At 43.8% G+C, this 144,179-nt stretch overlaps 2 long non-coding RNA genes across 2 annotated transcripts; both read left to right on the top strand.

Moving 5' to 3' along the window:
* The first annotated feature begins 32,481 nt into the window (after nt 1–32,481).
* On the top strand, nt 32,482–85,066 carry LOC147652027 (uncharacterized). Its single transcript, XR_015289920.1, has 3 exons — nt 32,482–32,787; nt 81,121–81,169; nt 82,655–85,066. It is a non-coding gene; the product is annotated as an uncharacterized LOC147652027 (long non-coding RNA).
* An 18,160-nt stretch (nt 85,067–103,226) lies between these two features.
* LOC147652026 (uncharacterized) lies at nt 103,227–111,160 on the top strand. The gene is made up of 5 exons (XR_015289921.1): nt 103,227–105,065; nt 105,848–106,145; nt 106,969–107,108; nt 107,246–107,441; nt 107,527–111,160. It is a non-coding gene; the product is annotated as an uncharacterized LOC147652026 (long non-coding RNA).
* The last annotated feature ends 33,019 nt before the right edge of the window (nt 111,161–144,179 follow it).

The raw sequence follows: 144,179 nt of genomic DNA, 5'->3' as shown, positions 1-144,179 counted from the left end.
GAATAAAAAATAAGCCCGTGCCATGTGTTTCAATGTAAGACTGAATGATTGATAGTCCAGTAATGCTGGCAGCAAAATATGATTACCAAAGGGATGTTACAGATTTAATTCTATACTTATTAAGAAAGCAGCAACATGGCATTAGGTGCCTTGTATGTCTGTAATTAACTTTTAGGTTGGTTTGGGTTACTCACATTCTACCTTTCTATAATTTGTGTGGGATGTTGCTGGTTCAGTTACTCTGGAGATGCTCTGAGCAATGCAGGTAAAGCTGGTGGTGACTGAGGAGGTCAGGTAGTTCAGCTTCCTGCCCCAGCAGGAGCAATTAGACCTCAGCCATGCCTAAAAGTTAATTAGCTTGCCTGTTTTCAAACTTTCCTGTGACAGAGATTCCACTCTCCCTTGGCAATTGATTTCTGTGCTGAGCCACCTTGAGAGATAGAAAGATTTTGCTAACATCTGAACGAAATTTTCCTTGCTGCAATTTAACCCTTCTTATTCTGTCTTGTGATGAATAATTTTGTCCCCTTCCCTTGACAGCAATTTTCCATAATGAAAAAAACTGTTTTCGTGAAGGCTTCACAGCATTTTAAATTTTAAAAATCACAGAACCTTCAGTCTTCTATTATGGATCAAGTTTTTTAGCTCACTGGGTCATTCTGTTGCTTTTCTCTTAGTGTTTTGCAAGTGACTGGAGTTACTGGCCTGTTGGGAAGCTTTAGTGAAGCCACAGCAGTTCACAGTTAATGGAATCCTGGACTCATGGAATGGTTTGCTCTGGGAATGTCCTTAAAGCCCATCCTATTCCCACCCCTGCCATGGGCAGGGACACCTTCTGCTGTCCCAGGCTGCCCTATGCCTCATCCAACCTGGCCTTGGGCACTGCCAGGGATCCACAGCTGCTCTGGGCACCCTGTGCCAGGGCCTGCCCACCATCCCAGGGAGGAGTTTCTCCCTAATATCTCACCAAAATCTGCTCAGGTCCAGGCTTTTCTCTCTTTTTCTTTTTTTTTTTGTCTTGTCTCTACTTGCTCTTGTGAGCAGTTCCTCTCCAGCTTTCTCCAGCTTGGTGGAAAGTCCAAAGGCTGGCAGGAGCAAGGAGAGGCACCTGCCACGTGGTTACTGGCTCGGGGGGCTGTTTGCTGGCAGGACAAGGCAGGAGGGGCAGCACACAACAATCCTGTGTCCAGCCATGGACCCTAACTTTCCTCTGTGGGAAGGCCCACCTACCCCCTTAGCCAAAGCACTCTGCAGCCTAAGGATGAAATGTACTCTGAGAGGGGTGATAATTTTCCCTTAGAAAACCGTGGGTCTATAATTTCCATCAGTTAATGTGACAAGTACAAATCAATCTACATACTCTGTATTTTTTGAAATGTTCCCGGTTTGTTATTTTCTAAAGTTAGGGCATATTTTAAAAGCATTAGTTAGGACAAAATATTGGCAGTTGGAAAATACCAGTCACAGATTTTTTCATGCACATGAAAAGCAGCGATGGATCAAGCTTATTTCAGTAGAACCTTGATACAGAGAGGACACTTGGTTTTATAGCACTGGCTAGGTCAGTGTCTGTTCCTCCTGAGTTCCTGTGTTGAGAAGCTAGGATCTTTCTTTCCCTGTTTCTTGAGCTGAGGTTTTCCAGTGTCCTGTTGGAGCCTCTCAGAGGTCAGTGGTGATGAATTTCAGTGGTACTTGTGCCCCATCTATTGCTCCTTCAGTGAGTCATCTTTGGGCCATTTGTTTCATTTGGAACTGAACAGTCCTTGCACGCAACAGGAACAAATGAGTAGCCTTGAAAATCCCTTTCTGATGTCTATAGCAATTTCTTAAGATTAAAAGGTAGATTAAAACCAATTCAGTGACTGAAGGCAGGACTATCTTCTTTGCAGGGTTTATTTACAAAACCTATTTTTCCAGCTTCGCTAAAACAGGAGAAATTGAGATTGGGACCATTAGAGCCCAGATTACTGATCAGCTGTTCTCAGAAGATTGCTGCAAACACAGCCACAGGCTGCTTGCCTCAGCAAGCAGGCCAAGGAGGGCAGAATTTTGATGAAATATGTTGGCTTTTGTGTTCTCCAGAGCAATGCAGTTTTTCAAACAGGTCAGACAGCATATGAAGAGTCCATGTGCAGTAAAGTTCCTCCCAGCTTCCCCAAAACCTGTGCTGGCAGCTGTGTGCTTTGTTGTAGATATAATGTTAGGCAAATCAATGAAGGATGGGCAGGGCAGTGGTGGAGAGGGGAAAATCAGAAGCAAAAGCCCTACTCCTCAGTGAAATAATAGGATTTACCATTATCTCCACATACACATAATTTAGACATGCCCAAACACAAGGTTTATATTTTTCATTTTAAATAGATCCCAGATTATCCTGCTTTAATCATCCATTTGACACTTAATAGTAGCAAGTACATGAACGATTCATGCTTTAACCTCTGGGCTCCTCAGTCCATCCTCACCTATCCACATTTTCCAGCACCTCAGCATAATCTGGCACCCCAAATCTGTTTGCTGGTTAACTGCAGGAGCCCATGTGGCCCATTTCTGCAGGAACTGCTTTTACTGTTCTGTGTTGAAGCCTTAATGCTTTTTTAATGGAGTTTTCAGAGGGTGAACACCGTCAGTCCTCATCTGCTGGAATAGGAAGTGTCTGCTCTGTTGAAGCAGGTTAGAAAATTAAAGGGGGATATTAATGGAGAGGAAGAAACTTGTTGATAACACAATAATGGTTTCTGTTCTCAGGCATGACTGCTGCCAGTTTAGCAGTGATTGAGGCTGAAATGATTTTTTGTGATGCTCACACCAGTCAGGTGGTCTGCAGGAAGGACTTGGAACAAAGTAATTCCAGAAAAAAACTGTGAAGCAGTTTATAAATAACCAAAATCACTGCATAACTCATGAATCATTTGGATGATCCCTTTCATCTCACTGCATGTTTTCCCTCTTGGTTTTCACTGATAGGAAAATCAATGCCTCTTCTATGGACTCCTGATCTAGACTATTTCACAGGAAGGCCTTAGAGAGCAAATCTGTTTTATTCAGCTGCCTGTCCAGCAAATTACTTAATGTCTCAACTTCATTTTGATAACTCAAATGTTTTAAGTTCTGTATGTTGCTGCTGTGTCTGGTTGAATAGGTCTTTAACATATGATCAGTTTCTTTGGTTTGCCTTTTTCCTTGCTTTTCTTGCCTCTCTTAGGCAAAAAGTCTTCCTTCCATTTTAATTGTCTTGGTATCCTGGGTGCAATACCTGAGCTCTTATGTTTGTAACTGTGTCCAAAAAACCTAAAACCGCTTTACATTGGTTATATTTTGCATAGAGACATGTGGAAGTTGAATTTTCAGCAGCAGATAAGGGTTAAGATTTCAGGGCACAGCTGTCTGACAGAAGCAGAAAGTGATTACCTGTGGTACAAAGTAAGCATGAGATGAGAGAAAAACATACTGTTTGGAATGGTTCCATGTGGCATTTCTGCAGTACACTTTCAGAAAAGTCACTGCTCAAGCTGACCTTCAAAACTGAAATCATGGGTTGATTAATCAAGGCCAGCACACAGAGGTACAGACATATCCATAATTCTGATCCAAGCCTTGACTGGGTTTGATAAGTCTGACATGTCACTGATGTGCTTGGACAGTTGTTTGTAATGAGAGATCACTTCCCCCTGAATCCAAACCTGACCATTTCTCAGGTGACATCAGCTCCATTGTAAATAATTGACAAAGACCTAGGGAGATTTAAAACACAATTATCTAAAACTTGCATTAAAAAATGAAGCAACCTTAAAAAGTTATACAGGCCTTCATTTATGTTGCTAACACTTATCAATTACAAAGACAAAACAGGTCTAATAAATACTATACTAATTTTTCCTGATGTTACTTCATAGCTGTTAATTAGGTACCCTAGATCTGATATTGTTCTTTTATTAATGAAGAGAAAGTCCTCAGTTCTCTGACAAGGCACTTCTTTCTCCTCCCAGAAGGAGTCTTGAGAGAGGGGAGACAATAAGTGAAGCAGAGGAGAGGGAATAGAATAAAATGTTCTGCATGTAGTTTGTAGACAGGACACAGTGTTTGGATGGATAGCAGCAGGAGGGCCTGGCATTAGGGACACAAATGAGAATAGGATGTGACCCACAGGAGGGACCTGGTTGGAGAAGGCAGAGAGCAGAGAGAAGACCTACAGGCAGGGATGTGGACAAGGTCACATTGTAAGATCATCTTTCTAGCTTTTAGTGGCAATTCTGTGATTGAAGTGTTTGGTTCATGACTGCTGTAGGGTCTATGCAGAGAATGAACATGTGTGTACGTGCATGTGTGTGAATGACAACACAGCTGGGACAGAGTTGGGGTTTAGAAATGAAATTACACTGATTTGCTTCATTGTGTTAAGCCCATGGATATGACAATTTTGTATTCCTACTCTTCTCTTCTGTTTGTGGTTACTGCAAGGAGATAGGTCCATCCTTCTCCCCCAGGATACCCTCTCACGAATGAAAAGTTCCTACTATAACTTAATTACAGACTCATAGAAACATGGAATCCCAGACTGGTTTGTTTCATAAAGCCCATCCATTCCACCCCCTGCCATGGGCAGGGACACCTCCCACTGTCCCAGGCTGCTCCAAGCCCCAAAGTCCAACCTGGCCTTGGACACTTCCAGGGATCCAGGGGCAGCCACAGCTGCTCTGGGCACCCTGTGCCAGGGCCTGCCCACCCTCCCAGGGAACAATTCCTTCCCAATATCCCATCTATCCCTGAACTCTGGTAGTGGGAGGCTGTTTTGTTCCTAACATCTGATCTCAGCCTGCCCTCTGGCAGTTAAAAACCATTGACCCTTGTCGTGTTTCTCTCTGCCCATGTACATAGTCCCTCTGTCTCCTTTTTGTCAGCCCCTTCAGATACTCCAGAGCAAAAGGGCTCCAGCCCTTGGAGTCCCTCCTCTGTAAAAAGACAGGTCCCTGTCTGTGTTGTGTAGGGACCCCAAAGCTGGAGGCAGCACTCAAAGTGAGATCTCAGCAGGGCAGAGAAAGAGGAGAATCACCTCCCTCAGTCTGCTCGATACTTGAAGCTTTAGAAATGCTAATGCAGGAATATTTGGTGATTAGCTGCATATGTTCATGAGTTTCTTGTTAACTAATCTTGAACCCAGTATTATTTGTTTTTCTTTATATTCTTGATGCCTCACTGAATGAAAAAAAAATGCAGATTGAAAGTGCACATTGTGAAAAAAGGCAGAGCGATGTGGAGGGCCGTACAAAAGTGTTTCAAAGATACCCTGGAGCCATGTACTTGTGCACAATCATACCCATGTTTCCTCTCCCCTCACTATCTCTTGAAGAACAAAGCAGGCCAGCTTTTCTGATCCTTGCTTCTGCTTTCCCACAGACAAAAATAAAATATGGAGGTGATTTCAGCAAGAAGAAATATCCATTTGGGGTATTTTTGTTGATACCTCCTAAAGAAGTCTTTGTTTTATATTCTGCAAGTGTTGGTTCCGTTTCCCCTAACCCAAGGTGCCCCAGCAGACCTTGGCGAGTGCTCTGGCCTCATTCAGTATTGATAGAAAAGAGCAGGTACATCCTGAGGATGGCTTATATCATCCTCAGGTAATTGTCTAAAAGCTCTGGTCTGAGTCACCTCTGGTGGTATTTAACTCTTTGCACCAATTACAGCAAGAGTCTGGATGACTGGTTTAGACTGGTTGATTGGAGATGAATCCTCATCTCTGATAATGCTTGAAGAGGGTTGATTCGCATGGTGTCCAGTCTCCCAGCATTACGGGAAACCACCTTTCCTGAGGCTCTGCACTTGATTAGAGTGGCCTCTTGTCCAAGCCTCTGCCAGGTGCTTTCTGCACTCCCAGCCCTCCCAGCTTGCTCTCAGCTGCTCCCACTGGTGAGCAGCGTACTGCAGCACTGCTCTGATCCCCAGCCCTTCAGCAGCGATGCAGAAGGAGGGTGCAGTGTCTCAGCTCTGTTTTCCAGACACTGACGGAGAGAGAAGATAAGCAAAGCTCCACAGTCACATCTGCTTCTCACTTATTAGTTCCAAAGAACAGAGAAGACCTTTATTTTGCAGGGCAAATAATGTTTCACAGCGTGGGAATTCCAAGCACAGAAAATTCTCAAAATCTTGTGCATGCAGGCTCAAACACAGAAATGAATACAGTGTTAGGCCTGAGTCCCTGGAGAAGGCTTACAGATTTAGAGGCCATGGGCAAGAATGGGTTTGTAGCTTTAAGCTATGTAGTAGGAAGTTTCAAGTAGTAGTAGTTATAAAGGTAGTAAGTTTTAAAGTGTGGCATATAGTTTTGTGCCATTATATGATTGGTTAAGAAATTTTGCATTGCGGCATAGACATATAAGACAAAATAATTAACTGTGGGTGTAAAAGTAGAAACATTCTTTTGTGGCAGAAATTTATTGGCTAATTAACCTTTAAGCTGTGGTCTTGTGACCACTGACCATGAACATCTGGTGAATATGATGAAGACACTCTCACTCCTTCATGAGACTGTAGAAGAAGAATAATAAAACTTGCTTTAAGATGTCTTCCAGTGGTTCTGTCTCAAAATCCCGATACCAAAAGTTGTGGTGGAACTTCACATCATCTCCCAGTTATTTCTCTGCTGCTTCTGGGGATCTGCTTTGCTTCTGTCTTCCTCCTCCTGGATTCCCTCTCTCTCATGTTCTCACAGATTGTGTTTGCAAGCTACTCGTGCAGGTGTTGGATCAAACTGACCCTCTTCCCTAACACTGTAGGTGAATTTATCCCACTTTACAGCAGCCACTGAACAGTCAGATGCTTGCTCTGACCTAGCAGTCTGCATTCTCTGAAAATCAGCAGCAGAGGTATCACATAGTCTGATCTCTGCTCTGACCTGGAGGGCAAAGAAGGGGTTGTCTGCAAGCCTGGAGAGGAGAAGCTTGAGGCTGACCTATCTGAGACCTTCCAGCACCTGAAGGAGCTACAAGGAAGATGGAGAAAAACCTCTCTGCAAGGGCTGGAGTGACAGGACAAAGGGGAATGGCTTCCCACTGCCAGAGGGTGGGATTAAATGAGATATTAGGAAGAAACATGGTCTTGTGGAAGGTGTTCCCTGCACACAGCAGGAATGAGGTCTTTATGGTCCGTCCAACCCTAACCATTCTGTGACTGTGATTCCATGGCTCTTACATGGCATGGGAGTTGTGCCCTATGTGTTCATCCTTCAGGAAGGGACTGTATGGAACCCTTGGCCTCTCCTCTTGCAAGGAGAAGAGTGCAGGCCCAGTGCAGAGCAGTGGTTGAGGAAAATGCCCTTCTCCTCTCTGTCCTAATCACAGACACCCCAAGTTCCTGTCCTGAACCTGCAGCCAGCTGGAGCAGCCACTGATGCTCAGGACCTGACAGCCTCAGGGAGGCTACAGGAAAGGGGCATGAAAATGGCTTTTGTTCCCTCTCTCTTACATTTTCTGGTCTCCTCCTTGATGCTGGTCCCAGAATATTTGTGAAGGGACTGGCTTTTTTCCCTGTTGGAAAGGCATTCTTTGTGTCCATAGGAGCTTGTCCAGCAGAACATTGTTAATTGTTTCCAGTCACCTGCTCTAAATGTAATGACCCATAGCAACACTGCCAAAGGTGACACCAGTTGTGTTTCTAATGGAACACACTTCAAGGGCCTGTTCAGATAATTTATTTTCAACTCATGTGATGAACAAAACATTCTCAGATGAGTTTTTCCTCACTCTGGGTTTTAAAAACTGGGCATGTACATAAAAGTCAGCCAAAAGAAGTTACATAGTCCCTGTGGTAGAAGTTCATCATCAAATATTGCCAGGTATCACAGCAGTCGGCTCCTTCTGGTGTGTCTTGATGTATCGAAATTTTCCTGGGCCAAAATCATAAAATCAGATTTCTAAATGCACGTTGTTTCTACATTACCTTATAAATCAGTATTATTTTGTTCTTGATGTCATCTTGCTGCAAAACACAAAGAAAGAACTCAATAAATGAAATTACATCTGTCTGATTCCAAAAATCTAAGTAATACTAGAGGTCTTCAGCTTGAATATATCTATTTCTGCTAGATAGGTTTTTCAAGTCTTCTTTCCTCAATAAATTCTGACTTTTATTTTAGCACAGATAATACTCTCAAAAGAGGATTGCTAGAAAAATCCAGTAGATCGGTATGACAAATGCAACATACTACAAGAAATCATTTTTTTACCCAAGAAAAACAGATATCCAGTGCAATGCATGTCATCCAAAAGGCAAGAGGAAAGAACTGTGCCTCACGAAGGAAAAATCTACCCTTGACAAGCCCATACATTCCTTATCACTAGTTTTTGAAAATTTGGACTTGGGGCATCATAAAACCCTGATCTGTTTAGAGTCAATTTTCTAATGAGAAGGACAGTATTCAAATTCTGAATATTTTCACCAGTATGAGTAATAATATATCAGCTTGTAATGTTTAAATGACTTGGTGAGGAATAAGAGGAGGAGGAGGAGGATTAGCTACTAAATTTATCTGAAATGTATTCCAAGTAAATACCAGAAGAGAAAGGAGAAAAAGAAGATTGAATTTTGTGTTTTTCCACAGCAAATGCTCAGTGAGTTCTATCAGATTTACAAGTTACTCTTTTGTTCTGGGTGCAGAACTGTTAATCTTATAAAGGCAGGAGATTAGGTAACACAGAGCATTTTCTGAACAACTTCAGGCACACATTCAGAGACGTTCTGCAGTGTTGTTTTTTTTTTTCCTTTTCTGAAGTCAGTTTATATTTATTGCACACTTCTCATCATGGGTGTGTTTTAATACCATAGTAAGCCTGGAATTCTTCCATCATAAAGGTTACAATTCCCTTTACTAGCATATTCTTCAGTGTCTTATTTAAAACTGAGAGTATTTTTTGAAGGAAAAAAAATTCTGTAACTTCTCAAAATTTGTCCAAAATCTAGCTTTTACAACAATTAGTTTTCTTACACAATTTTTGTTTCTTCTTTAGGAAGAAAAAAAGTCAGTGTCATATCTCAGATGTCAACTGGCTAAATCCCCATGCCAACTGAAGGCTAAATATGAAAGGGACAAACCAAAGTGCAGAATCTTAGTGTGTATGTTTTCCACTTCAAGATAAATACCTTTTATGGTGACAGTTCATGTGGCTTCAATGGTTTTGGTATTAACATCTCCTGTATTTTGAGTGTGTGGGGCTGGCTACGATTTAAATATGCAGAGCAAGTAATGCACAAACAATATTAATTTGTGCAATAAAACTATAAAGAAAATACTTCAAATGCATTGTCATTTGTGTAGGTACAGAAAGATTCCATCTTGGTTCTGCTTCATTCTAGCAAAAATTACCCATTTTCTGCCAATATAATAATTATTCTCTCTTGAGATTTTTTTTATTGGCTATTTTGCTAGTTTGAGGGACTGGGAAAGCCATTGGGTGAGTTAGATTTGTATGTGTGCTTCTAAAATCAAATTTTTGCTTTAAGGGGAAAAAGCCCCAAACTACTATGTGCTCTGTTTCCCTGATTTCTGGCTGTTTCAGGACAAATCATGTGCTTTGAATATATATATATATATATATAAATATATTTTATTCTTAAGATTACAGGCAGACCAGCATCTGGCCTGTAAGTTGCACTTGCTAGCTCTTCTTCACAAACCTTGATTTATACAAACTCCTCATTTCTGAGAAAGTTGCTAAAGTAGCTTTTCCAGAAGTGCTATACTGACAAAAAATAACCAATCTTACATGGACAATGGACAGAGACCATCTTGAAGAAAATAAGTACCTTATTGAAATATTTTAAGAAAGGCGTGTCTGCACAAGTGAAGCAAGAAAAAATATGGCTTTTAGGTTTTGAAAACATCCTCAGATTTTACTGCAAGTTCCATTTTTCAATTTAATAGCTATGTGACATGCCTTTGACACATCTCTCCTGCAATATAGGATGTCTTGCCATCTTTATTTTCTGGGAAATATGTCTCTCCAGTGGAGGCATATTTAAGACAGATGTGATAGGATCTGGATTCATAGAGTTTTGCACAAATAAGGATAAAAAAACCTGCTTAAAATTCCTTCTGTTAAACATCACTTGGTGTGTGTTATTCTCCCTAAGAATGAAAGAAGTTTCTTTTTCACAGGTAGAATTTAAAGCAGTCTCTTCTGTAGAGGGGGAATTGCATCCTTTGGAGGAAGCTCCGAACCACAATCTGGGCAGAGTTTGGAGGAGAAGCCGTAGTGGACTTGAATCCACACACGGTAGGTTTGAGTTTGGCTGTGTTTCTGTGTGTTTCTAGATGACAGTGTTATATTTGGCTAAGCTGCCTGCAGGTCTGAGGGCTTCCACTGCCTGTGAATTGACTTGTTCACCCTGAAATTCTCTATTTTCCACTGCAGTGAATTGGCAAAGCACAAAGATAAATCTGTGAATGTACCTAAAGAAACAACAAGTGGCTTTGGCTGCATTATTATTTTCAGTGCTGTAATCTTAATATTGTCCACACTGTAATTTTATTTTTTTTTTCACAGCAGAAAATGAGATGATCACAGAGTGGTTTGGGTTGGGAGGGATCTTAAAGCCCATCCCATCCCACACCTGCCATGGGCAGGGACACCTTCCATGACCAGCGTGCTCCGAGCCTCATCCTACCTGGCCTTGGGCACTTCCAGGGATCCAGGGGCAGCCACAGCTTCTCTGGGGAATCTGTGCCATGGCCTCACTATTCCAGAATAATGGATGCACCTATCACTGAACATTGGGAACAGCAGCTGTAGCCATGGAGAATCCAGGCCAGAAGTAGGACCAGTTGTGCAGCAGCAGGACTCATCTGGGATGAGACAGCTCTTGTGTTTTGATGAAAATTCTGTATTTGTGTCTTAAACTCAGAAAATTGTCATCTCATTAAATTTATCTTCTTCTTTATGCTCTGTAGTCTCTATTTCAGGTGTTGCTTTGCAATATCTACAAGGCCAGAATCAAGGAAATATTAAAGCTGGAAAAGACCTATAGTATCATCCAGTTCAAACATCAGCCCAGCACTACCTTGTTTACCACTAAACTGTGTCCTCAAGTGCCTCATACACTTAATTTTTGAACAATTCCAGAGATGATTGAACACTCCCACAATTGTCCTGGGCATCCTGTTCCATTGCTTTACAACTATTTCCATGAAGAGATTTTTCCTAATATCTAATCTAAACCTCTAAACTCCTAATTTTCTTACAGCTGAGGCAGACAATGTAAAATATCTCCTCACACATTACACTGGGTGGGATCAGACCAGACAGGTTTTGATAGGAGTTCAGATAACACCATCTGTTAGAGAAGCTCCTGTATGGGATTGTGTATTGTGGGTGCAGAGGAGCTCATGGAGCCCGAGATCCTGGCTCTCCCAGGAAGTATCTTACAAGATACTTCTCTGTAAGAGAGAGAAAATGTGTCACTCCCCTTCTCAGGGCTGCTTCTCCAGGGAAGTCGCGGCGCTCCGGCCTTTCCGTCGTCGCGGCAGTGTATAGCAAGCATTCATTGGGTATGTGCAGGATCTACTAAATGTGCTCACTAATTTAAAGTTCTTGAGATCTTTTATTTTTTAGCCAGGAATGAATGTGACTGCAGGTTTGTTTTTTTTAATGGCCTTTAAAAAAGTTGAGTAAACAACATATGTAATTACTCTGTAGGGAAATATGGCTTAATTAAATCATGAAATCATTCTATTAGCATACGCACCTGCTGCTTATGTGGTTCATTTCTTCCAAAAATAACCAAATTAATGAATAGAAATTGTTCTATAGTTCAGCTCTCTGGGATGTGTGCTTCAGTGGTTTCTCTTGTCCTCCTGCAGGTGATTCATGGTTGGCCTACTCACACTTCAGGATGCAGCTCTGCTGGGGCTTGTGAAAGGACAGTTTGTCTTAGCCCTAAAATCCCCCAAAGCCAACATAGTTTTCATAACCATTATCTGTGGGGGAAACCTGCTCATCAGGTTGGACACAAAAGAATATGCAGTTTCATCATGCACTCTGCCATCATCAAAAAGAGCTTGTGGAAAGAGCTTGCAAATGCTTGGAAAAGTTGTGGCTCCTGTATAGGACTGTTTTCTTATTATTTAGGATAGGCCATATATTCTGATTAGCTTAATTATGATGCCTTAGACAAAATACTCCCAGAAAATTTGAATGTGATGGAATCACAGAATATTCTGAGTTGGAAGGACCTACAAGGATCATCAAGTCCAGCTCTTAAAAGGATGGCCCTTTCAGGGATTGAACCCACAACCTTGGTGTAACCATCGGCCTGCTCTAAAATATGTCTCAGAACGTGCCCTGATTGACCTGAAAAAGAATTAAACTTGTTAACTTGTAACTTGATGGGATTTAATTCACATCACCTACTCTCGGATATTTTTGCCTTTATAATTTTAAAGTAAATGTAAAATACACAGGAGGGAGGAGACCAGAGCTAATGGAGTTTTCCTTTCTTCCAAGCTATGTAGGGCTGGGGATATTTGCTGTAGCTGTAGATCTGTATCCTCAGAAGAGCCTTAAATAAACAGCGTGAGAGTAGGGTCAGTATGAAGTGATCCCTCCCCAGTGCTTCTTTCCAGTTTCTAGCCAGCAGAACTATGGAGGTTTTGGGGCTCATGCTGCATTTAGAGTACTGGATTAAAAAGCTGTCAGTATTTCATCCTTCTCCAGTTAGGTGCACAAAATTTTCACAGAAGGTCCTGCTCTTTATTTATTGCTTTATCTTCATTTTTTATACCAAGGTGCTTTAAGTATTGTAGAGAGTTTGACTCAGTTGTTTCCTACAGATTTTTACAAGAAAACAGACAAAATCCAGCATTTGTGAGGTCCTGGTTTTGGTAAATACTGTTCATATAGTATTTGTTAAGTTTCTGTATTTTCTAGGGATTTTATTTTGTGTTTTCTAAGTTTCCAAAGCCACCAGTATTCCAAAGTCACCCTCAAAATTTACATTATCAATTTATATTATTGCATTCCTTCTCTCACCTCTTCCATTTAGGAAATGTATCTCTAATCCTGTTGTGATTGCAGCAGTGACACAGATATGAAGAATAAATTGTTTACCTTCTGTGTGGGGTATGTGTAGGTACATTGCAGACATCAGTGGGGAATCTATCTAAGTAGCAAATGTGAAAGTGACTCATACCCCAGCAGCCACCTCAGAATGAGATTAATGCTTAAATCCTGGCCCACAGTAAAGGCCACAGAACATATTAGTTCCCTAATCATTTCAGGCTGTCTTTAATATGTCCTTGGTTTGTAAAAACCTATACAGCTTTGGTGTGGATTCTTCAAATATTGTCTCATTCCAAATGTTCTGTTAAAACAACAGAAATTTTCTGATACAATGAGGATTTCCTTTTAATACTGGTCATAGGGACTGAGCCATTTCTATGGATCCATCTCTAGAGTTTGGCTTTCAGTACAGCTCAGGCAAAAGCGCCTATCTGACCTTTTTATGAGTGTTCTGAATCCTGATTTTTTTTCCTCTTAACCTCATGTTCCAATGTATAAGGAGCAAAAGTTTGAATGCTGGCATGGAATGTTTCTTTGTGGAGCATGCACTTTGCCATTGGGATTTAAGAAAATTCCAGAGTGTCTGGAGGTGTTTTTAGTTTGTGCAGAATGGGTGGGAGATATTAAAAAGGCAATCTAAGGGTTTGTGAATTGTATATTCAAATGAATCAGTTCCAAGATACTGCTTAAGTTCTCTGAGAAGCTATTTCAGGTTAGAGTTTCTTCATGAGTAGCACACCAGTTCCATTCAAATACATGTTAGCTGATAAAAAAAAATCAGTCTGCAAGGGAGGAGGGATCATTGAAAATGCCCTTCCATTAAAAATGGAAGACTTAATTTTGAAAAACTTAAAAAATATATGGACTTTAGAGAATGAAGGTCTTGATTTCCCAGTACATATATTTAACACAACCTCATTTCTTTACCAATCAATTTATTTTTGACTATTACAAAAGGAAGATTAAATGACTTGAGTCATGCTTCACATGGGTCCATATTACAGAAAGTGTGAACACAGCCTTCCTTTAGAGTTGTCATTGGATGCTGCATAACTCTGCACATTTGTTTTTCAGACACCTTTCTTTTCTGCTCCTCATTTCTATCTGAGCGGAAGAAATCTGGACCAGCCTCTGGAATTCCAATCTGTCCATGACTGGAATTAGTTACTGCCTGCAGTGAAACCCTCACATTCCAGGTAACCCCCAAAGTCCACAGGGGAGTAGGACCCTATCTCTGGTCCCTACTCCTCTCTCCCTCTTCAGCACCTGAGTTACGTTGGAGGGATGAAGCCAAAACTTTGAGGAGAGGTGCTCTGAAGAGCAGGAGATAACCCTTACCTGGGAACTACCATGAAACTGTCACATGTGCTGCCAAAATGGGTTAGAGCCTCTGAAAATATGCCTGAGACTTGTTCCAATTCAGGCTGCAGCCTGGACAAGAAGAAAAGGCAATGGGAATGGGTGTGAATGACATGATAGGGGGGAAACATTTTCTTATTCAGAATAGTTGCTGCTAGCACATGATTCAAATCCCCCACATTACCTTTAGATGGAGTGGAATACTGTACCAAAAATGTTGCCCAAACTATACTTTGTCTAGTTATGTGGTATCATAATTACTCAGCCTATCATTTAGGAAAACATAATGTGCTCCCAGTGCCAGAGGGCAGGGTCAGGTGGGATATTGGGAAGGAATTGTTCCCTGGGAGGGTGGGCAGGCCCTGGCACAGGGTGCCCAGAGCAGCTGTGGCTGCCCCTGGATCCCTGGAGGTGTCCAAGGCCAGGTTGGACTTTGGGGCTTGGAACAGTCTGGGATAGTGGAAGGTTTCCCTGTCCATGGCAGGGGTGGGACTGGGTGAGATTTAAGATCGCTTCCAACCAAACCCTTCTGGGATTCTGTGTTTGCCTTACATTGAGGACCCTCTAAGTCCAAGCTTTTAGGTACACAAGTTAAATTTTTCCCTTTTGAAAGGCTGAGGTATGTCATTGTTTCATTGTTGTGTGGTCTTAATAAGGGCTAGAAAGTTTCAAGAAAAAGAAGTAAAATAAAATTTATTATGCAAATTTGGAATATTCCAACACTGAAGAAGTATCATGAACAAAAATAATTGAGGGAGCAGAGGGACAAGGAGGAATCTATTTAGTGGGAAGAAAATAACTACTAAACTTTTTAATAGTACACTGTACTCATCAGCAAAGTGCAGCTGAAGATGATGCCTTACCACTGAAGAGGAATATGTCAGAAAAAGCTCTAATTTGTTTAAATAGCTATGCAGGAGCTTTCCTGTGCTTCGTGTTCTTTTGTACTAGCCTTGGTGGCCAATCTGGTGGGTCTGATGGGACCTGGGTAATCCAAGACAGGTTTGTGTCATGCTCTCTGGTTTTCCATGAGCTCCATCCCTATTTCCAGTGCTTCCCTTTGTTGGGCATCATGGATGGGCAGATGTATGTGGTGTCTCCCTCCCCAGCTGACATCTCATTGCTGGAGTTGTCACAGGTAGGGGATGTCAGCATTCAGCATCCTGGCAGGCTGGCATCTGCACATTTGCTCACTGGCCAAGTCACTCATTAATCCAGAGGAAAAAGGGGAATTCTTTAAAGCTGCAAGTCATGCTGAGCTTACAATTTTCTTTCTTGTCTACAATTTTTCACCGAAAGGGCTTCAATGGAAATTTTCATAAAGTGGATTGGGATAGGTCCTTCTTTTTGCTGTACCCTCCATACATCAAAACCCTTTCCCGGAGGAGGAAAAATGATCCTGTCTGTCACACATGGAAAATCTGCTCAGATACCCTGAAACAGGGGGAAAGGGGGGATTGCAGTCCAACTCTGCAGAAATAAGGCATGAAGCCTAAACTTCCATTTGGGTCTTCTGAAATTTCCTAAGAGGGAAAGTATGAGCTTCAGCAGGTAGTGCATCTTGCCTGGGTTAGGAATATTGGGATGTAAGTGACCTCCAGAGGTAGATTCCTTTCATTAGCTTTTGCAGGCAATTTAATGGTTGTCTTGGGGTGGATTCTAAACCTTACTTGGTAGGGTTCAGTGAATTCAATCCACCTTTAAGCTCCCTGTAACTGAGATCTCTACCTTACATGAAGACTACACTGCACTTCATTAAATTTTTCTCAGGTTCTCAGGTATTATGATCATGACAGCTGATACAAATATTTTCTTTCTGGTCAGGTAACTTGACAAATGCCTGGTGAAAGTGTTGGATCTGTGATGGATACTCCCACAAGAAAACATAGGGACAAGTACTGTGTTCTGAAAGAACATGGCAACAGAATGAGGGAAGAGTAACAGAGTAAGATAAACAGATCCATGCAGCACTGCACATGTTAAATTCTGTTAAATGTCTGCATTTTGAGGATGTCTTCTTCTGTTGGTGTTACTGTGACTACTGGAAATAACTGTGTGTCAAGGGAAGAAATGTTCAAACAGACACTCAAACAGCAAAAAGCAAAGGCAGAGATCATTGCTGTGCCAGAGGGAGGAAGGAGATATTCACTGTGCAAACACTGGCCATCCACATGGGGAAAAAATCTCCAAGCAGTAACTCTCCCCTTACCCTTGGCTTTGAGAGCTGGATGCTCTGAGACAGTGCAAGGTGCCTGTGCCAAAGTACTGAACCTAGTGAGTCAAGAAATGTATTCTGGTTTGTGTAATCTTATGTCCTCTAAATGCATCTTTTCCTCCGCCAGGAGGAGGCTGAATCATGAGCCTGGAGTTGTACCCAAGAATTCATCTTCCAAACACAAGGGGTTTTGGTTGTACTTGACATTTACCAGTGTGAGGTCTCTCTGGGCAGTTTTCACCTTCAGGTTCTGGGTCCTCAGAAGACTTGTCTTTTTTAAGGTCTTTGGCTGCATTTGATTTTATTCTTTGTCATTATGAAATTGCAGGTTCAATCTGAAATATTTCTGGTGGCATATTTATTCTTGTAGTAAAGACCAGTTTTCTTAATGTATTTTCTGCCTTATTGTATGGCTAGTTCTTACCTGTGACTTTAGACATTTGGGGACATTGACCAATTCTGCATAGCCCTTTTCACGTACAGCATAGCTGAACAATGTGAAAATGTGTTTTCTACAGCCTCTACTTAGTGTTTCATTTCACTCTTTGTAAAATACAGGGGAAGAGCAGATTTTTCCTCTCCTTGCTTAAGAAAGCTGCCCAAGGCAAGGTTATAGTGCTGAAACTGGCCTGACTGTTATACAGGTTTAATGCTTTATAATATTTGCAAGAATAAATTGCTGTCATGCTCCAAATGCCATTCATCGGAGCCGTGCAATGCTAAAATGTTTCTTTCTTTTTTCTTCTTGGTGCTGTGCTCTGGAAGTTATAGTAGAAGGACAGTTACCCTTAGTACCTGATTTGTCATGATAGTGCTTTCTTTCCAAAGCAGAGGTTGGATGGTTTGTCCTGGTATTTTCATCCTCTTATGTGCCCATCTCAGGTTTGGTAGTAGAGGAGATGTGCTGAACTAAAAGCTGGGAACTAGGCAGTTTCTGTTAGTGCTGTGACAGGTTTCATAACACTGGGGACAAACTTGGCTGTGAATTTTTCTTTTCAAACCACACATCCATATTAGTCTGCCATGCAGGAAGCAGGGGGTATTTTATAGTCATTTATAGACTGAATTTTCTCATGCTGTGGAGTGCTTTGTGAAATTTGCTGTTAAACTGCCTGGAATAGAAGGCCACTGCTGCTATTTGGGAAAGCTTTCAACTCCAGCCCATGGTGTTACAAAAGTGCAGGTTTCCCTGTGGCTTTGTCAGCCTCTCATCCAAAGAGGGAGCCCAGCACATCTTGCCCCAGTGCCACTGGAAGTGAACAGTGATGTACAAGCAGTAAAAGTAGCAGGGTGTTATTTCTGGAGCAGAGATCCAAGCTCACCTCTGGTAATTGGTTTAAGTTTCTTCCAGTTATTTCAGCTGAGCAAGAGGCTGCAGGGAAGTGTGTCCTCTGCATGCAGAGAACTTCAAAATCTGCTACAGGGCTGAGCATTACATCTTACTTCAAATAATTCACCCAACCTTCTCACCTTTTTTACTCAAACATAAGTATTTCAAGCCTTCTGTCAATATTAGATGACTCTGTACAGAGTACGATGTCAAATTTTACCTTACTGTAGATATTCAAGGATCCCAGACATACCAGAAATTATTTGAAGTTAACAGATAACTATGATTCACCCATTGTCTGCATTTCTCTGAAGTTAATTCATGGGAAAAAAATTCTTTCTCTTTGGAAAGGGAAAGCTCTGGTAGTGATTTATGGCACATTGACTTTGCAGGTGTGTAGAGTCAGTGTTGCCCTTTATTGAGGTAAATGTTGGATTAGGGATACGTTTCTTCTTGTCTTCTTGGTGATGGGAATCCCTGATTTGTTTTAGGGGCTGTGATGTAGTTGCATACAAAGTGCTCTCCAAAGGTGACGCGCTCTGTGTGATAATGTTGTGAAACCGTTTCCCACATCTGATCCTGGCACTCCTTGCCTTGCTGGATGTGTGAGGAAGGTGGTTTGTTTCCAGGCTGTGTTGTGAAGCTCAGGTGATAGGAGTGCAAAGAGGTAATCCATTAGGCAGAGGTTCCTGGCTGGAGCTGTGTCTGCACTGCAGCTGCCAGGACTGAGGGGTGCACCCTCCATTCTCCCCTGCCAGCTCGTGGAAGCCCTTGCAGCAGCTCAAGTAGACCCACACTGATCCACATAGTGGATCAAGGAAGGTTGGTCTCACACCAAGTCTACAACATAGTCAAAGTCTGGAGAGGTTGATCAGGTTGATCCATCACCGATGGATGCAGTGTCAGGAATGTGTTTCTGCAAGTGCCTGCAGCCCTGAGCAGAGGCTCTGCTGCTGCTTCCTTCCTTTTTATTTTTTCTTTTTAATATTTTGGGGTTTTCTGGTCACAAGAGTTTTCTGGAAACAATCAATTGTTTTATTATTTTCATTTTTCACAGCATCTGCTGGACAGTTTTTCTTACATCCCCAGTTCTGGTATTTCAGCTGAATGTTGTGTACACACAAACATTTTGTGTACACACAAAATTTGAAGGCAAATTCAGAAACTGATTTAGTTCCAATTGGAAAAAATCCTCAGTAATGTCTTGGCTGGAGCACGTGTAGCCCTCTGATTACATTGGAGGGGTGTTTAATGATGATGCTGATTTTCCTGCTTTCTGCTGGGCTGAGTTCTTTGAGGGCTGTAGCATGGAGGGTTCTCTGGAGTTCCATGGGGGAAAGAAGAAAGGCAGGACTGTCTTTCCCTCTTTGCTTCAGAGAGAGAAACACCTACGGGCTCCCCTGCAAAAGGGGCCCCCTGCCCACTGTCACTGGGGAGGAGAACATGCAGCTGTTGAATGATCTCAAATTAATTGGACACAGTGGCTTTAATCACAGAGGATCTCTTCAAGTGGTGAAGCGATGCCAGATACATCAGGAAGTGTATTTGGAATCTTAACTAGGCTGAGGGGCAGACATTGCTAGTCTAGTGACTGACAAAAAAGAAGGGAATGGTTAAGCTGGAAAAAATTACTGACCTAAATAAACTATTTTTGAGCAGCTCCAAGATGATTAACCTCTAAAAGGTGGCCAATAAGAAGTAGCATTGTTTTGTCAAGATTAAATTCAGTTTAAAGCACAGCAATGAGTTTTCTTCCAGTTCTAATGCCAAAAGTCTTCTTAGATGGAGAGCAAACAGATTCCTAGGCTTAGATTCCAACAGAGAGGAAGCTTTTGGCAGCATTGCATTTGGCATTCCCATAAGGAGAATGGATAAATCAATGTAAGCTGGGTGCAGAAGTCTATGATTCTCTTCTAAAATGCAAGGCCTCTTCATAAGCCTGATTCCTTCGAAGCCTGGTCTTGGAACATTGTCCTGAATGCTGAAATAGCTAACATGTTACACAGTTGCAGATAATACTGGTTTAAAGGGGATACACGATTAAAATTATTGATTTTAGAAGAAAATACTGGATTAAGAGGACATTGACAAGTTCAAAAAGCTCTTAAATGAGAGTAGGATTCAGTGTGAAGTTATGTTATTACCCCTGGGCAGGAGAAATCATCTGCCCAAAGTCAGGCCAGGGCAAACCCAACAAGCTACAAAAGCACAGAAGTTAATTTGGAGGGTGCAGTGAATCCTAGAGCGGCAAAGACAGCCTTTCCCAGAGAGACAGGCCCCAGGACTAAGGGGTGCACAGCCAGAACAGTGCAGTCAGTATGAGGGACATGACTCCCACTGCTGCTCTTGGGGTTGAGAGGTCAGGAAGAATGGGACACTGGGGAAAAAACAGAGAAGAATGTTTTGAAGAGGGGATTGTTTCACCAGGAGTAGGCTGACCAAAGACATTCTAAGCCATCAAGGAGGTAAAAGCTCACTGTATTTGGTGTCCCCTCATTCTCAGTGCCAGTGGCAGGGAGGAATGTAACAATGGAGTAAGCTTGCAATGTAGTTGGTGAGGTCTTCATTGCTCAGTGAGAAGAAAAGTTTCCAGTGGAATTTTTAGCAAGAGGAGAGACAACATCTCCCAGGAGTCCTTTTGATTGAAGTCAGTCAGATTTCAGAGCAGGGAAATAGGTCAAGTAGCTTTGCAAGCCCCTCCAAGGTTCCATTCCTTTCAGATGCAGGGACGCTAATTTTTAGCTACATTATGTATAAAGGGAAATAGCTTCTCCCAAAGTCCATGTGATTGTGCCCTTTTGCCTCTCTTTTGTAAAAGGATAAATGTGGCACTTAGAGCGAACATTTTTGTTTCATTTTTAATGCTACTGCTGGATGCATTGTTCTTTTTTCTCTTTCATACTCTTTGAGATATATTTTGCCAGTTTCTTGATGGTGTATTAAAATTTCTTAGTGTTTCTAAAGGCTGTGGTTTTTTAATCATTTTTATTGGTTGCTTTATCTATGCAAGTTTTCTTCTTCTCTTTTAACTTTCGGGTTTTATTTTTCTGTATCAACTTCTCTGTTCTTTTAGTGGCTGTGCATAGTGTTTTCACCTCCATGGGATTTCAGAAAAGAGAGGGAGCAGAGGAGAACCAGTGCATGATGTAGTTGAGACAATTCCTCCATCTCTTTGTGACACACTGATTTCTCTTTCTCCATCTCCCTTTCCCCCATGAGCTGCTTTTTTAAGATACTTTTTTGATATGATTTTTTGATTTTTTAAAATGGTTTTAAAAACAGTGACAATCATAATTAACTAAAGATCTTGGCACTCTTGGCTTGCCCGAAGTCCCTCCTACACTTGAGTTGCATTGTGATATCTGTCCTAAAGGGCAAGCACTGTGGAAATTTCTGGTATGCTGATCAGAAACAGTCACACCCAGAGTATTATTTTTCATACCCGACCAGAATGGAAAGAACCAGGCCTTTGTGAGCACAAACCATGAAAGCAGATGTTCAGCCAACCTGCCAAGTGGGTACAAAATGCTGCTCATACACATGCACTCTGCTGTAAATATTATCCTAGAGAAAATTATGACAAATTTACATCTGCATAGCCTCACACTGGTACTGTAATGCTTTAATAACAAAAGACTACAGTGCCCATGGTTTCCTTCCCACTGGAAATGGAGCAGACTGCAGCATGTGCTTTCACTGATAAAAATTAAAAGTAGACTGACATTCATTATGAACATTTCATTCACAGTTTAACTATTAAACACAAGAAAATTCCTATTGTTTCTCTGGGAAAGCTGACTGCTTTCTGGGGCAATGGCAGGAAAATCAGCTTTTTGTGCTGCTGTGCCTTTCCAGAGCCCCCAGGCCCTTGGTGGTTTCTGGGCTACCCTGCTCTGGGTATCAGAGGAACTCAAACATCCTTATTTCACCAAAAACATGCTAACAGTGGTGACTAGGCCAAGGATACAAAATGTCCTGCTTTTTAGACAAGTTTACAGTACTCCTGGGGGATATGGCAGTATTTTGTTGCTGGGGTTTTAGCGGTGTGTGGGTACCATGTTTTACCTCTGTGGGTGGGTGTGTGTGCTGCTCATCACATGAGTGAGGAGGCTGCATTATAAGGAATACAAACAGGATTTGGGTTACATGGCTTGGAGTCCATAGACCATTAGTGTGCTTAGTTTAAACTGGGGGCTTTGGTAGTGAAACAACAGCACAGCCTAAATTGCATACAGTTTCTGTATAGACAAATAGAGATACTGAGATACTGTGAAGGAAAGCCTCACACCAAAGATTTGTCATTTTAGTGTGCTGAAATCAGAGAATTTGGACAAGCAGGATTCTGCTTATAGCCAGTGATACTGGCATACCTAGTGCATCACCATCCCAAAAAATCAGTGTGGGATTCATTAGGAAAATGCTAATTCACAATCAGTCAAAAAAGGAAAAGAAAATACTGCTTGGTTTTGCAATTGCCATAAGGCAATTAATATACTCTGAGGGTCTGTAAAAAGTGGTTTCAGTTTCCAGCACTGCTTTCCTCCTTTGGAGATCAGGGTGAGCTGCAGCAGGGAAATAAAAAGTTTGTGTTGGGATTGCTTTCAGGGCAAGCCTTCAGTGCTCAAAATACTTTGTTTAGCGCAACAAGTCATTCACTTACTCGTGCATTCATTCATTCATGCATTTTGAAAGGGCTTTGCTGTTCTGGTTTTACCATGAGATGCCTTGGCTCACTTTCCACTTTATGAAGAACTCTCAGGAGAGGTTCCAATGACAGCAAATATCACAGACTGCTCCTGGTGCTGCCCTGCCTGCAGATGGAGCCCTTTTGGACAGTTAAGGAGAGACATTTATTCACAATGAACAAAACCCTAAAAAATGTTTCCCACATCCTCAGCAAATGAAAATTGGGTTGTCTTTTAGATGCCTTTTTGTGTTCTAATCAAAGAAAGAGGGTATTTCTGGTGTTTTCAGTATCAGCACCTCATTTGACTTGTTTTTGTTTCCTCTCTACTCGGCTGAAAAACTGTTGATCTTTATTATTCTTAAACAATATTGGGTCTTGTAGCCCAGACTTACATATATATATAAATATATAAATAGGATATTACTTAATTATTACTTAATATTAGGATATTTATATATACATATACAAATAGGATATTTATATATGTGGCTTGGAATGACTGCCTATAATCTATATACTTCAAAGTGAATTTCCCAGAACACGAGACAGTCTATGCCTGCAGCATTATGGAAATTTCCTTTTTCTTTGCATATGAAGGGAGCTTTTAGAGCCAGCATTACTCCCATGGGGTCTTTGCCAGTGCCTCTATAAAGAGGATGTTTCCTTGGACAGTTCTGGAGGTTTCTTCTCACCTCTCTTGGATTGTGAAGCCAAGAGAAATGTTGCCTCTGGTAGTCTGCGTCAGAGAAGTTCAAGAGATTGTCTGGGTTGGAACTGGAGACGTGTTGCTGGGCTGTCAAGTCAAGGGTTCCCACAAAGCTGTTTTTCTGCACTTTATGGTTCTGGTGTCTGAAGGTTGTTGTCCAAAAATAACAGGTACAAATGTTCAGAGACACAGAAGAAGTGCAAAACTGCATTTCCAACCCTATGATAGCCACCTGAATGTATATTACATGTCCAAGTTTATATATGGTGTGTATTATCCTCACTCTCCAAACAGCTTCTGCAGCAAGAGAAAAAGAGCCTTAAGAAAACCACCATTAGTTTCCTGGTGCCTGGCTTTGTGTTTGGTGTGTGGAACAGAGCCCTGAATGAATCAGGGATCGATTCCATTTTCTCTAATTTAGTTAAATATGTCAGGCTGAACTATAAATACTCCCTGTGAATTCCCTAGGTATTATTATTTCTTTCTTTGTTTACCAATTGTGTAACTATCCTGTTAAAGATTAGTCACTGGAATGGGGGCTCTAATCAAGATACCAAGCTCCTAATTGGGTGTGCTGACGATCATACAGTGCACTCATTACCACTTCTGTGTATCCCTGTGCTTCACCTTGGAGCACATTTAACAAGACAAATCGAGAGTCCTTCTCCAGATAAACTCTATCCAGAGACGTGGGACACTTGCGTGGGGAGCAAAAAGCCAATGTTGAAATCCCTGCTCCACAGCCTTAAGAGGGGCTTTGAAACAGGGCTTTCTTCATGACCCAAGTGTCATTAGTCCTATGGAGTCTCCATGTTCATCTGGCCTTTCCAAATTTTATAGCTGTTATTAAAATTCATGGAATTGAAATCAATCAAGTCTTGGAGGGGATTTAGCTAATCTATTCTTTTTAATGTGTGTTTTTTAAGTTAACCTGGAATTCTTAACTACAGATGATTTTTTAAAATTATTCATTCACATAGAAGTAATTTGAAGGGATTTGAAGTACCTGCTTTCACATCACTTAAGGGGGAATATTTTATCAGCCCAAGTTCACTGAAAATTTGCTGGAGGTTCACCTGGAAGTTTCATGAACCTTGGCTGCTTTGCCTTGGTTTTCAATACCAGCAGAATCTTGAATGCATTTGCAGCAGATAAACGAAGTTTCACCCCATGTCCTGGTGTATTAGCAGTATTAATTAACTTACTCTGTAAACAGAAATGCTTGTAGGTGATCCCCAAATAGTCCAGCAAAGAATACTCATTAGGTGAAAAAACAGGAACCTAAAGCATGTGAGTTTTGGAACCCTTAAATAATTACAGTTATTTGCATAAAGCCCCTATGCAAATCCTACCCTTCAGAGTGTTATTTTTGCACTATTCCAACTACAAATTCAATGTTAGATTTGTTTAAGAAATTATCTGCATCACCAGAGGGAATAGAGGTGACAGCAAATACGCAAGTGAAGCAAAGACTGGCAGTGAGAGGTCATGGGGGACAAGGCTGGGGACAGGGCTCAGAGGACAGCTGTGCAGGGGCAGTCTGCAACACAGCTGGCCTGGCTCGTCCAGTGCCACCCCTTCTGTGCCCAGCTTCAGAACCTAAACTGGACAGAAGTTTGGGTACACTGAGAGTAAAATGCCAGTCAAGACATGAACAGCACCCCAGTTTTCTGGTGTGAACTGCTAACAGTATTACCAGAAGCCAGTGGAAGAAATGGAGTCAGGAGCCTATAATGTGTGACAGAAAACCATACCCATGACTGTCTTTTATTCAGGTTTTATGTCTGCCTGTAAACAGTGGATTGCAGGCTTCTTTGTACAGAAAATTACCTCCTTTGCATGAAAAACTTAGGAAAAGATAACACTCTCTTTTCTGCCCTTTATCTGTCCTTATATCTATCTCTCACTTGCTGGAGGAGGTGGACCAAAGTGGGAGCATTTTCTCCTCCTGACAAAGAGGCTAAAACTGGGCTTAATCGGGGAAAGGGAGCACTGTAAATTACATTCTTTGATGAAGGTATTGCACAAAATAATATTCATCCTGATTCTTCATCTAAAACTGTCAAAGCTTCTTGGTTTTGGTGTTTTGAATCACTAAAATGATTTTTATTCTTCTAATCTAGAAATTGTAACACTGCAATTTAAAAGAGGACTGCAACATATATAAAAAGATGTACCTTTGTTTAGAAGAATGCTTGTATCTCTACTGTGTATCAAGAGATAAATGCTGAACACTTTTATAAATGTCAAAATACATTCATTTGAGTCATTGTCAAATTCTAGTTTCAGTCATAAAAGAATTTCTGAAGGAATTATTTGGATTATTTCTTCATCACAGAAAAATGTTTCTTTTTTAAAGAGGTTTTATCAAATAGTAGTCTTTTAAATTTTTTTTTTAAAAGGCTTTTGTGCAGATGCTGAGTGTAGCAAATTACAGTGGATGAGTGACTGATTCCTGAATCAGGAGCTGTCAGCATGAGCTGATTTAGCTCTGTGCTGTGCAGGGGAAGAAGCCTCTGGAGCAAACTGTCTATGTCCATGCTGCACTGAATTCCATCCTGGCTCTCCCTGGTGATGCCAAGGTAGCAATAAATATTGTTTTATGAGTTTCAGTTCAGTTTCTGTAACACTGCAAGATACATGTTGGGGTTTTCATAGTGTTCTTACAGCGCAGTGCCAAGAGCCATCAGTGCCAGCGCTCTGGTTCTGCAGAAGTGGAGAACTGTGCAGGGCAGAAGGAGTCAAACCTCCCTCATTCCTGTCCATATCATCCTTTGGGAGTGATCTGTAAGTAAACTAAAGCCTCCATTTGCCTAGGAATTGTGGAGACGTTACAGAATCACCGAATAGCTGGGGTTTGAAGGGACTTCTGGAGGTGATCCAGTTCAAGCCCCCTGCCAAGGCAGGGTCACATGGAGTAGGTGTCATGGGAATGTGTCCAGTAGGGTTTGGATTATCTCCTTAGAGGGACACTCCAGGACCTCCCTGGGAAGCTGTTGTGGGGCTCTTCCACCCTCAACATAAAGAAGTTTCTCCTCGCTTTGAGGTGGAACTTCTTGGTTCAAGTTTATGGACATTGCTCCTTGTCTGTCTCTGGGTACCATTGCACAGAGTCTGGGATCATCCTCTTGGAACCCAAATGACAGGTTGTTAAAACAGCCTGCAGTAGGGAAAGGGACAATGAACTGCTGACTCTGGACAGGAGCCCAGGTGTGTCCAGGGGGGCGTGAAGCCAATGGCCCCTGGGCTGTGCCAGCCATGGGGTGGCCACAGGCCCAGGGCAGGGCCCATCCCCTGGGCTGGCCCTGCTGAGGGACCTCCAGGGCTGTGTCCAGTTCTGGGCCCTGAGAGCCCAGAGAGCCCTGGAGGGGCTGGAGCGTGTCCAGGGCAGGGAACGGAGCTGGGGAAGGGGCTGGAGCCCCAGGAGCAGCTGAGGGAGCTGGGAAAGGGGCTCAGCCTGGAGCAAAGGAGGCTCAGGGGAACCTTCTGGCTCTGCACAACTCCCTGACAGGAGGGGACAGCCAGGGGGGGTCGGGCTCTGCTGCCAGGGAACAGGGACAGGACAAGGGGAAACGGCCTCAAGCTGTGCCAGGGGAGGCTCAGCTTGGACATTAGGAAATATTTCCTCACCGAATGAGTAGCCAAGTTAAAGTCCCCATTCCTGAAAGTATTCAAAATAGGTGTGGATGTGGCATTTGGGGGTATTTTTAATGTTGAATGTGATGCTGATACTCAGTTGATGCTTGGAGTGTAGGATTTTAGAGGTGTTTTCCAGCCTTAACAATTCTGGGATTCCACAAATCAGTTGAATGGTGGAGGGCTGTGGTGTGTTCACACCTTGAGTGGTAGGGACGTATCCACTACCACTGAGAAAACAAAAGCTTTCCAGAAAGAGTGCCTCCTAACAGAAGCTGTGAGACAATGTACTGATGGCAGTGGACAAGTTGCTTTAATGTCATTGTTCCTTCCTGAACTTCCTGGAACTTCGTGGGAGATTTGTATTTGGAGAGTGCTGTCACGTTTGAGGGTGGCTCAGCCCCTGCCAGGGTGAAGCTCCATGGCTCCAGTAATTCTCTGTGGCTCCTCACAGCTCTCACATAAAGACAAGCAGGCACACTGATTCTGAAACAAAAGCACTGGTGTCTGCACATCACTTTTTGCATGTGCCAGTGCTGAAAACAACTCCGGAGGCATTTTTCAACAGTTTGGCCCATAAACCTTTCAGTTTGTGCAAGCCACAGGGGATGGTGAGAGAGCCTAGATTAATTTTGAAAACTCGGCATATGAGATTCAGCTTGCATAAATTTAAAGGTAATGTGTGCTTGCAACAACAATTTAAACCTCTCATGCTGCTGAGCTTTAACTTTCTCCTTCCTCTGAGAAAAAGCAATTCTCATTGTCACTGGTAAGCCAGCAACGTGAAAATCTCTCCAGAACACATCAACAGTAAGAAAAACCAAAAATTACATATTCAGTTCATTAGGGAATGGAAAGCAATGCAGAGAAAGTTAAGATTTTATTGTCAGTGACAGTCATGAGCCTTTGTTTGGAACATGAATTCCACACTAAAAAAAAATACAGAAATAATTCTGCAAAGATGCAGAGGACAGCAAGGCTAATGCTATGTTTTATGGAGTACTCCTTGGCAAGTTCTATCTTAAATGGGAAGAAACAAAGAAAAAAATCAGCTTGGATTACAGGAGTCTGTCATAATTCAGTGTAATTGACAGCACGCAAAGAAAGTGAAATTGAAGGAGTATTTCATTAGAGCACACGCAGCCAACTTGTGAAGCTGGAAGCCAGACAGGGTGCAAGCTGAACATTGCAGCTGAGTGTTGTTGCTGGTTTTTGGCTATGGCTGATGGGTTTTTGTGCCCAGCAATAATAGGCACAGTCATGTCTGTGTAGAGGGAATGAAATTGAACATAGCTGAATGCAGAATGGAGTAGAATGAATTGACTGTAAGATGTTTTCCACAAGTATCAACAAATATATTTCCTCTACAGAAAGCTGGAAAAAAAACCCCACGAGTTGTTGTTACCACTGAATTATTCCAACAGCCCCCCACTTTTATCCTGTTGTCACTTTCCCATGTCTCTATCCCCTCCAAAAAGGAGCTTGTTTCTCAGAGAAGCTCCACGAGTCATGCGGTTCTAAGTGTTTTGTCCTGTCAAAAATGCAGTTATTCCTTGAGCTGTGAGGAAACAATGACTGGAGCAGTGTCATATTCATGGCCACTTTATTTTTATATATAATATTATATGTTTATATAATATTTTATAGGTATATTTATATATATGTTTATTTATATGTATATTTATTTATATGTATATTTTATATATACATATTTTTATATGTAATATTATATGTTTATATGTAATTTATATGTAATGTTTAACATTACAAATATCTAAAGGCAAAAGGCAAAAATCATCTTTCTGGATGTGTTTATGGAGGATGGATTTATGTGCTAGTTGGACTTTACTGTTACTGTTTTCCTAATTGGAGCTGATTGTCTTTGCACCTTCTTGAGGAATGTTTATTTCAGTTCATATGGGGAGATGATTTTTCCTTACTTCAGCTTGCTTCCTATTTCCATAGCAGCTGGGAGTAAAGAGCAGTGAATTCATTAGCAAACTTCACACTGACTTTGTATCACACATCAGCAGTAAACCTAAACACAGAGGTGAACCCACTCTCTCTCTTCAAAATCCCTGGTGCTAACAGAGTGAAATACTCCACTGAACAAGGGTTGGTGAGCCACCACTGACACTGACTGTGTGATCAAAGGGAAAGAGGAGTGTTTGTACTAGGGAAAACTGGACACCGTGCAGCTTAATTGAGCCAGGATTAGAGTTCTTGTTTTGCAGTAATGCATTGTCATGCAAATACTGAAAGTCACCTCCTCATGTTGTGATTGCTTCTAAATTTCTCCAGCTAAAGCCATGGCTGAAGGAAACATTTCCACAAAAACTTGCTGTTTGACCACAAACAGGTCTCTGCATGCTGCCCTGAGCAACATTAAGAGAAATCAAACACACCAAAATGTGTAAATAAATAATACTGATGTATTTTCATGATAGCATCGATGTATCATTAAGTGCAAGAAGCAGGGAATCATAGAGTCCCTGAGGTCGGGAAAGACAAATCCAGCTCCCCCTGCACTGCCAGGGCCCCCCACTAAACCAGATACCCAAGTTTTACCTGTACAAGTCTTTAAAATCCCCCAGGGATAGTGACTCCTTCACTGCAGTCTGCTGCACAAACCTCTGGAGAAGGAGTTTTTCCTAATAGCCAAAAATAATAATCATAGGATATAATAGAAGGATGTGGGGGGAAAAGCTGAAGAATTCTGTATACTCCAATACTCTAAATAACATTGTGGATTAATAACTATCCTAAATCATCCTTAACTTTGGGACTGCAAAGCTAAATGTACAGAGAATAAACATTTTAATGAGCAATGTGAAACAGAGTTCAACTGATCTTGTGGCTGCACATGGAAACATGGAAAATACCATGAAACAAAATGAAATGGTTTAGTTTTCAGCACCGCCCATTTAAATATTTTCGTATTTCCTTGGGGTTTAAATTGTACGGAGCCATAATTACTGAGTAAATACATATTTAAAATTAATTCAGTTTGGGGCAAACCTTGGCTAACTTTTTAAGCTTGAGATAAATTGAGCATCTGAGTGCTTATTGCAGTGCGAAGAAATTCATAATTTCATTTGACTAAATGTCAATTCTTTTTATAGGATTGTAATGGTTTTGCATTGAACTCACAAAATTATAAAAGAGTGATTAAAAGATTTGCTGTCACCAGCTCAAAATTTAGAGAAATATTTTAAACTGAGGAATATATTTTCAGGTCAATGAACAGGGTAATAGTTGAACAGTTTTCCATTCAAGTACAATTGGAATTTATGAATTATTAATTCAATCAATCCATTTGTTGCGCATTAATTTGCAGAACTGTGTGGCAACACAAGTAATTCCTACTTCACATGATATGAGGGCCACTGAGAAGTGGGCACTTATCTGGGAAGATACAAAGGAATGAAGCCCATGGAACATCTCTAGTTCAACCCCAAAATTAGAGAAATGGAGGAACCTGGTGAGTACACGTCCGATCTAATAACAGTAAGTCTTTCTTTATTCCATTTTTCCCCTCCTGAAGAGAAATTCTGGCCTCAGGCCTCGTAGTTTGTGTGATTTCTCTGTATTCTCATGGCCCAGGTCATTGAGAGGAGTACGAGGCAGCACCAAAAATGGGGTGATGACAGCAACCACTACACATTCACATGCTCTGGTTGCCATTCAGAGAGTTGAAGCAGAGTTTTTTCATATAGAAATATGCAGTTAGCTATTTCCATTTTTTTATCTTTTATTTGGAATAGAGCCTCAATGTCTCAGTTGCTTTGGTAGAAAATGTTCTGGTGTCTTCTGTGTTACACCAGGGAGTAGGAAACCCTGCATGCACTCCTGTGGCCAAAAGGGGAGAGGGAATGGGCCCCAGGAATCCAGGTGCTGGAAGAGAGGGAGGGAGGAAGCTCCATGTGTTGGACCTGGCACATCAGCATCTTCTCCAGGCTGAGATCAGGGATTCTTCCTCCTGCACTGAGCTGTCAGCCTGTTTCTATGGTGATCTCCAAGACACTGATGGATTTGCTGTGGTTATATAACACATTCCAAAAAACCTCAACATCTCCACTGGGCTCTTTGAATGCTGTTAGTGGTTTGGGGCATATCCTGGACATCAGGATAGACAATGGGCTTCATCTGCTTACGTGTGAATGGGTGTTTGAATAGAAGCAGAGGAGGGCCACATGTCTGAGGTCAGCTTCCCCCTCATCTGGTCACTACTGCCTCTGGGCTGAACAGCTGTGACATGTCCTGCTGAAGGCTTTGCTGCAAATCTGCTGGAGACTTTTGGAAGAGCACCAATCATGCACATTTGCTCTCATGGATGAGAGCTTCCAAGTGCATAATCCCTGGGCACTCCATTTCACCTGGCTCTCTGTTTCTCTTTTTGCTTCCTGGATCCACAGAGTTGTGCCCTAATCAAACTGATTGCACCTAGTGTTGTCCCTATGCCTTTGTCAGAGTATTCTTCCCCTTCCCCTTCCCCTTCCCCTTCCCCTTCCCCTTCCCCTTCCCCTTCCCCTTCCCCTTCCCCTTCCCCTTCCCCTTCTCCTTCCCCTTCCCCTTCCCTTTCATTGTAGTTCACACTGTATTTGTAGCATGTTCTTTTTTTAAATCACACTCTCCTTTCTCTGCCTCCCTCCCTGCACACACACACACCATCTGCCATTCCTGGGTTTATTTGGTTTCATGGAAATGTCATCTCTCTTTTAGAGCAGATGGATTCAGGTGGTTCTTGCTGGAGTTAAATGCCAGAGAGGGACTCATGCTGTGCAGCCATGAGGTTGTGGTGGTGTCCTGCCATGTGGCAATCCATGCCACACACACCAGGACTACCAAAGGGGACACTTTGCAAAGTCCCCTTGTCTCCTGTTGGCAATGAGCAGTGACAGAGGAAAAGCTCAGAGAACCCAAATCAGTACCCATCAGTAGCTGGGTTTGTGATCTAAACTGCAGATTAAATGCTTGCATGTTTGGCTGTCTTGGAGGTCCTTTGCTTCCAAAATGCTTGCTTGCTCTGCATGTTGCCCTGAGAATTTATATCAGAAATATTTCTAGTATCTATTACATATATTCTAAAATATATATTATTAAAATATGAATTAATCTGTGTTGTCATGGCACATGCTTGCCACACTAAATTAGCAGTGTGGCACATTACTGGGTTCAGCTGTAGTTAGAAAATTCCACCATGGATCTGCTGCTATCAAACTGTTGATGTGTGCTCATAAATTTCCTAAATCACCTGAAATGAACATGAAGCAAGATCTGAGAGGAAATACAGAGGGACAGACAGGACATAGATGCACCTCCCAAGGTCTCCATGAATGTTCTGCTTGACTAGATTGTTTGGATGGCCAATAGCAGTATGTCCTGGGGTGACTTTATGATGCTTGTCATCTGTTCTGTTTATGCTGGATATTGAGTTTTACACCTTTAAGACTCGTTCCTAAAGAAAAAGAAGCATACAGTTTGTTTCCAGGAACTGCACTCACTCCTCCACATTCTGCTCCTGGACTCTGGTGTCTGCAGTATGGACAGACAGTGAGAGAAAGCTCTCCTTTGCTTTTCAGTTAGTTTTTAGCCAGATGAAGCAGAGAAGTTCCCTGGACTGTGGATTTTCTTTTTCTTGGAACTGTTCAAACATACAACCCAGACTGAAAACCCAGAAAAACACCAGGAGCTCACACCTGGGCCCAGCTTGCTGCATTCCAGCACAGGAGGGACTGATAAGAGACTGAGTGAGCCGAGCTACACACCACGACAAGGACTTTCTGAATTTGCCATCTCTTCAGAAATGTGAGAGATTTAATTATTTATTATTATTCATTTTTCATGCTTGTAAATACTTTGCTTGTTAAAGAAATAGCTTTTCCACTCTTCTCAAAGAAAATCTTTTCCTGATCCTGCAGGGGGAAGGGCTGCTTAAACCTGCTTTTTTAGAGAGACCCCATTCTGAAGTTTCCTCCCAAAATTTTCCCTAAACCAGGACACTGTACTAAATCCAGCTGTTCTTGGGTTCTTGCTTCCTTAGCAGATGCTGTATTCAGAATAGGAATTGTCTTTCTGCTACTTTTTCCTATGTATAATTTAAATGTGCTTTAGAGCTCTTCCACCAAAGCTCAAGGCCACTGTTTCCAGTAGCACTGTGTGGCTGCCATGACGTGCCATCAAAATATAATGCTTTTTAACTACCCAGATTTGTGCATTTAAAAGAAGAATATTTTCCCTACTGCCCCATCCAACCTGGCCTTGGACACTTCCAGGGATCCAGGGGAGCCACAGCTTCCCTGGGAACCCTGTGCCACCTGCTCCCCAGAAGAATTTCTGCTTAATATCCAATCCAAACTTTCCTTCTTTCAGTTTAAAGCCAAAATATATTGTACCTCTGATGCAAAAAGGGCAATATATACAGGTCCAAAAAAATCCTTTCACATTCCACATCACCTGCATTGAACACACTGCCTTAAATTAACCTCCAATCAGGGGAAGGAGGCTTTTCTAAAGGACTGTTCATCTCACATTAAAATAGTTCTTTCTGTGTCAGGTGAGCTGAGTTGCCTTTCCCATTCAGCAGCAAGCAACTCTGAGTGATTTTGGCTCAATGCTTAATCTGTGGATGGCTGAAGTAAGACTCTGCTCATGGAAAGGAGTAAAATTCGTATGGATGTGAACCCTCAGGTGCCTCTTTTTGTGGAAGGACTGACCCACAGCAGTGACTGGGGAACTGTTAAAAACAGGAAATTCCCACTGGGGTGTGGAAGGAGTGTGGGAAGATGTAATGCAGGGGAGTCATTGCAGCTCCAGGCTTCCAGCAGCTCCTATGGGGTGAGGAAATCCAGTGCCAGACAGAGGGAATGCAGAGGTGTGAGAGGTTTCCCACCCCTCATATGCCAGGCAGGGATGGCAGCACCAAATGTGTTTTTCCCCAGCCTCACCTGATGGACTTGCTGCTGCCTTTTTCCCCATACCCCACACCCTCTGCTTTTTGTGCACAGAAAAAAAACCAGTAATCTAAATTTTCTTGGTTTTCCCTGAGTTTGTCTTACCAAAATGAGTACAGTTAGCAAAGGAAGATTATAATTCTCCATGGAAACCAGTGGAAAAGGAAGCAGATTTCAAAATAACTTCCCCACATACACTTGAGACATCTTAGTGCCTGTTGTGTTCATTTTAGAGACAGGGACCCAGACACAGCATGACAAATGACACACTTGGTGTCATCAGGCATTGAGAGCAGGAAGCTGAGGGCTGAATCTCTGCCTGTTGTCTTAGTCACAGCTCCTTCTTAGTGTTTTTGTAGGTTTTGATTGAATTTTTGAAACATTTGGCTTTTTTATCCTTGCAGTATATGCTCCAGCCTGTTTTGAGGCTTTTCAATGTGGGTGATAAGCATTCACCCACAAAAATAAAATTACTCATTATTTCACAAGTAACTAATTCATGTATTGAAATGGGGGGGATGGAGTAGGATTTAGAGAAATCAGGAATTGTCTTGTTTTATTATAAAGCAGAAAATGAGCTTTGTCAAGTGGAGGCCCTGTCTAGAGTGGAAAATATGTCTGTGGGTGTCCCCAAACCAGATGTGATTGTCCATGATGGTAACACCTCAAGTTATGAATGTCCCACCTGATCAAAGAGCACAGGTTGCAGCTGGACAGGTTCCTCCACGTGAGTACTGCCGTGTTGGTGTCAAAAGGGCTGTGCTCATGTTCAGGCAACGAAGAAATCAGCGGGATCATGGAATGGTTTAGGTTGGAAAGGATTGTCTGGTTCCAAGCCCCTGCCATGGGCAGGCAAAATTTCCACTAGACCAGGTTGATCAATACCCCGTGTCCAACCTGGCCGTGAATGCTCCTAGGGAAGTCATCCCTCTTAACTCCTGTACTGTGTTGGAAAATGAATGCACCCCATGCAGACCAGGCCTTACTTTTACTTGAGACTGTTTTGGAACAGCTTTCCCCAAATCCTGCTCACTGTAGTGCTGCAGTCACTCATCTGTATGTTTTCAGCTTTTCTACTAATGATGACCAGAAAATAAATAGCCATTTCTTCCTACAAACTGAGGCTGAACTTTACATTGTCCTAAGTAATTATTACCAGAATGATTTTTTTTTTCACGTGCCATACTTTGTATCATACCAGTGATACACAGGGAAAGAAAATGGGATTTAATTCATGTTGAATCTTTGTTGCTACACTGGAGGATAAAAGCAATGATGCCGTACAACCAACACTGTAAACAATGTTCAAAGCTTGTTAATTGCTGGAAAGAAGCTCAAGAGTTTAATCATTCACAGAAGCTGTTGTTTTTATAGCAGATAAAATATTTCCTGCTACGGAACTCACTGAAAATGCTCATTCTCACAACAGGCTCATTCAGACCCCTGTCTATCTTTTAATGTTGTTATGGTAGTGCTGAAGTGGCACTGCTGACACAACACTGTGTCACTAACCCAGTTCCTGACAATTGTTCCTGCCTTTTGTGGGACTTATCCTCTCATGGGGATAAGGTCTGAGTGTGCACAAAAACTGCTGGGGAAAGAAGCAGACTTTGACCATTTTTTTTTTTTTTTTCTCAAATAAGAGAAGAAATAGAAATTAATAAATAAATTCTTAGTTTCAGCAATTCAGATTACACAAACCCAAACTGAATTGTATTTAAACACTTGAAATAAACTTCCATGATGCTTTTGCTGGGGCCCTTGACTCTGAGGTCTAACACAAGAGTTGCAGTCACTGAAGAAGAACTCCATGATAATGTGTGTTCTGAAATCTCGACTGACCAGACCCTGAGGTGGCAGGTGTTTTCATTCTTATTGGTAAAAATCCCACTGATTATCTGCTAAAAAAATAAGTAGCTTTCATCTGGTAATTAGGAGTGGTCCAAGCTTATCCCATTGAAGCCTTTTGACACTGCTGGGCTTCTAAGTTCTGTTGAACCTGGAAGAGTCCCTCTGTTTGTGCTGCTCCCTCTGATTCTGGTTGCTCAGATTTTATTGGTGCTAGGGCCAGGTTACTGTTCAGGCCACTTGCTCTTTTTCCTCCAAATATATTGATTCCTTCATTTTGTTACTCCCTTAGGACTGATTACATTTTCTCTTGCTGTTGTCATAAAAGAGCTTTTCCTATGTCTGACTGAATACTGTTATTGATCCAACTCAAAAGAATATTTTTGATTGTCTCATCTAAATTTTTTGTTTAATCTTGTCTTTATTGAAGTCACTGAGTAACAGTTCTGGGGGCAATGCAGAGCTGCTTCCTGCTGATTTCTATTTCCCAGCCAAGCTCCTCTATCAGTGATGAGCACTGATGACAGCTTCTCCTACTCGACTCTCTCTTTGCAAAAAATTTATGTGAACCTGAATGTTCTTGAATCTTGACTTCTCTTTCAGTTTGCTTGGAACCAGGTGATATATTGTAAGATAATCAGGTAGGAAATGCCACATGCCATGATAACACCAGCCTTTTTAGCCGAGCTAAAATGACTGCTGAGGGGTAGTGAGACATAATTACAAATGTGAGGGAGATCCATGTTGTTTCACTGCCAATGTGGCTCCTGCTGATGCTGTCTGCAGTGTGGATACTATTCCCAGGAACTAACTACAGCTCAACTATGTACTCACTGAGAGTTGTGATGAGGAGGGATTTTTATTGTTCCATATAATCCACCATCAATGTAATTTGGCTTTTTTCTGCAAGTCATTAGCATAATAAATTGCCTAATAAGCATCTTTTATTGTGGACTAACTCATCCTTTGAGGGGAAAAAAAAAGGCAATCGCTGGTGTCAAATTCTAAATTAAAGTAAGCTTGGGAATGTATTTGGCAGGATAATACTGATGAAAGTGAAAATCTGAACTCCAGCTAAACCAAAAATCATTGCTTGAGCTGCAGCATTTACAATAAATAAGCACAGTGCTTACAAAGGGCCTGGTTTCACTACCCAAGCAATTAACAGGTTTGGTTTTCAGGTTAAATACCACAGCCCCTTTGCACTTCTTGGACTTTTTTTTCCATAAGCCTTTGTTTTGCCACTTACACAGACCTGATTTGAAAGCAGGTGAGGCTTTGCACTCAAACTCTGCTTGGCTGGGCACTCCTGTCACCTTTAGCAAGTATCCTCACACCTGTTAAAAGGAGTAGCAGTGTGAGGACTGACTGACACGGACTCTGCTATGCCAGCAAAGTAAAGCCAGTTTATTACAATTTACCAATATTTATGGGCCACTGTGTTCGTGCAAAATTTTCCACTCTGACCCCTTTGCTCTGGTCCCCTTCAGAAACACAATCTTCCTGACTGTCCTTCTTATGCTGGAAATTGTACCAGGGCCAAAAGGTCTGTGGTGCTACCCAGTTCAGCTTCTATAGCTTTCTGATCTCCAACACAGCAGTGGTGAGGCTGAACCAATATTTGATTGCCCTTACAATTGGCAGTGCATGCCTTTAATTGATAAGATGCCTTTCCTCATCTGTTTGTCTTCTACCTCAAAAGCTCAGCTGAGCAGCACAATCTAATGGAACACAAAATTACTCCAGTGCAGGGAAAGTTACCTCCTCAGCTGCTTTGCAGCATTTTCCCCTACATTTGCTTCCTACTTGAAAATGTAAGAATACATTAGAAGTGGTTGAGATGTCTCATGAAAGAAATCATTGTGTGTAGAGCCATTAGAACTTGAAACAGAGGTTTCTTCTAGAGTGCTCTGTGTCCTGCAGGCCCTCTCAAAAAAAGGGAATTAATGTGTCTGGAAAGGCTGTTATTGCTCATCAGCTGAATTCTTCTTCCTGGGAGATGGTTCAGGAATCCACAGCTATAAACACTCTCTTCCAGAACAGGAAAAAGAATAATATTGATCACAGGATGGTCTGTGTTGGAAGGGATCAGGAAGTGCATCCCATTCCACCCCTGCCATGGGCAGGGACACCTTCCACTATCCCAGGCTGCTCCAAGCACCATCCAGCCTGGCCTTGGGCACTGCCAGGGATGTGAAGTCCACCAGAGAAAGATGGGAATTGCTGTTCATCCACTTTTATTTTGAAAATAAACTGCCCCAAATCTTGCTTTTTTTTCCTTAACTCCCAAGCAATAACTGGTCAGAACCATTTCATTTACTGCATCACCCACCCCAAACTCCCAGGAACTCACGAGCTTCAGGTTCAGTCCACACGACCATTTCAGGCAGAAAATGGCACACCCCTCCTGCTGTGGCTCCTTTTGGAAAGATATCCTTAGACCAGTCCTATGCCCAGGAAAATAACCTGTGTTTCACCTGCTGGGCCTCATACTGGAGAAAGAATCTCTGCACACAGCACCTGCCTCAGGTACTTTGAACACTGTGTGAACCCTGCATCCATCCCTTTCCAAATGTCCACAAGCTCTAAAATAATCCACCTTTTATTTCTTTTATCCTCCTAGAGGAAGAAAAATGTTTTTGATTAATAACTTGCTTTTGAGTGAAACATCCTGGAAATATGTTCCCTGTATAGACAACAATCTCTTGTTTGAAATATAAAACAAAAGGCTTACTTTCATTGTGATCCTCCCTTCTAATTTCCCCACCGAAGCAGCAGAAAGGGTTTCCATGAGAATATCAAATTTTTTTTTCCCATGTTATATCCGACCTTTGGGGATTTGGATATGTAGACGGTGCTGTTTGCTTCAAATCCAACCTGATTGTTTAGTGGTTAAGTAAATGTAAACACTTTTTAGGAACTCTCAGCTGAGGGTTGGTCTGCAACATCACTCCTCACTTCAATGCACTTAATGGCTCCTCCAACTTTGCATTTTGGAGGAGAAAAGATCACTCTTCTCATTCATTTCCACTTAGTGAGTCACCCAACTGTTACACTGCTCTACACAGGATGAGGAGATAGGAAAGAAAAGCAAAAGCAAACTGCACCTGCAAGAGCTGTTTGCAAATGATGCTGCTCAGTAAAATGACCTTCACACCGAGAGAAGAAAAACAATGTATAAATGGTCATTAAAAAGCTTCATTAGCAGAACCCCCCCTTGCCTGCAATGCTTTTAGGGAGGTGTTCAGATGAATTCCTCTGAATCCCACTGCCCCACTGCCTTTTGCCCTCACCTATTTCCTGAGGGTAATTTTTCAAAGCATCTGCTCATCCAGCATGTCTGTATCTGGCTTCCCTATGTCATCTCAGATTATTATTCCAGCTAGGTGGGCTTTGATTTTTCTGTGTTTTTGTCAATGAAGCTGAAGGTTTTCAGGACAGGATTTTGTTTAACAAGACAGTTTAACACTGATGTCTTGTTATACCTGCTTTGGTGGCTTTTGATTGTTCCTATATATCTTACAGTCACTTAAGGATTGTTATGCAAATAATTTCTTCAGCTGCTTCTGCAAACTCTTTACAATTAGGAAATTTATTTTTTTTTTTGTATTTTGTTTTCTTACCAGAGTTTCAGTTTTTTCCCTGAGAGACTATTCTTCATCTCTTGTCTCATGCAAGATATGTCACTAAACGTATATAAATATATAAATCAGTATACACACTGTACTATAACTACACATCTGTTAGTCAGAAACCTGCCAGACTATGAGGACTGGAGATAACATAAGTACTTACTATAAGCCCTAGAGATAGTATAAGTGCTCTGGTCCCTGAGTTTAGTAGAAATGAAAGCAAATTCAACTGACTCCAAAAAGAAAATATGATTTTAAAAAGGAAGAAACTCCTGTAATACCCTAAATTATTTTCTTTATTCCCTTTCCATTCCCTGCAATGAAATTAATGTTGAGAGATTACCCTGTACATAAAAAAATAGTGTCAATTAAGTAGTGGTCATTCACCCATGAATTGTGTTTGGTTTTCTCTGTGTGAGAACATTTGTTATATCAGCTTTTTTCCAACTAGAGAAAGGCAGGTATTGCAGCATTGACATACATATATCTTATCAAAAATCTACTCCTTTTTATGCAGTATATGAGACCTTTTAATTAGGTATGCTGTCCTTACACTGAATAGCTCAAATTTCAGTGGAGAGTAGCGTGAATGTATGCTGGCACTGACTGTATTACCCAGTTATTCTCTCTCTCTGTTGTGCTAGAACCTGTCAGATCCCAAAAAGCAGTGAATTATTGACTATCAAAATTCTCTGTCCCAGGATGGGAAGCTTTGGTTCAGTAGCAGTGTCTGAAATATTCATGGAACCCCAGAAGGGTTTGGGTCGGAAAGGATTTAAAGCTCATCTCATTCCACCCCCTGCCATGGGCAGGGATATCTTCTGCTATCCCAGGCTGCTCCAAGCCCCAAAGTCCAGCCTGGCCTTGGGCACTTCCAGGGATCCAGGGGCAGCCACAGCTGCTCTGGGCACCCTGTGCCAGGGCCTGCCCACCCTCCCAGGGAACAATTCCTTCCCAATATCCCATCTGACCCTGCCCTCTGGCACTGGGAAACCATTCTCCCTGTCCTGGCACCCCATCCCTTGTACAGAGTCTCTCTCCATCTTTCTTGTAAGCTCCTTCAGGTATTGGAAAGCCACAATTAGGTCACCCTGAAACTTCTTTTCTCCAGGCTGAACAATCCCTTTATTTGTTTGAAACAGGGGCCTTTGTAGCAAGTCCATGATTTCAGCAGGTTCCCAGAGAACAGTGAAGGGATTCTGTAGTTTGTCCCAACAAAGGAATGGGATCTTCCACCTGTGTGGGATGATGAAGGTGGTTGTGGTACTACTGGCCTGTGCAACTTAGTTGATTTGATTATGTCATCATATTTGCTGAAATAATGCTAAAAATATGTTTTAAATAAGAGCTGAAGAAAACTAAGTTATTTATCCCTGTGGTGTGCAAAAAGATGGCAGTGAGATCAGGTTTTTTAAAAATTATTTATTAGGAAAGGTTTTCATTGACAGGACTTGGGGAAGAAAAGTCTCCATCCAGTATTTTGACTTAATTGAAAGGAAAGGTAATTCAGGGTCAGGTTTGCTAACAGCCAGTGTCACATTCCAGATTTTGGTACCTGCAGAACCTTGCCTGCTTTGTGGCTGATTTCCAGCATTGATTTCCTGATGTGGGACCTGCTGGGGGAGTTTCTCATTTAGGGACCACTGGATGCTTCCCTTGGAGTGGTTTTCCAGCCTTTGCCAGAGATGTGAGATGAGAAATCTGAGAGAGGGTAACTTGTCACTGTCCATGATTAACTGATGCTTGCCTTGAACCTGAGGCTTGACTGACAATGTCACCAAACCCTCACATTTCAAAATGTGCTACTTAAACATCACAATTTGAATATTATAATGTTTATGGAGCAGCAGGTGTTCCTCAAAATCAAGGCCCAGGCTCCCAATCAGGCACACTACACTAGTGGCTGCTTTTTATCCTTCTTTTGGTGTTTCAGTTTCCACATGTTAAGAATAAGGTGACAATGCTCTGTCACAACTTGTCTACCTGCTTGCAAAGCAAACTGGATGCTTCTCAGCTCACGGCAGGGTTCACACTCTTCTTTCTTTTGACTGAGCATTAACATTTCACAAAACTTGGGCAAGTCACAAGCAAAACAGCTGTTTTATCACAGCCCCTTGCCCTAAATACAAACACTTGTTCCTTCATCCTCCCAGATGAAGGCTTTGGTCTTGTTTACCTGTTACACTCTCAGCCCTTTACAGAGAGACACCTGTTGATGTCCTGGCTGGAGCTGGGGAGGTTGTTAAAGGGCTGAGTGCCACCCTGCTAAAACAGGCATCCTCCTGACACATCCTGTCACCTCACAGGCATATTGTGCTAACAGATGTCATTAATCTTTGAGAAGCCCTTGCATGGTGAGTGCTGGAAAAAATCCTTTAAAAAAATGAATAATTCTGTCTTGAAAGCAGCATGCAGTAAATAAGTCATAGAGCAGCATACTGGGGCTCTGAGAGAAGGAAAAAAGTATGGAGTGACTGCTTATTCAGGGAACATTGACTGTCTGGAGAGAGAGAAGAATCAGTTGAACCTGGCCTTGAACAGTTCAGGGATGAGACAGCCACAGCTGCTCTGGGCACCCTGTGCCAGGACCTCACCATACTCTTAGTAAAGAATTTCTTCTTCTCTTCTTAATGTAATATGAGCCACCCCTCTGTCATTTTAAAACTGTTCCCCCTTGTCAATAGTCACTATCTGTCCATGTAAATGGTCCCTCTCCCTCCTTTTCATAAGCCCCTCAATGTATGGGAAGTTTCTGTCCTGAAGACTCTTCTGGACGGCAGACTTGCAGATGGCAGTGGTAAAGTCTCATCATACAAACAAGCTGAATCCTGGGATTTCCTAACTTCCTCAGGGTTTGGATTCACTGTCTTAATAATACTCTTTTATTCCTCTTTGCTTGTGGACTGTGTGTATTTGGTCCCCTTTGTGTTCTTCTGTTTCCACAAGGTCATTTTGGTGTAACCACATGAGAGAACCTTTCTCTCTCCCATGAGCCCTGGCAGGGGCTTATATATTATTACAAACAGATGTACGTAATGAATTAAGTTACTTTAGTTTGGCTATCAAATGTTTTCTTTATTCTCAGCTCATCCCAGGCTAATGCCATGGCAAGGCCAAGGTGCAGATTCATGTGACAAAGCACCATTCCCATGCAAAGCTGTAACTGGGGCTGTCCTGTCAGTCCCACATACACATTTGGGGGGTGGTATTTCAAGCCTTTATAACAGTGGTAGTTTTGTATCTGGTGGCTCAGATCTCCGTAGTTCAGGGACAAATGCAGCCCTTGGAGCAGCCCAGGGTTTCAGAGCGCTGGCCATCTGTGGAAAAGCTGGGGCAGCTGTGGAACTCTGCTGCTGGCTGCCTCCTCTGGGAATCCTGCTCCTGCTGGAGGCAGCCTAAGAGGCTGGAGAGCAAAGCACTGTACTTGCAGTGCCCCTAAACCCTGGGAGAAGGTGAATATGTATCCTGCAGCTGTAGCCTTGCTCCATGCCAGAAACACTCTGGAGACAGGGCTGCTCCCCGAAGCTGCTGAGTGGAGAGGGAATATACTCTGTGCTCCCTCCCTGCATTGCAGATGTACTGTCACTGCTTCACCCCAAGTTCAGGGAGGGTTTCATCTTTTCCAGAGCCTCTCTATATCCTTGCCCTGGCTATGTGTCCTACATCTTGAATCCTATCATTAATTGTACTTTACTTCCCCCTGTAACAATAAATCCCCATCTTCCCTGTCAAAAGCCATTTGTACCTGCTTTGGAAGATTTCAGGCTGAAGAGTTTCTGCCCGCTGAGACTGGCCCTGGCTAATCACATTCCACGCAGAGGAATTTGGATTTGCATCAGAAAGCAGCACTCCTCTGTCTGTTTCAAACACTAAGCCCCAAAGAAGAGATTGAGATGTCTCTTCCAGAGAAGCAGATTCAGGAATATCTCCCTTATAAAGTTTTGCTTCATTGAGCAAGTGCGCAGGTAAAAGAGAGGTGAGTGAAATGTCAGGTGTGGTGCGGGTTTGTAAGTACTTACACTGTGTGTACTTAGTACTGTTACAGACCTGTACTGCACCTGATGGTTCACTGACATCATCTCCAGTGCTTCAGGCATGCTTTAATAATTTAGAAACCACGTGGGTTTACTATGTTAAGGTAAATTTTAAGATTGATTGTCATTCACAGTAAGCAGCAGCCTACAGTTTGCCTCACTAACTCTTTGGCTTACACATATACTGATGTCCACCAAACCGAGAAATCAATACGTACATTTATAAATACTCTCACTGTGTGAGAGTAGTTACAACATGGAGCTGTTCTGCTACTGGATTTTAGTAGCAAAATAGACTTTACCTAGTTTGAGATCCAGAAGAAAGTTGCTCTTTGCCTTCTGAGATGCAATCAATATGTTTCCCTTGGTTTAGCTACAGAAATCATCATGCATTTTTCCTCTTGAGTGACCAGACTAATTACAGCTGTATCTCCTTCTCTTGTACTGCTAATCTCTCTGGAATTGAAAAGAAGGCGGAATATCACTTGATTATTTTTGGCAATTGGTGTGGCAGGACTTGGCTGCAGAAAGAAACTCCTCCCTTTTGCTCACAGTAATATTTATCGACTTGAGAAGGAAAGCCAGAGCAGCAGAGTCACACCTCGAGAAGTGACAGTGTCATTTAGTTTATCTCTGAAATTACTTTAAAAATACTCACTTCTGTTCTGCAGTCATTTAGATTGGCAGTACTACAAGGGTGATGTAATTTTGAGTATCTGTGAGACACCTCTCTGGTGCCTGAGAATGCTGTACAAAAGCTGGGCCTCAAAGCTGTCTCTTCTATTAACTACTTCCTAAATTTGTAGTGTCCTGTAAGCAAGACTTGAAAAGAGAGATTAGGAGGAAGCACTTTGGGAGTGCAGAATGTAGGAGCAATTATGATTAAAGAACTCATTTAAAGTTGGCAGGAAAAAAGCAGATAGCTTTCCCAGTTAAAAAAAAAAAAAAAATCAAAAATAAAAGGGACAAAAGAGGATTAGGAAATAAAGCTGAAGTGGTATAATAAACAAATTTAAAAAGCATAAACTTTAATAAGGTTATTTTAAATGCTCTGTGTGAAAACACAAGAGTGGCCAGCAAAAGTGTGTGTGTGTGTGTGAGTGTGTGTGTGTGTTGGGGAGTAAGTGGAGAGAGAGAGAAGAGAGAAATTGAGAAATTGAGATCATCTTGTCTGTGTAGCTCTTATTGCCTTTCGTCTTTAACATCCAGCTTTTCCATAATGTATGAGTAGCTACTGGATAATTTTAAAATATACTGTATTATGTCCCTATTAGAAAAAAGATAAATTTGTAATATAAATACACTGAAATATATGTAAAACCCCAAAAACAAGAATAACAAAAACCATAGAAAAAGAGGGAGCTGCAACTTCTGTCTCATTGCAGTGACCACCACTGGGCAGCACAAATGCAGTGATTCTTAATTCTCCTGGTTGTGTTGTCATAGCTTGAAAATGAGACAGGTAAATGTTAATGAAGGACATGTTCTGTTCTAAAAAGTTATTATTTGCCTAAAGTAGTAATCTTATAACAAGAGAGAATTAATAGGAACATATCTTTGTCTGTCTCAGTAAGATTGGGATGGGGCTTCTGCCTGTAGCAGAGCACATAGACCTGATAGCTGTAAATGGGTAAGTATCATTTAATGATCCCTTTCTTCTCAGAGTAGGCCCAGAGGAAAGGGAGAGCATCTCAAAACCCTGGTGATTGCTCACTTCTTAAGGAAGGTCACTAAGCCCTGTGCTCACTTTAATTGAGCTTTAATGTTGTGGTGGCTGAAAAAAGCTCAGCTTGTGTGCCAGGGCACGGGGACAGATATAATCAGATGCACACTCTGCTCCACAGCTCAAGCTTTGGGGTTTTTTACTTGGAGTACTTTGTTCTCACAGTGGGTTGGGATAACACAGGCACAGGTGTCCTTTCTGCCACAAGTGCCACCTAACAGTTTCCTCTGCATACAGTTTCCTTCTGACTCTCTGTATCTTCTTCAACACACTGGGGAAAACTAGAGAATAGGTGCTGGTGGGTTTTTGTGTAGAAATGTAGTGGTTTGTGTGCTCTTTCATCTGTCCTTTAAACATTAATGGTTCCAGTGAGTTAAAGGAGAAGTGTGAAAATGTGTAGGGTTTCACAGGCTGCTGCATGTCCCTCTCTTGCCATAAGGTCAGAGTTTGTTGAAATAGCCCTCAGTTTTTTTTTACAGCTGGATGGCAGAAAGGAAAATGGTGCAAAACCCAGTTTTTCACCAAAGCCGTATTGCCTGTAAGAGGACAGGTGTCACCAAGATACTGCTTGTTCTTTTTCCTCAGTGTCTTCACTTCGTTGGTGATGGGCTACTTCAGAGCAGCAAATTCCTGAACCTTTATTATCAGTAGAATTACTTCTCCTTGGAGGAATTTAAGAAGAGATTGTGGCTGCCCCATACCTGGAAGTGCCCAAGGCCAGCTTTGGATCAAGGCCAGATTTTGGGTTTAGAGCAACTTAGGATAGGGGAAGATGTCCCTGCCCATGGCAGGGGGTGGGATTAGATGACCCTTAATGTCCCTTCCTACCCAAACCTGTCTGTGATTCAATGATTCTGTGAACTACAGTGATAACAGTAATATCCCACTTTTTCTTCTCCTCCTTTTACACCTTTTTGCCAAGATATTTCACATTAAAAATCATTTAGCCATGCAAGAGGCTCTTCTGCCTTTCCAGCTCGACACTAGCAATGCTTGGGCACCATTTAGTCTGTGTTCAGTGCTGTTGAAGCTATAGCTGGAATTAAGTCTTACGCAAGTTTCTTTAGTAACGCTTATTGAATGTTAGGGAAAGTGGCAGAGTGAAATTGAACAAGTTTAGAAGAGCTCCTTCAGCCCATATTATGTCTTTGTCCTTATGAAATAGCTATTAGAGCTGATGTGTTGACAGCTGTTGAGCTTAACTTGCTGGTAATTAGACATCTCTACTCTAGTGGTGCCCCAAAACACACAGGGAGCTTCATTCCTTTTAGCAAATTATAGGAAAGGCGGCTTTTGGTGATTGCCAATTACCCTGGGCTCTTTGAGGTGTAATTATGTGACATTTCTGACTCATTGTCACATCTCCTAGTACAGATCACAGACAGAAAAAGTGGAAGGAGAGAAAGTGCTTACTACAGACTGGTGGTAGTGAAGATCACCTACAATTTTCACCTCTCAGGCTGCTGTCTGAGGCTGTAATACAGCTTTTTTTCCCCCCTGAAGTCTGTGACTGCCTTTTCTTTCTGCAGTGCCTTGCTCATTGATTTGAATGGTGTCCTGAGTAACACCTCTGTGACCCAACTGACTTCAGTCCTCCCGCCAGAACCATCTGCATTCACTTCCTAGAAGGATCAGAATGTGCCTTTTATTGGTTTAATCACCAGGTAAAGGGGTTTTGTTAGATGGTGCAGCATCTTACGCAGCCAGCTACTCCCACTCGTAACTAACCTCCAGCCATTCTCATGCTCAGGGTTGCTCAGGAAAAAGCCAGCAGGATTTTCTGTCTCAGCTGTGCACCTTTCCAGTGTGAGGAGTGTCCTTTCTCATGCTTTACTCCCATGTTTTATACCTGTGAGGTATGATGTTTTATATCTGTTACGATTCAGGTTTCAGAATTTGGTGACTGTCAATTAACTGCAGAGACCAGATTACAGCCAAGATCACTCAGCTAAATAGTTCTCAAACCAGTGTCAAGAAAGTGGCAAACCCACTCCAGCCCTCCCTGAGTGAACTCTTTGGAATCAAATGTTGGTCCAGGGCCTGATAGACTGGTGCCCAAATAATAAAGCAGTGGAAGAGATGTTATACTTGGAGAGAAACAAAACTCAGGCTCCTGGAAACCAGTGGATTACCAGAACAGCTGAGAAGAGTTTCACTAATGCAGACCCTTGCAGCCTTAGCTATTAACTGAGGGATGGTGAAGGCATGAGGGATTTTTGGACCATGGCAGGAAATCTCCTTTTTTGTTTCACTGAGTTCATGTTGATACCAAATTATTTTCTTTCACTGTGACACGGAGAAGTCTAAAGGAAGATTTTTGGAATGCTCTTACATAGGCGAGCAGGCCGAAAATTTCCGTGGAAACAACCCCTAGAGAAAGTAATTTCTGTTCAGGCAGTGTCTATAAAGTCATTGCATAATTAGCTGGATTACTCTCCTAGGTTTGCTTTATTTCCTTACAAGAAGATTAATTGTCTAGTTATGCCACGAGGAGCCCCCTCATAACTCACATTAGCTGGGAAAGACTTTAATTTCCCTCCTGGCTCTGTTAATATTCTCTGTCCTGCTCCTTTCCTACATTACAGCCCAGTCATTAGCTCCCATAACTCTCCTCAGACTGGTGTCCTCACTCATTTGCTTTGCTCTTGGCTTGTTTTCCGTGGCAGCACCCTCTGCAAAGGCTGAGCAATCCTCCTCCAGCAGCCAGGCAGCCAGGAGAGCTGGTGGATTCCCATCTTTTCACGTCCCTTGGCTCATCTCTCAGAGGCAGGAACCAGAGCAGGGTTGTGTTGTGCAAATGCCTGAGCTGGGCTCCCCCCGACTCTACCCTGCTCATTAAATATCAGAGCAAACAGATGGTACTCATTTCACCAGGAGTGACAAAGGAGAGAGATGTAATAGTCCAATATTTTAAAATAATTTTTGCCTTCCATTCATTCTTATTTTTAGCTTTTTTTAGTATTAAGGTTTAATTACCTATTAGGTAGCTCCTCTCTTATGTTTCTTTTCCTGGCGCTTTCTAAATCCTTGACTGTTTAGAAATTAAATACTTGATGTCTTGGGGAGGTTAAGAATTTTGGAATGATGTCAAAAATCAATTATAATTTTTTATCCTTAACACGATTTCAACATTGAAGACCAACCACAGCCTTCAGCTGTCAAGTTTATCTACCCCTCTACATTCAAGGTAGCACCTGAGACACTTCTGCATTCAAACTGGAGGACCCAGCACTCAAAGCTTACTTCTTTGGATCCTTTTGAGTTTTAGAACCAGATAATCTTTAAAGTCCCTTCCAACCCAAACAATTCTATGATTTTATGAGTCTACGATAGGGTAAATAATTGAGAGAGGACCTGAGTTCCTTGGTATCCAGCTAGCATAAAATTTGGATTTAGAAAGTGCTAGTTCTAGAATGGGATGGTAAATGATATTTACCATTCTCCTAATAGCTGTCTTTTAGTGTTTCCCCACACTCATCCACAGCTCAGCATGCTCCAGTTAGTGCTGAGGGATGTGTAATGACAAACTGGTCGTTATTAGATTCCTCCTTGATGATGCTTCCTTGGTAAGCAAGAGGGACAAATATGGCTCAGTGGGAGAGAGAAGGAAAATTGCCTTACCCAGAACATGACTGTGGTAATACAGAATTCAAAGGTCTGGGAAAGTATTTCTCTTCCTCCTTTTGTCAAGGTAAAAATTGTTCTCTTTATTTGTGATGCTTCGGCTAAATCATGCCTACATTAACATTTATTTATCTTCTCCATTTATTTAAGCAAAACAGGCTGCAGCTCACTGTTTGATACATTCAGGTTTTTCATGTCACAACCCAAGTTCTTGCTGGGCTTTTGTCAGGGAGACCTTTTACAGCACGTGACAAAACCACAGACCCCACACAGCCAGAGCTTTTGTATCACCTAAATCGCCCAGATTGTTTTGTGTCATTTCTTTGTATAATATATTTTCCTTTAAGCAGATAAAGATGCAACTCCTGTTCAGTCTTCCCTGCAAAGCCAGAGCCCAGGAGCAATAATGCTCACAAAGCTGGGACCAAGCCTTCTTAGAACGCTTTTATAAAAGCTGTTTCGATAACTCACTGTTGCATAAGGATACCAGGAAAACCTCTTCTTACTTTTCCAACATGATGACTGTTTTTTTAATCCATCAGAGGAAGAGTATGATTGGCATCATATGAGAGAAAGCCTTTTGTGTGTGCACCTCCAATGTGTGACAGCTCATCTCTCTGATTTCAATTTGAATTGCTGTTCAGATTACTCCATGTTTTGTCTTCATTGAAAACAATCTTGCTGGTTAGAATAAAGCACATTTCTTTAAAACACCAGTTTAACTTTATTTTAGCACAGAGAACAGCTGAAAATACTTTCACTTTCTACCACATTCAGAGTTTATTTCATGTCGCTATTCTCATGTAGGTGGTTAAGGGTGGGTTATGTTCTTTTAATGGGTATATAATTATATAATTACATTCTGAATTTATGCACCAGCAATCATTTCTGCTACTTCACATACAGCAAAGAGCAGGATCTGAGCTAAGCCACAAAGAGCCAAAAAAGGGGACTTCTTTGGGGCTTTTAGATTCTATAGAAAGAGGCAACTGGTGGTGCATCTTACCCAGTACACTACTGCTGCAGATAGGTTTCCCTCCTCGTGAAATGAAATGCTTTTTATTGGTGTGAACTCAGGTGAGAGGAGAGTGAAGGAATAAGGTTGGTAACTGAGGAGAGGGAAGAAACAGTAGATAGGAATGAGGGGGGAAAAAAATGAGATAGTAAGGGAAGCCACTGTCACAAAAAAACAAAGCATGGGTTGAGCAGGATCAGAGGCTGGGCCGTGGTGCAGTTGGGCCAGACTTTGGGGATTGCCTGTTCAGGGAGGCAGCCCAGTGCCCCAGCTCCCCTTGCCTGTGCCAGCAAAGGATTTCACACAGACACCTCCAAGGAACACCAGCACAGGCTACGGAACCAGACCCAAGCAGAGCAGGGGAAGGAACAAATTTCACCTTTCAAACAGGTAACGCAGGGTTTGGTTTACCCTGATCCTGAGGGCTTTGCCTCTCAGCCCTACCACTGCCTGTCCATGGGCTGGATGTGGCTCTGCCCCAAGGACAGAGTGGTGGCAGGTCCACACCCCATCCCCACAGGCTGTGCAGGTGGGCAAAGGAGGAGTCACAGCTGGCTCAGGTGAGGCGTGTCAGGGCTAGCAGTTCTGCAGTACCTAGGGCACTGCACCCCAGCGCTTTGAGCAGCTAGCAAATGCATAACTTCTATTGTATTGTCATTTTCTGTAAGCAGCAAGATAGTTTTGCAAAGAAAACGGAAAGGATCTCTCTGCAAGAAAACTTTAAATGTTGTGACATCATTTTAAAAAATGTGGTGTTCTCATGGTTTGTTTTCTGCTAAAATAAAAAATAGCAAGTCACTTGGAAGCTCCTGGCTGTCAGAGTTTGGTGACGCCAGCAGGAGCTGCACCAGATGGAGAGCTGCAAACATTCTGGAAGCTTGGATGGACAGATTTGCTGGAGCTTGAGAAAGCAGCAGTACAAAAATGCTTCTATGTTCTCAAGTGTGAGCTTTCTTAATAAATAACACTTTTGGAGGGAAAAGAATTTGGGATGTGACAGTGCTTTTGGGAGCAAGCCAGCTCTCTGTCCAGCAAGCTGCTTTGTGGAATGTGGCTCTCTGTGAAGCAGATGCAAAGGCAGCAGAAAAAGTCAGTTTGCTTACCGTGAAGGGAAGGAGGGCGTTTGCTTGTTCTCTTGCTTTGGGAATCATAATCGTCACAGAAACGTGGAGTCTGGAGCTGGATGAGCATCAGGAATGACAAATCTGAGGGTATACAAGCAGAGTAGTTGGGTGAAAGGCACCAACATAGTCAAGAAATGTGCATTTTTGCTCCTTTAATACCACTGCCATTTGCTGGTGAATTCAGGGGTATCCCAGAGGCATTGCTGTACCAGCGCTTGTCAAGGTGTAACCACAGACCCTTCAGGTGCCTCAGATGTATGGCACCAAAGGGTGACATGAATGTTGATGAATTACCATGTAAAAGCCTGAGAAGCCTCTAGAAACCACTCCTGTTCAAGGTATTCCTCTAGTGCCATCCTGACTTCCCAGAAAGGTGTCATATCTCCGAGATCAGAAGTAGGATGAATATGTCACAGAGAGGAGAATGAGGAAATTGCTGTTGCTTTACCAAAAGCACCCAAAACATGCAAGATTTACAGACAGTTCTCTCTGTAGACCCTTCTCTAGCACGTAACATGACTCTGCTCTTTGTAGACCCACAAAGAGCAAAACCAAAAAAACCCAGGTGATTTTTGGAGTTGCTGGTCTGGAATAGGACATGACGCAAGACTAAGGGAGTTGGTGAGGTCAGACCACTGGATCTGCAGCATTCCATGGAGACTCCTCTATCCCAAGGAAGCACAGAGGTGTCCAGTCCTGGAGTTTGGTAGTAGAAACAGCAAACAGAAAGTGCTGAGATTCAGCCAAGCTGGGAATCCATGAGATCCTCACTGGACTCATTGTCAGTGACTGATGGTACCAGTATGAGATAATTTCTGTAATATATGCATGGGGTACTGGGCTGGTTGTTTTCTGTACCGTACAGTCTCCTGGTTCATCTTTTTAGGAACATAAATCAGAGAAATGACAGAGTAAAAAAAAAAATCAGAGAAAAGTAAGGGCTGAGAAATTTTTCAGTAATGCCCTGATGGATGTGAAGGAAGCCCTTAAAACTCCATCATTAATGAAGCTTTCCTCCTACACCCAGGCTCTTTGTTTCTCTGTGTCTGGAACAGGTGGTTTTCAAATGCAGAAAAATTTGTCTCCCCCTTTCATCTATATCCTAATTTCCTCACCCAGCAGGGTTCTGACTCCATGAGGAAAATGGAATTCCTTATGCTGCTTAACCAGCCAGCAGCCACAAAGGCTGTAGGAGGATATACGGACTTAGCCAGTCACTGTTTTCTCTTTCAGGGTCCAGTCATAGTAACTTATTTCTTTTTATGTGTAATTTTGGTGTTATTGCCTAAAACTTGTTTTGGAGTTGAAATTCAAATTAATAAAATAAATATTTGCATTATCATTATTAAAGGCAATTATTGCTGCTTATGCAAAGTTGCTGTTTGTTTTCTGTTAAAAAATTTCTCCAAGGTGTTGTCATAAAATAAGCCATGATGCCATGTGTGTTTCCATGGGCACCAGTGAAAACGGGCAAAACTCTGCTGGCTGTGTGCTCCTGTTCCTGGAACTACTCTGAAAAAGAGAATTTGCAGAGAACCAGGGAACCAGATCCAGGACCTGGGGTAGAGAGGAATAATCCTTCTTTTGTAAGGTTAATTTTATTATGGGGCAGGGAAGGCCAGCTCTGCTGTGGGAAGAATGTCGGAGTCCATCTGGGGGGAATATGGACATTTTAGTAAGCTCATTTATTTTAATTCTCTCTGGATGTATTGGTGGGAGTCTTGTTACTAAACTGTTACATGAATCTGTATTGCAGAGAAGAAGAAATAATTACGTGCTTTGAAGAAGCCTGCAGATAGAACCACTATATATGTATGTCTAGAATGCACACGTGCTGTCTTTTCATTCACTTGGAAAGATTAGTCCCTTTTTACTGAAGGAAATAACGAGTTAGGCATCATCTGTCATGAGCTGCTGTAGGTGAATAGGATTGTGGTCCTCCTGTGGAGGAGCAGTGAAGGACTGGAGAGCTGATTATTACAGATTTGTGCTGAGTACTGGCCAGGGTGGGTAGGGCTTGGTTGGATCTTGAAGCAGAAACGCTGTAGGTGAGCTGGCTTGATGTGTCAGGCACAGCTAGGGCACTGACACTGAGTAATGCTGCTAGGACTTCTGGCTCCTTTGGGCCTTTCTCTCCTGTTCTAAACTCTTCAATGGGTGCCAGTGAAAGGCAGAGTGCTGGGGAGGGGCTGTGCTGTGATACTCACCATGTATCGCATCTCACCGGAGCTGATCTGGCTCTGTCACTGGGGCCTGCACAGGAGTGGGTCACAGCCCAGGAGCAGGATGAGCCCAGCTGTGACTGGAGCACTCGCTCTGTGGCTTTTTGGCTGTCAGTCTGTGCTCTGAGGAGACAAGGACAGGAGGGAGGTCTTTTGCATGGGATGATAAAGCATTTATTGCTCTGGGGAATCTTGGGGACAAAAGACAGAAAATGCGAGCATGCAGCAGCTGAAATAGGGAGGTGGTTCAAGGGAGGGTACAAAGCATCAGCTGATCAGAGATACCCTGGGGAGGGTAAAAGGCAGGGTTCACAAAATCATCATCCAATGAGGGAGGTAGGGGGGGAAAGTTGGGTCACATGGACTAATCAAGCATCGAACTTTAGGGGATTTCCAAAAAGGAATTCCAAGCATGCGGTGGGTCTAAGACAGATTGACAGGAGACTCAGGGTAGATTGACAACATGGGGTGGGAGGGTCTCATTTGGACCAAACTATCAACTTAGGTAATAACAGAACATACCATTAACAAGAAACACACTGCAACAACCATAGTTAGCGTTTTGATCAGTGACCTGGGGGTGGTGAGGAAGTGAATGTTGTGAATGACAACAAACTGGAGGGATTTTGCATCCTTGAAGGTTCTGGGAAGCTGAGTGGATAAAGCCCTGAGCAGCCTCATCTTGCCTCAGAGGTGGCCTTGCCTCAAGCAGGAGCTTGGACTGTGTCCTCCCCAGGTCCCTCCCAGCTTCAATCCTCCTGTGAGCCTGTGTCTCTCCTGACACAGGCAGAGCTCCTGCCTTTTTCAGAAGCAACTAGAAATTTCAGCTGTTTTGCCATGTGTTTGGCTCTTGTAAGAAGCCTGGCAGAGTGGCCTTTGGTGCTGAAATCATGAATGCATTGTAAAGAAAGAGCACTGAAGTCTTTGTCAGACGTGGAAAAACGAGGCACAGCATTTTGAAAGGGAGGCTCCCCAGGAGACAGACTGAACCTGAAATATGCCTGGGTCCTTGACAGGCACCTTTCACACTCTCATCCAAAGCTGACATGGCTAAGATGGCATTTTTTATTTTTGCCAGATTTATGTTCCCATAGTCAGAAGGTTTTCTTAGAGAAGCTTCTGCCTTCTGCTCTGGGGGCTGTAGCTGCATTTCTGATGCTTAGAGTATCCCCAAACCCCATCATGGTGCAAGATTGTGAAGAGCTGCAGGGAAAATGATTGCAGCCTTGCTCCTGAAGGTTTCAAAGACAGGGTTTGAGAAGCAGCAGGACCAAGACTGCAGGAGGAATGAGAGTCAGATTCAGCACACCATTTGATAGAGAAAAATACCTTTGCTGTTCATGGAAGGGAATGGAGCTGGGGAAGGGGCTGGAGCCCCAGGAGGGGCTGAGGGAGCTGGGAAAGGGGCTCAGCCTGGAGCAAAGGAGGCTCAGGGGAACCTTCTGGCTCTGCACAACTCCCTGACAGGAGGGGACAGCCAGGGGGGGTCGGGCTCTGCTGCCAGGGAACAGGGACAGGACAAGGGGAAACGGCCTCAAGCTGTGCCAGGGGAGGCTCAGCTTGGACACCAGGAGGAATTTCTCCATGGCAAGGGAGCTCAGGCCTTGGCAGGGGCTGCCCAGGGAGCTTTGGAGTCCCCATGCCTGGAGGTGTCCAGGGAAGGGCTGGACGTGGCACTCAGTGCTCTGGGCTGGGGACAAGGTGGGGATCAGGCACAGCTTGGACTTGGTGATCCTGGAGGGCTTTTCCAGCCTCAGTGATTCTGGGATTCTGGGATTCAACCTATGACTTGGAAATCCATGGAGTATGAACCTTGCAACTTTCTTGTGATTCTGTTCTTTAGTTTGATAATTTCTCTGGCTTTTTCTAAGGAGTTTTTCTAATTAAGATCCAGCCTCTGGCTGCTTTGACTTCTCTTCCAGATTCTTGTCCTATTAGGCATTCTTGTTTTTATTGGATGTTTTCTAAATGTGCAGGTGGTGTTTAGTGGTAGCAGTCAGTTAGAACAGCAGCAAGATCTCAATTGTTGGTTTAGTTCTAAAATACTCAGTTTACAGACATTCTTCAAGGACAGAGAAGATCTGCACTGCCTCGGTTTTGAGCAACAAACATAATCCACTCTGTCCTCAGAACTCCAACTGATGTGAATCCCTGATGTTTATCAGGGATTTATGTTATTGCTCTCAAATGGGTTGTTTCCAAGACAAAGGAGTTGCAGCCTGGACAAGGCCAGAGCTCCCCTGACCTCTCTCAAATGGCAGCTTGGTTGTAGGGTCTGAAGAGGGATACTGGGAAAATCTCTGATGCACGGATCTGGGAAAACATTGGCCTGGGGGCTGCCGACTTCTGCTCTGAAAAGGGGGGGAATTATTAGACTGAAGCAAAGAGAGCTTGTAAAACATGGAATTGCAGTGTCATTTAAACTGTAAAAGATCTCCAAGATCCAAGCAGCACCGTCACCCTGTTCACCACTAACCCATGTCCCCAGGTGCCACATCTACATGTTTTTTAACACTTCCAGAGATGGTGACACCACCACCACCACCTTGGGCAGCTTGTGACAATGATTTACAACCCTTTCCAGGAAGAAATCCATCCTGATGTCCAACCTCAACCTCCCCTGGCATGGTTTGAGGCCATGTCCTTTTGTTAAAAGGAAATGGCCTGGGACTGGGCCCTGGGGTCACCACTGCTGACCAGCTGGGAAATAGAGCACAAAAAACCTCTCAAGGCTCGGGTATATGTTCAGGTTTGTCTTGAGTTACCTGAAATGCTTTGAGTCCACTTATATGAATTTTGAACTTTTTTTTTTTCCTGTTATTGGTGAATTTGCACTGAATGGACTCCATTGACAAATCTGTTCTTCCTTAGCTGTTGCATTGCTTTAGGTGGATACAAAGAAGTTGTCCCCTATGATTGCACAGATTTTTATGTCACCTGAAGCATTTGCTCTCCGTGACTCTTCTATGCTGCCTTGTGCTGTGCTGTTAATGTGTCTCCACTCCTCTTGGGAGCAGAGCACATGCTCCATAGAAACACTGAACCCCAGTGCTTTGGGTGGAAAGGGACCTCAAGCTCCTCTCCTTCCTATCCCCCTGCTCTGGGCAGGGACACCTTCCACTATCCCAGGTGGCTTCAACTTGGCCTTGGCTTAATGGGCTTTTGAAGAGATTGTGTTCCTCGTTTATATGGAAATTTCAGTTGCATCTTAAAGAGCTGTGAAGTGCATCAGCACTGTGTGTTCATGCAGGGATGAAATAGACCAGGAGAACTTTCCGAAGATGCCCTCTTTATTTTTTATTCAACCATAATGAGCAATAAACTGATTTTTCTTTTGTTCAGTACTTTATCTGTCTCATATAGAGGATGGTGGCTGCTTTTAAAATGTTACAAATTCACAAGAAATTAAGGCAAAGACATATCAATGAAAACAATCTTTTCCTGGGGTAAAAATGAGTTACAGTGCAACCCAAAAAACCACCAGAGAGTGGAAAGTGTTGAGAGCATGATTTTTGAATGCTCTTCTTCGAACTATTATAAAATCTGATTTATTTCAGCTGCTGAGTGTAGCAGGACTGTTTGCAAGTGGCAGAACTGCAAGCAAAACGAGCTCCTAAAAATGCTGATTTTAGTTGCACGCAGGAATTAGGAGAACAGTGAACTCTTGGGCAGAAAACAAAGGCTGGCACGTCCATCATTTCACACCTCTTTGGCGAGGTGCTAATGAGATTTGAACACTACACAAGTCTGGATGTGGCCTCTGCACTCAGTCAGACAAACACTTCGGGAGTGTTTATACAGTGGCTATTTGACTGTCTGCAATATCAGTTACTCCTTTAATAATGCGGCTTTATGTTTATTGTGCTGGAGAGCAAACACGCTTCTGCATGCAGAATCTCCCCTCTTGCTGCCTTTCCTATCAGCAGGCCAACTTACCTGGTGCTGCTACACCACCAACCACCTGCTGTGGGCTGTGGAGATGTTTTCTTAATTGCAACGAAATAATTTACACCAAATAATGCCACATTACAACAGCATAATTTAATTTGCATCTGTTCATTGTATTTCCACTTCCCTTCAGCTCTGGCACCCTCCCAGGAAAGGACCCATGAGTAGCAGGTGAGACAGTTTCCTGGAGGGATAAAATTGCACTCCACACAGCCCAGTGCCAGGGCTTTCCTGTGGCAGAATTCTGGCATAATTACATTCCTTGCATTTCACTTGTGTCATGCTGAAAAATAATAATAGTGAGGGTTTTCTTCATAGGCTTTCAAATCTAGATTACAGTCCTTTGTTATTGTAACTTAATCATGTTCTATTATCAAAAATAAGGGGTTTTCAGATGCATTACACGTTGTTTATGTTTGAACATTGGAGCTTTTATGTTAAAATCTCTACTGAATTGTGCACTACATTAATAGATGCCAAGGCTAGAGGAAATTCAGGCTGCCTCACAATTATTCTCTAATGAGAACAGTAATGAAATTTGTGAACATTTGGCTTTTTGTAGTACTTTGAAATTTAATGTATATGGTTTAAGGCGTTTACTCCATTAAGAATTAAGGTATTAGCAAGCAGAATAGTTTGTTAACCATTCTACTGTTTGTCTGGAAGTATTTATAGTAAACTTTTTACAATTAATCAAAAGCAGACATTGTAAAAAGGGAAATCTGATTTATTGCCAAGCTCATAAATGTCAAGTGTACTGTTATGCAGGCTTTGTATTACTTCAGTTGCAACTTTAAAGGACATTTTAAGTGATTGGAAAAAGGAAGTTTGTTAAAGGCTCAGCAGGTCTTCACTGCACTCTGCTGTTATTAATGTAAATCATTGCATCGCGTGATAGAGGAATAAGGTGGCAGGAGAAGTTTTTAATCAGCTTTTCTCTGTGACTACCAATACCTCCAGGAAGAACTTAAACCACAGACTACTGTATTTCCTCTGGCAAACAGATGCAAGGAGATCTCAGAAGAGAGAAAGAAGAGTGCAAACCAGCCAGGGTGGCTTTAATTGCTGAAGTTTTCTTTGGGTCACAGCTCAGCAGACTGTGATGTTTGTAAAAAAATTCAACACTCTCAACTCTTTGCCAGTCTCTATAGCTGGCTTTATCTTCAGTCCAAGATACTGTGCTTGAGGCAAAGCTGATTTGTGTGCCTTTCTTGGACAACACTATTACTTCCCATTAGCTACTAATCTGGGGAAAAGCCTGCTGGAATAGTGAAATCATTTTGGTGCATGGTCTGAACTTGGATTCTGGTTGGTTACTGCTGGCATGGTGGGTACACATGTGGGGGGACTCAAACACAGCCACAGGGGCAGGGAAGCCTCTGGCTCTGCCTCAGCTTCTCCCTGGTTCATTTTAATGTTTGATAAATGTGGGTGAGGGCTGGTACCTGCTTTGCAAACTGCTTTGACACTGGTGGGTTAAAAATGTCACTGAACAGAAGGGTGCTGATTTGTTGTTGGTATGAGCTTCATGAAGTGATACAGAGAACAACAGAAAGAAGTGAACAAGTTTTCCTCCATTTTTGTGGCTGTGATTTAAACAGGGAGGATGAGTGATGGATATGGGATAGGGTAGTACTGCAGCAGCTCCTCTCTGGATGTTTTGAAAACATCTCTGAGGCTTTTGTCTGAGAGTTCCATATAGAGGATCCTCTTTTAGAGTCATGTATGGGTTGATGAGTCCTTGAGGCTGGCTTCAGTCCAGCTGTTGCATGAAATAGAAAGTAAGGTAAGAAGGAACACTAAGACAGGTAGTTAAGGAATAGAGAAGAAATATTTAGAATAAAGACAAAGCTATATTATCATAGAATGTTTGGTGTTGGAAGGGACGTTACAGACCAGCCAGTCCCACCCCCTGCCATGGGCAGGGACACTTTCCACTATCCCAGGCTGCTCCAAGCCCCAAAGTCCAGCCTGGCCTTGGGCACTTCCAGGGATCCAGGGGCAGCCACAGCTGCTCTGGGCACCCTGTGCCAGGGCCTGCCCACCCTCAAATTTCTCCCTAAAATCCCATCTAATCTTACTCCCTTTCACATGTTTGATGCCTATATTACTTTGTGTTATTCTGCTTTGGAAAGCTCCTGGTGGTTTGCATTGGAGCATTAAAAGTATTTTTCATTAAATTGAGAAGCTTTATCACTGAGAGGTGCTGGCTCACCCTGAGAAGTGTTTTCTCCTGGGCATTGCAGGGGACTCAAATTAGAGTGAGGACACATGTAAAAAATACACAAATCAGAACACTTTCCACTGATTAACCCATTAGGAAAAGCTTCTAATGGCTCAGGGAAGTGAAACAGCTATTTTACAGAAATTTTGCCTGTTGCAGAAAAAATTCCAGCAAATGGTATGTGCATTAGCTTCTGACACTGCCATGAGGGGTGTGCAAGTGATGTTTGACTTCTGCACACCAGGGAGCTTCTCCTGCTCACAGCAGCTCCAGGGCCTCACCAAACATGTGTCTGACAGAGCAAGTGTTGCCTCAGCCAAGGGGCTCTCACCCTTTCTCAAGCACATGCAGAACACAGCTTACAAAGCAGCACTGCCTGAGACTTAAATCAAACCAGTCCTGGGGAACAGATCCATTCCTGGGACACCACTTGGTTGTATCTGTAATTTGCAGCATTTGACTTGCCTTGGAGTGATGCTTAATCATCAGGCAGGGATTTGATTGTGGCTTTCAAAAGTGCTAGGTCACATCCAACTCACTGACCTGTGCAGTCATGGTTTTAATCACCAAATGGAAAGATATAAACTAGTTTTGTTTTGGCCTGAAAAACAATAATGTCTTCAAAATTCTGCCTTTTAAAGGTGATATTTGGAATATTTAATTGCTAGTCTGAAATGAAATAATAGAATAGGTGAGGTTGGAAGGGACCTTAAATATCACCTAGTTCCAAATTCCCCTGCCAAGGCCACAGCTCCAGCCCTTCTCTCTCTGATTTCTGCTCCTACAGGGAAATACACCTCAGCTGAGTTGTCCTTGGTACTTTTCTTGTGGTCAGAGAGTTTGAAATGGCTGACTGGACCCAAGTTGTGACAAAACAGGACCATTTGGCTTTCAGTCCCTCAGAAAGTCTGCAACATTTTAGCATCTGCTTTCATGAAAGTTGACCTCAGCTTCAGTGTGGGGTTGGACAGGTGATGTCACACCTAACCCAAGCTGGCTGCCAGGTCCCTCCTGCCTCTTCCCTGTAGAGCTGCTCAGCACAGCCAAATTACCCACAAAACCAGGAGACAACTGGGATACAGGACTGAAGAAAATGGCTCTGGCTGTCTGAGGTGCTCTGCAATATTTGTCATGTGTGGGTAAGCAGCAATCAGTAAAACTCACAATAAGCTGTAAGTGCTCTAAATGTCATAATGAGCTCAGGCACTGAAATCTCAATGCCATTTGTGTTGCCCTTTGATAATAATTTGTGATTGCCACTCAAGGAGGCAATCATGTATCCAGCACAGCTAAAAATCAGATGCATAAACCTGGCTTTCCATTACAGCCTGAGCTGCTGTGAAGTGCACTAAAAGCATCTTTGACTGCATTTGTGTTCACATGTCTCACACTCATGTCACATACTTCAAGAGAAGGGAACCATAAATAAAAATTTATTTTGGGAAAAGGGGTGTAGATTGCAGGTATTCTTTGCAGAATGTTACACATAATGTTCCAGCTCATAAAATATATGCTAGGATGCTAACAACATCTGTTCCCTTTTCTGCCCTTTCTTATCTATTTGGAAGATACTGATAATCTAAGTCTTTTATGTAAAATACCTTTTTGGTAGTTGTTTTGTGGTGTGGTTTTTGTTTTCCCCTTCTTCCTTTTTTACTTATTTATTGCTGACTTTTGAAGTGTTTTGGCTTCATTTTCAGGCTGTGAAACCTTTTGTTTATCTTCTGCGTCTAGACAGATTTTTTTTTTTAATATTTTCCTATCTTCAAAATTTCATGGAAGGATGCCAAGCTGTGAGACTCCTTTTCGTTGCTTTTCCTCCTTGTGTTTAGGTGCCAGTTTAATGACAAATGTCTTGTAAAACCATGTTTAATGTATTGTAAAACCATTTTTGATAGTGCTGTACTTCAGAACCTGTTTTGATGTATTTGGTGCTGTGTAAGGCTATCTCCAGTGTTGCAGAATAAGGGGGCTGTGGACAAGAAGGGACTGCCCAAGCAACCTCAGAAAGTTCTTGGCGAGGCTAAAGCAGCTCTAGAGGGAGCAAGCTGCAGTGAATGTGGGATTGTGCCACTGATCTGGTGCCTCTTTGAGATGTCAGTGTGCACATCTGTCCCCTGAGCCAGTCCCTGGCAGGGCAGAGGCTGGACATGGCCTTTGGTGCCCTTGTTCATCTGAAGGATACGAGGAAATATCAGCAGATGGGTAAATCTCACCTGCTGCTGAAATGCTCCCAGGGAGTGAGAAAGGTGATTCTGAATTCCTGAGTTGGATGGAATTCCTCTCTGGGAAGGAGGGCAGACAGCTGAGCATTTCCTCTGTTCATAGCAGTGCAGATCTGCGCCCCACACCCTGCCATATGTCAGAAAAATGTCCCAGTAAGATTTGGAGAGCCTGGGCACAACATGAGCCAGACTCCAGAGGAGTGACACTTCAACTGTTTGAATTTGAGTGAGAATCTTGGTAGCTCATTCAAATGATCTCAAAAAGTCCACTCCTGTCTTTGAAATAACACCTTTGCTCACCGTATTTTCCAGTGGCTCATTTTTAGCAGGACTGATGTTTTGATGTTTTAATCACAGATTTTTGCCTAAAAAGTAGTGACTACACCACATATTCAGCAAAAAAGAAACTCTGTGTGAAAATAAGACGCTAATCTTTGGGACAGAAATTTCTTCCCAGTTCCTGCATGGAGCAATCCTCACTTCACACTTCCTGGATTTTGCAAACAGCCTTAGAAAAACACCTGTGTTCAGCAAGGGTGTATAAAATGTGCATCAAATCTTGTAAATATAAGTTATGTACATCTGAACATTTGCTGTGATTGCTTTTAAATATGTTCTATATATTTCTTGAAAATTGAGACATGGCTCAGCAAGCTAAATAAATGTGAAAAATACAGCTTTGGTACCAAATATGATTGTTTGCTAATGAACTTTGTGGATTTTTCAACCAGTAAACCTCCAGAGAGACTGAATAAAGTGATTCCATCTGGTTTTTGGAAGAGAAGGAGACCATTCAGGAGCCTCTGAAAGTGAGTTTGGAACTGTGTTTGTCCAGAGGCTTGGAAGAGATGAGATTCACAGGAAGATGCACCAAAAGTATATTTTATTAGACCAAGTGATGCATTTTAGCTGGAAAAAGCAGATGAAGTTTGGGTCCTGCTGTGTCCACATAAAACACAGGCCAATCTCAAAAAGAAAGAGAAAAAAAAATGATAGAAAAACTAACTAACTCTTGGAACAGAAGGAAATTGTTAGCAGGGGAAGAGGTGCTGAGTTATCCCTCTGAGTAAAGTGGAATTAGGGGATAAGAGAGAAGTTTGTACTATTAGAAACATTAGTCAATGTTAATCAGATTTTCAAATAATGTGTTTCTTTATGGAAAAAATAATTTTAAAAAACCCCAAACTTTGAAAGGGTTTTTAGGAATAAAGAATCAAAGTATGAGAGAAATAGCCCCTGGCACACTTAGCACATCCCTGGGACTGGAAATACTGAAGGAGTTAGAGAAGAAACTCAAATATTTGTCTTTCATATGCTATACAAATGTACCTTTTATGTATTTTAAAGGGGTTATTAACTTAATTTATTGTTTCAAAGAAAACATGCTGTGAAGACTCAGGATTACAGAGAGCATCCATCCCAGAAAAAAAAATATTACTGAGAGGAAAGAAAGAAATTATAATAACAGCAACTATTTGCTCTTTTTTCTCAATACTACCATGTTACATAATAACACTGGTTCTTCCCAGCACAGTGCACCCAGGGTGGAGAGGAGAAGCACAGCAGGGACACCTTCCACTGTCCCAGGCTGCTCCAAGCCCCATCCTTCTGGCCTTGGGCACTTGCAGGGATCCAGGGGCAGCCACAGCTGCTCTGGGCACCCTGTGCCAGGGCCTGCCCACCCTCCCAGGGAACAATTCCTGCCCAATATCCCATCCATCCCTGCCCTCTGGCACTGGGAAGCCATTCCCTGTGTCCTGTCCCTCCATCCCTTGTCCCCAGTCCCTCTCCAGCTCTCCTGGAGCTCCTTTAGGCCCTGGAAGGGGCTCTGAGCTCTCCCTGGAGCCTTCTCTTCTCCAGGTGAGCACCCCCAGCTCTCCCAGCCTGGCTCCAGAGCAGAGGGGCTCCAGCCATTGGAGCATCTCCATGTCTCTGTTGTGGTCCAGCCCCACCAGTGCCTGTTTCTACCTTGCTACCAGCTTTGACAAATCACTTCAGTTTGGAATGGATTATTCTAGGCTTGGGGTTGGATTGGTCACTGACTGTGGGGCTGCTGCACAGCTGCTCTGATCAGCCCCAAGAAATGCAACTTGCTAGAGTTCATAGCTTGGAGGTTTTTACCCCAAAAGACTTAATTCTTTCACTACAGTGAGTAATACCTGGCTGGTAAGTAAAAGTTATGATTTGCAGTGCACTGTCCAATAGTTTCAATGGTCTCAAGTTGCACCAGGAGAGGGTCAGTTTGGATATTAGGCAAAATTTCTTCACTGAAAGAGTGAAAAACCTCCTAACTAAAAAATAAAAAAAAAAACATCAAACCAATAATCTCTCTTAATTTTTATCAATCATCCTGTCATCAGCATTTAGTTTTCACTGTGGAATCCTTTCCTCACTGTGGAAGGGACTTCCTCCTTTCCTCCTTTCCTCCTTTCCTCTTAGAATTTAAATTGATTTGTCTCTGCACAGAGTAGCTCTTCTCTACCTTCTTTTCTTTCTGTTAAAATAAATACAGCAGTCATAGGAATTCTCTTTTATTTGGTTTGATGTAATTGTGCTGGAGGCTGGAGTTATAAATTATCAAATACTTAATCCAAATCAACAGGAGAATAAGACTGAGATATATTAGGAAGAGTTAACTGTGTTTTCACTGCTGGTCTTAAATCCAGGCTTCTGTCTGGGATACCCTGGAACTGGTGCTCTAAAATATCTGGATATCACAGAGATCCTTAATGTTTGTTTTCTTTTCCAGTTTTCTTCTTTCCAGACTCTACGATGAACACTGCAATGGTGTAATTTAAATAAACTATTAAAATGTCACCGTGTCTTCTTTTAGGGAAACTTTTACATTTGTAGTCATCCTTCTAAAATGGTGAATGGTGCTTTGGTACTGAGTTTTAAGATACAGATCTCATTTTAGTGTGTTCTCATCATCCTAGAAATCTGTGTAAATCATTACAATCTTGGCATTTTTGTGTAAGGTCTGTATCCTATAAACTATTAATGAAACATGTAAGGACTGGAATATATAAACTGGAAATTTAGCTGGACTTTAAGATCTTTTGATTAAAAATACATGTCAGAATGAAATATTAATAGATCTGTGTATGTACTGGTGATCAGATTGGCTGAATGTGCAGAGAAACTCTTGGATTATATTTGTGTGGTAGATTCTCATTACATCTGAATATTAAAGCCAAGCATCAGCAAAATACACAAGAACAACGACGGTGAAGTGTTAATGCAGGAGAATGGGGCAGTTTGCAGTATTATGGGATGTATTTCCATTAAATAATAAGCTACAGTTATTCTCTGGCTGTTCTTTCCAGGTTATCCCTCAAATGTTCTCCTTACCTGATTTTGTTGTTCTGGTGGTGAAGGAACACCTGAGAGTGTTATTGAGAGCTGGTGGTCTCTCATGCTGAGAACCTCTGGCTCAGTTTGAGTTTTATTTCTGTTTTCCCATCACCCAAATTACGGCAGGAAGATCAAAAATAGTGGAAAGCAAAACCCCTGTGTGGACTCTGTGTCTAACTCTGAAATAAAGAGCCTGTAGAAATTACAGGCCATATAGCTCTCTCAGTCCTGCCTGAGAAACTAGCCTGGGAAATTCATGGAAAGAATTAAAACAATCCTTTGAGACAGAAAACATCCTTGCAGGTGTTGTTTTCTGTTTCTTGTTTTCTTTGCAAGAGAAAGTCAGGGGGTGGTGAACCCCATGACCAATGATGGTGATGTAGTGATTTACTAACCAATAAGAGTTTCCTTTCTGTACTTCCCACGAACCAGTCTATAAAACAAACCTAAAGTAATAAACTAGAGATATTCTCCTAACCAGCTCCTTAGAGAGTGTGTGTTGCTCACTCCCAGCCGTTCCTAACAGAGCGACACCCCTGTGCTGGAAGACTAACAGATGAGATAGAAAGACCTCAGAGTCTGCTGTAGATATATGAGAATAATTAAGCTTGACAGAGGAGGATAAGGGGATGACAGGAAAAGGTAATAGGGTGCAGGAGATTCCAATATTTTGGTCCATTTTATAAATATCTGTGTCTATAACGCGCATTTTTTGGTCAGTTTTCCTCCTCTATGTGTTTGTATGTGTACCCAATGTAGAGTGGATTATATTTCAAACTGGGAAGGTGTGAAAATCTCTAGGACCTGAGGGAAGGGCTAGAGCTATGTCAGGGGAGTTTAGGTTGGAGGTCAGGGAAAAGGTCTTCCCCCAGAGGGTTCTGGGCACTGAGACTCCCCAGGGAATGGGCACAGCCCCAAGGTTCCAGGAGCATTTCGACAAGACTCCCATAAATCCACAGGCTGGGATTGTTGGGTGTCTGTGCAGGGACAGGGGTTGGATCCATGATCCCTGTGGGTCCCTTCCAGCTCAGGATATTCCATGATTCTCTAATTCTATGTGAGTTCATAATACACAAAGTACCCAGCTCCCTGTTTTTCTCCTCCAAGTAATTTCCTTTGTGTTAGACAATCCCATTGCCTGCAGGGACTGTGGCTCCTCTTTCACTTGTTATTTCAGTCCTTCTCTTCCTGGCTAGAGTTCTTCTGGCTGTGCTGGTTCAGCACAGCCTGTCTCTAGAGCTCAGAGTGCACCTGGTAGTAAAACCAAGTCCACACCCACTCTTCCAAGCCTTCTGGCCATCCTCCCTGCTCTGTCTCTGCACAACCAGGCTGTGGATGTTTTCCATAATTTCTTTTCTTCTCTCTACCAACACTTCCTGGTAGAAAGCCCTGATGTGAAACAAAAGTGAGAAATGCCCAGAGCTGGCAGGATGTGAAAGCTTCAGGTACATTTGCACCTGGGATTTTTAAAAGACAGACCACAAAGTACTGCTCTTGTATCCAAAGCTAGATTACACTGGATATTTAATATGTAAGGAAGGTTGCCTGTTCTTATGAATCTTTTGGAAGCTCTGCTAACTTGCTGAGTTGAGGCTACAAAAGAATATTTCTTTCTTGAATGAAATTTGATCTTACTTACAGTAAGAAGAGCATGAGATTCAATAAAAAGAACTTTAAAGAGGTGTTAAATAGGAAGTTTAACAGCAGACAACTTTTGTTATATATTATTATTCAATGTAATCTCACTTTGGATATGAGAGCAGTACTTTTTTTATTGGGAAGGTGGTGGTAGCCTATCTTTAAAATTTTTTTTGGTGACAATTTAATCTTACAGAAAATCTTCCTTCAGAAGCAGCTGAAGCCATGAAATGTTTAAAGCGTAAATAATTCCATGGTCTAAGCCCTGGACAGTATGGCAGTGTGGAACTAACAGCCCAGAAAATGCTGACCACTTTTTCCTTTTGGTCTGTGCAGAAAACAAAGATAAAATTGTCCTTATTTGTTGGAAGTGGAGGCAAATCCCTTTACTTTTTCTCCTGAGTATCACATCAGCTGTGTTATATATGTTTACAATATATACTGCAATTATCCTTTAGAAAAAAAAAAAAAAACAAGACAAAACACCCCTATTTAATTTCTGTTTGTTCTTGAGCACAGGAGGTTTGTTTATAAGAGGACTGGCTTCATGATCTCATTCTCCATAGGCATTAAGCAGAAATAAGTCCAGATAATGAGGAGCCATAAAATGATGCATAACTGTATGAAAACTGTGACTGGTTGTCCTTAATCCAATCCAAATTTGCCTGCAGTGCTTTGCAGTCAGAGGTTTGCTGACACAGTCTGGATAAGTAGCTATCTGTGGCCATCATTTATCTGTTCAGCAAAACCAGAACACTCCTGGAGAAGCAATAGGATCAAACTTCAGCTCAAAAGGCAGGATCAGATTAGAGAACCTATACAGAAATGCAAAAATAGCCCTGGTAAGGAGCAGTGAAAGAACTGAACCCAGACAATGGCCTTGTAAGAGGATTTCCAAGACTGAGATAAGGACTCTGCTGAAGCAGTGGCAGGAGGGGACAGTTTTTACAATCGCCCCCAGACTGGGTGCATGTTTTTGTCTACAGCCAGAAGGGCATCATGAGTTTTATAAGGGCAGACTGCAGAACTGAAAAATGGAGACACTTCTTTTAGGAATGCCATTGTGGCTGCCCCTGGATCTCTGACAGGTCCAAAGCCAGCTTGGACAGGGCTTGGAGCAGCCTGGGGTAGTGGAAGGTGTCCCTGCCCATGGCAGAGGTGGCAGTGGATGGGCTTTAATGTCCCTCCCAACCCAAACCATCCTGGGATTCTGTGATTCTGTGATAATCTGTGATTCCAAGAAAGCCAGAGCTTAGTCTCTGTTCTTTAGAAAACACAGAATTCAGAATTTGGTTACAGTGGCATCCTGCAGGACCTTTCTCCCACTGGAAACGAATTTTTTTTTTTCTGCATTTGCATTTGTAAATTTTTAAAATACCACAAGTTAACTGAATGCAAGTGAATGACAAAAACCTTCCTCCATAGAAAGTTAGTTAAATAATTGTATATAATGAATAGATTTTGTTTTTACTTTGGCTGAAAGCATTGCATTTACTTCTGTTCTAAGAACATTCAACCCTTCTGTCTGATGCTCTGCAAGGATCAGACTGACAGGATGCTTGTTTTCATCTTCGGAGATCTTTACAAAACATTCCAAAATGTACACAAATTTTCTTTTACTTCTGACTATTTATTTAAGTGTCAGGACTTGAAAAAGCAAACTTTAATATTTTCAGGCACTCTTCAAAGTCATAGCCTGGATTTCCATCTGAATCCCTGTTTCAGCAGGTCCCACCCAGCAGCTCACACAGGCTGGAGAGCAGCTTTCCATCCTGTATTTGCTCTCAGCTCTAGTGCCGAGCCTAGGACTAAGGAAGCTCCTTTAACTGCAGGTATTCTTTCTTTTCTCCACTATTTTAGTTCCCTGTGGTATCTGTTTGTGTCCGGTGAGGCATATGTGTTCTTTGAAAAAACTCTTTTAATGGCTCTGTTTTTGTTAAATGTGGCCCTGTTCTAAATTCAGTCCAGAAACACAAATTTACCAGGGAACTTGAGGTTGTTGCAGGGCAGAGAATTTTTCTTCTGAAACAAAAAAAAAAAAACAGAAAAAAGAAAAGAAAAAAAAAAGGAAGCTCATATTCCTTGGTAAAGTGGATATTTGGTTCCTCTTCTTTATTTCTCAGCTTTTTTCTTCATTCCCAGCTTTGTCCATGTGTTCAGAATTCCCACTGCCTGTGTGAGGGTGATTATTTCTGTGTACAGGCAGGTACAGGTGCTTGTTCTTGGTCAGCTGCTGTCAGCACAGTAATGTATCCTAGCATCACTTTTTCTTTTTAGGATACAACATTCCTGGCTTGAATTATAGGCTGGGGAAAAGCAAGAAGAAGTACTCAGACATTTTGAATTATTGTGTGGGAAAATGAAGTGTTGCCAGAGTGCTGCCCAAAAAAATCAGTGTGAGAATTAAAAATTGTTACCTTTCCCTGGAGCTTGAGTGATGTTTAAATTCTTCGCCAGCTTTATGTGCACTGCTGGTTTGTTGTTTTTTTTTTTGCTGGGGAAAGTGAGCAGAGATGGATTTTAATGAGACATTTCTCTTGGTACGAGTTTGGCAGCTCCAGTCCTGGAAGAGGAGTCAAATATGTATGTACAAATACATGTTCAAAAAGCTAATGCAAACCTAAATCTGTTGGGAAAAGGCTGCTGTGACACAAAAGACACATTGGTAAGTAGGATTTAAATGAAATGGGCGCTTCCCAACTCATTGGAACCTAAGGGAAGGCAGTGCGAGGAGGAAGAAGGAGGAGATTTGTACCTGAGAGTGCAGGGATATCTCTGAGAGAAGAACTGAGGAAGCGTGACTTGTGTTCTGCTGCAGCTTGGAGAACAAGTACTGACAACAGAAGCAGAGCTATGGATGAGAGCATCAGAACTGCAGGATGTACTCTTGGTTTGGCCAATGAAATTTGGAAGGGGGTGCTGCCTTAAGAATACAGCATGGAAAGTCTTTCTGTTGTCAGGAAAATTAATCCACGAACACCAGAGGTTTATGTCCAAAAAGGAGACAGAGGAGTCCTTTTACTTTATTCGAATAAAGGGAGAGGCCATGGGGCATTCCCCTGGGGTTTCTCAAATTTTTGGAGGGCACAGCCTCCTTTTTTATCCTAATTCCCAGCCACTTGTCCCTTCTCCCTTTCCCCATAGGCTGAGGTACTTGAGAGGTACAGACTGCCTGGAACGCCTGACACCTGGGGTACCTTTTCCCCCTCCACCCCCAATGCATAATCCCTTCTTAACTTTTATGGAACTCCTAGTGTTCTTTCAGTGCCTCTTTGATCTTCTACTGGAATCCATCCCATTGTTTCTGTCGTCTGTCACTGATAGCTACATCTTATCAACTGACCCACAGCTTGTTTGTAAAGACAAGCTCATCATTCCTCTCACTGTGTTTCCCTCAAGTCCTGTAGAGTGTTATAAATCTGTATTGTGATATTGGCTTTCACAGGTATTAAGATGAATATTATATGTTAAATACTTTTTAGCTATGTATGTACTTCTTTCTTGCTAACAAATTTTAAGCTTAAAAAAATTTCCTAGGTACGGGGCAAGGAAACCCCAGAGGGCAAAGACAGTGGGGCCCAAGCTGTTATCAGGAGAACAATAGAGCCCAAGCTGTTATCAGCTGAAGATATGAAGCCCAGCTGTCCTCAAAGGAAGGATGAGAGGCCCGGACTGTTATCAACACTGACCATTTGCAAAAGAAAGGAAATCAAACTCTAAAATAATGCTGATCAGCTAGAATAATGATGACCAGCAAAAATAGTGCTGACCAGCAGAAAATAAAAGTTGTGCAAAGCATATTCTAAATAGGTGGAACCAGGGAGGGGACATGCTGAATACTTCTTGAAAAAGTTTGAATATGCATTAAACCCTCACAGCACCGGGGGATAAAAAGAGTGTTCCCGAGATACCAGGTGTGTTCCTGGCAACCCGCCAGGGCACGCAGCCGTTTTAACCCTTTGCTTTATTTCTTTTGTCTCCTAATTGTCTTTTTTTTTTTTTTCAATATTAAATTATTTTTATAATTTATTAAGTGAATCTCGTTTTTAATAAGAGGAATGTGAATTCTCAGAGGATGGAGGAGGTCAGCATCACTGGAGGCTGTTGGGGTTTGCTTGGGTTGGGTGGCACCCTGGTCCCTGTCCTGTTTGTCCCTCAGGGATGATGTGGGGCTGGGCCTGCAGGTTGGTCACTGGCTGAGTACCATGAGCTGCCCAGTGGAAACCAGTGACACTGGAAACTTGCTCAGCAAGGGGAGGTGGCAGTGAAATCCTTTAAGTACAAAGGCACTGATACCCAGCCCAGACAGTGAGGAAAGGAAAACCAGTACTGAAAATGCTGAAGTTCATAGTCTGAAAGTTCACACAGAGTTATTTCCAGTTTATAAACCATGTCTGTTCTCACCACCTGCACATTCAGCAAAACATTGTCTCTAACAGAGAGAACTTATCACACAGGGAGAAGGCAAAAAGATAGGGGCTTAAAAATGTCCTTTGGAACAGAGCTGCTCCTCCTCACATGAGAGAGAGGATGATTTCCTTTGGAGCATTGCCTTGTTGTTGCAGATTCATTGATTCCTGTCTGATGTATACTGGGTTGGTTGAGTCTTGTTTGGTTTCCTTAATTTCTCCACAGCATAGTTTTTCAGCTCAGATTTTCTTTAAAACTGGCTAATGTGGCCAGTATTTTCAAGTGATTCTGCATCTCAGAGTTCACTTTGCAAAACTTCAAGGAGAAAATTTTGTGCTTTGTGTTTTGTGCTTGTCAGAGCAGCTGTGCCCTCTCTGCTTCTCCTGGGGACTGAGAGCTGAGCTTGAAACTCTTGCTAATATAATTCTCTGTAGATTATGGCCATCTATCATTATTCTATCTAGCAAACTCTCTGATAAAAGGGAATGTAGTAACATTTGTATTTATGGTCTTGTTCAAAGGAGTGATGTGAGGTTAATTGGAAGGTTAATTAGGAGAGGTTTAATCTAAAGGCAACAAGTCTAATCTCCACTCTCAGATTCATGAGAGAACTCTTTTCACTCAGCTTTTCCAATAAATGCAACATTCCTTAGAGATAAACATCTCTGACACAGCAGGCAGCTCCATTTATTTCAAGGTGGTTCACAGGAATACTCACCTGGAAATAGAGCAAGGGGTTGTGGCTGCTCTGGCTGTGCTGTGCCAGCCACACAAATACTTTTTCCATGTCAACATAGAAAATCAAAAACTTGAAGCATGTCAGTCAAGTGAGGCTTCCTGACAGGACAGAAGTAGGGAGTGGGGCTCATCTTGCCTTTTTGGCAACCACAAAACAATTCCCAAGGTCAGCAACAGTGTCACTGTCAGGGACTCTACATTTTGCTAATCAGTAAGCATGAGAAAGATGAATTGCTTTTAAGATTCACAGCCAATCAGTGCTGTAAGTGGAACAGTCGATGCCTGAAATAATTGCGTGCCCTTCTCCTTAGCTGAGCTTCACAGAGCTCAGCCCTGCCCTCAGCACCTGTGGCTATTTCTGCAGTCAGGGATTAGGAAATGGAATGGTTCCTTTTAGGCCAGAGTCATAAATATCACTTAAACAGACAGGAAAAACAGAGAACCTCTTGTAGCTGAATCGGTGCTTCCTTCTTCAGGACTGGATCTTGGAGCAGTGTGGTGGGGATGAGTCCAGGGAGCTCTTTCCTAAACTTGCTTTCTGGCCCTGTCACTTCACCAAGGCAGAATTATCCTGGTGCTTTTCTCCCATTCATTAGAGCAGGGAGATGACATTTTAGTTCAAGCATATGACTTTGCTGCAGATGCCTAAAGCAGGCAGCAGGGTAAGCAGATGAAAAGGTGCTACTGAAGACTCTTAAGTCTTCAACAGGATTCTCTAAGAGTCCACTTAATGACAAATGGAGCACTCCAGGAAGTCAGCTGATGGAGGCAAGAAGAAGAGGTTGTTTTTGAAATGCGCCTTCTATCTTCCACAATAGAGTATTAATTATCTTTTAGTCTTTTAGTTTCAGGGAAAAACATAATCTAAAAGTATCTCACTGTGGACACACTGTTCTACAGGCAAGAGCTTCCATTGCAATTTGGAAAATTTCCTTCATATTTATATTAAGATTGTTTGAAAAATCCTTATGATGTTTTATGCTTCAGGATTCAACAATCCCCCTTTCCATCCTTCTCTGTTTTTAAATATTTCCTTCCTGTCATCCCAATCTTCATTTTTGCCTTAATTTATATCAGCATTAAGGTTTTTCACACTTCCCCCCCCACCCTTTTTTTTTTTTTTTGTTTGTATTTAGCAGTGTATTTATCTCTTTAATTTCTATCTCCTCTTAAAATTCAACAAGGTGGGACGTTTTAGAAGCTTGTTTCTCATAGAGGTCAGGAGGGAGGACACTGTATCTGGTATTGGTGCCAGACTTTGGAGCTTTGGGAGGTGTTAGTCTGTATTGATGCTTGCTCTGTGGAAGGGAGTGAGTGGCCTGTCACGTAAAGTACCACGGGGAAGTGTCAAGTGTGTGAGGCAAGTGCTCGATTATGCCTCTCCTCATTACAGCAGCAGGGCTGGCACTTGTCTCCTCTAATTAATCAACAGCTCACTGATGAGGGAGTGCCCTTCCTCCTCTTCCTCCAGGTGAGCCTGGAACTCCTCCAGAATCCAAGTCAGGCAGGTCCTGTTCTGTGTTTCAGCCCAGGTGGGTTCCTGGCTGCCAGAGGCTGTCAGCCCTCACACCTCCTCCCCTGCTCCCACTCAGCTGCCCATGGCAGGATTGGCTGCAGTTTCTCCCTCTTGTCTGCCTCTCCTGCAGCCCCTGTTGGCATGTGGTTAGGATTATCCCACACCTTCCCATGCCCAGGGGCAGAAGCACAGTCTTCTTTCTGTCAAGTGCTAAAACCAGTGCCTTCCACTTTCTTCACACTCTGCCCTGGGGGACACCAGCAGTCGGCACCAGGTACTGGAAGGTGAGTGCCACGCTCCTGCCACATCCTAAGTGCCACCTGGATACTATGGCAGAAAGAAAAGAGCACCTCAGGGCAAAAGGAACATCTCCAGGGGCTCTGGAGTAGCAGCCGCCTTGTTTTGGATCAGCTGAGTACAATCCCATGGCCTTTCTCAGACATGTCTGAAACCAGGAGCCCAGACAACTCAGAAAAACAGCCTGTAATCTCATGCTGACTGTTTAGGTAGAAGAGTGTGGTCCTTCCCAGTAAGACTTTGCTTGTCTCAGCATGCCCATTGTTTCCCCTTCCCTTGGAGATCAAGTCCTGGCCAGCCTGGTAGCCCAGCACCAGTACTGCCGGCAGTGTCAAACCCAGGGCTGACCCAGCCCTTGTATCCTCTCCTGGCTAGGGTTGGTCATCTTCTTTCTTGTTGCATCCCCACCCCTGGTTAGAGGAGTTGTCTCCATAGTAAGTTAATGAGCAGTATTTTGATGATGGCCTAAGACACCTTTCCTGGATTAAGGAGAAAATGAGATTTCCCCCTCCCCCCAACCACATCCTCCTTTTACAACTTCACAGACATCCAGACAAAAAGACAGCTGCTTGGCCATCCCCAGGTTTATTGCAGGTAGCAATCCACACAGGAATCCCTGACCTTTTAGTTGGAACTGGCTTTGGCCTTTTCTGGTGTCTCCTTTGCCTTATTATTGCAGGCCCAGATATTTCTTAGATAGCAGGGCTTTCCCTCGTTTCATCTTGATGTGTCACATCCATAGCTAGGCCAGGGAGCTGCACAGCAGTCTTGGTGGGAATATTCAGCCCATTCCAGCTGTTCATGCTGGGCCAAAGTGCTTGATGGGGGAGTTCACAGCTGGGTCAGCTCAAGGCACTGGGGTGGCCATGGCCCTGGTGACGTGTGGCAATGGGAATTCCCATGTGGGTCTTCTCCTTGGGCTGGGGCACAAAACCCACCCGCCTTCACCGCTGAAAACAGAAGGTCTGAGTGCAAGGGGAATTGCTTCCAGCAGTGAGGTGGCCACAGCAAAGAGCGTTTGGGAATGTCCAGGCACTGCCACCACCAGTGAGAGTGCAATAAGGCTTGGAATGTGCTGATGTGCAGCTTGGAGCATCGGTGCTCTGGCATAACGTGATGGGGAGAAGAGCTCTGGAGAGTGGCAGAATAAACTGGACAGCCAGAGTAGGTGGAAGCCCTGTCCTACAGGCTGGAGGCATAAACAAGGTGTTTGTCATCACTTTGTGATGAGGCACAGCACTCCACATTTTTGCTTTTAATTTAGCTCCAACACTCGAAGTCACAGAGCAGTACTTTGAGATTGTTTTTGTTTTGAAGGTGAGAGCTTTGAGAAGTACTAGATCCTGAATATCCAGGTCTCTCTGAGACGCCCTCCCAGATGTCACGGCATACTGAGATTCCTAACTGCCTTTTTTTCTTGTATGTTTAACTTCAGACATGAGTTTTGTTAATGAGGAAGAGTGAAAAATGACCCCACATGCTTTATCTTTGTGGTAACTTCTATAACAGTGAAAGAACAAATTTCAAGGATTAACAGCCTCTCCAAATTCTCCTTTTGTTACAGACATAACAGCAAAGTAATCATCATTAGAACAGTAATTTTGTTCCAGCAACCCTTAAACTCCTGCTGTGCCACTGTATTGTCAGTCTCTGTGCTGGGCTGATGGAAGGAGAGGGTGATTCTATTAACTAAGTTTCAGAATAACTGAAGGTCTTTTAAGATACAAACTTTGCTTTGATACAGGAATTTCAAAGGTGAATGGAAGCTTCAAAGGAGATACTGGGAAGGAAAAGATAGTAGGATTGAGTTCTTAGTGGTGGGTAGCTCTTGACTTTAGATTGTTTCCTGTGAAGACACCGGTTCCTTCTTTTCACACCAAAAATATGTCAAAATGAGAAATTTAATTTGTTCAGTTCTCTTGGATGCCATATGTAGCTGTCATTTTCGTGATTTAATGTATAAACATGAGAAGGCATCTTTGCCATGAAATTATATTAGCAAACACTGCCTTTCTTCTAAGCACTCCTCTGAAAACTGGCTGTATCTTTGGAAACCAGAATGACAGAGACTATGTTACAAACACACAGATCATCGTGAAATGCCTTTGGTCTTGTATAATTTCTAGACTGAGCTGTGAGACACTGTCCTGCAAAGGTGGAAAACTCTGGGGAATGAAAAGGAAACTGTAGAAATGAAAAACTTCTGGACTGCTATGGATTTAGAAGCTTATATCCCCGGCAGACTTCTTGTCCTGTGAGCACTGTTCCTTCACACCCCTTTTGATGTAGACATTTGTGCTATTGTGGAAGAGCAGTACCCACAAAGAGGTTTTCTAAGTCACCTCCATGCCAGATCTGCTCAGCTGATTGTATTCCTGAGAGGAAGAGGGAAATTACATAGTCTCCCCAGCATATCTGGTTTAGGACTTTCTGTCTTTGTGGTTAAAAACATAATTCCAGGATCTTTCTTTCTGTCTTTGATGTTTGCCCATTCCTGTTCTGTGCTCCTCTGAAGAATGTCACTGGAGATGTTTTTTCTTAATTTTGATCTGCTGAATCTAACACAACCCAAACACACCTACACTCAAGATAAGCTTTCAGAATGATTTGTGTGTGCCTGACTATTTGCATAAACCATGAGATAAATGTTAAAAACAGAGGCTATAACAAGGGCTCCAACCAAGATCCCACTGTCTGCTATAAAGAAGTATTTAACATCTGCGTTTTAATGATGTAGAAGTAGAAATCTTTTACTTTATTAAAAATCCACTGGTCATACATGAATATGGGACACAGCCAACTATTTTGGCTCTAATTTGTACAGGTTGATCAAAAAATATTGGCATACCTTGGTATTTTTAGTATTCTGCACAAAGCTTTTCACCATTGGTATCGATTTCAGATTTTTTGCTTGTCTAGGGAATGGGAAGATTAATGAATAAACTCTGTTCTTTCATATTACAGTTGAGTCTAATTAGATGATGGGATTAACTAGTGTCAAGCAGACACTGGAATTGTATTGCTGTGTCTTTGACAAGGGTATTAAAACCACCCACCCCCCCCCCCCCAAAAAAAAAAGCTTTTCCTTCACATCCAGGGAGAGAAGGGAGAGTGTATAGCAATGTGATTTACTGAGGTAAGAGGAAAATTGTGTGTGTGGGGGAAGAATAGGAGGGATGTGGGGAATAAGAGAGGATGTGACTGAAGGAAGAAGCATTTGGACATGAGCCACTGTAAACCAACTTTTCTTTCAAGAATCCATGGGTGAGAGACTGGAAGATTTTAGAAGCTCAGTAACAATTGTAAAAGTTGTTCATTCAGGAGAATAATTATGCTTTTAGAGATCAGGAATTCAAGGTGCTTCTCCATATACTTAAATACTGCAAACCTCAAAAATTCATAGACATAGGAAAATGCATCTCCTAAAAGCCAAAACAGACAATGGTATCAGAAATAACACAGACCAAGTATTTTCCCCTGCAGAGACAGACTGTTCTTCACTTTCAGGATATTTCCTTTCCTGAAATGTCAGTCTTTATGCAATACTCTGCTACTAGCCCACATATGATCTTTTTTCTCTTATGTTCTTCCGGTTTCAATAGATGCCACAATGGATTACTCGTGCATTCAACCCAAATGTTTACTTTTTATTACTTTATTTTTCCTCAGAGTTTATTTTGGTGCATTTAACAAGCAATAGAACAGGAGGAAACAGCCTCAGGTTGTGCCAGGGGAAATTTAGATTGGATATTAGGAAAATTCCTTCATGGAAGGGGTTGTAAAGCACTGGAACAGACTGCCCAAGGCAGTGGTGGAGTCACACCTGGAAGTGTTAAAAAAATGTCCTGATATGGGAACATGGTTTGATGGTGAACAGGATGGTGGTGCTGAGTTGATGGCTGGACTTGATGATTTTAAAGGTCTTTTCCAAACTGAACAATTCTGCGGGTCTATGGTTTGATGCCAGATCCAAATCCCCCTGTGGGCAGCCTCAGGGGCCTTTGTTCTCCAGTGTGAGGGGACAGTTTGCTGATGAGTGTGTTGGGATGTGTGCTGTGATCCTGGGGCCTTGGGCATCCAGTGCTGAGGCTGCTGCAGCAGCTGCTCCTGCACCAGCCCTGACCACAGAGGAGCTGCAGTTCCTGGCCCTGTCATTCCTTCCCTGTTCTTCACCCTTGCTCCACTGCTCTGACCTCAGCAAATCCACCCCTGCCTTTGTGTGAAGATAGAGTAGTTTGAAAGAGCTGCTTTTCTTCCAGTTAAAAGTCAATTGTATCAATGTTGGAGAGCTTGAACTGTTATTAAAACACCTTCAGATTGTCTTGATCCAACAACCCTGATGTCATCAGGTCTGCTCCAGGCCAGGGTCAGACAGATGAAAGCCAAACCAGTGTCTTGCAGCATTTCCAAGTGTCTGCTGCAGCTGTTTGAGAAAGGAAATGCCTTGTGAGGATTAAATGTTGAGCTGGAGAGGTGTTACAGCAGTAATGTCTGTCAGAGACCTTTGCTCTGGCCATGGCAGCTCATTGTATGGGGGAGCAAGACCAGCATATTCCTCTGTATCTGCCTGCAGAGTGTTGGTGTGGCAGGGAATTTAACACCATCTTTTGTCAAACAGGTATTCTTAAAATATTCTATGCATTGACAGGGAAACCTGCAGGAGTGACTCTATGACCTGTGTTTAGATAAGGTGTCATTATGATGGCTCTGGTCTTACTGTGAAACCTCATGGATATTCCTGTTTCCACCCAGGGAGCTCTGGTTTGGCATGCAGAACTTCACTGCCATAGCAGGGCTTCAGCTCACTCCTGGGAAACTGGCTGGGACAGATACCTGGGGTAGGAAGTACCAGTATTTTAATACTGAAATTCTCCTTTGAAACAGCAGGAGAGATGATTAATGCTGATCAAAAGCTTTGTGGAAAAAAACCACTGTCTCAGAATTGGGGGTAAGTTTTCAGGTGATTACAAGCATAGATGATAAAAGTACTGGCGCTGCCACTGTGCACTTAGACTGTTCCAATCCGTGTGACTGAACCATGCGTGACATCTCTTTGGAAGATCTGGTCCCAGGGCTGTACTCCGTGTTAAGAGTAAAGCCTGATGGCATTGCTAATAAATATGCAGATGGTAAGAATTCAGTGCCTTTTAGAGCAGTTTATGCAGCCAGCTGCAGTTCCTGTAGTTTGATCTAGGTGATATTAAATCTGTACCACTCAGAGGCTGCGTCTCTTTGAGAAGAGCACACCCAGTTTTTGTGCCTGAGGCTGCACCTCCTGACTAAACAGGACAAAAATTGCAAGACTGAAGGAATTATGCTTTGCAGTTAACCTGAAAATAACAAGTCAGAAGTTTTGGTAAGACACCGGCCATATGAAAGAAACTTTGTGGTAGTTGGTTCTCTATTTCAGATAGGAAAAAAAAACCACAAAGCATCAAGCTTTTCAGTCTAGAAATGGAAGTCCTGAGACAAGTGCAGTATTTTAGTGGTGAGGAAAATTAAATACTGCTTTATTTTTAATTTTTGTCTAGGGGTAGATTCTCCAGAATTGCTACTGTTCCTTCAGAACATCAGTCAGAAAAGATGCAGGATGGCTTATGGTGGGAAAATGAGTTAGATGGTGTAGCAAAGTCTCTTCCCAACCCCACAGTTCTGTGATGCCACAGATCCTCCAACACTAAAGTTCTACTGATGGCATTTTTTTAACAGCAAATGCACCTAATTTGATAAGCTAAAACCAGAACAGAACACTTAAAAAGTGGTGTCCAATAAGCCAAACCTTCAAGGCAACATTTCAAACACATTTATGATGTGCTGAAAATGCCTGAAACTCTTGCAGATTTTGTATTGACTGGCTTTCGCTGGACTTCTTGTGCTGCTGACACAATTTTCAGATGACAAACCAGAGTATTTGTCCTGGAGCTGTGTGTCAGAAGTGGGAAATCACAACAGTTTTAGGAGCTTTGAGACAAACCAGAAACAGAAATGAAAAATGGATACTTTCTGGCTGTGAATTCTTACTACCTGCAGATCTGACTTTTTCATATTTCTTGTAATTAAAAATTTAAAGCCTAATATTAAATTCCTAAAAAAATCATTAATAAAGCCTATTAAGCTCAACTACAGTTTCCCATGAGACGCTGAGGCAGCCTTTAGTTGATTTTTCCAATTTCATCATTTTGTGTCCTTTCCAGATTTGCTGCTTTTAAACTGAGGGGTTTGGTTTTGTTTTGCTTGTTTGTGTCTCTCTGTGTAGGAGGGTTAATACCACAGCTGAACTTGAGATTTTCAAATATGCCCGAGGAGTCAGCATGGAAAAAAGCCCAATGTGAGCAGCGAGTTTCTTCGTATGGACCTTCCAACACCTCACAAACCAGATTTTGTTTTTAACTTCTCTGTGCAAAAACACTTTGATGAAAAGCAACCACTGAAACCATCCCAGCCTTCATTTTGTCCTTGTTTCCAGCCAAGGGACTAATTCAGCTCCTGGACATCCTCTTGGTGTTTGTAAATACCCAGTGCAGCCCCATTCCAACTCAATTCAAGTCTCTGGATGCTGAAACAGAGTGGCCAACAGAATCACCAAGAAAAAATAAGTTTAATTGTTGATTTTGATACAGGTTGTGTATCTATTGCTTCTGGCTTGTGAAAGCCATGTTTTGTTTGCCATTGGTGTGACAAAATGATGACTCTGAAGTTTTTATCTGTAGCAGAGCCAGAGAGGGTAAGAAAAGAAAGGGTTTTCCTATACCACACTCTGCTTCCAAGTTGCTACACATACCCTGGATTTCAAAATGTAGCGGTTTTTTCTCTTATATTTTCTGTAATCAAGTGTGGGTAGCAATTTGAGGGAGGGGATGCCTGTGCTCAGGTGAGACCCCACCTGCAGAGCTGCCCCAGCCCTGGGGCCCAGCACAGGAGGGACCTGGAGCTGCTGGAGAGAGGCCAGGGGAGGCACCAGGATGATCAGAGGGATGGAGCAGCTCTGCTGGGAGGAAAGGCTGGCACAGCTGGGATTGTTCAGCCTGGAGAGGAGAAGCTTTGGGGTGACCAAATTGTGGCCTTCCAGGACCTGAAGGAACCAACAAGAAGCATAGAGACAAACTCTTTACAGGAGCCTGGAGTGCCAGGACAAGGAGGAATGGCTTCAAGCTGACAAAGAGTGGGTTTGAATTGGGTATTGGGAAGGAATTCATCCCTGTGAGGGTGGGCAGCCCCTGGCACAGGGTGCCCAGAGCAGCTGTGGCTGCCCCTGGATCCCTGGAAGTGTCCAAGGCCAGGTTGGACTTTGGGGCTTGGAGCAGCCTCCAAGCAGAGTGGTGGGATGGTGGAAGGTGTCCCTAACAATGGCAGGGTGTGATTCTTAAAAGATTGCTTCTAACTCTCTGATTCTATGAATGTAACTGTATTAAATTATTTGGGCTTCTACTAAGATTTGCTTCAGTCTGGCACCTCTCCTTTACCAGGTCCTCTAGGGTAGATTTACTGCTCGAAATGCCACCTTGCTTTTACTTCATCCTTGGCAACCTCCAGCCCAGGGACAACAGACTTCAAGGAAAGATCTGAGGGGAGCTGAAGAAGGCTCTTGTGCAAACCTGTTGTGTCTTCTGTTTCAGGTGGAGTGGCTATGAAGAAGGGAGTGACTTCCTTGTCTGCACAAAGATTGTATCCTTTGCTCCTCTTTTGCTGGCAAAGCTGGGACTGATGCTTTGAATGCCTCATCTTCTTGCCTGCAAAATTCATTTCTCTTGCCACAAACAAATGCCAGTTCATAAATGTATGAGAAAGAAACTTATTACTTAGGTTTTATCCCACGCACCAGTAACTGTGTTTCACTCATGAAAGTAAATCATCATTTTCTTCCTCTTTTCTGTCTGTATATGATCCAGAAATTAAGTGCTTGCTTAGAGTAATGAAATGGCTGTCAGCAGTCCTGAAATTTGAATCTCAGCTGTATCAAAACACTCTCTTGACTATGAGGACATCTAGAATTCAAAAGGTTCCTGGGCAGTTTTGCTCTTTCACTCTCTGGAGCGCGCAGGTGAATGTGGAGCCTGGCAGGTGAGCCAGAAGGAACATCCTGGTTCAGTCTGGACACTTTGGTTGATCCTTCCTATCAAGAGCAGGAGCCCTCAGGAAGGAAGGGGAGATGAGTGGGGAAAAAGATAAGTGATTTCAGAAGGAGAGAGAGGAGGAAGGGAACTTTGCAAGAAGGGAGCAGCAGCGTGGACCATCTTCTAAGGGAAGAACTGCATTGGAGAACAAGGAGCTGTTCCATGAGGAACAGGAAATGCAACAACCCAGTAACAGAGCGAGTTCTGTAGAAAAGCAATACAGGATGAGAAGATTGTTAATGTTCACTTAGGAAATGGGATGCTGAGAGAACAGAGAGCACAGCAAAGACCAAACCAAAGGAACGAGCAGAGGCAGATCTCAAGTCACCCTCAGCTCCTGTGTGATGAATTCAAGCACAAGGGGAGTGATTGCTGGATGTTCTTCAGCAGATGTGTGCTTGGGAGGGAGGAGAGCCATTCTCAGCAGTTTTATTACATTAATGCTGTTGTCTGCTCCTCAGAGACATTTTATGAGCATCAGCTGTTCCTCCAGGTTGAAGAGCCAATTCTGAAGGCTCTTTTCTACATCCTTGGCCTGAATTTTGGTCCCCATACTCTTACTGATGAACTAAGAGAATGAATAGGAGACAGTATTCTCTATTTGAGGGCATTATTAATTGAATGGAGAGAGTTTAGGGCATTAAAACTCTGCAAATACAGGATAAATTTAGTGAATAGTGCAGATGAAAAAGAGACCAAGCTTAAGGTGGGGATTTATTTAATAGGTCATTTGCATTTTGAGATTGACTTAATATTAAAAAAAAAGATAAACACAAAAACCTGAAGAATCCAAAGGTTGATTATTTGTGTTTAAATTACTATTATAAGTCCAGCTGAGCAAGGTTTGGTTTGGTTTTTTTTGACGACTTATCTAAAAATAGATACACAAATCCTGTGCCCTTGCAACACTCTTCTCAGGGTGTTACCTAAGCTTGTCCAGATAGAATCCTCCATTCTGGATGTCCAGCATCCTTTTTTGATCTTTGTTTGACTTAATATTTGCCTGTATCATTCTGCTGCTGTTTCCTGTCCTCAGCTCACCAAGCCATCCAAGCCACTCTCTCCATGTGCTGTTCCACCCCTGTGTGTGCCATCCTCAAACTGTGTCACTGTTTATGTGGGTTTCCAGCCCCAAGTTCCTGATGATGGCACAGAGACAGCACCCCAGCTCTGTGGAGTTCCTGCTGATGAGAATGGCCTGATGGTTATCCAAACCATCTGCTTGATGACAATGGGGATAATTTTTTTCCTAATGAGTCCCAGTGACTCGGTCTGAAAGAAGTTGCCACCATGTCCTTGTCTCTTTGGGGTGGGATTCTGTGTTGCACTGGAGATCTTTACAATGCTCTGTGAACATTCTTTATATTCTTCAGGGCTCACCTCAGAAATGAACCCTGTGTGTCTAAAAATTGGAGAGAGCCCGTTTTTCATTTCCTGTCTCCATGCCAATCCAAAAAAATTCCCAAATAACTACTTGTTGAATACCCCTAATAATTTTATTTTCTCAGCACTTGCATAATAGTGTAAAATATCAGATGTGAAGCTTCTTTCCTCCGTTTCTCTTCCTTATTTTCTCCCCCATTTTGTACATGCTGTGATCCTACCACATGGATCATTAATGTGTTGCTGCAGTGAAGAACATGGAAATAACATGAAAGGTGTTTATAGGCTTTGTTCTGATTTCCTGACAGGTTGTCCTGAATCAGGGTGATAATGAAGGATGCTCTGGATGAATGATATAGGGGGATGTTTTGCTGCTCTTGAAGCCAAGGGAAATAGTTCCATTGACCTTTGAGTGCTAGAATTTCACTCTAAGGATTGAATTGAAACTGAATCTGGGTGTAGAGACTTAGGAAATGGCTTTTTGGGATTATATCCGAGTGCCAAGAGTTTCTCCTCAGTGCTAAAAGGTAGGGAAAAGATGCTTGTCATGCCACAGCGTTTTCCAGTGCACTGTCTCCAGTTTCCAGTGCTTTGTCCTCTAGAATCTGTATGGGTATGTATCCTATCATTCATTAAATAATTATATATGTTTATGTCTCCTACAGTAATGTTCTTCACATGTATGTACATCTACCTTAGCAAATGCTGAAGCTTTTCAGCTCTTAAAGGTATTTTTCTGCCTGGTGAGTTGAATTGTTGGAAGTAGGAGTTGCTGAAGCTCCACTTAAAATATATTTTAACTTGTATAAAGAAGATTATCTAAAATATACTGCTGGAGATGAGAAGAAATCCTTTGTGAAGTAATTTTGAGCTAGTAATTGATGGAAAGCCAGCTTCAATGGCTCTCCTTTTGTATTTTAGAGTTCAAAAAGAGATTGTGTCATCTCTTTAGCAGGTGTTGCAGGCAACTAAATACTTTGTTTAAATATTTTGTGTAGTTAAGCAAACAAATTTTGAACAGATAGCTTCCATTAACCAACTGATTAGAATATCAAACATGCACCCTGTTTCCAAGAGTCCCAAATATACATAACCTAAATTTTGAATTGAAATTTTGAATATGTGAGTTTTCTTTTAACTACGATGAACTTGGAAGATTTGGTGCTGGGCTGGTGATCTGACCATGAAAGAGGTGGGGCTTTTTGTGCTAATACTAAAATTAAAATTAGAAGATGCCCTGCTCTTTTACTTTGTTACATTTGGTCATTTCTGCTTTATTGCATCTATGCACATAGCAGTTGTGGTATTCCAAGGCATCCCCAGGCATATTTTATTCTGGGAAGATAAAAATTAAGCTCTTGGCCACTGATTAAGACTTTACAGTTGAGATGTATCATTCCTGGCATTGGCAGGTTGAAGAAATTTGGAAAGAAAAGAGTAGGGGAGGATGCTTAATACATGAATATAAAGTATAAGGAAAATGTACTGACAACATTAGCAAATAAATCAAGCACAGATGTAGGAGTTTCTAAATCTACTCATTAAATATTTACATTTTACACTCTCAAAAATGGAAAATATGTTGACACCTTAATTTATTTTTTTTTTGAACAAGCTGTCATACCTGGCATGTTATAAAATTGATAACTGGTCTAGAAAAGCAATTATGTTTCTTGAAGGACCAAAAATGACACTGAAAAAAACATGTCTTTGGGGTCTGATTTGGCTGGGCTTTGTACCTTGACTGTTACATTTATATAGGATGATGACAGTTTGTGTTAGAGCCCAAAAAGCTTCCTGAACTTGTCTTTTGGAAAATTCTTGGTTGGCATTTTCTGCTGTAACACCTGTGGGTCAAAGGATGGGTGTGATGAACATTGGCCAGGAAAGCATGAAGGCCTGGGTTGTTTTCCTCTACAAATGGAAGAGAACTGCGAAGATCTTGGTTGGGAATTAGAAAACTGTATTTCTTTCTTTTCTCTAACATAAAAAGACAACTGTTCAGATCATTAAATGCATATAAGGTTGCATTAATAAATTGTTCTGTATTTGAGAAGGAAAAAAAGAGAATTATTTAGACTGTTTTCATCTTTTTAAAATCATTCCTCTTCAATACTAGCAGTAACCAGATCTTCTTTTCAGCCAGGATCTCTGTGTCTGCCATGCTTTCCAAATGTGTTGGAAAAGAAAAAACAGTCAATGTGGAAAAAAATTTAGTCAGTATCACTGGAATTTTTGGTCTTGGGTGAGAGTTGAGGGAATGATGTCTCTGCAGGCAGCTCTTCTGTCTTGTTAATCCTCCCTTGCCTGAGGTTGGAAAAGGGCTTTAGTTTTATTGCAGGGTTTTTGGCACATGGTGAGTGCATCTATTCCAACAGGATGATGTTTCTAATCAGATTGGTTCTGTATTAACGCTTTCTAAATGGCATTTCTTTTGTTTCACAGCCACAAAGTTCATGTGAGCTGACATGAGACGTAAAAAGGCAGCCGAGCACTTTGCCCTCTGTGAGTCTGTGGTGTTACATCCCTGATAAGCTTTATAAACCCTTGGATTCAGGAAGGAGACCAATCTGATATTCACTCCATTTCCACATACCACTTGGCTCTTCCTGCCACAGTGTCACATTTGTATTGATTCCAGTATCGACTGACTGAAAACCAGGACAGTCAGAGTTGCATGAGGCCCGTGCAGGACAACACAGAAACCTATTCCCAAAGAACCAAAATACTCAAAATACCAAAAACCAAAAGGGAAAATGCGTGCTGTGCAGCAGGGAATATTTTTGGACACTTATCTGTGTGTCTTTATTAATGACCCAGTGATGGGTCACAGGCTCTGCAAATCTGTGAGGAAAAAGTAGATAATTGAAATAGATAATTAAAATTATTGCCTCTGCAGGAAAAAGCCACAGGCTGTAAAGAACTTCATCCATGGACGGGGGCTCAGCTGGGCATTTTGAAGTGAAAGGGCTGGAAGAAACATGCATGCAAAGAGCAGGGAAAGAGGGGAAAGCAACTTGAACTTTGAGAAAACAGGAAGAGAGATGAGGATCCTGTGGTGAGGGCTTTGTGGTTGTTTTTTTTTCCCCCTTTCCAGTCTGATTTGCTGTAGTTAGGATGGCCTTTCATTAGGACACTCAGCTCTTGCTATTGCAAATGACTGGGTGGACAGAGACTGAAGCACCTGGGATTTTTGAAAATGAGAGTCTTGTTTGTTGAGCTCTGAAGGGTAAAACTTGGAGGAAAAGTGAGATGGACAGTAGGAGAAGGCTGGAAAAATAGTAAGTGCTGCAATGGAGGCTTTTTAAACCTTCTGTAACAGAAAATTGGCTGCAAACAAGATGTAAATAGATAGTAACATTGTTAACAAAAGGGAAGATGCCTTTGGATGAGATTTTGAAGGGGAGGGTGAGAATTCACTAGAAATGCGTAAATTAAGAACTGAGAACAGTTCTCAAGTAAAAGAAGTTGTATTTTTGGGACAGCTGGTCAATTTAAGATGGAGATGATTTAGCTGGACATGCTACCCCAGCTATACACTAAAGCCTAGGTTTAAAGTATTAAAAATATTTGCTTATGAAGCCGTATGACAGAATATAGCTCCTTTCGGGGCAGTATGGCGGGTGAGCTTCACTGCGATGGGCTGAGTCATTTGGACCTTATGCTGAGTTAGACTAGTCTGAAGCACAGCATTAAGAACAGCGATTTCAAAAGGTGCAGGAATGATCTGAATCAGATTTTCCCCATGCCAGGCCCGGATGTGTAAGGGAAGAAGCAGAGGGAGCAGAAGGTGTTAGTGAGAGGTCAGCTGATTTTCTGAGCAGGCTTGGGAGGAAGCAGCCCAGCAAAGATGTCTCTTGATGTCAGATTCTTGGCTTGTCCCTGAGAGAGGAGAAGGATGGAGAACACTGTGGATTAACAGAGTGGAGAATACTTTCCCCAGGTCCTTGATGTCCCTCAGTTCCTTACCCTGGAGCACAGAGCACTGGGGAGAGAGGGGGAGGAGGGGGAGGTATGGGCAGTGAGCGTGGATGTGTTTTGTGGAGATGGATGAACAAGGGGATAAACACTGTCTGTTGCTGAGTGGTTCTGAGGAAGCTATGGCTTCTCACACAGGGGTTAGCACAGGCAGGAGCTGGTGAGTCAGATTTAAAAGTGTGGATTCAGCAAATGCAAGGCATAAAGATTCATTATTTGTCTTGCTGATTCTGGCACATATTTGGTTGACTTGTTCAGCCCCACTAATGCAGACTTCACCTGTCCTCCCACACACCTGGTCATGATGTTTTGCTCCCTGAGTGCTGTCACTTGCTGGCCCAAAGCCCTGCTCTGGGGAGACAGGCTGTGTGTCACCTCTGAGAGGAACCTCTTCAGTCAGTGACAGCTCTGGGTCATATGGTCCTAAAGCAGTAATAACCACACAGCTTCAACTTGTGCAGGTCTGAAATGTCTCAGCCTGAGGTCTGGCTGCTTCATACCTGCACAAAAATTACTGCTTGGAAGGAAAATAATAATTTATCAAGCACTGAAGAGTATGCAAAAGGAAATAAGCTCACCTCTCCTTGTTTTCAGGCTTAGACCTAATAATAACACTGAGATTCTTGATCTTCTAACTGTTAGCAGTTGTAATAGGTATAGCAAATGAAAAATTGCAATGCTTAGATGAGTAAAAATAAGTATTTTCTTCATTAATTTGGGAACTGCTTTCAGGAAATCTGTACCTTGTTGGCAAGTGACCTTGGGCTCACTTGCATTCATGAAAAAAAATATTTCCATCATGATTTTAAAAGGGATTTTTCCAGGATTTTAAAAAGAAAATGGGATCTCAAGCCAGGACAATGTGTTGCATCCTAACAGGAATTGATCACCCCTATAGCACGATCCCTCTTTAATCCCAGGAAAGAGAAAAGCAGTGTAAAGAAATTATTTGGAAATGCAAAATTCTTACACCTTTTGGAGAGATGAATTCCTGTTTCAGCATGGGGGCGACTCATCGGCTCTGCTAATGATGAGAATGGTTGGAATGGGGACCCCTTGCACCTGAAACTGTGTCAAGACAAAGAGGGGAACCTAAAATTCACAGCTGTTCATAAAACAGGGAGAAAATGGTACCCCAGGGAGAGAGGCCCTGCCAGGGAAAGGAGAAGCTGCCCTGATTAGGTCACTATTCTGCAAACTTCTTGTCCTAAGGAATATTTTGTTCCACATCAGTGAGGAGGGGTATGGTGCTGAGAGAAGTGCATTTGTTGAGCATTCTTTGGCATTGTTTGTTTTTCTTAAGCAGTAACTTAAAATCCTTGAAATTCATAATAAGCCTGACTGTTTTACAAGTAGGTTTTTCTAAAGGCTGTAAATTCTGGTGGTTTCACTGGAGCATCCAAACCAGGTCTATGGGAGTTACAAGCAGAGAAGTCTAACTGGACACATTTTTTTCCTTATTGGCTTTCTCAGGAGAATGAATTAAGTTAGTGACATTTCCCAGTCTTCCTTCATCTTTGTCACAGGAATGGATTGGATATTCCTTCTTCAGTAGATTTTCCTTGGGTGCATTTCCAGCCCTCACCTACGACTGGTGGGTTTTAATGGGGAAGCTGAGAGGGTGAATGCAGAATATTGAAAAGGTCAGAACAACCTTACAGAGCCCTGTGGTTCAGGCACAAGGTGGGGATTAAAATTCACATACTTTCCACTGCAGCAAGAACTGAAACACAGGATGAAATCAGCCCCTCCACGTGACAGGGATTGCAAGTGGGGAAGGGGAATAAACTCTTGGCCTGTTCCTGTAGCTGTTTTCACATTTTAATAACTTTGTGCCTGTCTTATATGACAAGGTCCCATTTTCTGGTAGTTAGTAACTTTTATTTTGCTATTTAATATCAGAATTCTACTCTCAGAGCCTGTGATCAAAAATCAAACTGTAAATTGAGATAATTGATTTGGGGTTTTTGTTGGCTTTTTTTTTCGAATTACTGAACCAGAAAAATAAACTCTGAATTTTATATTCTTAACAACTACCCAGCCTTTCTTTTTCTTCTCCTTTCTTTCACCTACAGAAAAACATGTAGGATTATTTTCATGGGGTTGATTTTCATATGCCTGGCCTTCAAACATGAAATAAATTTCCATTTCAAAATTTCTAACTGAAACTATTTTTTCGGACATGCTTGAAATTGGAAAGCTAAAATATTTTTCTTATTTCAGATTTTTTTTTTTAGATTTTTGTGGGTTTGGTTTTGTTTTTTGGTTTTTTTTTTTTTGCAAAATATAAAATATTCCCAAATACTTTTGGTCCACCTGAAACTACTTTTTGGCGGCCTGAGAAGCTTGTTCTGGGCTGTGTCTTTGTTTGAGCCTGGCCTTTGTGATGTCCACAAAGCTTAGGCAGGTGCTATGCTCCCATGGAGCAGGTGCATCAGGTGTTTATTGTGTCCAGGTAGCCTTGAGAACATGAAGTCCCTGGATGGGGAAAATCCCCTCAGTGAAATGTTGTAGAATAATTCCTCATGTTCCAGCTCATCCAAGTCATTATCTCCTTAAGTCTCTAACAGTCACTGCTGTGGCTGATCCTGTATTTCATTTTAAAAACCCAAACTGTTTTACTAGGTATGACTTTGTCAGGGCAAGTTTAATTAAAGCCTTCCACCAGGTGGAAACTTGTTCAGCCACTTAACCCTTTTCCATTCATTGGAATTTCTTCATTCAATTCCACCAAGTGGAAAGGAATTCCCCAGGGTTTTGGTCTGTGGTGAGGGAGTAGATGTGGCGGGAGCACAAGTGGGAGGGTTTTCAACCAAGCTTTCTCAGCAAGAGAAGTGTTAATTTTCACTAGAGAGTTCTGCAGAGCTTTGGGAGGTGCATCATGGCTCATCTGCAGCTCTCTCAGATCTTTATTTTAAACCTCTCTGAGGCTGGGCTTTGTGTTAGTGTTTGCAAGTGACAGCTTGCAAAGCTGGAGAGCAGAATGAGCTGTTGTTTAGGATAAATAGGAAACATTATTTATATATAGGAAGGAATAAAGCTGACAACTAGAACAGCATGAAGAAACCCAAGAAAGGCACTTTTAATAAACGAGCATTGGATTAACCTGTTCCAACTGAATGAAGTAAAGCAGGAAACACCTTGGCAGGAAGTGCTGCTTTTCTGTGAGAGCAAAGATTCTGTCCCTCCTCCTGTACCTGAGCTCTTAAAACACAGCCAGGTTAGGTTACAAATCTCTGGATTTAGGCATTCTACACTAAGCAAATATGACAGCCTGAGGTTTTCTGTGCATTCTAGGTCAGTGCAGCAGGACTTGGCAGAGTGCTGGCCCTGGTGTCCTCTGCTTGTGCCTTGAGAATCATCCATCCCAGGAGTTTGGGTTGGATGGGATCTTAAATCCCATTCCACTCCAACCCCCTGCCATAGGCAGAGACACCTTCCACCATCCCAGGCTGCTCCAAGCCCCAAAGTCCAGCCTGGCCTTGGACACTTCCAGGGATCCAGGGGCAGCAACAGCTGCTCTGGGCACCTGTGCCAGGGCCTGCTCACCCTCCCAGGGAACAATTCCTTCCCAATATCCCTGCCCTCTGTCAGTGGGAAGTTATTCCCTGTTGTCCTGGCACTCTATCCTGTGTAAATAGTCTCTCTCTATCCTTCCTGACAACTCCTTCAGGTCCTGGAAGGCCATAATTCAGTCATCCCAAAGCTTCTCCTCTCCAGGAGAGGAGAGAACTGAACAATCTCAGAGGAAAGAGCTGAACAATCCCAGCTGTGCCAGCCTTTCCTCCCAGCAGAGCTGCTCCATCCCTCTGATCATCCTGGTGCCTCCCCTGGCCTCTCTCCAGCAGCTCCAGGTCCCTCCTGTGCTGGGCCCCAGGGCTGGGGCAGCTCTGCAGGTGGGGTCTCACCTGAGCACAGGGACAGAGGGGCAGAATCCCCCCCTCCCCTGCTGCCCACGCTGGGGCTCAGCCCAGGGCACACAGGGTGGATCTGGGGGCCAAGGCATGGCCAGCTCTCACTCACCAGTGCCTGGGTGCTTTGGGAGGATACAGAAGTCCAGTATGTGCCTCCAGGGCATTTGATTTTGGGTTAGAATAGCCAATGAATTAAACTGTATGAGGTGTAACTATATAACACTTCTGTGTTGGCTACATGTGCATCACCTCTCTGAGCACCTGACAGCATCCATAGTTATCCACAGTCATTCTGGGAATCTGAACCAGGCTTCCCTCTGATCATTGCTCCAGTGAAGAATGAATTTAATAAATCTGAACAAGCGCAGCTGTACCAGAACCAGCACTGATTTCTATGTGCAACATGCAACCACACAACACCTTAGACCATCTTTCCTGCCTAAAATATTGTTATCAGTGATAGAGACCAAGGTCATGAGCTAAAGGATTTCCACAGACATTTTTGTTGACTCTATATACTTTTGACAGAGGTGCTCCATGGACTCAGGAGTGATGTCTGTGTGTTTATCTATCAAAGTAAATAGGGAGGGGATGGAGTGTGAGGGAGTGTGAGACTTGGCATGATATAAATGGAATAGTGGTATGGAATAAGGAGCAGATATTGTTCTGCTATGGGCTGGGATAGAGTTCATTTCTTCTTAGTATCTGGTCCAGGGCTGTGTTTTGGATTCAGTACAGAGTAATGTTGATAACATGCTCGTGTTTTGGTTGTTGCTAAGTCATGTTTATCCCAAGTCAACAATTTTTGTGTCTCCTGCTCTGTACCTGTGAGGTACACAAAAAAGCTGGGAGAGAGCACAGATGGCTGAACTGGCCAAAGGGATATTCCCCACCATAAAATGTCCTGCCCAGTATATAAACTGGGGAGTTACCTGAATCAGAGTTCAGGGATTGGGTCTGGCATTCATCAGTGGATGGTGAGCAATTGTGTTGTGCATATTTTAAAAAAATAAATAAATATTATTGTCGTTATTATAATTATGGCAGCTAAAATCTGTTTCAATTTTAAACTGTTCTTATCTCAACCTGCGAGCTTTACTTTCGGTTTTCCTCCCCATTCCTCAGGGAGATGTGGGGGTTCAGCAAGTGGCTCTGTGAAGCTTTGTTGACAGCTGGAGTTAAAACACAATGCCCAAGAGTTCTCCCAGATCTGCCCTGTCTGCTCATCCCCAGCCTGATAGATCCTGGGGCTTGCCCCAGCCCAGGTGCAGCCCCAGCACTTGGTGTTGTTAAACCTCCTGAGACTCCCACTGCTTCAGGCTGTCAAGGTCCCTCTGGGGTGTCAGCTCAGCGTCCCCTGCAAACCTGCTGAGGCTGCACTAGATCCCTTCATCTGTTAATTAAGTTATTAAACACCACTGGTCCCAGTACGGACCCCTGAGGGCCTCTACTGATCACTGATGTCCACCAGGACTCTGAGCCATTGACCAGGACCCTCTGGCTGTGACTGTGCAGCCACTTCCTTATCCATCCCACGGTCCATCCATCAAATCCAGCTATCTCCAGTCCAGAGAGAAGGATGCTGTGGGGACCCGTGTCAGAGGCTTTACAGCTTTACAGGTCGATGAGATCTGTGGCCCTTTCCTTGTCCACTGATAGTCTCTCCACCAGAGAAGGCCATGGGGTCAGTCAGGAGGATTTTCCCTTGGTGAGGCTGTGCTGGCTGTCCCAAATCACCTCCCTGTGCTCTGTGAGCCTCAGCAGAGCTTCCAGGAGCAGCTGTCCCTGGGTCTTCCCAGCACAGAGGGGAGGATGGCAGGATAGTGGTGCCCAGGCTCCTCTTTTCCACCCTTTTTAGAGGTGGGGACAATGTTTCCCTTTTTCCAGCTTCTGGGAAAATCCCAAGCAGAGGGGGAGAAAGCTGACTTTCCCCTTGGGTAAATGTAAAAAGAGATTGTTTTCACACAGCCAGTCAGTCAGCAAAAAAGAAATAACTTTAATTGGGGAAATGGACAATTTGCATGGGTTTTTGCTTCTGCCCTTGTAACAAAATGTTAGCATGTTGCACAGGGAAAACAGAGTCAGGAATGTCTGCAAATATAGCTAAAATAAAAGTGTTGGTCGGAGGCTCATAACAAAGCCTCTTATCCCTGCAGCATCTTTTCAGGTAACAGTGTTTAGTTTTTTAAAGTCACCAAATTTAAATTACATCAGATATTCTGTTTGTATCTTTTAATTTGTATCTTGATTTATGATCTAGGTGGAGAACCCTGACTTCCTTCTCACAGTATAATAATGAGACATGTCCTAAAATAATGCCATTAAATTACTTTCTAGGTACTTACTGAAACCTGTCCAACTTGGGCATTACCTTTATAACAAAGCATTGGTTTAAATACTGTAGCAGTGAAAATTCTTAAGTAGCTGCAATAGCAATTATTTCTTTCTTTATTGGAGAGTTCTCTGTTCTGTGCAATCATTAACTTATTTCTATGACAAAAATTATGTAAATTGGGTTTTTAGTTAAGTTCTTCAGTATGTTTGTGTCAAGGTTAAGATTTTTATGAGCATTTAATTGATTTTGATTGATTTGCCAATATAAAGAGGAGCATAACTAAGAGGAGCTGGTGAGTGTGCCTGCGAGTACAGAAAAGAAGAGGATGTTATGTGAAACCGTTTAATCTGAGACATCATTCACCTCTTCTTTGAAAACAATCCCAGGGAGGAGTGCATGCGAATAATTTTAGAGGGTATGTGTTAATTAGAGATAAGACATCTGTTTGAGTTTGTGTCACTAATGAATGGCACACAGTATTTATTCTGCTTCTGGAACATTTTGTTTTCTTAGAAAGAAATTACCTCAGAAATGTAAATTGTAGATAATAGTTCATCAGTTATCTCCCAGTAAGACTTATCAGCACCACCTGTAATTGGCTTCACCACCTCATCTGGTTTAAATCTCTCTTCTGACTCCTTTCCTATATAAAAACACAGGGTTGTTTGGTTGTTTGGTTGTTTTGGGGTTTTTTTGTTTTCATCTTTCTGAGCCATTGGAATCTGTAATATCCCATCCTGAAATAACTGTTGTGAGCCTTACTGCTCCCATACTAATTGCTTTAATCATCTGATCCTGTCCCTTCACTTCACTGTCCCTTCACTTCACACCATCACTTCCATGTCTGTTTTTATAAGTAACTGCTTTGGGAGTGTGAGTTTCTGTCCTTAACCATCCTTATTCCATGTCATTCCCTCTCTAGTTCATAGTCACCCTTTAAAACCTGTCTCTGATGTCTGCAATCCATTGTTTCCCAGCCTAGACATTGGATAAGCTGGGGCTAGTTTGAACATGGGGGAGCTCTAAAAATATTCATACTTATTGTCTCTTTGCTACCTACCTCTCTCTCTCCTCCTTTAATTTGTTTGCAGATTTGTCATTACTATGGATTTTGCTTTCAAAAACCCCCAGTCTGCTTCCTTTTATTCATTTTTACAGCACCTTCTGTTGCCTTCTTCTGTGGTTGTTAGTGGAAACTCTGAATCAGATTTTTTAACTGTTGGGGTATCAAGTCTTGAATTTTGAGCCAGGTAGGTAAACTCTACTGGGATGAAGAGCAGGCAAGGAAATAAAAATGAACAAAAGGAAACAGACTGGGGGTTTTTGAACTCCACTGATGATATGGATGAACTGCACGAAGGATTTGAGTGCACCCTCAGTAACTTCTTGGAGAACACCAAGGCAGGTGGGAGTGTGGATGTGCTGGAGGGCAGGAAGCTCTGCAGAGGCATCAGGACAGGCTGGATCCATGGGCTGAGGTTCAGCAAGGCCAAGTGCTGGGTCCTGCCCTGGGGTCACCCCAAGCCCTGCAGCTCCAGGCTGGGGCAGAGGGGCTGGAAAGGGCCCGTCAGGAGAGGCCCTGGGGGTGCTGTGCCAGCGGCTGGACAGGAGCACAGGGGTGCCCAGGGGTGCCTGGGCTGGCCCTGCTGAGGGACCTCCAGGGCTGGGTCCAGTTCTGGGCCCTGAGAGCCCTGGAGGGGCTGGAGCGTGTCCAGGGCAGGGAACAGAGCTGGGGAAGGGGCTGGAGCCCCAGGAGGGGCTGAGGGAGCTGGGAAAGGGGCTCAGCCTGGAGCAAAGGAGGCTCAGGGGAACCTTCTGGCTCTGCACAACTCCCTGACAGGAGGGGACAGCCAGGGGGGGTCGGGCTCTGCTGCCAGGGAACAGGGACAGGACAAGGGGAAACGGCCTCAAGCTGTGCCAGGGGAGGCTCAGCTTGGACACCAGGAGGAATTTCTCCATGGCAAGGGAGCTCAGGCCTTGGCAGGGGCTGCCCAGGGAGCTTTGGAGTCCCCATGCCTGGAGGTGTCCAGGGAAGGGCTGGACGTGGCACTCAGTGCTCTGGGCTGGGGACAAGGTGGGGATGAGGCACAGCTTGGACTGCATGGGCTGGGAGGGATTTTCCAGCCTCAGTGATCCTGGGATTCTGTAATTTCATCTTATTCAGGGGGCAGTTTCCCTTAGATCTTTTTGCTTGGAGCCCTCCTGTGTATCGTAGCCTCACACGGTGTCTTTGATGACCCTCCAGCAATCCCAGTGAAAATTGTGATGCCAGATGAAGTTTGGTATCCAAGGAGCATGAGGTGCTCCCTGGACTGGGGAGACCAGCTGAGGCAGATATATCTCTATCTGCCCCTGCTCCACCACACCTTTCACACACGGTGCAGGCTGATGTGCTGATAGTGCTTTTGCTGAGGAAATTTAAGGAGTTCACAGTGGTCCCTGAGCACACATGGAGTCCCTATTAAAAGAGAAAATAAAAAGAGAAAAGTGATTATTTTGGAACAAGCAGAAACAATGCCACACTGTCATTTGTCAGGCAAGCAATGTGAAAATGTGCTCTGAGACAGGAAGGCAAGAGTTTGCTAAGCTGAAATAGTTGTAGTGAAGGGAGAAAAATTGGGATGCTGCGGATGGAATGAAGAAAATGTTACAAAGTGACAGAAAAAAAACCCCCAAACAAGTGGAATGGAAAGCTAAGGAACAGATGTCCCATTTTGCATTCAAGAAGTTCACTTCTTCATTGTTTAATCACTACCTCTCATATTCTCAAACACTAGTTTGTTACATTTACCTTCAAAATTCTCAACTCTTCCTCGTGTTGATTGTTATTGATAACACTCACATGCACTGCACTCTGTAGTAAAGTGTAGTGTAAAAAAAAAGCTAAAAAATGTAGAAGTACCATTTTTTAACACCTTCTAAAAACACCTTTGAACACAGAACTTAGTGCTTGCAAAGGCAGAGTTAACCTCTAGTAAAAACATGTTGACATGTTGGTATGGGATCTTTTTGGTTATTCTAATATGATCTGAAATATTAGAGGTGAAAAGAGGTTTCAATTCTCTTTTTCACCCAGAGAACAAAACCAGAGTTTCCATAGCTTGAATGCATTTCCTTTTTATGGATTGAATAGTTAAAAAAAAAACCCAAACCACATTTACAGAGGCCATCCAGAGGTGGGTTAGGAAATAAAGTAAAACATTAGAGACAAAAAAAGCACTGTTGTGCTGTAAAATGAGCAGTTATGTACAGTGCTGATAGGAAGGAATGATGTTTCATCCCACAACATGTGACACCCAAGGGTGTGTTGATATTCTCTGTTTTGATATTTTCCTGGGGTGTTTTCAGGAGGGAAAGGACTTTTTAATGCCCAAACTGCATAACACCATAACACTACCAGGATCTCCTTCTAAATGGACAGTGAAGACAAATTCTACCTCGATGAAGCAACAGCAGTAGCAGCAAGATTAGGAAAGGGCTGTGTGGACTCAACACCTTGCTTCAATAGTGTCAGCCCTGTAGAAGGGAGCACAGCAGGAGCTGTTCAGCTACAGGAGGCCCTATATTTTCACACCTTCCTCAATCCCAAATGCATTGCCACCTTACTGTTAATTAAGCAGAGTGGATTTTGTTTCACTTACACCATTTAGGGATCTGACCATGTAATACATTCTGTACAGCAGGATTCATGCAGATTTATTTCTGTGTTGTCACATCTTTTGGACACTGTCTGTTGAGAACTGGGCTTTCTGTCATGTCACTGACAGACTAATTTGTCATATGTGCTGTGAGACAGACAATAAAGTAGGAATATCCTCCTGTAGGACTGGAATAATGCAGCAGTTATAAAGCTGCTACAGCTGTGACACTTGATCAGCACACAAATTCAGTATTACAGAACCTTCTTTAGCTAACCAAAGACTTGATTAAGGGCGAGTGTTTATTTTGGGTAATGATATTTAAACTTGGATAACAGTTTTGCTTATGTAATCAAGAAAAGTATTTAGGTTTCTTTAGCTGGAAACACATTCCCTGTGGTTAACACAGAGGGAGGGAGTGTGGAACTCGCTAGCAAAACTTGTCCATATTAAACCCATTGTGTCAGAGGCTTTCTCTCTGTTGTTTTGCTTTGGGATGGTTGAGAAGTGTAAATACCTTTGCTAGAAATCACTGAGGGTTTAGCTGTGCCTTGAACCCGTGCTAAATGCCCATCCCTTTTCCTGTCTTTGTGATATGGCTGAAGCTCTGTGCTTGGGCTCTTCTGAGCTAGCCTATCCTGGGAGCTTTGGCCTGGTTTCCTCATGAGTCACAGCATTTGGCTGAGATCAAAACTAGATCAAGGCAAACACAAGATGATCAAGTGTAAGTGTTCTGTCATAGGAACTGTTGAAAAGCTGTATTTAAACTGTGAGGCAGAAGGATATGTTAAGGCTTGAAGGTGGCCAAGGAGTGTCAACATGCTTGTTTATAAAGAAGAAAAAGCTCTGCGTCATCCACCCATCTTTTGATAAGCATAAGTTTAACACAATTCTCCCTTGGAGGGCTTGAGCAATGGCAAGGAGTTTCTTCCACTTTCCCCTACTGATTGAGAAGTTCTTGCTTTCTTCAGAACTTTTCCCCCATCCTGTGAGTGCAGGTTAAAGATGGGTGTGTGTGAAATGCTGTGCTCTCAGCCATAACTCTACCCTGTGGCTGGCTTTACACTTATAATGAAAGGCTTTTAAAATTGACTCTGACTTATTATTTGCTTGCTAATGCAGTTGTCCTTAAATTTTATGGGTGACCTTAATCTCCAGGAAGAGATTCACAGCCAATTTTCAAGGTTACTCACATGTTTCTGCTCAGTTCACTACATCCAGCTCAGTGAAACACCAATAAACTCCAGAGGAGTTCCACACTGATTACTGAAAATTCTGCAGTACAGGCTTTCTCTTAAAATTGCCTGTGTTCAGGGTTTAAGAAAAATATAACATCACTTTGAGCTGTTGCATATAACAAAACTAATATTTGCTGTATTTTATCTGTCACCTGATGAATTACAAGGTTTTAATTTTACCACATGGGGATGCAGCTGATACTTTTCCCAGCTGCTGCACTGGCTGTAGTACAGGAGTCCTAAGTCCTGACATTTACAAGCTCAGAAGGATTTACACATTTAACAAAAGTTTCAGCAGTATAAAAAGTGTTTGGCAACACTGTGCAAGTTAACCTGTGCCCTTTAACATTATTGCCTTCCAGGGGCTGCCAGTGCTAAGTGATTAAACAATAAATCATAACACACAGAGACAACAGCAATCCCTGGAACCATCTGTAAATGACACACTTTTGGAATGCTCCTTTATTCCCTGGACACAGTTTGTTCCTTAGAATGGCTCATCAACAAGGGCAGTGGACTTAGAGGCTTTCTGTCATTCCTAGTAAGATAACTTACCTCTAGTGAGGGAGGGTTTGTTTTTTGGGAGGAAGGTTGTAGTTTGAAAGTTAATATTCCCACATGAACAGAAGAGCTGTAACTTGATTTTCCTACAGGTTGATAGCACAGATAAGGACAGAGTTCCAGTGAAAAGGAAGAAGCTGTGCTGAATTCTGGAACATGCTTCTCATTAACAGAAGTGAACTTCCATTCTGAAAATGTCAGTTTATATAATTTCTATGTGATACAAGCATGCTGAGTAAGTTCTTTCTCTTCTGTGATTTTGTGGATTTTCAGACAGAACTATAGAACTGTGTGGCATTAAAATTTGAAAGTTCTTTTAGGCATTAGGATGTAAGGGTTATTGCAGGTTTTCATAGGAAGTTATTTATTTGCATTAAGGTTTTTTAAAATCTAAAAATCACTAGATCCCCCTAGCCAGGTTTGTGGGATGAAGTGCCCAGTGCACAGAGAGATTGACAGGTTTCTTTGGAATTAGTCCTGAAAGGCAAAGGAGTCCAGGAAGGCTGGATGTGCTTTAAAAAGGAATTGTTAAATATCTGGGAGCAGGCTGTCACCACATGTAGAAAGACAAGTTACCAGGGAAAAAGATCAGCCTGGTTAAACAGAAAACTTGGTCTGGAACTTCTGGAAAAAAGAGAACTATCGACTCTGGAATGAGGGTCAGGCAACTTGGGAAGACCATGTGGATGTTGGAAGGTCGTGGAGAGAAGGTTAGAAGGGCCAAAACCTAACTAGAACTTGATTTGGCCTGCAGTTAAAAAAACCAAAAAAATGCCTTGACTGCAAAAGTAGGGTCAAGGAGAGTCTTGCTCATTTGTTGAATGCAGAGGGAAGTGCAGTGACAGGGGATGAGCAAAAGGCAGAGGAACCTAATGCTTTATTTGCCTCAGTCTTCAATACCAGGGCCAGTTGTCCTCAGGATACCCAGCCCCCAGAGCTAGAAGTCAGCGATGGGGACCTGAGTGTATCCCAGGATCCAGCTGGTGACCTGCTCTGCCAATCAGTCAGTCACAAATCTATGGGCCCTGATGGTCAACAGCAGCTGGACATGAGCCAACAGTGAGCTCAGGGGCTGAGAAGGCCAAAAGTATCATCTTGACATGTATCAGGAATAGTGTTTTCCAATAAAACACTATTCCTGGACCAGGGCAGTGACCATCCCCCTGTACTGGGCACTGGTGAGGCCACACCTTGAATGCTGCATCCAGTTCTGGGCCACTCACTTAAAAAAGGACACTGAGGTTCTGGAGTGTGTCCAGTGAAGGGCAACAAAGCTCATGAAGAGTCTAGAAAACAGGTCTGATGAATGGCTGAGGGAGCTTTTCAGTCTGGAGAAAAGGAGACTCAGAGGGCACCTCATCACTCTCCAAACTCCCTGACAGGAGGGTGGAGTGAGGTGGGGTGTCTCTTTTGCTGTGCCTTCAGTGAGAGGAGCAGAGGAAATGGCACCAAGCTGAGACAGGAGTGATTCAGATTAGATATTAAAAAACCCAATTTTCACTGTTTGGGTTGCCAGGCAATGGAAGGGGCTGCCCAGGGAAGTGGTAGGATCCCCACTCCTGGAGGTGTCCAAGAAGTGTCTTGATCTGTTGATGGGTGAAGTGGTTTAGGGGTCCACTAGCAGTGCTGGATGGATGGTTGGGCTGCATGATCTGGACGGTCTCTTCCAACCTTGATGACTGTGTGATTCTGTGGGTGTAATGACACTTAAAAACTTCTCTAGGATTTCTTTCTGGACAATAAACTGGACTCTGGTGCATTTGCTGGTCTCTCTCAGCTTGTACAACATCCCCTCTTTCCAGGGTCCCCATACCCAGCTCTCTGCCTCAGGACCCCATCTGTGCCAGACTGTCCTGTTATCTCTCTGTCCACCAGAGTCTTTCATGAAAGGTTTTCTGGAAGATTTCCTGGATTCTTTTGCTGGAAATGTGCGTAGAAATTGCATGTGGCTATCTCTGCACCACCACCCCTGCATGTTTCTGCTGTTTATAGTGAGGGATGTGGGTGGGTGGCAGGCAAAAGGAACACACAGGAAAATAATTTACTCTTCTTTGAAACACTGAATGTTTAACCTCACAAAAAGTACCCAAATTCTGCCCGTGGGAGATGTTGTAGTCCCATCTGCCAAAATATGTTTGTTCTTTATAATTTCTCAGAGGAGGGTTTTGACTGCCAAAAACCCATCTGATCTAAGTTTTCTGATACTGGTTGACATTTCTGTAATAAAAATTAACTTTGTCTGATTTTGCTGCTTGGGAAGCAAATTGCCAAATGAGTTTCAAATAGTATGTATGTAAGTAAGTATTTAGTAAATTATCCTTAAAATAATTATTTTTTTATTGGAAATGCCTTATTACTGATGCTGAAGAATACTTTATTGAACTGTTTCAATTCTCTGAGAATCAATATTTGCTTGTTCATGATAATGGTACATGTGTGTAGTCATTTAGAATTGCAGTCATTAGGTTGGTACTACACTGTTTCTATTACAGCAAATTGAAAAATTTTGCTTTTTAAAGGAAAAAAATAGAAGTATTATGATAATGATTAGATTAAAAGATGTTAATTGGAATAATTTACTGCGCAGTACAGGAGCTATAACTATCCGCATAGTGCACTGTTGTTCAGACGATATTGACACAATGATATTAAAGCCAACAAAAACAATTATTAGGAAGAGATTGATGTCACTCACCCAGACCAAGATGTGGGCACATCTCTTTGGCTCAGCCAGCAGAGTAACCTTGAGGGACATCCTCATGCCAGGGAGGAATTCTACACATCCCAAGGAAGGGGTTTATTAGAAGATCCTCCCATTAAAAAGTGGGTCTGGGTTTCTGCAGTCTAAAGAAACCTTCTGTCAGTCGAGTGTCCCAAGGCCAGCTGTGCCAGTGAGCAGATTTAGGTAAGTTATCAGTGGGATCACTGATTTGTTCTTTTATCAGCTCTACCATATCTTCAGCTCATCATCAGGATGAATACTTTGGGATTGATGAGTCAGGCTGCTTTAAGCTTTATTCATCCCAAACCCAGGATGATGTCCCCTTCTCCATCTGCCACTGACAGCTCTGAAAATGGGGCATTGCTGGAGTTGTTCTGCCCCCACTCCAGGCAGAGCATCCTTCTTCATTTCTGGAGTTTAACAGGGGTGGGGTCAGTGCCTGAGAGTTACCATTGAACACGAGTGTTGTTTTTAGGCACATTTCCTGTATTTTATATGCAGCCAAGCCTTGCTCCTCCCAGGATTTAGCTGTAGCAATGCCTAGGCTGGGCATTGCAAGGGTTCTTGGCTGAGCCACTTCCACCAGCTGAGCTGGAGTTATGGCACTACTGGATAAGGGCAACAATTTTGTAGATGTGGAGGGAACTTCTGCTCTGCAGCCAAAACTTAAGAAGTTAAATTGCAGAATGAGCAGATGTGGGCTCCTTTTCCAGGTGTGCATTTGGTATATCCAGTCTGAGTGAGCAGATCAGACATGTGACAGCCCAGGTCTGCACCTAAGGTAGCTGTGCCTCTCCAGTTTTATTTTTTTATTGCATTTGACCAAAGTTAAAATGGAGTTGTTAGGAAGAAAATGAAGGAAATGCAGAAATGTTTAAAATGCAGTATATATCTGACAGACTTTTTATTGTATTATTTGCTGTTATTTCCCTGTTACTGAAAAAATATGATAGATGATAGATGTTTCAATAAGATCTATTGCAATAAGGAGAACAAAGATCATTTTTCAGGCAAATACCAGTAAAATATGTAGTGAATATTAGCAAAGCTTGAATTAGGTTAATGGCATATTCGAGTTTTATGTCTTTTTTCATATTTCATATCAAATTGCAGAATAAGCTCAACGTATTACAGCAATATCAGCTGGTTTACGTTAGCCAAACCCACTGGGTGAAAAAAATTGAAGTTTGATTTGTTCATTTTTAAAACGAGCCTTTTAAAAACCGTGAAAGAACATATGAACAACTTCTGGAGGTGGAAAAAATCTAAAGTACTGCTTAAATTTATATATTTAAATCAAAATAAAGATTCCCAAGCAATTGTGTGGACAGAAGAAATACAGCTCATGCTACATTTGAAGAAAAAATATTTTTGTGAGATTGATTTTTAAAAAAATTATTTTAAAATACTACATTATCTGACAAATCTGTCTTTATTTCAAGTGTACAGCAGATAAACACACCTTAAAATCCTTGGTATTTTCCTGTCCAGACATGTTCTTTCTGATGGAATTAATTAGATTTTGGTACCTAGTACCCAGTCCGAGTCTCCACACAGCTGAGACAGGAGAAGTTGGAGGAGCAGCTGAATGTCCAGTAGGCTGTCCCAGAAAACCCTTCCCCTGTTACCCCCCTCTCCACGTGCACACACAAGAGCATCACTCAGAGTAGGAAGAGAGAACAAAAAGGCCAGGGAGGACACTGAATCTGGAGAAGCAATTAAAGTCTTTAGACACTTCCAATTTAAAAGTGTAGATATTTTCTTTAAAGAATCCCCCAGGGCACTGCCTGCTGTAAAGGGAGCTCTTGCTAACACCCTGGAGGCCTTGAAGGAACTTCCAGTGCTGTTCTGTGTGGAGAGAGTTGTCAGCTCAGCCACTACTCCTCAGTCTCTCTGGTGATGTAAAGTATAGAGGTGTGGTGCAGCCTCCAAAGGAAAATAGGAACCATAAGGCTCTAGCTGTGTCAGAACTCACCAGATGTCTCCACCTGGAGGGAGGACTGTGACCAGTGTGAGGCCTCAACACATGGAAGAAGTTAACTTCTTGGATCCAGTCCAGAGGAGGCCATGGAGATGCTCCAGGCTTGGAGCCCCTCTGCTCTGGAGCCAGGCTGGGAGAGCTGGGGGTGCTCACCTGGAGAGGAGAAGCTCCAGGGAGAGCTCAGAGCCCCTTCCAGGGCCTAAAGGGGCTCCAGGAGAGCTGGAGAGGGACTGGGGACAAGGGATGGAGGGACAGGACACAGGGAATGGCTCCCAGTGCCAGAGGGCAGGGATAGATGGGATATTGGGCAGGAATTGTTCCCTGGGAGGGTGGGCAGGCCCTGGCACAGGGTGCCCAGAGCAGCTGGGGCTGCCCCTGGATCCCTGGAAGTGTCCAAGGCCAGGCTGGACAGGGCCTGGTGGTGGAAGGTGTCCCTGCCCGTGGAAGGGGTGGAACAGGATAAGCTTTAAGGTCCCTTCCTACACAAACTATTCTGGGATTCTCCCTTTTTTTTGGAGGGAAATAATTCTGCAGTAAACACAAGCAGAATTCCCAGTCACAGGTGTCCCTTAAGGTGTGACCCAGGAGATAATGTGACCTGCTTGTCCATAAACTGCTGGGAAGGGGGTGTTTTTCCTCCTCACAGAGTGTGCAGGTAAAACCCATGTATTGCCAGGAGTGTGCTTGAAAGCTCTCAGACAGAAATGGTCCCCAGGACCACCACGTACTGAAGGTTCTGCCTTGGAGGGAGACCTTGGGGCTTCAGAGAGTCACTGGGGATTCTTCTTGGGAAGTAAACGTGACAGGGGAAATGAGTCTGAAAGGAGCATTCTACTCCAAGTATTATTTAAACTCAAGGGGATTCAGAAGCTGAGGTTTGTTACTTGGTTAAATACCTGTTTCTAAATGTTCATCAAAAATAGAGATTAATTTCTTAAGCACTGTAGGGTTCATGAGTATATTTCCCTTTCTCTGAAGGCACCTGCCCTGCAGCTGAAGCCAAGGTGGAGGCACTTCTTAGCGCTCCATCATCAAAAATGTTGATTGTATTTTAAATTTGGTAATGTCTTCATTCACATGATTCATATCTTACCTTTTAATTGTATGGAATACTAAATGCCTGATTTGTTGCCATTTGTTCTGGAAAACAGGAATGGAAAAAGTAAGAGAGCTCTGTTGGCAAACCCAAAGCTCTACTTCAGTCCAGGTTATCTCACCAAACGCTATTCAGTGAGAGTAGTCTCCCTGTGCCCAACCATGAAGCCTTATTGCCCTAGAAATCCTTACCAAAGGAAGAAGAGGGGTTCTGTTTAGCACTTTGTCCCAGCATCCTCTGAGTGAAGGATGATTTAGAATTCCAATGAAACTTGGGGTACCATCTTGAAGGCCATTTCTCTCTTGTTTTCCAGATGTTGCTTCACATGCTCCCTGTTTCTCACTTTTGCATTATCTTATAAAATACAAGAAAAGGATATATTTGGGTTTTCTGTGTTGCTTTTACCCAAGCTAAGTAACTGAAGAATATTAACTCCCTGATGTGGATCAGGTTCGGCTTTTGATAGTCACTTCAAACTCACTTGGCAATTCCAAAGGATCCTTCTTTCTCTCACTCCTCACTAACTCCTGCATTTTGCTGTTGTCTGTAGTAAACTTTCACTGTCTCTCCCCCCTGAGGAGCTGGAAGTGATTCCTGTAAGGCAAGTACTTAGCACATCCATTTGTAAAGTGCATTTGGAAAACTCAGGAATGTGGGGGGGGAGGGCTCCACATCAATGGAAGATTCAATTTAGTTGCATACTTTATTATACTTTAAAGGCAGTATAGATTTCCCTCCTGAAAATAACCCATAAAAATTTCTAGGCAGGGGGGAGGGAGCCCACCTTAATTGGTGCCATTTTTTTTCATGTATTCATAGAAATATAGATTACAGATTGAATTATCATAATTTTCCCACAGCATGCCATTTCTTGAGTGATGTTAATACCTTGATGATTGATAGTCAATGTAGAGGGAAGAATATTAATAGTAAATACAAGACTTTTATTTCCCTGTCTATACAGTTTTTTTTTATTTTGTCAGAAACACAGGTTCCTGTAGCCTTGCTGCTTTTGAATCGTATCACATTATATTGCATATCCTGAATACCTTTTCCTGAAAAAATGAGCTAAATAATTTATAAACATAAATATACTTATATTTATGGCCTAATAAAATTTGATAAATTTGTTTTAGGTTAGAATACAACATTTTATGAGTAATCATATAGGTAGGTGCATACATTGTATTTTGAAATGACAGTAATTAACTGCAATACCCATTGGTATAGACAGCTTTAAAATGTGCTAAGTTACTGCCTTGGACCTTCAGTCTTAAAAACCCCTAGCATCCTATGTGAATAAAGGATGGCTCTTAGTAATTCCTGGGTTTCATGTTCACAGGCTTAGTCTTTTTTTTGTTATTCTCTCTTTTTCTCTTACAGACTTCACTTCTTCAGTCCATTTTCTGCTGCTTATAGGTCTTCCCTGTAAGTGTGATGTGTTAAAAATAAACCAACAGTGGAAGGTTTCAATTTAAAACTGATATTGCTTCTTTAGCACTGAAGTCCCCAGCACAGGAAAGACATATATGGACCTGTGGGGGAAAGTCCAGATGATCAGAGGGATGGAGCAGCTCTGCTGGGAGGAAATGCTGGGAAAATTTGGATTATTCAGCCTGGCGAAGAGAAGATTTGGGGTGACCTCACTGTGGCCTTCCAGTGCCTGAAGGGATCGAGAAAGGTACTGGGGGTTGGCCTCCTCTCACAGGGAACAGGGACAGGACAAGGGGAAACGGCCTCAAGCTGTGGCAGGGGAGGCTCAGCTTGGACAGCAGGAGGAATTTCTCCATGGCAAGGGAGCTCAGGCCTTGGCAGGGGCTGCCCAGGGAGCTTTGGAGTCCCCATGCCTGGAGGTGTCCAGGGAAGGGCTGGACGTGGCACTCAGTGCTCTGGGCTGGGGACAAGGTGGGGATCAGGCACAGCTTGGACTTCATGGGCTGGGAGGGATTTTCCAGCCTCAGTGATTCTGTGGAGAGAGCCAACAAGAAAGAGGGAGAAGGATCTCAGACAGGACATGGAGTGACAGCACAGGGGGGAGTGGATTCAAACTGAGAGTAGGTTTAGATTGCAAATTAGGAATAATTTATTCCCTGTGTGAAGGAGGGTAGGGAGACCCTGGCACAGGCTGCCCAGAGAAGCTGAGGCTGCCCCACCCCTGGAAGTGTCCAAGGCCAGGTTGGACAGGGCTTGAAGCAACTTGGGATAAGGGAGGGTTCCCCTGCCATGAACAGGATGAGCATTAAGGTCCTTTACAACACAAACCATTCTGTGATTCTATGATTGTTCATTAGCCAGTGTGAAATGAGATCTGTAAGAATTGATCTAAAACTTGAACACCTTGATGTAACCCATTAAGTTGATGCCTGAACAATGTAGAGACCTTAGCTTGATTCTTTAAGTAGGCATTTGCTATTTCAATGCTTTAGCAGGAAGATATGGCTGTTACACTTCTGGACTGAGGGTGGTATCTGTGTTGTTTAAGAAAACTGTGCTGTTGTCTATAGTTGTCTCTCCAGGTATCCAGCTGCAGAGCAGAGATGCGACTGCACAGCTCAGCATGGACCCCAGCGCTCTTGTAAATTAAACTATTGGCATTTAGTATTTCTAGGCCATAGAGGTTCCCACACTACCTTTCCCTGCCTAGGTAAGTACAGCTGGCAGTGTGTCTGAGTGTCCACAAAGGTGTTCTGAATTAACTTCTTTAATGCCATTGCTCCGTATTGGGTTGATTATTTTACTGGCTAATTAGGAAATACAGACTTCATTCAGAACATGTTATAGCTTCATTTATTTAGGGAAAAAGGAAAATATCCCCCAGTTTTCCCCTTAATGGAAGCTTCCACACTAAAGATGTACTGCCAAACCCCAAAATAACTGGGAGACTTTGTAACTGGAAGAAAAAGGAGACTGCAGTTTGCACTGGATTAATGAAAACAGAAGAGCTGTTGGAATCCTGTCTGGAATAAGCCTAAGCAGTGTAAGATGAAGTCAGAGCCGTTAAGTGCTGATGTTGTGATGGTGACAGCATTCTCCAAAATCGGGATTTATTTTTTTTTTAACAGGATTTTCTGTTTCTGTCTGAACAGCCCTTAAAATCAGGGACTGCTTCTTCATCCCTTCTGCGGTGAGTGTAATCTGCAGCTGACCCAGGGCACGAAGACACACGTGGAACAATTTGATGGCTGAAATGCTCAGCATGAGCAGGCAAATACCTTCCTCAGGGGTTGCTTGTGTGTCTGGATCAACCCTGGCCATGCCCTGAGCTGTGCTGACCCCCAGCAGCTGAGCCAGTGTCATTTTTGGATGGGCTGCTGTGGAGCTTGGGAGGTGTGAGTGTTAATTCCAGCTTCTCACAGTCTGATGGTAGCCTGGAGAAGGCCAAGGAGTGTTTGGGATTATGAGGGCTAAAATTACCTCTCCCCCTGCTGACAAGGGCAGAGCTTGCTCCCCTAGCAGTCGGAAAAGTGAGCACAAATTAGAGAATCAGCTACAAGGAAGAAAATAAACAGCTCTAGTGGAAGAGATTCCTGTTGGGATGATGCAAAAAGAGAAATAATTATTAAGTAGTTGAATTTCTTACAGATTGGGTGCAGCAGGTAAACTCTTGCTAATTTTCAACATTGCTTTACCTATTGGGGTTCAGAGGTGATTGATAAATTGTTTGGCTCTAGATGCTCACTCAGTCCAGGGAATTGCACTTGATGTATTTTCATCTCATCACTCAGCTGCCATTCTTCATTAGACGAGCAAAATTTTATTTTGCCCTGCACAGAGACACCTCAGTAAAAAATACCCTTGGGGTGTATTAGCTTTCAGTCTGAGAAGAACATAAATGGGTATTAAAATCTTTATTTGGTCAAATGGGGAGAGTTAATCAGAGCAGTGGAGGGTGGCCTAGTGTCCTGGGAAGTAGTGACTCCTGTCCAATATTTATTTTAACAAGATATTCCAAAAGGCCTCATACTGAAATGAGTGTTGCTATGCCAGGCAGCATCTCAGGTGTGCCAGAAACTTCCACTGATACTTGATTAACATTAACTTCTCTGAGAATGAGAGTGAGATTTTAGTGTTCACTGGGCCAAACTGGGATGGACAGTTTTAAAATGGGATAAAAAGGACCAGACAATTGGAACATATATCCTGCCCAAGTCTGTTTCTTTTCTGTCTCTGTGGACTTCAGAGCACTGCTGATTATTTTACTCCTTCTTATATATTACTTTTCATTCAGATTTTTCTATATATGCTTTTAGTGGATAATAAATGATTCTATTGATTTACCATGGTCAATGAACTAGATTTTGATAAGTATATATACACACTATACTTTGTAAAGCATAATACTACCTTAATTTTCTGTGGGGGATTATTAGTAATTATTTAATGCTTACCTGTAGTTATGGAAAAATTACATGTCATAAGCTTCCTTACAATGTTTATATGCCATATTCCACTGAAATTTATGAGTATGTTGCTAAAAGTTGACAGGGCTTGCTCCTCCTAATAAAATATCCCATTTCTGAGTAGGAAAGAATTCACACTACCACATAGAGTGAAACATAGTGAGTCCCACAAAGCATATGATGTTCTAGAGACAGAGCTGCCAAGCTGGGATGAGGACAGGAAATAAAGCAATGTTAAAGTACTGTAACATGAGTTAAATGCTTCAGAGAAAATGTAGCTGTGATCTCTGTGGTCCCAGCAGGTCACAAGAATGTTGTACAGGTATTTCCAGTGTGTAGAGCATGACTACAGTTCTTAGTGATTAAAATAACTGAAATAATAAACCCAAAAATAGCTGGTGACTGAAAGCAATAAACACAATTCTAGACATCACAGGCAGAAAAGAATCTGTTCTGGTCTGAAATCTGAAATTTTTGACTCTTGAAACAAAACAGAATTTTAGCTGTCCAACCAGATTTATTGGCTACAACACCAGCCTTTAATAAACCTTAACAAAGCAGTCAATTAACAAAGAGCTTACCAGTGCAGCAGAGCATTTTTGATGATAATATGTTTCTATAAATTTTGAATCCTTACTGTATTTTGGGTTTTTAAAATTTACTTTTCAGCTTGTTTTTCTGATTTTGAGTGGTTCTTCTCAATTACCCAATTTCTAGACCCCATCACACACCCTACTTAATTTTGGGCTGGTGCTGAGCTCATCATTTAGCACTGCAGTAGGGGATATTTCATTGGCACAGTGTAAATGTTCTGCTTTATTTCAAAAATAAATGGTGTGCTTTACCCATGAAGTATAATAACATGGTGTAGGGGGGAAGTTTCCCAGTGAATATGCCTGCTTTTATACCACAGTTCAGGTACTTCTCATTTCTCAAATTATCAAAAGTTTGGGAATTGTGATTCCATCAGACTAACACTTGCCCAGCACCCTGTCTCAAGCAGTTTGCTGGCTCAGACATCTTTAAGAGTGATGCAGAAAGCCCTGCTCTGGGGAATTTGTCCATTCTCCACCTGCTGCTTGGTGGCACGTGGGTTATTTCATCCTGGGATCTGCAGAAGTGTGTCCTCATGCTTGCAGTTTTATTATGACCTTATGTGACTCCATTCCTGTGGAAACATAACCTGAGCAAAAGAACTGGCCAACTTCTTTTCAGGAATGTCTTTCAACTGTGAGATCTTCAGGCTAATTTTGCTGTATAAAATGTTGTTCTCTTATACCACTTTCACATGAATTGGCTTCCAGCCATCTCTTGCTGCAAGAATGGTATCTTGTAATGACTCATTCTGTTTTCACATCATTCATTAGCTTTTGTACCTTTGTTTTCCCTGTATTTGCCTCTTCTTTTAGCTGAATATTTACAGCATGCCATTCTTCCTTCCTTATTTCTGTGGTAAGTTTCACTGCTGTATCATTGCCTGCTCTTTCTTTAATGGGGAGTGGCCAGAAATTGTGATAATAATTACACCACCTTGCTGGCTTTAATCAGTCATGTAATGTCTTACTAAGGCTAAAATTCAGTCTGATTTCATTGCAAACACATAAAAAAAAAGCTCCCCAGCCCCACCAACACTTACATGTCTAGATGTAGATGATGCATATTGGTAGATAAAGAGAGGACAACTTGCACTTCATTTTTAGGCTCCTAAACCCAGTAAGGGACAGAAGGCCCCATAGCCTGTATAAATATTTTTGTCTCTGTGCTAAACAGACACAGATTTTCCAGCTAATTTTTCTGTAACAGAAATGCATGGGAACAGCTGCTCCCTAACAACATCTGCCAGTCCAAACTTACCTGAGGTGGGATGAGCTGATGATTCAAATCAAGCTTGTCTGAACACCCCACTGCATTGGCAAGACAATAACACTTGAGTTAGTCAGGATTTTCTCAAATATTTTGGTCAGTCCAGCTTTGTAACCCATCAATACCTCATATCCAGTCTTCAAAGGTCAATCTCATAGCATTGAAAATCCATCTCCTCCTGCTGCAAATACTCAAGTGACACAAATACACCTGCCAGCCTGCAGGCCTTAGGGACAATGACAATCAGTTAGTTTAAGAAGATTCTTGAATAAAGGTCCCTCAGGGACATAGTCAGTTGTCAATGGTAATGATAAAGATTCTTCAGGGAGGAAAAACTGGTTTCAAAAATTAATTCATTGTTTAAATTGTTGTATCCACCGAAAAATCTCATCTGTGTTTCTCCTGATTAAGAAAAATAAATGGCCTGCTTAGATTTTTTGTTTGGGCTCCTATCTCTGTAGTGCACATATAAATCAAGTGCAACTTCAATGAGACTACTGCTTGTTCAATACCGATGCAAACATAGATTAGCCAAACTAACCATCAGTCTCTAATGGGAAAATACCATAAATTGTGTTTCCAGTGTCTGTGTCAAGGGTGGTCAGCGTTTAATAACTGAGATGTAATTATGGAAGACACTCAGGGAGCGTGGTTAAAGAATGGCTGGAGTGGACTGGAGTAGCTGGCATGTTCAAGAGGGATGTGATAAGTACCAAGAGCTGCTCTTCTCTCTCAGGCTATGGGAAGGTGTGGGTGTGGAGGAGCTCACCAAACCCGAGATCCCGGCTCTCCCCTGGAGACAAGATACTTCTCTGTAAGAGAGAGAAAATGTATCGCTCCCAGGGCTCTTTGAGTTAGTTATGTTAAATTGTTGTGTCCCATTGGTGTTCCCCCCTGCTGTCCCACCCCAATACAGGTATCTCGGGCTCCCCCTGCCCTTCTCCTCCCCTATAAATATCCCGGGTTTTCCCCTGTTTGGGAGATTAGCTGTTGCTGGCTCCCTTCACCAAAGCTCTGCCTGAATAAAGGATTGTGCTTAGCAGAACACTGGCCCAGCTTTCTCATCCCTTCTTGCCGTGTCACCTGCCCGCTGAGCTGAGCTGAGCTGAGCTGAGCTGGAATCCCTCGCCTGCCCGATGCTGAGCTGAGCTGAGCTGAGCTGAGCTGGAATCCCTCGCCTGCCCGATGCTGAGCTGAGCTGAGCTGAGCTGAGCTGAGCTGAGCTGAGCTGAGCTGGAATCCCTCGCCTGCCCGATGCTGCTCACACGCGCTTCAGCCCAGCCCTTCTCAGGGCTGCTTCTCCAGGGAAGTCATGGTGCTCCGGGCCCTCCATCACCACGGCAGAAGGAGTCCCCATAGGAACAGCACCATGTAACATTAAATGTTACACTTTGCTCAGAGTAAAGGTTATTAATTGTACGGGGCTGGCAGGAAACCATTTGCAATCATTGTATTCTGCTTCCTCTGTTGTCAGTGTCCCCTCCCTGTCCTCAGCAGCTACCTAGAAGTTGTTGTGTGACATTTACAGCTACTGGCAAAATGGCTTTGATGAGGTCTTTAGCGGGATATTTTTGGAAACCATTTCAACTTTATGGGGACGACCATTCGTCCATCTCAAAGACGCATCTTCTATCTGTTAGACCTTTTATAGCTCCATGTTCCACATCTGGGAAAGTCACTTCCCTGACCTTCTCCCCTGTGATAGATTCCTTGGTTTCCAGTTTTGAAAGGTATCAGAACTCCAGCTGCTGCCCCCTGCCCGCCTGCTGTGGCTCCTGGCTGGGAGATGTGGCCTGCAGGGCTTCTCCCCGAGCTCTGGCCACGCCAGGCTCTGCTGCAGCTTCCCAGGAAGCCTCCAAGGCTGGCTGAAGCTTTTCCCAGGCTGGGTTGGGTTGTGGGGGGTTCTAAGCTTGCTGATCTGAAACCCAGCACCATGAATACCTGCTGCAGCTTGAGCCAGATTTGAACCCTTTCACTACCCAGATGAGACTTGCAGATTTAATCCTTCTTCCAGAGAGAGGGGAAGAGAGACAGAGTGATCAACATGTAAAGAGACAACATAAACTATCTAAGCCAGTGAGGAAAGGAATTAAACCTCAGATGGGAAGAGAATAAGAAGATGCACTAATAAGCTGAAATATTCTTTTGTTAAAACTATGGAGATGAACAATAATGTTCTGAAAAAACTCCTTTAATTCATGAAAGAGTATTTTGGGGGGATGAGGTATTTTAAAGTATGGATCTAAGCAAAGGTAATTCACTGATAGAGCTGAGTAAATGGTAAAGTAGTTGTGATCCTATGAGATGATGGAACAGAAAAGGAGAAGTGAGAGTTGTTGAAGATTTATGGCCCTTAAGAGAAAAAGAGAAAACTACTGTTTCCAGAGATGATCACAGAGACAGATGGAGAAAACTTCTGCCTTTGAGTAACTCATCCTTAAAATGACATCCCTTGAATCATGGCCCACGAACACACCTGAGTGGTGTGAAATGGGAAGAAAGGACTGATGGCAGAGTTTTCTGAGCTGCTGGCATCAGAGAAATAGAAAGTCATGAGAAAATGGTTTTCTTGTGAAAAACTCTCCATAGATTGACAAAAGAGAACTTATTTTTCTCTACAAAGACTGATGAAAAGACTATAGAAAAGTTGTGATTGTTGTAACCACCAGGTTTTGTCTCTATTTATTTTGTCAATTAAACAAGGGAATGGTTGCATGGTGGGGAAAAAGGGTTTCTGGAGATTTTATTCTGGTTTCTTATTCTTGTAGTTTTGTTAATAAACTTTCTTAATTCCTTTTGAGTTTTAAGTGTGTTTTCCCCTTCTCCTAATCCATATCTCACAGCAAGAAATGAGTAAGTTTTCTAGTGATTTTTTAGTTAATGCTTTGAAACCACAACAACCCCTCTGTTAGACCAGAAATTCCAGCAGAGCTAAAGCTTGACTTTATTTCCAGTTGTATTCTCTGCTGTGTCAGGGGTGAGGGCTCTGTGCTGAATGGTGCCAGATATGCACTCCACAACCCTGACCCAAAACTCTGGGATTTCTCCTCCAAGCTCAGAGGTTTCTCAGGTTCAACCCTGTTTGGCACACAGAGGATCTGATATTGTTTCAGGTTTCCCCAGCACCAGACACTGCACCCTATTCTGAAGTGTCCCTAGAGAGTAAGAGAATGCAGATTGGTGCCATCTTGACACTGTTGTAGGATTTTATGAACTATTCCTTAACTTGGGACTGAACACAGATGGCTTTATGTGGAACTGGGCAAGAGCACTTTGACCCTTTTTTGTCCTACTTCAACACAGAAATACAAAGATTGCAAACCAAGGTGATTTCCCTTGTAGCTTCTTATTGACACAACAAAATAGCAAGAAATTAAGAACAGGTTGTCCAGAGAAGCTGCAGCAGCCCCTGGATCCCAGGAAGTGTCCAAGACCAGGCTGGATGGGGCTTGGAGCACCCAAGGGATAGTGCAAGTTGCTCCTGCCCATGGCAAGGGTGGCACTGGATGGGCTTTAAGGTCCCTTCCAACCCAACCCATTTTTGGATTTTATGATTTTACTGTATTTTTTGGGAAACCCTGGCAATGATTTGGTGCTATGGTACCATAGTAATGGTTTATTTCTAGGGAACCTTTTTCTAATTTCTTTCAGCACATAAGGACAGCCTTGTCCACCTGGAGGATGTGCTTTTGAACCATTCATGTATTTTAATTTTGAGAGAAAGGAGAGCCTGCCTCCTCAAACCCCTTCCTACTCATGCCAGGACAGCCCTGTCAAATGAGCTGAGACTGCATGTGGTTTTCCCTGGAGCTTTGCAGCAGTGAGGATGCACCTGCTTGCACCTTCTTACCAAAGCTAATTGTCGCCTTCCAGTACATGAAGAAGCTACAAGAAAGATGGAGACTCTTTGCAAAACTCTGGAGTGCCAGGAAAAGAGGCAATGGCTTCCCAGTGCCAGAGGGCAGGGATAGATGGGATATTGGGAAGGAATTGTTCCCTGGGAGGGTGGGCAGGCCCTGGCACAGGGTGCCCAGAGCAGCTGTGGCTGCCCCTGGATCCCTGGAAGTGTCCAAGGCCAGGTTGGACTTTGGGGCTTGGAGCAGCCTGGGATGGTGGAAGGTGTCCCTGTCCATGGCAGGGATGTGGAACCCATCCAGCCCAAACCTTTCTATGAGTCTATGATTCTAATAAGATAAATTCTCTCTTTCTAGTTTGTGCAGGACTCTTGTGATTATGAGAAGCAATAGATTTTGGTTACACTGAAGTAAGTTCTTGTCTTGGTTCTAGAAGACAGGTGTCTGCTAGGGAGGGCAGCAGCTTCCCTTGGAATGAAAATGTAGACCCTCTCCCTCCAAATTATTATAATTCTGAAATCAAGGGCTCTCAGGCAGAGATCTGGGGATAGGAATAACAGTTCTTTACTAGAATAACCAGGCAAACAAACAACAATAACTACAGCATTAGCAAGAAAACAGAAACAGGGACCCCGTGACAGCTTTCTCAGCTGAGATGGGATGGAGGAGAGGCTTTGTTTTCACAAACCCCCTCGGGCAGTCAGTCCCAGTGCTCCTGCAGGGCTCTGAGGAACACTCAGCTGGAACAGCAGGGATGGGCTGAGATCCTGGGCTGGTGGCTGAGGTGGAACAGCAGGGATGAGCTGAGATCCTGGGCCGGTGGATGAGGTGGAACAGCAGGGATGAGCTGAGATCCTGGGCTGGTGACTGAGGTGGAACAGCAGGGATGAGCTGAGATCCTGGGGCAGTGGATGAGGTGGAACAGCAGGGATGAGCTGAGATCCTGGGCTGGTGGATGAGGTGGATCAGCAGGGATGAGCTGAGATCCTGGGCTGGTGGATGAGGTGGAACAGCAGGGATGAGCTGAGATCCTGGGGCAGTGGATGAGGTGGAACAGCAGGGATGAGCTGAGATCCTGGGCTGGTGGATGAGGTGGATCAGCAGGGATGAGCTGAGATCCTGGGCTGGTGGATGAGGTGGAACAGCAGCTCCGCAGCGGTGCCTGGCACTGCCACACATCCCGGCAGGGCAGGGGGTGCGAGGCCACCAACCAAGAGGGGAGAAGGAGAAGAAGAAGCAGCAGCTCTGTCTGGGTGATGGCGAAGCTCCCTTCTCTCCACAGCAACAGCTCTCAGCAAAGTGTCCTTCTCTGAAGCTGAAGAAGCTGCCAAACTGTCTCCGCCCTCCCCTTTTCCTGCCCCCTTCCCACCCTGGGCCCAGACGAACTCTTTGTGTTTCTCAAGTATCCACTAAGTACCCAAGTTAGGTTTTCCCCACAACTAATGGGTAAAAATGCCACAGGTGAGCCAGAACTAAAAGAAGGACACCTAACCCCCAACATTATTCACCTCAAATTTTTTCTCATACCAAAATGTTACATCAAATTTTAAACCTTTAAATTATACACGAACACACACTACTTTAACTGTATACATAGGTACATGCAGATACAGATATAAGTACAGTGTCATGGGTAGTTCACCCTAAAACCAGGTCCCCTTGAGCTATGCACCAGGTCTCTATTCTTTTGCATCACCCACCAGATGCAACCTGGTCCCAGAGCGAAGACAACCCCATGGATGGGATTGTCTTTGCTGGATGCAGAATTAACCCAAACAGTTTTCCCCAGTATTCCTCTCACTGTAACCTTATCTCCATCTGTTGTTCCCAAGGGCTCAGATTGGGCAGGGCCTGCTCGGTTAGTGGAACCTCGGGTGTTCACCAACCATGTGGCCTTTGCTAAATTAATCTCCCAGTTCCTGAAAGTCCCTCTGATATGTGGATAGAAAGAACTCTATAACTCACAGAGTAGTTATAAGAGTAGGTATGAATTTATGCAGTGCTGAGGTGCATGGGGGATATCTCCTCCAAAGGCATGCACACCTCTGAGAGGAATGATGAGCTTGTCTTTACAAACAAGCTGTGGGTCAGTTGATAAGATGCAGCTATCAGTGAGAGACGACAGAAACAATGGGATGAATTCCAGTAGAAGATCAAAGAGGCACTGAAAGAACACTATGAGTTCCATAAAAGTTAAGAAGGGATTATGCATTGGGGGTGGAGGGGGAAAAGGTACCCCAGGTGTCAGGCGTTCCGGGCAGTCTGTACCTGTCAAGTACCTCAGCCTATGGGGAAAGGGAGAAGGGACAAGCGGCCGGGAATTAGGATAAAAAGGAGGCTGCGCCCTCCAAAAATTTGAGAAACCCCAGGGGAATGCCCCATGGCCTCTCCCTTTATTCGAATAAAGAAAAAGGACTCCTCTGTCTCCTTTTTGGACATAAACCTCTGGTGTTCGTGGATTAATTTTCCTGACACCTTGGAGACTTGTTTCTCTGTTTTTATTCTCTACAAACTAAGCTTACACAGTACACCTAATACATATTTATTTGCTAACCTCGCCTGTCCCCACTTCGTATTAAAGTTAGTTCCACGCCTATTTGCAGCTGTGCACTGCTCCTTGTTGGTCACTCTGGTGGTCTTCTGGGGGTCTTTGGGGCCGAGGTCAGCATTTTTCCTTCAGCTGAATTTTTTACTTTGTCTTCTTACGCATGCTCCCATTTTGACACCACCCCCCACCCCCCCCCTTTCAATTTCTTCTGGCTTAGGGGTCCAAAAGAATCCAAGGAACCCACTCATCCCATGGCACATTTATTCCTGCATCCTGTTTACGTATTCCAGCTCCTTATCTCATCCTGTAGTCTTTATTCTCTTCCTGCTATTATGGGAACAGTCAGCATTTCACACGGGTTTTGTAGCCCCTTCTTTTTTGCAAGGGAATTTTATAAATGATTCCTAATTCTTAATTTCTTTGTTTCACCCCCACCCAGTGCCTTCAAGCTGGTTTTAAGCAGGCCCTTGCACTGTTCAACTTTCCCAGCTGCTGGTGCATGATAAGGGATATGGAACACCCACTCAATGCCATTTTCCCTAGCCCAGCTGTTTATAAGGCTGTTCTTGAAATGAGTCCCATTGTCTAACTCAATCCTCTCAGGGGTACCATGCCTCCAAAGGACCTGCTTTTCAAGTCCCAGGATGGTGTTCTGGGCAGTGGCATGAGGCACAGGGTAGGCTTCCAACCATCCAGTGGTGGCTTCTACCATTGTAAGCATGTAGCACTTGCCTTGGCGGGTTTCAGGCAGTGTGATGTAGTCAATCTGCCAGGCCTCCCCATACTTGTATCTGGACCACCGCCCACCGTACCATAGAGGCTTCAGACACTTGGCCTGCTTGATCATGGCACACATCTCACAGTCATGGATGACCTGAGAAATACTGTCCATGGTTAAATCCACCCCTCGGTCTCGTGCCCTCTTATAGGTGGCATCTCTACCCTGATGGCCTGAGGCGTCATGGGCCCATCGAGCTAGGAACAACTCTCCCTTGTGTTGCCAATCTAAGTCTATCTTTGTCACGTCTATCTTTGCAGCCTGATCCACCTGCTCATTGTTTCGGTGCTCTTCATTAGCCCAACTCTTGGGGACATGGGCATCTACATGACGGACCCTCACAGACAGTTTCTCTACCCTGGTAGCGATGTCTTTCCACTCATCAGCAGCCCTGATTGCTTTTCCCCTAAGCTGCCAATTGGCCCTTTTTCATTTTTCCAGCCATCCCCACAGAGCATTGGCTACCATCCATGAATCAGTGTAGAGGTAGAGCTTTGGCCACTTCTCTCTTTCAGCAATGTCCAGGGCCAGTTGAACAGCTTTGAGTTCAGCAAGTTGGCTTGATCCACCTTCTCCTTCAGTGGCCTCTGCGACCTGTCGTGTGGGGCTCCATACGGCTGCTTTCCACTTCCAGTTCATCCCTACGACACGACAGGAACCATCAGTGAACAGAGCATAGCATGTTTCTTCTGCTGGCAGTTGGTTGTGTGGTGGAGCTTCTTCAGCCTGTGTTACTTTTTCCTGCTCCTCTTCATCAGTGAGACCAAAGTTTTCACCTTCTGGCCAGTTTGTAATTATTTCCAGAATCCCAGGGCGATTTGGGTTTCCAATACGGGCGCGCTGCGTGATGAGTGCGATCCACTTGCTCCATGTAGCGTTGGCGGCGTGGTGGGTAGCAGGAACCTTTCCTTTAAACATCCACCCCAGCACCGGTAGTTGGGGTGCCAGGAGGAGTTGTACTTCCGTGCCAATCACCTCTGAGGTGGCTTGGACTCCTTCATAGGCAGCTAAGATTTCCTTCTCTGTGGGAGTGTAGTTGGCTTTGGACCCTCTGTAGCTTTGGCTCCAGAATCCCAGTGGTCGGCCTCGAGTCTCCCCAGGCACTTTCGGCCAAAGGCTCCAGAACAAGCCATTGTTCCCAGCTGCAGAGTAGAGCACGTTCTTCACATCTGGTCCTGTTCTGACTGGGCCAAGGGCTACTGCATGAGCAATCTCCTGCTTGATCTGGGCAAAGGCTTGTTGCTGTTCAGGGCCCCACTGAAAATTGTTCTTTTTGTGGGTGACCAGGTAGAGAGGGCTCACGATCTGGCTGTACTCAGGAATGTGCATCCTCCAAAAATAGCACCTAGGAAAGCTTGTGTTTCCTTCTTGCTAGTCAGTGAAGACATTGCAGTGATCTTATTGACGACCTCAGTGGGAATCTGACGCCGTCTGTCTTGTCACTTTACTCCCAGGAACTGGATCTCTCGAGCAGGTCCTTTGTTCTTCTTGATGGCAAAGCCGGCTTGTAGCAGAATCTGGATGATCTTTTCTCCTTTCTCAAATACTTCCATTGCTGTGTTCCCCCACACAATGATGTCATCAATGTACTGCAGATGTTCTGGAGCCTCACCCTTTTCCAGGGCAGCCTGGATCAGTCCATGGCAGATGGTGGGGCTGTGCTTCCACCCCTGGGGCAGTCGGTTCCAGGTGTACTGCACTCCCCTCCAGGTGAAGGCAAACTGAGGCCTGCGTTCTGCTGCCAGGGGAATGGAGAAAAATGCATTGGCAATGTCAATAGTGGCGTAGCACTTCGCTGCCTTGGACTCCAGCTCGTACTGGAGCTCCAGTATGTCTGGCACGGCAGCGCTCAGCGGTGGAGTCACCTCATTCAAGGCATGATAGTTCACAGTCAGTCTCCATTCCCTGTCAGACTTGCACACAGGCCAGATGGGGCTGTTGAAGGGTGAGTGGGTTTTGCTGACCACCCCTTGGCTCTCCAGTTCTCGGATCATCTTGTGGATGGGGATCACAGCATCTCGATTTGTCCTATACTCTCGGAGGTGCACCGTCGAGGTGGCAATTGGTACTCACTGTTCTACTTTCAGGAGTCCTACTGCAGATGGGTTCTCTGATAGTCCAGGCAAGGTGTTCAATTGCTTAATGCCCTCTGCCTCTACAGCAGCTATTCCAAAATCCCACCTGAGTCCTGGGTCAAGGGTCCCACATTCGTTGCCTCACCACCATCCAGTTGCACGCCTGTACCCATAAGGTCCCAGGCTGCATAAGCATCATGCCCCTGCCTCACAATGTCTTTTTGCAAATTACGGAGACTCTCATACGTCAGGGACTCAGTGATAACCTCTGCAGGCTGTGAGGGCCCTCCTTTCTTATCCTTATCAACAGGGTGCTGTGAATTCATCTTAGACTTCCTCGTTTCCACAGGGGCAGTCACAGCCAGCAGCAGTTCTCATTGGGTGAGTGAAAATACACGTTTTAAATTTGCATTCATTATTGTTCACATGTCACAAATTAGAGAACTTGTGCTGAATTTAAAGGTAGGGGAGAAATGAATATGGGTTCCTTCCCCAAGCTCAACCTACCTCCCTTTGGGTTTGCTAAAAGAGAAATCGAAAGAAATATGAAATCATAGAAACACAGAATGATTTTTGTTAAAAGGGACCTTAAAAATCATCCAATTTTAACCCCCTGCCATGTGCATGGAAATTGTTACCTCAGTAGTGGAACATCAGAGTTTCTAGACATTGCTTTAAGACACTGAATAGAAATTTCAAAATATTAAGTAAACAAGGGTTAATGTTTTCCCAAGTGCTTTGTTTTATTTGCAAGCAGATAATTTAAAAAGCTATTCAAAGGTGTTTATTAACCACAGATACAGAAGAGTTCCCAGCTGAGTGAAATGATGCAAGGACAAAACTTTTATTTACTTTGGAGAATACAGAGGCATTTGAATTATTGTTGTTATTGTGGTCACCCTTCATTTGTGTTTTAGCTTTATAGTTTAGTTACTGGTGAGGTGTAATCACTCTTGATGGATGTGTTCACAACTAAGTTGTAACAAAAGCTGCTGAGTGTGTTCTGGGAGCTGTTAATTATCCTTGGCTGTTATTAGCTGTAGTATCAGTCAGAGATGTTCAGCTCTTCAGGATTTTCTGTGCATACAAACAGAACCCTTATTAGTGCCAGCTCTCAAAAAAGTCCACCTGATTCTGTCAGCTGTCCCCAGGCTCTACAGTGAAGTAATGGTTGTAAATCAGCCCTTTTTTCTGGGAGAGGGATCAGAAGCTCTGAGTGAAGTGCATCCCATGTGAGATAAGCTTTCCAAGCCCTTCATCTGTGCAGTATCCCACTTTGGAATAGTTGAACTGTGTGCTGTGCTTGCTGAGAATCATAAATATGTTCTTCCTGGTACAAAAGGCTTCATGTTTGCTATTATCCAGTCTCATTTTTTGGTTCAAGCCATGATGCCTTCTGGGCAGAGTGTGTTTAATTCAGATTATTAGGATTTACCCTGGTAAGAGACTCATACCATGATTTTTAGAGATTGAAGCACCTACGTTGTTTCCCATGAGTCTTGGGAACTTGGCAGGGAAAAACACCTCCAGAACCAGAGAAAATCGCTTCTTACTCTATGAAATTCTGTTCATTTTTGGCTGAGATGTAAACTTGCTGATTTCCCTTTTTAGTACTTGATTTCTTAGCAAAACACTGGCAGTTTGTCAAAACCTAAATGGTGGAGCCTGGAACACTGTGCCACTCTGGACCATGGCAGGGCTCCTCAGGGCTACACTGGACTTGCAATGCAATATTGTCTCACCGATTCTAGTAAATGAACAAAAAAAATAAACTCAATACTCTACTTCCAGTATCTTAATCCCAGTTAAAATAAAAATCTCTATTTGGCAGGAGATGCAGTTTCTTGTGTGGTCTGAACACAGCTGGTGGAAAGTGACTGGGATCTGTTGGGATTTCTCTTTCCCCTTGCTTTCACATGAAGAAAAGACAGGAATACAACAGCCCTCTTCACTTTATGGTGGTTTTCTTGTATTATGAGTTGCTTCAGTTGCAGAGTCAGGCACTCAAAAGTTATGAAAAGCCAGCCACGGTGTCACCTTTTAATTCAGCATCTCTGGGCACTGGGGAGAGACCTCAAATCCTGTGTCAGTTCAGGCGCCTCCCAGCCAGAGAGCCCTGGAGGGGCTGGAGCGTGTCCAGGGCAGGGAACGGAGCTGGGGAAGGGGCTGGAGCCCCAGGAGGGGCTGAGGGAGCTGGGAAAGGGGCTCAGCCTGGAGCAAAGGAGGCTCAGGGGAACCTTCTGGCTCTGCACAACTCCCTGACAGGAGGGGACAGCCAGGGGGGGTCGGGCTGTGCTGCCAGGGAACAGGGACAGGACAAGGGGAAACGGCCTCAAGCTGTGCCAGGGGAGGCTCAGCTTGGAGGTGTTCGGTAAAATTCCTTCACCAAAAGGATAGTCAGGCACTGGAAAGGCTGACCGGGGAAGTGGTGGAGTCACCACTCCTGGAGTGTTCAAAAAATATGTAGAAGTGGACTAGGACTGGTGATCTTGGAGGGTTTTTCCAGCCTCACTGGTTCTGAGATCGGGGTATCACCTTTAACTGCAGCACTGAACTCTCTGCCAGCTTTCTCATGTACCTGGATTAAGTGCAGCTGACTGTGTTCAGGAAGATTCCCAGCTCATGTGTGGAATTCCCAAGGTGCCTGGAGAAGAGAACAACACCGAGGATTTCTGAAAGAGAAAGGCTCACCTGTGCTGGGGGCAGGTGAATGAGAAGAATTCTCCTCTATCCGTTTTTGCTGCATTGCTGTGCATGTTGCTGAGCAAGCCCCTTCAGCCAAAACAGCTTTTGTGGCCATTCACTGTTTCATCTCCTGCACCCTCAGGCTTAATGTGGAGAAGTGCTGAGCACTCAGAGCCACAAATGAAATCGATGGGCAGTGTGGTCACTCAGCATTCCCCAAATTAACGAGGAATAGGATGAATATCTGGACATGGGGACAGCAGCAGGTTCTGGGTGCCAGCCTTTCATCTGCAAATGATTTGCAGCACGGCTTGTTTGGTTGTTTGTCTCTCTGTTGTGAACACCACTTGCAGTAAATGTAAATTAATTAATATCTGTGAGACACTCCTGGCTATAATTTCCCACAATAACATGTGGAATTAATATATTTTCCATGTGCAGCAGATTGTAGGGTGGAATTGAGGTACATATCTATACTGCACACGATGTAAATGTCACATTCATATAGGTACAGATGGCCTGAGATGGACCAGCACATGAAGGAGCTGCACCTGCTTCCACTGAAATCAATAAAATTTCCATCCATTTCAATACTCACAGGAGATGATAGATTAGGAGAACTTAATCTGAGACTTTGGGGAATGATATTCACAACTTTAATTGTATTCATAAAAAATGCACATTGATCTTTGAACAAATTCTCAGTACAGCTGGCCATTGAAAAAGAAAAATCAGAACTTTGCAAATGCCTCTGCACATTCTTCCTGTGATTAACTGTTCTTTAAAAGAGAAGAGAAGCTAGGGATGTAATAGCAGTTATCACCCTGTTTTCAATTATTCTGAGTAGTAAAACAGATTAAGTAGAGGCTTAAGGCATGAGCTTAGTGAATGTAGCCATACCTAAACAAACAGTGGCAATTCTGCTCTTTCATTCTGAATTTTAAGATTAAGTAAATGGCAGTCATTTAAATTATATGTAAATATTTGATGAATGGAGTCTTGACACTTTTGCTTGCAATTCCTACTCTCTTATTAAAATCATCCACCAAATTTTGCAGTAGAAATTAAATTTTTCTCTAATTAAAAACATTAATTTTCAAATATGGTTGTGCACTCTAAGAAACGCTAGCGTATTCTGCATTAGCACAGAAGCTCCTGAGCTGTGAGATCTGGCGGTCTCCTGTTTAAGCAAACAAGATTCTCTGCTAGAATCTCTGTGACTCATCTAATGGTGGTGGGGAGAAATACCTGGCCAGTGCAACATCTCGGATGCTGAGCAGCACTGACCTCATGCTTAACCTCCTTCTGCTTTCTTTCCTTCCTCTAGGAGTTAATTTGAAGAATTTGGATGTTTAAGGAGCATGAGGGAAGGGAAGGAAGAGGTTTTCATTCACCTGTGTGTTTACAAAAGATGCCGAGGCATGAGCTGTGAGCTGATTTGTAAAGTGCACATTACCATTCAAATATTTACAGTGTACCTGTAAAGCACCTGAGTACCACAGGGGTTAAAATCCCTGCTCTCATCAGTTTTGTATGGGAGAGAAACATAGCAAGGTTCCATCTGAATAAAGATGACTTTTGCTTTTGCTTTCAGAGAAGGTGGGGAAGAAATTTCAGCCTCAGGTTCATCTGGGGGATTGAATCTGGATTTACACAGGTGGAATTGAGACGAAGGGGTCACGAGGTGGCTGAGCAAGTATAAGAACAACTGTCAGCCAAAGGGGATAGCCCTGCACGACCTGTAAGGTCTGTTCACCCCAGACCTGCTCAGCAATGGCTTTGCTGCTTATCTGACTCCTCAGTGATACCCCTTGGCTTGCTGAAGATGAAGGAAATGCTCTCTTTTGCTGCCACGTGAGTTTCCTGCTGATTTAGTCAGTTGAACTGGGTGAAGCGAAGTTTCTGCACTTTCTTCACTTGGGGAACCTTTCTTTTGGTGGCAGGGCAGCCAAATGGGCAGAACTCATTTTCTGAGCCCTGTTTGTGTCTTCATGTGATCAGCTGCAGTGGGAACAGCAGCTGATCACATGATGTTGCAGCAGCTGTGATTTGGGCTCTCCAGCCAACTTCAGTCTTCTTGGGGTTTTGCTGTTAAATAATTGTTCTTTGCATCCTGTTCTGAGTGGAGGAGTCTGGCCTGGGCTACTGATTTGAGCTGAGCTTAAGCATGTAAGTTTTGGGGGCAGAGGTAGGGGAAGTTTCAGTGTATGTACAGCGTTGTTCATAAATGTTGAAGTAAAAAGTGAGTAACGGCTAAGTCCCTGATTCCACAGGCTGTTGATCCTGCCTGTTTGAGATTTTTCTTCAGCTGGTTCACCAAAAATCTCCCATTAAGCGTACAAAGCTCACGTATTCAGGAAATGCTTATATTTAAAGCAAATTAACAAGGAAGCTTGTGGGCCTCTATTGAAGTGCATGAGGATCTTTACAAGTATCTCTTGTTTGTAGAGACAAATGTGCAAGGACAACTGCTGGAAGCTTAAACACCACTTCTGCTAATGAGCTGACTCTATGCCAGCATCAGGACACACGGTATTTCCCCTTCAGCGGCCGTAATTAATATTAATTTTTACTTCACAGAAATCACCCCTATTAACTTCCCACTCCACACCAGCATCCCCGAGCTAATCCCGCTCTCGGAGTCCACACGGAGCTCGGCGAGACGCAGTTCCTCTCTGTTTCAGTGGAGTTTGAGGGTTTTCTTTCCCGCCTAGCGCATCAAACCTCCGCAGCTGCGGGGAGCGCAGAGGGGAGGAAGAGGAGGCGATGTCCAGCGAGGAAGGCGCTGACGGACGGGGCGAGGTGCCGGGGCGGGCAGGAGAGAGGCGAGGCAGGCAGGAAGGAGGGCAAGCGGCCGGTGCCTGCGGCTGCAGTTCGCCGTCCCTCCGAGTCCGGGCGGGGGCACACTCCGCCCGCGTTTGGCGAGCGCGGCTCCCGCCGCTTCCCAGCGGGGCGAGGCGGAGGCAGCCGGGGCCAGAGGCGGACGTGGGGACGCGAGGCACCGGGGGTGGGGTGGGGTGGGGTGGGGTGGGGTGGGATGGGATGGGGTGGGGTGAGATGGGATGGGGTGAGACGGGATGGGGTGGGGATGGGATGGGATCCAGGGGATGGGATCCAGGGGATGGGATCCAGGGGATGGGATCCAGGGGATGGGATGGGATGGGATGGGATGGGATGGGGTGGGACGGGATGGGGTGGGATGGGATGGGATGGGATGGGATCCAGGGGATGGGATGGGATGGGATGGGGTGGGACGGGATGGGATGGGATCCAGGGGATGGGATCCAGGGGATGGGATCCAGGGGATGGGATCCAGGGGATGGGATGGGATGGGATGGGATGGGGTGGGACGGGATGGGGTGGGGATGGGATGGGATCCAGGGGATGGGATGGGATGGGATGGGATGGGATGGGATGGGATCCAGGGGATGGGATGGGATGGGATGGGGTGGGGATGGGATGGGATCCAGGGGATGGGATGGGATGGGATGGGATGGGATCCAGGGGATGGGATCCAGGGGATGGGATGGGATGGGATGGGATGGGATGGGATGGATAGGATGGGATGGAACGGGATGGGGTGGGGTGGGATGGGACGGGATGGGATGGGACGGGACGGGACGGGACGGGACGGGGTGAGATGGGACGGGGTGAGATGGGACGGGATGGGGTGGGACGGGATGGGATGGGATGGGACGGGATGGGGTGGGGATGGGATGGGATGGGATCCAGGGGATGGGATGGGATGGGATGGGATGGGATGGGATGGGATGGGACAGGATGGGGTGGGGATGGGATGGGATGGGATGGGATCCAGGGGATGGGATGGGATGGGATGGGATCCAGGGGATGGGATGGGATGGGATGGGATCCAGGGGATGGGATGGGATGGGATGGGATGGGATGGGATGGGATGGGATGGGATGGATAGGATGGGATGGAACGGGATGGGGTGGGGTGGGATGGGACGGGATGGGATGGGACGGGACGGGACGGGATGGGATGGGATGGGGTGAGATGGGATGGGATGGGGTGGGGATGGGGTGGGGTGAGATGGGGTGGGATGGGATGGGATGGGATGGGATGGGGTGAGATAGGATGGGATAGGGTGAGATGGGATGGAACGGGGACCCGCGCTCTAACAGTGAGGCCGCCCGAGCTGCGGGAGCGGGAGGCAGCGGAGCCACTCGCCCGGAGCCACTCGCCCGGAGCCACTCGCCCGGAGCCACTCGCCCCAGCAGCTCCTGGCCGCAGCCTGGGGCCACGAGGGCGACCGCGGTGAGGGTCTCTGAGCGGTGGGTGCTAATACGTGGCGCTGTCCCAGGGAGATGCGCTTGAATGTAGGCTCCTTGGCAGCATCCCGCTTCCCTCGGATCAAACTCCGGGCTCCTTGTCTAATACCCGGACTGTTAGAGCTCCTCGGGACTCGGAAAATGCAGTGCGAGTCCTTCTGAAGGCTGGGATTGCTTATTAGGGTTCCAAAGGAATTACCAGAGTGCTCTGAAAATATTTCGGGAATAAAAGATTTTGCTCAGCTTCCGTGCAGAAAATTTGTGATTCTTAAGTCTATGTTGATGTTTGAACCCGAGAGGATATTGAGACACTCTAGATTTCTCCACGTGAAAGGTCAGGAGTGATTACCTTCCTTTTTAGAAGGTTTTACAGACAGCTGCCGGTGGTTTTGCTCATGGAGTGAGTTACCCGCAGAAGTGTGAGGGAGGAGTTCAAGTAAATCCAATAAGGGGGTTTGAAGGAAACAGGAGGGGGAGGGGAGTTTGGTGTAATTAAACTGGAAATTTTGCGTTTTGTATTCACTTAGCTAAGGAAGAACTCTCTTCCAGGAGAGAGAGAGAGAGAATGAGTGAGTGAGCTTGTTCTGCCCCAGACTGGAGATGCGTAGAGGGGGTAGAATGAAGAAGTGAACATTTGCGTTTGAAACCAGCAGCGCTTTGGCTGCCGCTCACTTGCGAGGGGCCCTTCCATTATTGCATCGGCCGTAAATGGCTGAATCAACGCGGAGTTTGTGTTCTAGGCAATGAAGGCTGGCGCAGCTTTAGGGTAACACGCGGAGCTTTGCCGCCTGGGGGTCCCTCGTGCTCCAGCAGTGAGTGAGACTGGCCCGGGTTTGTGCGGGCTGTTCTGGCCGGCAGCGGGAGCCGGCGGCGGGGCTGAGCCGCCGCGCACATCGGGCAGCCAACAGGTCCCCGCGCTGTTCCTTCGCCTCCGCAAACTTCGCACGCCGAACCCAGACGGGCGGCAGCCGAGACCCTGAGCCTCCGACGGAACAGGCCTACAGGTGGCATTTGGGGATCGGGCAGCAGCAGCAAACACAGCCTCGGCAGCGGTGCGAGCCGGTCCGGAGTTGGGCTCAGTAAGTGCCGAGAGCAGCTTTGCCCGCGGGTCCTTCCCCGGCGCCGCGGAGCATCTCCCGCTCGGGCAGGGCTGGGAGCGCCGCGGAGCATCTCCCGCTCGGGCAGGGCTGGGAGCGCCGCGGAGCATCTCCCGCTCGGGCAGGGCTGGGAGCGCCGCGGAGCATCTCCCGCTCGGGCAGGGCTGGGAGCGCCGCGGAGCATCTCCCGCTCGGGCAGGGCTGGGAGCGCCGCGGAGCATCTCCCGCTCGGGCAGGGCTGGGAGCGCCGCGGAGCATCTCCCGCTCGGGCAGGGCTGGGAGCGCCGCGGAGCATCTCCCGCTCGGGCAGGGCTGGGAGCGCCGCGGAGCATCTCCCGCTCGGGCAGGGCTGGGAGCGCAGCGCAGCCGCGGCGGGAGGGAGGGAGGGAGGGAGGGAGGGCAGGAGCGCTCCCCGAACCCGCTCTGCCGTGCGCTGCCTGCCCTGGCTGTGCCCGTGGCCGGGGGACCAGGCGGGCGGTGGGGCTGCCGAGGGAGTTGGCTGCGCAGTCCCGGAGGAGCAGCGGCCAAGGAGCGGATGCCGAGGCGGGGATGCCCGGAGCCCTCACATACGCTTGCTGCCTTCTTTCTCCCCCCCCCTCCCCTCCTCCCCCCCTTCCTTATTTCTCCCTTTGGCCGATGCGGGGAGGCGGGCACGAGCGGCGGCTCCGCAGCGCAGCAGCGCTTTCCCCGCGCCGGGGGGGCAGCGGCGGCCCCGCTCCCGCGCTCCCCCGCCCCTGCGCAGCCACCGCCGCAGCCGCGCTGGCCCCGGCGGGCGGAGCGGCGCCGCCGCTGCCCCCCCGCCCGCACGGACCCTGCGGGCCTCGCTGCCACAGGGCGGCGGCCCCCGGGCCGTCCCGCGGCTCGTCGCGGCCGAAAGTTTCCCGGCGGAAGGGGGTAAGTCGGGGGCTACGGAGGGATGCGCAGATGCGGGTGGGGGATGCTGAACCTGCCCTGCCGCGGCTCCTCGGGTTGCCTCAGCCCGGAGGCTCCCACCCTGCTGGGGCGAGGGTAGGGCTCCGCGGCCGGAGCCCGGAGAGCCTCCTCCAACGAGGACAAGCACCCATCTCTTCCTCCCCTTCCCCATCGGTGCCTGTCGCCAAGCAGAGGAGAGACGGTGACCTCAACTGTTGTGGTGTCGCTTTGAGATGCAGGGTTAATTTGCGAGGGCCAGTAGCGGCAGAAATGCACCGTTCACACTTTAATATCTGCATATAGTAATGGATAAAATAAAGGAACCCGTTAGCATTCCGCTCCTGTAATATTTGGCGCGGGAGAGGCTGCTGCTCCAGCTCGTTTCTAAGCTCCTTTGAGGAAGCGGAGTGGTGCTGGGCGCCTTCCCTGCTGCCTTTCCCCGGGTGCCTCAGCCCTTCAGGCATCGGGGGAGTCCTGCGCCGGGGAGACGGGGAGCTCCTTGCCTTGCAGCCGCAAAGAGAGACTCCTTCCCGGGCTCGGAAAGCCTCGGGAACGCTTTGGGAGTGGGATTGTGGCAGGAATCAGCGGGGTAACCCTGGTGCCCGTCTCCTGTTAGGTGATGTGACTCTGCTGCCTGCCTTTCACACACCCCAGTTATTTTATCTATGCCTGTGGCTGATGCCAGCCCTGCGTTTGAAATGTTGTGCCAGCTGGAGGGATGTACCTTGAGGTCAACCGTGGGATCTGGAGCCTGAGCACTGAGATTACCTTAGGAAGAACACGACACAGGTGGAGGCAGTGTCATCTGGGGGCACACACGGGAGAGGCAGGTGCCGGCTTTCCAGCCCCTCCGCGTGGCAGAGGCCGGTGGCTATTAATGATGACTGGATGCTAATTCAGAGGGAGAGGGGTGTGGGAGTCAAAGGGGTTGTTGGATGCAAATCAATTGAGTCATTTGTGTGCCGCCGAGGTGCGGGGGGAAGCCCCTGTGTTTGCAAGGCGGGCAGCTCCCACTGGGATCATCAGAAGTTAAGGTGGAAACATTTCCGAGTCTGCTCCCACCCACCTCCCGACGCCAACAGGTTCGTGACACACAAATTCCTCAGACTGCTCTTTGGGCTGTCTGCGTGTTAACCAAATACGTTTCTCACTTCGACTGAGAACGGTTTTGCTCTCTGATGAGTGGAAACTGGGGGAAAAGAGACATTTAAAAATAAAATCAGACTGTATAGCTGGAGCGGTAAAGCAAATGTTCTCGAGATCCCACGTAGCAAGCTGGGGATGAGTGCAAACTGTTCCTGCCTTGTAACTTTTCCAAATTGAGTTGTGCCTGGGAGATGCGATCTCCTCCTGCCTCCCAGCAGAGCCCGGTCCGCATGGATCACGGAATGGGTGTGAGGATGCTTCTCCCAGCCCCCCGAAGGGACAGCGGGAGCGTGCCAGCACTGCTGCAGGAGTGACAGCCTTGTCACCCGGCTCCTACTGCAGCCACATGAGAGCCCACCCTGCTTTCAACTTGCTGCTGCCGAAAAGTTTTATCAAATTCCAGGCAGGTTACTTCCAAATCGGGGACTACTGGCTCTCCCCTCTTGCATCAGCTGCTGTGGACGTGTCACCCTCTGGAAGGCACAGTGGCTGGAGGTGACACATGCTTAATTTTCAAGGGAATGACCATGGGCAGGTAAAGGGACACTTAAATCAGGCTTGCTCACGTTTTTATTCAAAGTTTCGCGTGCAGCCTTTTGCACCCTGCTTTTTCTGTAACTTTCCAATGACAACATGTGCATGTATCTGGAAAAGTGTAAGAGTATCTAATTCCTCTGGTAAAATGGGAATAGTTGCTTGAGCAACCTGCTAAACACCTTTAAAAGTGCACGCTAGTTCAATGTGCATTTTGCAGATGAAGAGGTTCAGTCAGCTTTGTGAGACTCTGGTTTTCACTCATTCCTCCACCAATGAAGCATCATATCAGCTCTGTAAATGAGTTCAGGTCTGGGCTCTGTTTTTCTGTGCAGAAATGGAAGCCTGAAGCACAAAGTGTTGAGGAGCTGTTGTGTACCCATGACAGTAGGATCCATGAGGGTGGGATAGATGGGGCTGGCAGCTGTTTGGGACAGCTCCACTGCAGTGCTGGGTGGGCATCTGCTGTAGACTGAAGCTTTGCACTTCAGAAGCTGCTACAGGACTCATTCAGGGATACAGAGCTTTGCCAGGGCTGACACAAAAGCATGGATATCACACAGGAGTTAGAACTTGGCTTGAGTTATTTTTCTTCAATTTACAAAATAAGCTTCCCTAAGTTCCTTATGTATTGCTACTGGTCCCTGGACACTTCAGGAAGCACATTTTTACTCGGTGGGACACATCCTTAAAAACTGATCTCCCTCATTTGCTGCTCCTTTCCTTCTTCCCATGCCTTAGCAGCCTGAAATCCATGGAGATTTACCCCTGAACCCTGGGATTTAAGTACTTTGTTAACAGCTTCAAATGAGGCATATAAGTTGTTAAAACTCTGCTCAGTGGTTAGCAAGCAGATGTAGGAAATGAAACCAGTAGCTTTGCACTTTTCCTTTCATGGCTTTAGTAAACTTCTGGTAGCAATTAGGCTGTAGTCAAAATGCTCTTAAACAGGAAAATACTATGAACAGTAGCTTTCCTTTTTGTTTTGTTTTACATTTGTATCTGCATATGGGCCTCTGTCCAGCCAAGCAGCAAAATCTGAAAATAGGAAAGTAAAATCTTATCTTAGTTCAGTTTTAACAGTAAGTCTGATATAAAACTATTGGTTTGGCAAAGAGAACCTTTTTAGCCATGAAGATTGGTTTTGGATCTTCTTCATCCAAGCTTGAAGTAAACTTAACAGACTTCTGGAAAATTAAGCACTGTTTGTTTTTTTTTTTTTGTGTGAACCAGCTGTTTTTTCTCTTAAACTCAGACTACACAGATGAAAATTGATCTGTTAGCCAATTATTATTTACTTCTTGATACTTACATGCAGAGGGATAACTGAATAGTGGAAGTTTGAAATCTGGATCAAGCCAAAACACTGCTTGAGAATTGAACCAAAGTTTGCTTCTTCTGTCCTATTAATAGTTTATGAATTCAGTGTCTGAACCACAGAAAACAGTAGTTAAAGTGGCAAGGATTATTGCTCAAAATCCTGCAATCAGAGCTTGCTGTTTTAATTAAAAATAATTAATCAACTGATTGATGAAGGGAAAAAAAGTGCCTTGCAGGTATATATTAATTTTGCTGCTACCAGAGGATTCTATGTGATGCATTTGTTGATGTGAAGTCTTTTGGGGGAAGAGACATTGAGTGCCTAAAAAGCTTGTGTAAGCACAGCAGAGCAGGCTTCTGGGAGAGGAGGTGCTCCTGCAGCTTTGCATGCTTAGGTGATTTATTACAAGAGACTTGACAATCGGTACTAACTCAGCAGTAGTGGGAAGTGGTTTGTGTTCTTGCAGTTCAGGCAGTGGGTGTGATCCCCTGGCAGTGGCTTGGGGTATTCCTGGGCTGTTAGGGTTAGGATGATAGGCTGTTCTTGGGCCACTGCATATCTGGCTGGACTTTAATCAAGCTGTAGCTCTGAAGGAGGTAGAACAAGTAATTCTGATGGCTGGTGACAAACCTCTGTAGGAAGAGCTAAAGTCACTTAAAAGAGTGTCTGTTTTGTGCATATAAATCTACTGATCTGACCTTACAGCCCCTGTATATGCCCAAAACACACAACTTTGTGTGAGAGAGAGAGAGAAGGGTGTTCTCCCTGGATTCACTTGGGAAAGGACAGCCAGTAGGGAGAAGGGTGATCCACAGCTGGAGTGGGGCAGTAGCTGCCTTGCATCCCTGTGGATTCCCCTGTTGGCAGAAATTCGACCTTGTCAGTGTGATTCCCCTCAAGTCCTTGCTTAATCCCAGAATTCCAAAATTGTCTGGGTTGATAGAGACCATAAAGCCCATCCAGTCCCACCCTGTGCTGTGGGCAGGGATATCTTCCATGGTCCCAGGTTCTTCCAAGCCTAGTCCAGCCTGGCCTTGGATACTTCCAGGCATCCAGGGGCAGCTACAGAATGTTGGGGAGCTACTTTAGAGCTTCCAGGGTGCAGCAAACCCCAGCACTTTGGAATTGGGGTGAGGAAGGGAGCCCCTTTGCTCTCTGCCTTAGTGGGAAAGGCAGGGGGAAGTGTTAATTTTTGCTTATTTGTTTGTTTGGGCTGAATGGGAGGACCTTTGTCTCTGCTGGGAACCTCCTGTTGGGGCTCTGGAGAGCAATTAGAGGCCCAAACAGATGAGTGATGCATCTCAATTAGTGATAGCAGAGCTGGGATGAGCCAGGTGCCAGTCAGGCTCTCCCACCCTGTGGATGAAACCCTTGCCCGAGCTGTGCTGGTTCATACTGGGAATAACCACTGGGAAATAACCCTCCAGTAGGAATTTACATCGGTGACATCAAGACTGCAATCTTAGCCTAAAGGTGAACAGGGGAATCCTGGGCTTTCTCCCAGTTTTCCTTGGAACTTCAAACAAACCAAGCTTGCCTGTCCAGAATGTTTGCCTGAGGAAGGGCCATGGACTGCTGTCCTTCTCCAGCCTGCTTTGTCTGTCATCAAACAGTGCCCTGCAACACAGAAAAAGACAGTTCTGGTTCAAACAAATTCCCTGGATTAGTGCAGTCTGAAGGGCAAGGAAAAAAGAGCAACAGAGGGAAGTTCAAAGGGAAGTGCCACAAAGGCTGCAGCTGTTTTCTGTCACTGAAATGCGCCCTTTTTTTTTTTTTTTTTTTTAAATTTAGTTCATACGCTTCATTTTCTAACCTGAACAAACCATTTGAGGTATTAAGAGAAGAAAGTGAAGCAAAAAGGCAAAGCTGACTGATTAAAGCTGATGGAAAGATTTCTGGGAGCAGTTTGGGAAAGATGCAAGGAGAAAAATACTCCTGGTAAAGCATTTTGAGGAGACATCTTAGCATGAGTAGTGAATCCTTTCTAAAGTAAAGAATATGGTTAAGAACTGAAATGCTGCTCCAGTTGAAGTGATTTAATTAGTGGGAGACAAATATACAGCCACTACTTTTACCAGTGCTCGTTATTAATTTGGTGGTTGGGCAGATAGATTTGGATAAGAATTTGTGCCTAAAATAGCTTTGTTTTTTCCAGAAGCACATATTAGCACACATTTCTACTTAAAACCAACCCAAATAATTCTGTATTTAATGGCTTAGGACCAGGTTGCAAGAAAGAAGATGTGAATAGCAGTGCCTGAGGATCTAGAAGAGCTGTATCACATGGATTGGTGCTATGATATGTCCATTTTCTAGACTTCTTATTGTAACTGGGGAACCTTGCTGCAGTCAGGTTGTTGCATTCACTTAATGTGCTGATTGCTGTATTTACTTCATTCACGTGGTTCCTTCTTGCATATTTTAAACAGATAAAAATACTCCTTTGTTTCTCATTCAAATTCTAGTTCAGTGTCCAGCCATTGGAGGGTTTTGGTAATGTTTTTTCTGTGATTTCACAGATTCCAATCTGTGACATTGCACATCATGTGGTGCTTTTGACAAAAACATGATTACTAATCCCAGTGTGAAGACTAATTTGAATGGCTGATTGCAACATTTTCAGCTTCCCCCTCTGTATCTGGAGAAGCAGTAAGTACTCCTGAGTCAGTGGGTGTTGTCTTCCACTGGACACTTCCATGGACGATTTTGGCAACAGGGAGAGAACTCGTGTGATCTGATGGTCTGGGTGTACTGGGAGCTATCCCATGGGAATGCTCCACATGGATATTGTGACCTCTGTGCCATCTCCTAGCACCATGTGAGTGTATAACTCCAGATTTCTCTGACAGCCATGTTACGGGAAATAGCATAATTCAAAGCCAACAGTTCTACTGAGATATCAGGATATTCCTTGGAATGACAGCTTCAAACATTGCTGAGATGACATTGGGCAGCTGTTTTTTGAGTATTTCCTCTAAACAACATGTATTTGATTGTGTCTCCACTCCAAGGTTATGAACACTATGGCAGATACTTTTTCCCAAGATTCTCCCATGAACAGAACTGTGCTTCAGCAAGCAAACTGAATTTATGGATTATGAAGTTTTTTGGGTTTTTTTCTTCCATTTTTTACACTTGGGTAATATCCAAGCTTGAAATAACTTGGGAACCTTTGGTTTCTGGTGGTGTGTTTAACAACACAAAATAACTTGTAGCTTTCTTCTCAGCTTTTATCTGCAGAGAGTGCAAGTTTGAGGAAACTGTGAGGCAGCACGGTGGAAGTAATTAGAATATGGTGTATTTAATTTTACTTGTTGCATCTGGATTGAATGCGCACTGGAAATTAAACCCACACTCTAATGGAATTAGGCTGTGACACTTCAGTGTCACGTGTATGACAAGGAAAAATGAACAACTTGATGCAGAAATAGATTGCCATTGAATTTTTTCTTTTTTTTTTCAGTTCCTGTCAAAGAAAGGGAAGGGAGATAGATGTGTGAGCACAAGTTAAATTCATAGAAGCACTGACTGGTTTCTGAATCCATTTAGCTTATGGAGGTTCAAGTTATTTAACATTCACAAATAGGACCTTTAAACCTCTCAAGAGCAGTCTGAACTCTGTTATGCAGATGTCCACTGGAATGAATTTGTTCATAATAATGAAATTGCTGCAGTTTTGATAGTCAAGGAGCTTTCCAGGACTCTCATTTTACTTAAGTTGCTGGACTTTTTCCTTTTTAGGTGCCCAAACCAATCATAGAGCAGATGATAATCTTCTTCAGCGGCCTTCCTTTACTACTTTTTCACTTTTTTTTTACTTTCTGAGAGCAATGCCTTTCATTGGAATAAACTTACAGTTTAGAAAAAAAATAAATCTTTTGACATTTAATGTGAAACAAGGTTATTTGCATAAGTCCTTATACCTGAGGAAGATCTGGCTAAATGCACCCAATGAGGTTCAGATGGTCTTGGTTTTTAAGGATATATAGCCTTGAATAAAACAGGATTCCTGGCTGGTGAACCACAGGGCTCATAAAATTCACTTGGTATTTTGAAAAACTCCAGGGAATGAGATACTATGAAAACACAGTTGGAGTAGGAGAGGAGTGCACAGCCCTCAGGAATTCCCCAGTAGCCTCTGTGGTGTTCTTGTGCATGGCAGCCCCCTTGGCAAGCAGAGAGAGAGGGGAAAGGCTCCTGGTGGATGGTGTTTCTCCTTTCTACAGCTGCCCTGGATTTATCCAGAAGTTTCTGTGGATGAGAGAAGTTCAGCAATATGGCAGCTACAGTAGGATAGGAAAGCTGGCCACCACTGGGGCCTTTTTTGCATCCGGGAAGGGAAATGGGAAGGAAGCTGGGGGGACTGAAGTTACTGAATAAATGAATCAGGCTGCTCATGAAATTCATAATAGGTAGAGGCTTTGTGCACTGGTGCTGCAACCTGCTTCCCTTTTGGCTTTATTTCTTCCAGACTATAACTCCAAACAGCAGTGAGGCAGTGGAAGACAATGCCTCCATTGCCTCATTGAAGGGAAAGGACAGAGGATTATTTAAATCCCTTAAAAACTTTTTTTTTTGGGGGGGTGGAGGGTGGTTTGCAATGATCTCCCTTAGAATCTTTGACAATGTTCCTATTCTAATATCTTTGAAGGCAGATGGCAAAAAATAAAAATAAAAATCTTCCAACTACTAAGGGAGTCTCAAACTAAAGAGATTCATCTATCAGGAATATGGATGTTGTGTCCTCTTGCTCTCCCACAGTTTTCAGAATAGTGACATGTTTATAACTTGGGCTGCCAGCCATAGAGGATGTCATTGAGGGGATGAAATTCCAAGTTCTTTCCTGTTGCCCTGAAAATTAAGCCTTCTCATCTTGTTTTCATAGTTTCTAGCCACTTTTCCAGGAAAGTAATTATAAACATCGATGTGTGTACATTCTTTCTAAGAAACATCTTTTGACGGATGTTTCCCATGACCAGTGTGATTGGGAAGGTGGTAACCTAACTACCCAATCCCTGATCATTGTTGAGAATCTATAAATACTGGATTTGGAAAAATAAGTACTTTTTTTCCTTATCGTATATTTAACCGTGTCTGTGTGAATCATTCCGTGTCCTATAGTGACATTTCCAAGGATATCCTTGTATAAGTCCTGTGGAAGAAATGAACAGGTTGTTCTGGTGGTACGACAGATAACTGTGATGCTGAGGCTACTGCAAAATTAACTTAGTTTTTTGAGCCATGCACATCTGATGAAAGTTGGGACTTTTTGCACAGAAAGGGATAAGTTGAGAGCGATTGTTGGACTGGTTTGAAAATAATTCTGAACTGAAATGAGGCTGGCATTGGTTGTGCCAGAGTTAGTCCCTGTGTGCTGAGAGGAGGTGGTGGTTTTGTGGGGACATGTAAAGCTGAAGAGAAAGTGTAATATAATTGGGAAGTTTTTCTAATCCTAAATTTGCATTGAGTAACCTGAATGTTGCTGTAGAATTCTTCTGTCTGTGTGTATTAGAGTGAAGCGTGTCTTGGTGTTAAAACCAACAGCTACAGTTCATGGAATCCCAGAATGGGATTGGTTGGAAGGGGCCTTGGGTTGGAAAGCCTTGGTTTCCAATCTTGGGTTGGAAAGCCCATCCAGTGCCACCCCTGCCATGGGCAGGGACACCTTCCACTGTCCCAGGCTGCTCCAAGGCCCAGTATCCAGCCTGGCCTTGGTCTCTTCCAGGGATCCAGGGGCAGCCACAGCTTCTCTGGGCACTCTGTGCCAGGGCCTCCCCACCAACAATTCCTTCCTAAAATCCAATCTAATCTATTGCCCTGCTCCTGTCTCTGTACACAAATTACTCTTTCCCCGTGTCAGTAACATCTTCAGCTTGCTGTTGGAATACTTGAGGTGGTCTGGGAGATGTCCAGGGTCCTGAAATGACAGAACTTAGGCCACTCAGGGAGAGAGTCCCTGAGACAGGAACATCTCTGATTGTGGTTCACCAAAAATGTGTCCAGTGGGACTGTGCAGTCTTGGAGAAAACTTTTGTTCCTCTCTGGAACAAAAACTTTGGAGATTGGTTCATTGCAATTATCTGTGTCCCTATAGTATCTGCTGGAATTCTGCTTTTTTGGGATTTAGTGGGAAACCACCTTCTGTCTCCTGACACAGGTGAATGGGTGCACATGCTCCAGGTCTTTCTGAGGGGCATTTATTTGTAATGCAAAAGAAATGAATTATTTTTTATTAAGTGCACTTGTACAAAAGGCAGATTTAAGACCAATGTAGATCTATCTTGTCAACCAACATCTGTTTGCAGTTCTTGCACTGCTATATATGATCTTTTAGCAAAATCAATTCTAGCTTAATATTACATGGGAAATTAAGAATAATGAAATCCATCACTTTGGTCCCATTGTGAGCAGACAGGCTGAAACTCTTGTTAATGTGCTGGTTTACTCACAAAAACAGTCTTTTCATTTCACTCAGTCTCCTGATCAAGTTTTAACAGGAGGTTTGACATTTACATGACATTCACATCTGTAGGAACACTGTTTCCTTTTCCCCACTGCTCTGTTTTCTCAGAGTTAACATTCTGCTGGAAGCAATGAGAGGGACTGGGGAAGGGAGCCAGCAAGAAACAATCACTGTAATAAATTGGTTGTGTTCTCCAAGCTGGCTACAACTATTCCAGCCTTCTGAAGGGGTGGGGAAAATGCTTTAAGCCATGATACGGTGGCAGTTTCTGTGGCACTATCCAACAAATTGCCTGTTTGTGGACCCTTTGTTGATTTTAGTGGAAGGAATTTTGCAGCGCTAGGAATAATGTGCTGCTTGCTGGTGGTATGGATTTGGATGACCCTCAGGAATTTGAGGAGCTGGAAACCCCTCAGGGAAGCATGAGAGTAGATGATTCTTAGCCAGAGGGTCCTTGCTGAGCTAACTGGAGACCTTGGAAAGGGGGCAGGGATGAACCAGGGGGAATGTCTAGCTCACAGTGTTGAGAAACAATGGAAGCTCCAACAGTACTTCTCATTTTACCTGTTTTTACAGACATATCCTGTGGTAGCATGGGTGTGTGGTGAGGAGAGTACAGGCTTCCACCATTTATTGGATGGTGGGCTCAGGGTCAAGAGGGAGCGCTCTTAAAATTTTCTTGCATTCTGTATTTGTGTTAGATACTGCTAGTTTATGTAACAGCTCCTCTTTGGCCCTTGGGCAGTCAACCTGCTTATTGATTGCATTTTTCATCCTGTCTATAAATTTTATGAATGCTTTGTCAATGCCCTGGTGGATGTTGGCAAAGCTTTGGTATGGTGTGGTACCATCAGGTGTTTGGAGTAGGGCATTCTGGGCTGCGTTCATAATGTCCTCCAGGACAGCCCTGGCGATATCATGGGCTTGGTCCTCTGGTTTCCCAAAATCACCCTCTCCACTTAATTGTACCAATGTCAGTTGTGCCTGTCCTTCCTCATTTCTATAAGTCTTAATTAATTGATTCCCTTGTTTCTTCCAAATGGATCCCCCCACAAGAGGAACTCCGTTGGAGAAAGGAGGACTGACATCATGTACTGCAGGTCATGCGGCATGAGAACGTGGACTGAGAAGGTCACATTTAAAAGGTTTTTAAAATAGGGTGAGCCTCTCCCATAATCTTTATAGACTTTACATAATTCCTTAAATTCCCCGTATGGAATTGACTCCCACTTAGGGTTCCTTCTCCTTTTGAATATGACCAGGGCTGCCAGAACTTGTAATTTTTCTGCTATCTCCCAACTGCCCTCCCTAGCAGCCTGTGCCTTTGCCCAGTGATCCTCAGGCTCGCTGCTGGAGTCTCAGGAATCTCTCACCTCCTCTGAAGAGGAGGAATCTTGGAAAAGTTGGAAAGGAATCAAGGAAAGTTGGCCTTGGTGCAGCCCGATGCTGTGGGCTGCCTTCCGGTCATCATCCTGATCACTTCCGGTTCCGGCAGTGTGGGAACTAGAAGCAAAATGGCTGCTGGGGGTGGAGTCTGAGTTGGAAGGGGAGATAGGGCCCATGTCAGGAAAGAAGATCCTGGTGGGAAGGGGAGGTCTTGATGCAGGGGCAGCCATCAGTGTGGAGGTGGAACACATCGCAGGGGAGAAGCCCCATGCGGGAGTGGAGAAAGGCAGAGGAGAGTCACAGGCACCATCTTGTGTAATGGTGGGAAAATCTGGCATCACTGGATTCAAAATGGTCCCCTCAGGAGGCTGATGCCATTTTGAGGCATGACATTCAATGAGGGAACCAGGTAAGTGGGCATAGGGAGGAGGGTTAGGTTAGAACCCAGGGTGGTGTGATCAGGACCATCCTCAGAGGGGGACAGAAGGGGATGGGAGATGGCAGAAGGCAGGTAGCACTCCTGCGCCTTTTGGCAGTTTCCATTTCCAGACCCTTTCTGAGGAGACAAGACTAGGAACACAGGGGAAAGAATGTGATAACTGAGGCAACTGTCAGCGTACTGAACCTTTAACATCCCCCGAATTCTTCCCCAAAGCCTCAATCACTATAAATGGAACAAAAAATCGGATAAAATTTCCCAACCCAAAAATCCCCTTCAGTTTGTACAATATATAACCTTTTCCCAACTCTGTCCCAGAACTCAACCCACAAAACTGATTCCTGTGTAACACCGTAAAATACTTAAAAATCCAGTGAACAAAAGCCTTTAAATTCCCCTTAGAAAACCTAACATTATTATTAAGAAGGAGATTCTGAACTTGGATATAACCTTCCTGGTGTGGGATAGTGAGTCTCACACCCACCTCGCTATTCTCTGCCTCCCACGAGATTTAAAACAAGAAAGTAAAATGAAAAGGGTGACCTACACTGCAACACTCTATACCGCAATACACTCACCACTCCAGTGGGTCAACAGAAAACTTGTGTGGGGGTTTCGCCGATGTGGCTGATCCTGGTAGCTGCAGAGGGCCATTGGTCACCCCCTCAGGATTTCCCCCAGAAAACTGGGGTTGTCCCTCGGGGAAGTGGAAATCTGAATGCAGCTTTTGTCCAGCAGTGGCAGCCACTGGAGGTGCTTTCAGGGAGCCTCCGGGAGGTCCCTGTTCAGGTGCCACTTGTAGCAGTGTGGGTGGATGGTAAATTGCTGCTGCCTTCCCCAGAGCGTCTCCACTAGTTCAGTCAGGCATGCCAATGGTCACGCTGCCCACACACACACACACACCACGGACAGCTGTCACTGAATAGAGGCAGGAAGGGTCTTTGTATGGAGAGCTGATGGGTTTGATTAGAGCCACAATCTGAAGGGGTCCAGGGACAAAGACAAGGATAGGCTGAGGGTCTGGGATTATATATGAGGTAAGAGGGGCTAGGGTCCAATGGGAACAGGTAAAAGTGATTCATAGGAGGGCTTAGGGAGAGGGAGAACTAATAGGATAACAGGGGTGGAGCAATGCACCAAAATATGGCCAATGGGGGTCCAGAGAAGGGAGAACATTCTAGGGTATGTACATAAATGGTAGATAGGGGCTGAACAGGCTGACATAAACCAATGGGGGAACAGAACCTAGGGGATATTAACATGGTGGTGCAAAGGCCAGGGCCTACAATATGCTCTTCCAGGGTGTGGCTACCCATCTGTTCCCAGTAGGCTCACATGCCTCCACAGTTCCCACTCATGAGTGCTTAAATGCTCTCCAGAGCCTCCTAAAAGCCACAGAGCCACTTTTAGCTTTGGTTCTGCTCAATTCAGAACAGACAGCGGGGTATGTGTTGCATGGGCATGCAATAGTGGATTTGTTTTCATAGAAAATGGGGGTGTTCCTGTGCTGAAGTTCTTTTGTTGCATGCAAAGGAGGAAGGACGTAGAAACATGGAAGTCTGGATGTGAAGCAGGCACTGAAGGAGTGCAGCTGTGTTGTGATGTGCCTCAGGGAGGCAAAGAGTTACTTTTTAGATAAGCATTGTCCCACCCCAAACCCCTTGTTGGGGGCAGCCCAGGAGTTCAGATTGGGTTTGAGTCCCTGGGGGTTTCTCCCTTGCTGTGTTTCTAGTGGACCCTGACCCTGAACTCCACCCTCAAAGGTGGAGACCCTCAAGAGTTCTGTCCCTCAAAAACCCCTGCCCTTCCTCTGTTCAGGGCTCTCTGTTCTGGATCTGAGTTGTTCCCATGCTGAATAAATGGTTCCATGAACCAGGAGCCCGTCTCGTTGGTGTTCCATGCTGGTCCCCAGAACCCTGCGGCTTCTCTGGACATGATCCTGAGGTTGCAGACTGCAACACAGCTGCCATGAACATGACCAATACCAGGCTCAGAAGGATTAGTATACACTGCCATGTAAAATAAAGCTTTATTTTCAGATGTTTCTATTTCCCTAGTCTGACGGCCACAATCGTTCTGGGGAGCTGTATGCCAGCCTTGCCCTGCTGTAAGTTTTTTAATAACCATGTATATGATTCAATCTTTTTTTTTAATTCCATCATAACAAATATCATGTTTGTTATGGGGATTTTTAAATCATTTATTTACTTATACATTTATAGTATTAATCAATAAATTTATTTTTAGATCATGAGCAATTTAAAAATAAAAATTCATGTTTCCCAGATCACAGGGTCTCGAGTTGTTGGCAGTGGCTTGTTCTCCTGTGGTTAGCATGGAACCATTTAGACATTTTAGCTAACCAATGCTTATATAATTTCAGACAGGCCATTAACTTGAAATTTTGTTAAGAATACAAAGTGAGCTTTCCCAGTAGGTTTCAAGATATACAATCAATTCTTCCTTTCTTCCCCCTTTTTCAGTCCCATTGCAACACGCAACAAGAGTGTTGTTCCATTGCTGTTATATATCCTTCAACAGAAAGTAAGAAAACCACCTTTTTATACCTAGGAGAACTGTCAGAGCTCCAAGGAATTGGCTGCATTGTACAGTTGTGTCAGTTAGGAGGTGGTGAAGCACAACTAATGAATTTTGGACTCTGCAATCAGTTATAATGAGCAACTCAGAATCTGGAAAATTATTTTTGAGAATTGCTAGAAACAAACCCAGTGCTTCTCACCTGCAAGGCTGGACATTGACTCCACGGTAGGCAGGCATGTCTAATGGCAAAAGATTGGTCATTAGATTTTAATCTGCTGGGATTGATGTGCATCCTGGCTCCTTTGGAAATGGATGGAATTAGGGAGCAGGAGGTAGGAATTGGATCTTCTCTCTTCAAATATGTTCTTCGGTAGTGGTCCAAAGTCTTGTCCCCATGTTCTGTGCCATCCCTGCTTTTCAGTGTTGTTATATCAGCTTTTTCAAAGAGTTGCATTGCTCTTTCAAATAAGGTAGGCTTTAACTTCTTGTTTTGTTTTCATATAAAAACCTGAATTTTTTCTTGGGGTTAAAAAAGAAAAAAAAATTAAAAAAAAAAAAAAATAAACCAAAGTAAACCAAGACCTGCTGCAGTTTTTACAAGATTATGAAAATGTGGAACTGTGGCCGAAGACAGCCTTTAAAACAGAACCCTTGGCAGGCTCTTTCCAAGAGATCACTTGTTATCAGCCAGCCTCCTGTCCTGTGTGCCTCCTAAGGCATTTCTAATGGCTCTGCTCTGATCACCTGTGCCCTGCTCATTGATGAGCTCTGTTTGCTTTCTGCCTCTCTTGAGTGGTCATTTAGAAAATCGTTTCCTTCAAGTGCTCAAATAAACAAGTGGCTTTGTTGTTAAAATTCTCATGGGAATTCAGTGCTTGAGGGGACCATTGAGCCTGCCTGCCTGAACATTCCCTCTCACAAAATAAAGCATGTCATGGATAATATTCACTCTTCTCAGCCAAAGGCTGATTGCTCAAATTCATCTGCCTACCTCTTACAATTTATGTTTATTTAAGACCCATATTTTCATATTTGTTATTGTGCCATCGTTGTCCTTTTGCTGAAGTAGTTTCCTGCCCTATTTGGTGTCCCCTGCTTCCACACCATGTTCTGGAAAAAGGGATTATGGTGCTTTTTTTTTTTGCCTGTGGTTTCCCAGAGTGAGCAACCACTCTCTCAAGAGACTTGCTTTGCTCCCAGCAACATCAAAAGGTGTGAGCTGAGGTTTCATGTGGGGCTTGAGGATTTTCTGCGTTTAAGGACTTGTTAAATCAAAAAAACTCTCGGTGTTTTGGAGCTTTGTGGGCAGTATGCAAATGTGCTCTTCCCAAGGATTAAACCAATTTCCTCTAACATCTGCAGTGAGGAAAGTGTGGCTTAT

This window comes from Cyanistes caeruleus, chromosome 8 (assembly GCF_971803275.1).
Source record: "Cyanistes caeruleus chromosome 8, bCyaCae1.hap1.1, whole genome shotgun sequence".
Lineage (NCBI taxonomy): Eukaryota > Metazoa > Chordata > Aves > Passeriformes > Paridae > Cyanistes > Cyanistes caeruleus.
Note: the sequence above shows the minus strand (reverse complement) of the source record. Positions and strands in the feature narration are given on the sequence as shown.